Below are 144,179 nucleotides of genomic sequence, written 5' to 3' on the forward strand. Positions count from 1 at the left end.
TGGATTGTGCAGAGATACGGCCTTGATCACGTAATACGGTTTTGTCGTTCAGAGTTATCCTGTGTGGCAGTATAGGGGTCCCGAGTCAGACCCCTGATCCTATCGGAGGCCGGACTCGGGATAGGCGTGTTCGAAACCCTAGTGGTATATGGAAACGTTAAACAAGTTACTAAGCTAAGCAGTATCGGGATCCATCACCACCACTGGACCAAATGTAACAGCGACTTATTTTCAACTCCTTATAGCCTCTCATTGGACAGAGCGTGCGGGACGTGGCTCAGTGGTACAGCGCTCGCCTGATGCGCTGTCGATCTAGGGTCGATTCCCGTCGGTGGGCCCATTGGGTTATTTCTCGGTCCATCCAGTGCTCCACAACTGGTGTAACAAAGACCGTGGTATGTAATATCTTGTCTGTGGAATGGTGCATATAAAATATCCCTTGTTACTAATGGAAAAATGTAGCAGGTTTCCTTTCTTAGACTATAAGTCAAAATTACCAAATGTTTGACATCCAATAGCCGAAGATTAATAAATCAATGTGCTTTAGTGATGTCGTTAAACAACAACAACAAAATAAACTTATTGTAAGTGCGCCGTTATCTAAACATTCCTTTCATTTTATTTCCAGACATGATAGCCATTCCTGACTTTGTGTCCGGCGCCATGGAGCACTGGGGGCTGATCACGTACAGGGAGACCGCCGTTCTGTATAACCCCAGGGAGGCGTCCGACAGTAACAAACAGAGGGTGGCCACCGTCATCGCTCACGAAGTCGCACACCAGGTGAGTAAAGCCGATCATATATTATACTAATGTTTCACATAATGCGGTACTTTAGGTTGCAAGAAAAATCTCTGTAAATGGTAAAAAAAACTATGAAATCCAAAATAGCCGTCATCTCAAGGGATATTAAGACGACCAGAAACACATTGAATATACAGACACTGACATTCTAAACAAGAAAATATATTTAATATGTAAGTTTAATCGTAGAAATATTTTATTTGTTGGTAACATCTTACAATTCAGCAAACTCAGGAATGTCCCTTTAAGTGCCAAATTTCAGCTGGAGTCATTAAAATGGTTTCTAGAAGCTGCGGTAAAAACTCCAATAAGATGTAATTATGTAGCGGATTGGGTTGTGTTAAAATTAAAATAGTGGCATAACTGAAAGTGGTCGCTGCAAAAATTATAAACCTTCCTCACTAACACCCCCACCCCCCACCCCCACCCCACCCCCCATTCCCATTCCCCCATTCCCCCCACACAGTCACACACAGATACATACACCCGCTGCGATTAAACTGTTACTAACATTCCTAGTTTTACAGCTGTGTGACACTTGCCATAATAGTGCGTCGTTAAATAAAGCATTTCTTTATTTTGTCTTTCTTGCCTTACTATTATACAAAGATTCGTGTTATGGTTTTTTTCCGCAGTGGTTTGGTAACATCGTCACGATGGACTGGTGGGATGATCTCTGGCTCAACGAGGGGTTCGCGTCATTCATGGAATACGTCGGGGTCAACAGTTTTGAGCCGCAGTGGCAAATGGTATGTGACGCCACATTTGACCGTGTAATACGAATGTTTGAGACGAAGCAGTAATTCGTTGAAAAGAGACTTTTCCATATAGTTTAAGATCAGAATATAGTCCGTCCCATTCTCCTACAAAATGTTTTTTTTAAAATAATGTTAGTTTGGTTTGATGTAAGAAGGAAACTAAAACTGTTTTTGAGAATAAACACCTATTTTTGTGTGCAAGTTAAAAAAACTATCGGCTCAGAAATAAATACTACTGTAGTAAATTCCATAGTATGAAAAAAAAGCGTTCCCTGTGGGACGGACAATAAATGTTGTTTCAACGACCATGCTATAATGCATCAATGGTAAACTTGATTTCTGTTGAAAACAAATTAGAACCTGGTTAATAATTTTTTAAAAAGGCATAGCCATGATTCATTTCATTTCAACTTATTTTCGTGCTTATAACCAATTAAGGTTCAAGCACGCTGTCCTGGGCACACACCTCAGCTATCTGGGCTGTCTGTCCAAAAACAGTGGTTAGTTGTTAGTTGGTTTGTGGTTAGTGAGAGAAAAGAGGGTGTAGTGGCCTTACACCTACCCATTGAGCCCTTAAGAACTCGCTCTGGGTTGGAGCCGGTACCGGGCTGCGAACCTGTACCTACCAGCCTGTAGTCCGACGGCTTAACCACTACGCTTATAATTAATAAAAACTAAGAGTCAAGAAGATTTTAAAAAATCAAAGCAACTAAAACATAAAACAGCAAATATAATTCCAACGATTCTTCTTCTGATTTTGTTTTCTTGTCTAGCTGGACCAGTTTCCAGTTGTGGATCAGCAGCCAGTGATGATAACAGACGCCGGGGTTCAGTCGCATCCCATTGTAGTACCAGTCTACAAACCTACGGAAATTAACGAAGTCTTCGACTCCATCTCATACAGCAAGGTTTGTTCTATTCCTTAACCGCTGCATTGCCGTATTTGTTTCTTGACCAATTCATCTGTCTCCGTCTGTAGATCCGAGGCGGGACGTAGCGCAGTTGTAAAGCGATCGCCTTATGCGCGGTCGGTCTGGGATCAATCCCCGTCGGTGGGCCTATTGGGCTATTTCATGTTCCAGCTAGTGCTCCGCAGCTGGCGTAACAAAGACCATGGTTTGTGGGATAAAATATTCGTTGCTGCTAATCGAAAAGTGTAACTCAATGCATGATGGCAGCAGGTTTTCCTTTCTCATTATCTGTGTGGTTCTCAACCATATGTCTGGCGCCATGTTTCCGTAATTACAATGTGTGGAGTGCGTCGTTAAATAAAGCATTCCTTCATTCTTTTCCTACCGTCAGTAGATCCGAAAGAAGGTATGACAGTTTCGCGTCCATGTGACACTGTGCTGTGTGGGAGGTGGGTGTGTGTCAGTGATAAAAGAATCAGAATGCAGTAATAAAAAGTATTCATCAGGTATGATACTTGTAAACAAAAAGGGCACTTTTCATCGGGGTAGGGCAAGTAGTTTGCAGACTTATGTTAGAAGTGTTTTGATTGGTCGAACAAACGTTCATCTGAAACACAGAATACTGTAGGTTTTGTGATGATGATAAAGACGACGACGACTTCAACAACGAGGACAAAGATGACGACGACGACGATGATGATGATGACGATGCCGATGGCGATGATGATGTAGACGACGGTAACAACGACAACGAACAACGACGACGACGATAATGATGATGAAGACGATGACGACAATGACGACGATGATGATGATGATGATGATGATGATGATGTTGTTGATGATGATGATGGTGGTGGTGGTGGTGATGATGATGATAATAATGATGATGATGATGATGATGATGATGATGATGATGATGATAAAATAGCACAATAGTTAATATGCATTTACATATATATTAAATACAGTTGTTTTCATCTGCAGGGTGCATCTGTGATTTTAATGCTGGAATCGATCATGGGGAAGGACAAGTTCTTCGAAGGAATATCGGTAAGCTATCAAAGAGAATATGTTTTCTAATGGAATACAATGACAGACGTACATCAAATCATCAAATTCGGGCAATTGAAGATAGAGATATTCAAACAAAATGAGCTTGCCTAAAACCTTTATTCAACCTACAATTTCAGTTGTAATCCATTTATAAATGCGTAGGGGTGGGGTTATAAAACGTTCTAGTTTAGTACATACAGTTAATTTACCTACAGAAATAGGCGTATGATACAGAGCGGGGGCTCGATAACAAGGGTGGCAGTCTTCTGTATCTATTCAAATTCGGGAAGGAGAGGGACTCGATTGTGTCAATATTTTTGTGTATTATATGCAATAAAATATGTTCAATCAGGTTTGAGAAATTTTCACGTTTATCTTAATTTAGTTAAATTTTGCTTTGTGGGGTTTATTTTGTTTTTATTGTTTGAGTGTGTGTTTTTTGGAGGGGTGGGTGAATTGTGGCTTTTGTTTGTTTGTTTGTTTTGTTGTTGGGGGGGATTGGGGTAGGAAGGGGCGGGGTGAGTTAAGAAGCAAAAGAAGAATATTTTTGCATTGTTTATAATATCATGACGGGGGGGGGGAGGAGGTTAGGGCATAGCCATGGCACCTGTCCAGCGCTGTTATGTCCCATACGTATAGGACTGGGCCCCGTTCCACGAAGCGATCTTAGCACTAAGGGATAAGATCGCTTTGTGGAACGGGGCCCTGGTAACCAAACAGTATTGTTTAAATTATAATACAAAATAGGTTTCAAGCACATTAAAAAACAACTTGGTTTCACTTATATCTAAATGTTTGTTATAAGACATTCACATACGTTTAATATTATAGTACTGATACGTGTATTCATTTAAATGTGTCTTATTTTCAGAAATATCTAAAAAGGTTCCAGTGGGGTAATGCTAAAACTGACGACCTGTGGAATGCACTTAGTGAGGTGAGATATCATTTATTTATTTAAACAGGCGTAACTATTACAACTATAGTCCTTCCTACAGGAACGCCTTTTTTATACTATGGAAGTTACTACAAGTTATTTATTTCTGGGTCCATTGTTTTCTAAATACAGTAGTATTTGTTCGTTATTTCCAAAACACTTTTACTTTTCTTCTTACGTCAAACCAATTATTTATAAAAAAAAAAAAACATTTTTGTAGAAGGATGGTAAGACAAGACAAGACAAGACATTATTTACACGCGGGCCGTTGCACAACGGCATAGAAGGAATACATATATAAACAAATAAGATGGTTGACAGTAAATACATTAATTACAGACGGACTATAGTTAGTGGATTAACCTACTCACATGTAACATGTCCCAATACTGACGCGTAATCAAACCTATAAAAAGCTACAAATATAAAGCATTATATCGATAAATACATTTGGGATGCCCTTTGACCCAACTACTTACATTTATTTGCTAGTTGGAAACAACATGAATCGATATATACGGAGTTAGTGCAGGCAAAAATTCAGACTGAGCTGCTGCGAATATCGAGATAATTAGAAATACGTTAAATACTTAAAGGATATTAAACGAGCTTCTATTTCATATCATGTTTATGTCCCGAGTGAAATAATTTTCGAGCTTTAGCGAGTGATAGTGAACATTATTTCACGAGGGACATAAACATGATACGAAATGTCAGCGAGTTTAGTATCCTATTTATTACCCTTAATCGATCTTATTTATATCACTCAGCTTGTTTGGTTGACGTTCCTGTAAGGTTGTAGTGCGTCAATCAAGGACGTCATCGTGTGACGTCGAAGTGTTACGTCCCACTTGGCGTTCTAGTGGGACGTATCACTTTGATATGCTCCAAGATATTTTTAACCATATGGATAATCAAGAGATATTCGTATTTTTAATAAGAAAATGTAAGTATATGTGACGATCTACGAGAAAACCATAAATAATGATAAATGATATCCTTTCTGCCTTTGTCTTAGCGAAATTTGGATCACTACTTTAACTTAAAGAATAAGACTTCAAACATATGTTTTACGTCTTTCAGAACACTCGTAGCCCAACTGGCAACTTTGGTCGGTCGCCTGTTGCAAATTTAATAAAACATTAAACATTCGCAATTCCGACCCTCTATATTTTTTATACAGCAAGGAATCTTTTATATGCACTCTGCTCTCACAAAAAAGAGCACATTGATTTATTAACCATCGGCTATTGGATGTCAAACATTTGGTAATTTTGATATATAGTCTTAGAGTTTAAAAGTTTAAAGTGTTGTTTAACGATACCACTAGACCATATTTATTTATTAATCATCGGCTACTGGATGTCGAACATTTGGTAATTATGACATATAGTCTCTTAGTGAGGAAACACGCCACATATTCGCATTAGTAGCAAGAGGTCTTTTATATGCACCATCCCACAGACAGGATAGTACATACCACGGTCTTTGATAAATCAGTCGTAGTACACTGGCTGGAGCGAGAAATAGTCCAATGGGCCCACCGACGAGAGTCGATCCTAGACCTACCGCGCATCAAGCGAACACTTTACCACTGGGCTAATAGAAAGGGGTCTTTTATATGCACCATCCCACAAACAGGATAGCATATACCACGGCATTTGATATACCAGTCGTGATGCACTGCCTAGAACGAGAAATGCACTTTCCCAAAGTGTTTTGTTTAACGACACCACTGGATCACATGGATTAATTAATCATCGGATAGGACAACACATGTCATGATATTTGATGTACCAGTTGTAAGGGACAGGCTAGAATGCGAAAAACCCAACGAATTCGCCGACCATGGATTTAAGGCTGGTAGGAAATGGGTTCATATCTCTGTACCAGCTCCAGCCCAGAGCGAATGGCACAGCTCAGAAGGGAAGTAAGGAAATAGTTTATTTAACGACGCACTCAACACATTTTATTTACGGTTATATGGCGTCAGACTATGGTTAGAGACCACACAATATTGAAGGAGGAAACCCGCTGTCGCCACTTCATGGGTTACTCTTTTCGATAAGCAGCAAGGGATCTTTTATATGCACCATCCCGCAGACAGGGTAGTACATAACACGGCCTTCGATATACCAGTCGTGGTGCACTGGCTGGGACGAAAAATAGCCCAATGGGCCCACCGACGGGGATCGATCCCAAACCGACCGCGCATCAGGCGAGCGCTTTACCACTGGGCTACGTCCCACCCCATCTCAGAAGGGAGACCTGTAAGGCCAATACACAGATCCGTCTCTCACTAACCACCAACCGTTAATATACACGTATGTAGCTGAATGGGGCATTTGTCCAGGACAGCGTTCTTGAACCAAAGTTGGATATAAGCACGAAAATAAATTGTAGCGAATGATGTCATAACAGGTTTCGAGATTCCAGTCGTCCGTTGCAAACATTCGTTTCCAAGGGGCTCGCCCTATCGTCCTTCTTTACAACAGAACCGAAGCGTGCGAAGCAAAAACACGATGGACAAACTCCCTATACTGGTTAAAAGTGTCATTTTCGAATAGTTGGAGATTACCCAATTGTTAGCTATTTTGGTGATAATTATGTTCGTGCTTATATCCAATTAATTTCACGCACGCTGTCCTGGACACAAACCTCGGCTATCGGGACAGTCGGTTAGTGGTTAGTTGTTAGTGGTGAATTGGTCTTACACTTACGCCCCTGCGCGTGCTGTAACCTCACCGTGGTGCAGGGGTGTAACATTCTCTTTGAGAATGGCCAATACAGCACAAATTGAAGTTTAGAGTAAAATTCGGTGTCCGTAAAAGTCTGTGATATTTGTATTTGTATTTTTGCACAGTTCTTTACACTGTTTTTCTTTAAACCTTGAATTTTTATATTGATGTTGATCATCACTTTATTTATTTCATTACCATAGTTTGACACCCAATAGCCGATGTATTTTTCGTGCTGGGGTGTCGTTAAACATTCATTCATTCATTCATTCATTACACCTACGCATTGACTCTGAGTTGTTAAACTCGCTCTGGGTGCGAACCCAGTACTTACCAGCGTTAAGTCCGGTGGCTTAACTACCACATTACCAATTTGACTACATGCCCTGATTCTTTTTGTACTACTCCCCCCTCCCCACACCCCGCCCCCCACCCACATACCCAGATTAGTCGAGGATTACCCGCTAGTGATGACCATCTAAAATAAGTAATATATATGGCATCCGCAGATGACAACTCGCGTACTTACAAACTAAACACCAGTTGCTTTGACATTAATACTATTCATATTTTGTTTGTCATGTAGCCCTGAGCTATTTGTTCTTAATCCGCATGTAAACAGATTCTTAAAAATTTAGCTGTAACTGGAGAGAGTTTGCTATGTGGTGTAACATGACTCCCCAACGTACATATGTCAGAATATCATTACGCGTTTTTCTAAAGTAGAGTTTATCTTGCTGTTCACACGATGAAATAGCTCCGCTCCCTCCATGAAAACAAAAATATGTGTTTGACACTACAGAATAGGGCAGTCACATTTTAAAAGTTTAAAACATTTTGTAAACGTTTAAACGGAACCTATTAAAGGAAACGATGTATATCGTTTAGATGGCTTATTATTTAACTAACTAGTACCTATTAGTAAATCAATATATATATATATATATATATATATATATATATATATATAGATACATACATACATACGTACACACACACACACACACACACACACACATACAGATATATATATTTCAGAATCCAAGGGATTGAAATTTGGGTGGGCATTGACTTCTGATAACATACTTTTCCTTTCCTATATACAGTGAAACCTCTCAATACCGGACCCTCTGTAAACTGGAATTCCCTAAAAACCGGACATTTTTTGTGGGCCCCTTTTAAATATCTGTACAGAAGAGAACCTCTCTGAAACGGGATTCCCCTTAAAACCAGAGATTTTACTTGGTCCGAGGGTGCCCGGTTTAGAGGAGTTTCACTGTATTTACCATACATGTGTGGTGTGTTTTGCTGATAACCTTGCAAACAAAAAATATGACCATTACTTACCTTTGTTTGACACCCAATAGCTAAACGTGTGTGTGTGTGTGTGTGTGTGTGTGTGTGTGTGTGTGTGTGTGTGTGTGTGTGTGTGTGTGCTGGGATGTAGCTAAACATTTATTCAATCATTCGTTCATTCATTCATTCATTCGTTCGTTCGTTCGTTCGTTCGTTCGTTCGTTCGTCCATTCATTCGTTCATGTATAGTCGCATTCTGTTGAATCGCGGGCCCTACTGAATCGAGTCATTTGGGATTGCTCACGTTTCAGCAGTGACGCCACTTATCGTTTGTTTACGTTGCCAGGCTGGCAAGTAGAAGTACAGACACCGACCAGCCAGGAGATTGTATGTCCATGTTGTTGTTAAAACTTACCCTCACAAGAAATTGTTAAAACTTAAACCTAAATTGATCAAAGCACGTGATCGTATGTACCTTAAAATTAAAATACCTGTTTTCTTATTTTATAACAATCAAACGCTTACACATATGGCAGTGTCATCGGTATATGCACGTTTGTATTTACATGATCATGATGAGTGACGCCAATGAATGAATGAATGAATGAATGAATGTTTTACAATACCCCAGCACAAAAATACACATCGACTGTTGGATGTTAAACAAAGGAAAGTATATGAATATGATTATTAAAGGGACATTCCCGAGTTTGCTGTATTGTAAGATGTTTCCGACTAATAAAATATTTCTACGATTAAACTTACATATTAAATATATTTTCTTGTGTAGAATATCAGTGTCTGTATATTCAATGTGTTTCTGGTCGTCTTAATATTTGTAAGAAGCTCAAACTTGATTTTCTCTTCAAATAATTTCGTACGTACGAACAAAACGTATTTTAGGAATAAAATGAAATTTAAACTAGTACTATTAGTAATATTAGAACGACCAGAAACACGTTTAATATACAGCCACTAATATTTTATACAGAAAAATATATTTGATATGTAATTATAATCGTTTAAAAGTCTTTATTAGTCGATAACATCTTTAAAATAGCAGCAAACTCGGGAATGTCCCTTTAAAAAAGTGTGAGGAAGTGTATGAAAACAGATAAAGGCTGTAAAGATTTTAAAAGCGTAAACTAGGATGTAACATAGTAATGAATTTCATATTTAATATACTGTATTTTATACAATATATCTATTTAGTAATTTATTTGAATAAATATTAGATGATTATTTAGATCTTAAAAATTAAATACAAATCAACAAATCTGTTAACAAACACAAAAGACGTTTGCACCAACGTATCTTGGAGGTAGTATTTTAAAACTTATGCAGCAATCTGCAGACTGCTAAATTTATAAGAATAACTGATGTAGATTGCTTCATGCGATACTTTCAACTAGAAAGAAAGAAATGTTTTATTTAACGACGCACTCAACACATTTTATTTACGGTTATATGGCGTCAGACATATGGTTAAGGACCACACAGATTTTGAGAGGAAATCCGCTGTCGCCACTACATGGGCTACTCTTTCCGATTAGCAGCAAGGGATCTTTTATTTGCGCTTCCCACAGGCAGGATAGCACAAACCATGGCCTTTGTTGAACCAGTTAGGGATCACTGGTCGGTGCAAGAGGTTTACACCTACCCATTGAGCCTTGCAGAGCACTCACTCAGGGTTTGGAGTCGGTATCTGGATTAAAAATCCCATGCCTCGACTAAGATCCGAACCCAATACCTACCAGCCTGTAGACCGATGGCCTAACCACGACGCCACCGAGGCCGGTACTTTCAACTAAGCAAATATAAGCTATATTTTATTGTTGTGGCACCCTTCTGCTTTCAGGGGCGGGACGATGCGCGGTCGGTTTGGGATCGATCCCCGTCGGTGGGCCCATTGGGCTATTTCTCGTTCCAGCCAGTGCACAACGACTGGTATATCAAAGGCCGTGGTATGTACTACCCTGTCTGTGGGATGGTGCATATAAAAGATCCCTTGCTGCTAATCGAAAAGAGTAGCCCATGAAGTGGCGACAGCTGGTTTCCTCTCTTAATATCTGTGTGGTCCTTAACCATATGTCTGACGCCATATAACCGTAAATAAAATGTGTTAAGTGTGTCGTTAAATAAAATATTGCCTTCCTTCCCTTGTGCTTTCATACACAGGAGCGGTGGAAGCAATTAGAAATTGGTGGTGGTGACTGAGATCGAGGGTAAAAAACAAAGTTTCTATGGGTGTTCGGGTATGTGCTCCCCTGTAAAATTTTGAAAACTACAATTAAAATTCATCTCTGTCTTAAGATTTACTACCAATAATAGTTTTGATTCAGAATTACTGGGGGGATGGGCTATCCCCCCCCCCCCCCCCCACACACACTAGCATACACACCCTCCCAGCTCTGCCGTGCCCGATACATGATTGCTAGTCAATAGTTGCCATTTTCCGTTCAGTGAGCCGTCATTAGCCAATTCTAAGCTATCTGCACTTTCGATTGTGACAATTCTCGGAATTGTTTTATACTGTTGGTCCATGTACGAATTTAGAAAATATGTTTAATTAATAATCATAATATAATTGCCAAGTGGTGTTAACCTATATTAATACGAGTATAAGTACATATTTACTAAACTTGTGTTAAATACCGGCTCGTCAGTATTCTCCAACACCGGGTAGACCTAACCAAGTCCAATGTAAAACACCTTCAGAGCGGCGATATGCACAAATCGAATTTGCACGTGACCAAGGTAAGATATTCAACAACAATCTGCTCGTGGCAAGAAGTAAAAAATCACGTCACAAAGAAATGTTTTATTTAACGACGCACTCAACACATTTTATTTACGGTTATATGGCGTCAAACATATGGTTAAGGACCACACAGATTTTGAGAGGAAACCCGCTGTCGGCACTACATGGGCTACTCTTTCCGATTAGCAGCAAGGGATCTTTTATTTGCGCTTCCCACAGGCAGGATAGCACAAACCATGGCCTTTGTTGAACCAGTTATGGATCACTGGTCGGTGCAAGTGGTTTACACCTATCCATTGAGCCTTGCGGAGCACTCACTCAGGGTTTGGAGTCGGTATCTGGATTAAAAATCACGTCACATGCGTATTCCAACTGTAAATCCTCACTAGCACAGTACAGTCTGTATAAATGGCAATGATGCAATGGATTTGAAGGACATGTTTTATTTAACGACTCACTCAACACATTGTTTTACGATTATATGGCGTCGAACATAAGGTTAAGCACCACACAGATATTGAGAGAGGAAACCCGCTGTCGCCACTTCATGTGCTACTATTTTCGAGTAGCAGCAAGGGATCTTTTATATGCACCACCCACAGACAGGATAGTACATACCACGGCCTTTGATACACCAGTCGTGGTGCACAATGGATGAAGCATTTAAATGCGGCCTCTGTTTGCTGTTACCTTTATGCAATCCCTTGTAGCTTTCTGTCAGTATATTTAAAAGTTTAAATGTAAAATGAGATTATCGCTTAAACTACACGCGATTGGTGCTTCAATTTGCATGTTGTCTATGACAGGTACCAGGAGCCCCGGATGTCAAACACATAATGGATACGTGGACCCGACAGATGGGCTTCCCTTTCGTTGATATTTCCTTTACGTCTCTCGGAAGTGGACGGACTTCCGTTTCCGCCAGGCAAAAGCGCTACCTGGCGGATCCCTCTGCTACTTTCAATACAAGTGATTCTGAATTTGGGTAAGAATTAATATATATGTATATTACATACATACGTGCTTACGTACAAGGTATTTTGTGTTGTTGCAGTAGTGAAAAGAAATAGTTTAGTTTTATTAAATATATTAATATACCTTTGTGGACATAAACGTATGCAACGATTTTTAAATATATATATATTATAAAAATACACCTTTTTAACCTGCGACTGTAATCTTTGTTTTATTTGACGCACAATCACGTATATTAAATACTACCTTTTTCGATTTGTGCACATATTAAAGGGACATTTCTGAGTTTGCTGCAATTTTTTAACGATTGTAATTACATATCAACTATATTTTTCTGCATAAAATATTAGTGGCTGTATATTAAACGTGTTTCTGACCGTTCTAATATTTGTACTAGGTTAAATTTCATTTTATTTCCTAAAAACTATTTTTTCGTACGTACGAAATTATTTGAAGACAAAATCCAGTTTGGGCTTCTTACAAATATTGAGATGACCAGAAACACATTGATTATACAGACACTGATATTCTAAACAAGAAAATATATTTAATATGTAAGTTTAACCGTAGAAATATTTTATTAGTCGGAAACATCTTAGAATGCAGCAAACTCGGGAATGTCCCTTTAATACTTGTACATATAACTTGAGGTGATAGCTGATTCCTATAGACTATTTTTTTTAATTCTCTCTCTGTCCCTCCTCTGTTTCCTTCTCTCGTTCCATCTATCACTCCCCCCCTCTCTCTCTATCTCTCTCTCTCTCTCTCTCTCTCTCTCTCTCTCTCTCTCTCTCTCTCTCTCTCTCTCTCTCTCTCTCTCTCTCTCTCTCTCTCTCTCTCTCTCTCTCTCTCTCAGACTGGCTGTCTATCTCTCTTTGTCTCTGTCTCTGTCGACCTCTCTCTCTCTCTCTCTCTCTCTCTCTCTCTCTCTCTCTCTCTCTCTCTCTCTCTCTCTCTCTATGGGTGCGTGTGTGTATGTGTGTTAATAACTTTTAGTTTCTTTCTTGTTTAGTGTTCCATTTTTATACTTGGCATTTCAGCTACAAATGGTATATTTCTCTAGACTACCTTTCATCAGTAGGCTCGAATGGAAAACAAATTCTAGACACAAGTGACGGTATGTTTGTTTCAAATAGTGCTTAAGTTTTGTAAATTGGTGTAATAATTTGAAATCGAACGAACAGTGAATATTCTTGAGGAAGAAGCCGTATCCTTGTTGTGATTCCTGTTAGACTGATCCGTGTAATTCCAGGGTTTTTCCCCCAATATGGCAGCCACTAATATTTTATGTAGAAAAAATAATATATTTGATATGTAATTACAATCGTTAAAAAGTCTCTGTTAGTCGATAACATCTTAAAAATTGCAGCAAAATCAGGAATGTCCCTTTAATTAACAAGACATCGGAAGGTCATGTCTTATTGTTTGGCAGGTTACAGTTTCAAAAGGCCACTCAACTGCGACCAAAAATGTATTGTTGATATACTAGTAAAGCAGTAGATATGATTATACAACAACACAAATATAACAACTTAGCTGTTTAAAAACAATTCCATATTGTTATCTACTGTGTGCACTTTTTCTACAATTACTTTCGGCTAAAACGCTTTCATTGTAGTTGACAGGAGTTAGCTCAGTCGGTTGAGTGCTCATGATCGAACCACCTCGACGGATCCATTCAAATAATTGGGTTCTTTTCTCGTTCCAATCAGCTATCTTGTATGTGGCAAAGTGCATATTAAAGATCCCTTGCTACTAATGGAAAAATGCAGCGGGTCTCCTCTCTAAGACTGTATGTCAGATTTACCAAATGTTTGACATCCAATAGCCGATGATTATTAAATCAATGTGCTCTTGTGGTGTTGTTAAAGGGACATTCCTGAGTTTGCTGCACTTTTTAAGATATTATCGACTAACAGATATTTTTTAACGATTGCAATTACATATCAAATATATTTTTTTGAATAAAGTATTAGTGGCTGTATATTAAACGTGTTTCTGATCGTTCTAATATTTGTACTAGGTTAAATTTCATCTTATTTCCTAAAATATAGTTTTTTCGTACATACGAAATTATTTGAAGACAAAATCCAGTTTGGGCTTCTTACAACTATTAAGACGACCAGAAACACATTGAATATACAGACACTGATATTCTAAACCAGAAAATATATTTAATATGTAAGTTTAATCGTAGAAATATTTTATTAGTCGGAAACATCTTACAATGTAGCAAACTCGGGAATGTCCCTTTTAGCAAAACAAACTGTCCTTGTAGCTAATATGCATTTTGGCTAAAATGTTTTAATGTAGCTAACAAAAATCCTAGTTGGCCAATGTTTTGGCAAAGTTTAGACATATTTCCAGACGAACTTGGTATACTATGACGTTAAATACAAGTTGTATATTTCTCCGCTTCCACAGCGACATTTGAAATCAACTTTGACATGAACGACGCTCGCAAGTGGATCAAGTTTAACATAAACCAAACCGGGTTCTACAGAGTTCTCTACCCTGATGCAATATGGCAGAGATTTTCTACTATACTCAAAACAACTGATCCAGATGTAAGATCATAGCTTCATTGAGAAATCCTCAATATCACATATATGAATCTTTACAAGAAATACGAAAACTCATACGTGTTAAAGTCTGTGTATGTATATGTATGTATGATCCATTAATATCGATATTTTATAAGTGTACATTGTATATACGTGTGAATGTGGTACAGTTATAATAAGCAGATTTGGTTAACTTACAATTTTGAATAACAAATCATTGGACATAACATTGTTCTTGGACTGTCTGTGTTTTTGTCCCTGTTGCTGCCTCTTTATATTTTTGTGTCTCTCTCTCTGTCTCATTCTTTCCTCACCCCCTTGTTCTCCTTTCTTTCTCCCCACCTCTCTCTCTCTCTCTCTCTCTCTCTCTCTCTCTCTCTCTCTCTCTCTCTCTCTCTCTCTCTCTCTCGCTCTCTCTCTCTGTTTGTCTGTCTGTCTGCCTGTGTGTCTTTCTCTCTCTCTCTCTCTCTCTCTCTCTCTCTCTCTCTCTCTCTCTCTCTCTCTCTCTCTCTCTCTCTCTCTCTCTCTCTCTCTCTCTCTCTCTCTATCTATCTATCTTTCTTTCATTCTGTGAAAAGTAAAAGTGTTAATCAATGAATAACTAACAATCGTTCGCAGCTCTGGATCCTCTCTCCCAGTGACCGGTCTGGCTTGATTGACGATGCATTCAACTTGGCACGTGGCGGTATCATGGGATATGACATAGCTCTCGAGATGACATCTTACTTGGATAGAGAAAATAATCACATACCGTGGAAGAGTGGATACAGGGGAATGCAGTACATCAGCACAATGTTTGAGATAGGAGGCGACTTTGGACATTGGAGGGTAGATAACTATTATGAAATGTCCTCGTGTACGATATTAAAACAATGTACATGATTTGTGGAATATAATCATATGGTAACGTGCACATATCTTGGGTATTTTAACTCTTATACTTCTTAAAACAATTTAGGGGATGCATAATAATTGCAATGTTATATAATGTCTTTATAAGAACGATTTTAATAAAAATAATTTCCAAGCACATAATGAAAATAGACATTATTTTAGCTATACGTTATTTTATAGTGACAGAGGGGTATTTAATTAATTACTGAAGTCATTGAATATTACCAACATTATTGCCGTGATTAGCAGGTGTGCAACCGAGCAGTTCCACCAATAGAAAAATACGAAAAGGTTATTTTATTTGCTTTACAAATGTCCTCTTGTTTTTTGTCGCCTACTTGGACATGTTCATCTATTACTGTGCCTTGATTATTTTCATTTTGCCATCCGAGTTACTTCAGGGTAGGTACGGCTTTAAGAGAGGCTGGTGATGATGGTCATAATGATGATGATAGTATTGATGATTATGATGATGACAACGATGATAACGACGATGATAATGATGATGATGGTGGTGGTGATGGTGGTGATAATGATGATGGTTGTGGTGATGGTGGTGATAATGCTGCTGATGGTGGTGGTGGTGGCGATGATGATGATAATGATGGTGGTGGTAGTGGTGATGATGATCATCATCATAACGATGATGATGGTGGTTGTGGTGATGGTGGTGATAATGGTGATGATGATGATGATGATGGTGTGATGATGATAACGATGGTGATGATGGTGGTGGTAGTGATGATGATGATGATGATGGTGGTGGTGGTGGTGGTGGTGATGAAGATGATGGTGGTGGTGATGATGATGATGATGATAATGATGGTGGTGGTGATGATGATGATGATGATGGTGATGGTGATGATATCAAGATGATTGTGATTATGACGAGGAAGGGTAGGAGAATAACCATGTTGAACATGTAATGTTGTTCTTTCAGAAACACGTTCTGAACAAAGTGAAGCCTGCCCTGGACAGAATAGGCTGGGGAGATACCGGCACACACCTTCAGAAGTGAGCATTTAATTATCACGCAGTACTGAGTGGAACACTGTACAGAGTGATGACACCATTTTTAAAAAGCTGCACTTGCATCACCATAATTATTACAACATCATTTCTTAATGTCAAATTCAAGCACACGTACAGTTTTAATAAACAGCTGCCTACCCATAGTCAGAAAACAAATGTATTACAAAATGTATTGGTGCATTATGTGGTACAGAATTAAAAATTGCAATACGCTTTAAGGCGCCCATTATGAGATTAAGTCCATAAAACGGACTGTGGAAGGCTACACAATTTGTCCATGCCTTTCTAGAACGCATACTGTACAGCCAGTATTAAAACAGATGTCTATACAGACGAGAACGAGGAATATTGAATAGCGGTTTTGACTTTTCACTTTATCGGTATACCTATTATTGTTTTCTTTCTTTCAGATTAATGAGATCCAATTTGATCAGTCTTGCGTGTGGTCACGGTGACGTTCAGTGCATGACGAACGCGTCTATGCAGTTCAGAAGCTGGCTCGATAATGGAGCAGAGTAAGTAGTCCATGGACCTGAGAGTAAATTTTGTACACCACTCCTGTCATTCGTGGGTCCAGAAGGGGGTTACAGGGGCCATGTGACCACCGCCCGTTTTAAGTGCCCTTTATATCTTTCAAAAGTGATGGTAATGCTCCACAATATATATATATATATATATATACACTAAATTGGCCCGAAAATTCATTTCTGGGCATCTTTAGTTCAAGTGGGCGGGACATAACCCAGTGGTAAAGCGTTCGCTTGATGCGCGGTCTGTCTTGGATCGATCCCCGTCGGTGGACCCATTGGGCTATTTGTCGCCCCAGCGAGTGCACTACGACTGGTATATCAAAGGCCGTGGTATGCGTTATCCTGTCTGTGGGATGGTGCATACAAAACATCCCTTGCTGCTAACCGAAAAGAGTAACCCATGAATTGGCGACAGCGAGTTTCCTCTCTCAATATCTGTGTGGTCCTTAACCATATGTCCGGCGCCATATAACCGTAAATAAAATGTGTTGAGTGCGTCGTTAAATAAAACATTTTCTTCCTTTAGTTGAAACCTTTCCGGGACGTATGGCCCCAAACCCATCTACAAATCTCACTTCCTTCGGCAAATTCAAACTTTCCCTATGGTACCAAATTCTGGATTCGCCCCTGTCTCTCTCCCCACCCCTTCTCCTGTCATCTCATTGTTGTTAAGATTATATATTTTCCATCTACATATTGAAACCAAATAGATGATTTAATAAGTACAATAAAGTAATAATTTAAACAAGAAGTCATATCTTTCGTATTGTTGTTGGTTTTCTTTCTTAATCTTTTCTTTCTTTCTTGTCTTTTTCTTTTTCCGACCCACCCTTTTGTTTCTTTCCTGGTTAGAATTCCTCCGAATCTGCGGCTACAGGTTCTACCAAATATGGCATGATGAAAGTGGGACACGTAGTCAGGGACTGGGATTGCTTTGTTGGAACAGTACAAAACAGAAACAGTTCCCCAGGAGAAGCATCAAACTGCTTGTTCTGTTCTGGCGCAGAACTCGGTCGATATGGCTACTTTCATACACTATCACTTGTACAAGGTCGTCTCAATCAGAACCATTCCTATACCTTCTCTTATTCCCTAAGTTCTTCTCTTCTATTTCCCCCCCCCTCCCTCATCTCTCCTCCCCCCTTCCCTCTTGTCTCCCCCCCCCCCTCTCTCTCCTCTCTCTCCTCCTCTCTCTCTCTCCCTCACCCCTCCCCTCTCTCCCCTTCCCCCCTATTCTTCTCTCTGTCCTCCCGATTCATTCCTCTCTTTTTTTCCCTCCCCACTTTATCCCCCACCCCCTCTCGTTCTTCTCGTCTTCTTTCTCTCTCTTTTCTCCTTCTCCTCTCTCTGTGTCACCACTTCAAAGCATCTCCCACTTTCTCTCTTTCCGATCTCTCCCTTTCATTTCTCTCCCTCTCCTCTCTCTCCTCTCCCTCGTCTCTCACCTCTATCTCTCTCCTCTCACACACCACACACACCACACACACACTTCTCCTCCTCTCTCTCTCCTTATTGGTTTTCTCATTTTATCGCTTTGTGATTGATTCTAAATTGTTCATTAGATGTTTGTCTTTCAAACGTTCACTGCAGAGATCTGTTTTTTGCCCTCTCTCTTTCACTCTCTCTCACCCTTCTCCTTCAACTTCTCTCTCTTTCGCTCTCTCTACTCTCTCCTCATCCCCTCTCTCTCCCGCTCTCTCGTTCTCCTCTCCTCATCTCCTCAGACACACACCCACACACCACTCCTCAGTTTCTCTCCACTCCTACTGTTTTTTCTCACATTATACACATTTGTGATTGAGTCATAAATTGTGATTAGATTTGAGTCTTTTCAAACGTTCGACTGCATCTGTTTTATTTGTTGCCCTTCTCCTCTTTCTTTCTCTCATCTTCTCTCTCTCTCCTCTCGCATGCATCTCTCCATCCTCTCTCCTCTCTTACTCTCTTCTCTCACACACACACACTCTCTCCATCTCTCTCCTGTTATTTTTTTTCCTCATTATATCTATTTGTGAATGAGTCTAAATTGTGATTAGATTTGAGTCCTTTCAAACGTTCGCTGCATCTGTTTTTTTTTTTTTTTTTTTATTCTTTCCCTCTCTCCTTCTCTCTCTCCTACACTCTCTTTCTCTCCTCTTCCACACACACACTCTCTCTCCTCCTTATCTCTCATCTCTTATACCTCTCTCTTCGCCTCTCTCTTCCTCTTTCACACTCGTCTCTCGTCTCCTCTCTCTCTCTCCTCCCCTCCTCTCCTCTCTCTCTCCTCACTCTATCTCTCTCTCGTCTCTCTCTCTCCTCTCTCTCTCTCTCACGCACGTACACACACAATCACAAATACGTACATACACACACACACACGTACACACACACACACACACCTCACACACACACACACACACGTACACACACACAACACACACCACACACACAACGTACACATACACAAACAGATACACGACACACACACACACACACACACACACACACACACATACACACACGCGCGAACGTTGTGTATGGAGGATGAAAGAAAGGAATGTACCAGTTACTGTTTGACCATCCTAACTCAACTCGCAGGTATCTGATGTACGTGGAGGACGAATCTAAGGTCCGTAGTCAGGACATCTGGACGGTAATCCGCTACATCAGTGGAAATCCGGCCGGCCAGAACCTCGTGTGGAACTGGGTCAGAGAGAACTGGACAAAACTCGTCCGCAGGTAGACAATGGTTGTTTTTAAATTAAAGGCGCATACCTTGGCTTTAACCCGTCAAAACATGGACACTAAGTTTAGTTAATTTACAATCCTGTAATTCATTTGGATAAAGTTACAATAGAATGAAAGAAGAGTCGGTGACGTTTAAACAGGAAATTTTTTATATCCTTAAAAATAGACTAGAACTCAAATCAATAAACCTCTATTTCTCAGACGCACGTGTGTTTTTAAAAAAAATATATGAAAAATGCGATTTTTGGTACTACAAACACCAGGATGACCAGAAACACTTCGGTTTTACAGAAATGGATAATCCAAAGAATAAAGTATAAGTAATGTTTGATTTCAGTGATCATAATCGGCTCTAATAGTGACAAATATGCTGTAGTGTTTAAAAACTAGGGTCTGTCCCTTTAAATACTCTGTCTTCAGTTCGTTTTCGGTCAAATGTTAAAGTTGAGGTGTAATGAATTTGAACTGGAACGCCATATAGTTGAGGACATCCTCATCGATTCTCTTACCGTTCACAAAATTGTCAAGTCAAATAATTTGATCATATCTATATCCTTATAATTCAGACAGTGGCTGCGTCCGGATTCTTAAAATGCAGTACGTGGTGATCGAGAGACTTGTGGTCAAACACTATTAATAGGGGGACCGGCCTCGGTGGCGTCGTGGTTAGGCCATCGGTCAACAGGCTGGTAGGTACTGGGTTCGGATCCCAGTCGAGGCATGGGATATGGGATTTTTAATCCAGATACCGACTCCAAACCCTGAGTGAGTGCTCCGCAAGGCTCAGTGGGTAGGTGTAAACCACTTGCACCGACCAGTGATCCATAACTGGTTCAACTAAGGCCATGGTTTGTGCTATCCTGCCTGTGGGAAGCGCAAATAAAAGATCCCTTGCAGCTAATCGGAAAGAGTAGCCTATGAAGTGGGGACAGCGGGTTTCCTCTCAAAATCTGTGTGGTCCATAACCATATGTCTGACGCCATATAACCGTAAATAAAATGTGTTGAATGCGTCGTTAAATAAAACATTTCTTTCTTTCTATTAATAGGGGAAAAAACAAATTGGTAAACTCTGAGAAAGTGTCCATGACAGATGAACGCTTTCAGTGGATATAAACAAGTGTCGATTGATTGATTGATGTTTTTGACTGAATCTGATTGATTGATTGGTTGGTTGGCTGGTTAGTTGGTTGGTTGATTGGTTGGTTGGCTGGTTAGTTGGTTGGTAGATTGAATTTATACAATTTTATACAATTTTACCAACACGGGTGAACGCGATGACTTTTTAAAAACAATATTTATTGACGTTTGTGTTGATGCCTATATTAAGGTATGTCCCTACATTTGACAATTACAAGTTTTAAATGGCAGAGAGAGAGATATATATATATATATATATAATATATAGAGAGAGAGAGAGAGAGAGAGAGAGAGAGAGAGAGAGAGAGAGAGAGAGAGAGAGAGAGAGAGAGAGAGAGGAGAGAGATAGAGGGTAGGCAGAAGAGATAGGACAGAGGGGGGAGAGAGATAGCGAGAGAGAGAGAGAGAGAGAGATGAGAGAGGGAGATAGAGAAGAAAAATTAAAGTGAGAGAGAGAGAGAGAGAGAGAGAGAGAGAGGAGAGAGAGAGAGAGAGAGAGAGAGAGAGATTTGTCAGAAATTGTCAAAGGGTTTGCTTGCAACTATAAAACGACGACTTCTTATACTATTAATGGGTAAACATGTCCTAACAGTTACTTATATTGCCTGTATTGTTAATATTTTCTTCATAATTTATTTACAGGTTCACGTTGTTTTCGCGAGGCCTTGGTCGCATGGTTACAGGAATCGTCTCTTCATTTAACTCTGAAATCAAACTACAGGAGGTAACGTTGTATTTTATAACCGGTCTCGGTGGTGTCGTCGTTAAGCCATCGGTACTAGTAGGTACAGGGTTCGTAGCCGGGTATCGGCTCCCACCCACAGCGAGTTTTAACGACTCAGTGGGTAGGTGTAAGACCACTACACCCTCTTCTCTCTCACTAACCAACTAACCCACTGATCTGGACAGACAGCCCAGATAGCTGAGGTGTGTGCCCATAACAGCGTGCTTGAACTTTATTTAGATATAAGCACGAAAATAAGTTAAAATGAAATGAAATGCATTTTATATATCGTCATTTACAACATGCGCTTGGATCCGCGCTTGTCAATTAAGTAAAGATAATAGGCTGATTGTATCAAAAAAAAGTTGCTTAAAACATTTGTAGGCGAGGAGGGGCAGGGGTGGTCAGACTCTCAATTGTTTATCAAAAGCGGGTACCAGGCTCTTATAGTCCATACAACAAATAATATTTTACTGTGACTGTCTCCTGAGGTGTCCACATCATCACAGTCGTGTATCAACTCCCTTCACGGTGTAATATCTGCGTACTTTCCTGCCCCAATCTGGTGTCCTCATCCTCTGTCCTCGCTCAATGCGTGGTCGGTGTGGGATCGATCCCCGTCGGTGTGTCCATTGGGCTATTTCTCGTTCCACCCAGTGAACCACGACTGGTATATCAGAGACCGTGCTATGTACTACCCTGTCTGTGGGATGGTGCATATAAAAGATCCCTTACTGCTAATCGAAGAAGAGTAGCCTATGAAGTGGCGACAGCGGGTGTCCTCTCTCAATATATGTGTGGTCCTTAACCATATGTCTGACGCCACATAACTGTAAATAAAATGTGTTGAGTGTGTCGTTAAATAATAATAAAACACATCATCCTCTGTCACCATAAAATATAGTCTGACCTACGGCACTAACAAATAATCTCCGGATGGAGAGATATGGACTGGGATGTGGTTGTTGGATAGCAAATTATACTGATCCTTAGGAACTCCTAATATTTAAATAAGAGAAATGACAGAGGGATAAAAAAAAAATGCCACTGAACACAAAATATCACCACAAAAGTCCATAATTATACAAAATACCATTAAAAAATGTCCATGTAATTGCAAACTCAAATCGCTTTCTGTTACAGGTAGAAGAATTCTTTAAAAAATATCCGGATGCAGGATCTGGCGCCAGGGGGCGCTTACAAGCAATAGAGAGCATCAAGCGGAACATTAATTGGATGAAGACCAACGAACAGACGATAACTGATTGGCTAATTAAAAATACTTAGCTCCTGTAATAATATTATCGTGATTATAATGTGTACGTAAACATACATGTATTTATATATTTATATATATTTGCATATACATGTACACGCAAACACACACACACACACACACAAAAACACACACACACACACACACACAGAGAGAGAGAGAGACACACACACACACTCACAGACACACACACACACACACACACACAACTCACAGACACATACAGACACATACATACATACATACGTACGCACGTACATACATACATACATACAGACATACAGACATACACATATACATACACAGACATACATGGCTGATACATAGCTCAGAACGTATCGTGGCAAGTCTACAAGTTACGGGCGATTCGGTGCTACAGGTTCGTGTCCCAGCAACGGCATGAGACAATTTGTGAGGCCAACAATGATCTTCTGTATAACCAAAAAAGTATTGCAGTTCCCACTAAATCGTCTTAAAACTTTAGTATTATTTGTCTAAAACCAGTCAAATTAAGTTAATTAAGTAAAATGGATTATTTGAAAAGCCTGGAAGTAAATTTACGTTTATGAACAGATGTTTATTGACGGATACTTCATTGTTAAACAGGAGGGTACAAAAATGTGATTTTGTCACAAATGTCAATATCTTGTATGCCGACCATTTTGGCGAATAACGGCTGTACAACGACGTCTCATGCTGGACGTAAGCCTACGAAGTTCTACTGCAGCAATTTGGTTCCATTCTTGACGTAACGCCAGTTCACGGTCACGAAGAGTGTTCAGTTGCGGGTGATGTTCTCGTAATCGTCGACCCAAGATATCCCACATGTGTTCAATGGGGGAAAGGTCGGGGAATCTGGCTGGCCAGTCTAAGACTTGAATGTGATTTCTCTGCAAAAGTGCGTTAGTTATGCGGGCGGAATGAGGGCGGGCATCGTCTTGCTGAAATGTGAACGTAGGGTTGCGTTGCATAAATGGCAAGACAACAGGTGTAATGATTTCGTCACAATATCGTTGTGCAGTTAATGTTCCATTAACAGTAACCAGGTCAGTTTTGCCGTTGGAATGAATTCCCGCCCAGACCACGATGCTGTCTCTGCCGTATCTGTCAAGCTCGATGATGTTTGCAGCGTCGTAACGTTCGCCTCGCCGACGCCATGCTCTTAGTCTACCATCCGCAAACTCTAGACAGAATCGGGATTCATCTGTGAACAAGACTTCGTTCCACTGTCTAAGACGCCACTGCTGATGAATCCTGGCCCACCTCAAGCGTTCTGCGACATGCCGTCGTGTTAATGGAACCCCTACTACAGGGCGACGAGCTCTTAAACCAGCGTCATGGAGTCGATTACGTACGGTTTGAGGGTGAACCATTGTGCCAGTAGCCAGTCGTAAGTCGGCCGCCAACTTGGGAGCACCTTGGAATCTACGGCGGCGTGATGACGTCACTAAATACCGGTCCTCTCTTTGCGTTGTCGCACGTGGCCGACCGGAGCGATGTCTGTCTTTTACTGCTCCAGTTTGTTGCAAACGATACCGTAGACGTAGTATTGTCGTCGGGTGAACATTAAAGTGACAAGCAACGTTCCTAACACTTTCACCAGCAGCAAGTCTACCAATGGCTTCATGGCGTTGGTTTACGGACATTGATGGACGGAGTCCCATGGCAATTTTCACACAATTTTCTTTCGTTTCACATTAGATACAGGTCTGCCAGTTGAAAATCAAGGCTTATGCTTAATCATTGCACGTGATTTTCATGTTATGTGCGCACACGACATTTTGAGACTGTGCACGAGCAAAGACAGGAAGTGGAAAACTTTCGAGAAAAAACAGATTGACAATCAAACAGTATGCTGGATTAAACACGGTGATTACTTGCATTTCTTTCAAAATTTCAAAATGTATACATTATGATCAAAAATGCAATACTGCAATACTTTTTTGGTTGAGTATACATGGGCGTACGTAGGATTTTGAAAAGGGGGGGGGGGGGGGGTCCAAAATAGATTGCAGAGATATTGGGCATATATTTCTATGTTGAGTTTTGAAAAGTGGGGTTCCAAAATAGATTGCAGAGATATTGGGCATATATTTCTATGTTGAGTAAATATAATAATGTCAGATATCTTAAATTATAAAAAAAGCGATTTCAGGGGGGGGGGGGGGGGGTTCGGTCGAACCCATCGAACCCCCCCCCCCCCATTTACGCCCATGGTATATATATATATATATGTACATGTACTAGTGAAACCCTACATACATACAATATATAGATGTATACATACATACATAGCATGTGTTTTTTGTGTGCGTGCGTAAACATGTGTAGTACGCATGGACACACAAAAACCAAGTGACTTTTTATGGCAATGTGCTTACTTAGTTTATTCAGCATCATACAGGTAGTCAATCAATTATATAAACTGGGATATTACATCATATATGTGTCCATATTTTCAAAAATAAAATGTACAGTAATGTTTACTGACAGTCATAAACTGATATCTTGTTTATTATATATATATATATATATATATATATATATATATATATATATATATATATGCATGTATGTATGTGTGTGCGTGTGTGTGTGTGTGTGTGTGTGTGTGTGTGTGTGTGTGTGTGTGTGTGTATAACCACTAATGATTTACAACTAACCCACTGTCCTGCACAGACAGCCCAGATAGCTGAGGTGTGTACCCAGGACAGCGTGATTGGACTTTAGTTGGATATAAGCACGAAAATAAGTTGAAATGAAAAAAATGAATGTCATTATATATTGAGACAAGAGTGTCTTTTACCCACCTAGGTGCTTTGGATCATGGGATCGAACCTCATCAGTGGACGGGTGCTTGGATCATGGGATCGAACCTTATCAGTGGACCCATTATCTGATTGTTTTTCCCTTCACAACCAGTGCCCCACGACTGGTACACCAAGCACTGTGGCATGTGCTGTCCTGTCTTTGGGATAGTGCATATAAAAGATCCCCTAATGCCAATGGATAAAAGGTAGAGGGTTTCCTCTGAGACTAAATTGCCAAATGTATGACATCCAATAGGCGATGATGAACTAATCAGTGTAATCTAGTGGTGTCGTTAAACAAAACAAACATAAATGTTATTCTTCTGCTCGTTGAAGCCACTCAATTTATAATCTCCTAAAATGTATTTCACGTCATATTATAAATTATAATTTAATTTAATTTAATTATAAGTTAAAATGATGGATAGGAATCGTTGGCAAGTGGTAGTGATGTAATTAACACCTGTAATTTCAATATCAATGTTTATTTCATTTTAAAATAACAGCAAGTGATTATGGCTATACTGACATGGTTATAACATCGCATGCAAAAGACAACAACACTTGACACAAAATAATTTGAAAAACATTGAATTTCAATTACAGTATTTCACAGAAACATCATATATTTACTGTGTAACATATTCATGTATACAAATTGAAACAAAATCAGACAAAATATTAAAACTAATTAGTTAAGTTATATTGTATGGTCTGGTGCTTATAAAACGTTTAGAGTCTAGACTCGATACTCTATGAGACTCTAATAGAGTCTGAGACACTAATGCCATGACAACGCCTTACAAATTGTATGTGTGAGACGTCATTAGAGATCGAGTCTGAGCTCTAAGAGTTTTATATGCACGGGTCCTGAGGTGTCATTGATATGATACAACCTTCTCAAATCTATCAAATAAATTAAGAATTTTTAGGATATTTCTCCTATCATCCAGTTGTTCATATTGTTACGGTTCCGTTTCCTTCCATGTCAACATCATTTGGGTCCTGAACCAGATTTTGTTACGTTTAAGAGCAATTTTTAACCTGAAGATGTCCACAAGATATATTTCTCGTCAAACTTTTCTGAATACCTTTCTAGGGCCAACTCACAGTGGTGATGTTTGTTGTTGGGGGTGGGGTTGTTTTTGTGGGGGTTTTGATGTTGTTGTGGGCGGGGGGGGGGGGGGGGGGGGGGGGGGTTTTTTTGCGGGGGGGGGGGGGGGGTTGTGGGAGTTTTTTGTAGTTCGTTGGTGGGGTTTTTTGGTATGTGTTTTTGTTGTTTGTTTGTTGTTGGTTGTTTTGGCGGGGGTTTCTGGTTGTTGTTTTTTTTAGGGGAGGGGGGGGGATTGGGGGATCCATGAGACCTAGGCGCCGGAAGTGCGGGCGTTGGAGAGGGGAGACAGACGGCACCCCAAACACCCCTTCCACTTCTAACCTGACAATCATGAGTCTGTGACGCATAAGTTAGCTACAGGTGCAACGGCTGTAAATAACTTTTAGTCAAAAAATATGTTAAAATTTGCTTAAAACCTGGTTTTTTTGGGGGGGGATGTGTAAGAAATAGAATAATACATTCGTGTCCGTTAGATACCATTTATCACACATCGAGATGTTTTAAAATGTATCTAACGAGCGAAAGCCGTTGCACTTGTAGCTGACTTATGCGTCACAGACACATGATTGTCCGGTTAACTATACGTCACAGTGTAATCTATTTCCACGTGTTGTTTTTCATTGGATGTATGGCACTGATGACCTGGTCATCACCTAGGAGCAGCATGTCGTATGTCTTGAAATTGTGTTGTCTTGAACTCATGTTTAATCAAAAATAACGCATGATGTTCTCACCAACGGGTGTGTAAGAAACGCAAATAATATTTTCTTTACAACGCTTGTGAAAGATCACACGGGCGTCTGTTGATACGAAGTCCCTTCACCACACTCGCTAATGTTGTCCGACTGAAACGCCAAGGCAAGATTCGTTCTGCTGTTTGGTGGACCGTCTACTTTGAAATGTTCTTTCATCTGAAAATAAACGACAACATACTTGAATCAATGCAGTGTTCGAAAACTAATGATGATATATACAGGTATAAAAATAAAAAAATCGACTAATATCTGAATTGCGTCTTGTATAATCAGAGCCATACCTACCTTAAAATAAATGGGGTGTAGTAAATCAAAATATGGGCATAATAATTTATGGTTTTCTCCAGGTAGATAAAAGGCGTAGTAACAAATAAAAGAACACTATCGCGTGAGATTTGTTGTTTGATTTATGAAAGAAAACACGAACTGATGGGAAACTACACTGTTGTTCATCAAGGTAAATGTCTTGGTGTATATTTTCTTATACAATTTTATTTGACTGGACCAAATGTAAAATTGCTTATAATAGTTAAAAACACAAAGTGGCATCTGGAAGGAATCGAACCTACTGCATACATTAGAATGACATCATCAGAGGGCGGGACGTGGCCCAGTGGCAAAGTGCTTGCTTGATGTGCGGTCGATTTCAGGTCGATCCCCGTCATTTCTCGTTCAAGCCAGTGCACCACAATTGGTATATCAAAGGCCGTGGTATGTGATATCCTGTCTGTGGCATGCTGCATATAAAAGATCCCTTGCTACTAATGAAAAAATGTACCGGGTTTCCTCTCTGAGTCTATATGTTAAAATTACCAAATGTTTGACATCCAATAGCCGATATTTAATTAATCAATGTGCTCTAGTGGTGTCGTTAAAAAAATAATCCTAATAATTATCTTCAGCGAACACGTTACTAACGTGACTGCGATTTATTAGTGTCATTGATAAACATGTAGGCAGGGGGCACCACTCTTGTTCATCCTCCGCTGTCCTAATCATGATTCTTCTTCATGCTGTTGTGTTTTTCTTAATAAATAACTTTACTTTACGCCGCCTTATTATCACCCGAGTAAAGAAAGTTGGCTATAGTCCTGAATATACTTCGGATATTAGTATTTCATCAGTATTTAATACTTTGAATTCGCTTCATAAATATTTGAAAATTTTGTATATTTTACGTGTAGTTTTGTAAAAACATGGACGTTTTTTGTTACCAGTCTTCAGTTTACTTTTTAAGGGATTTATAAATCCTAGAGCCATCTAAAGTTGACATTTTAAATTAGTTTAAAAGTCGCAGAAATATTCCAAAATTCAATAATGATTTCATTAATAGTCTATTTTCCCAAAACATATTTATAAATCTAGGGTCCACGGGAATAACCTCTGAATTTTAACGTCTACAATCGTGGAATATTTATACCTAAACAAGCATACTTTACCAACTACTTTTAATGGACTACCATAATTATAGGTTTTTAATTTAGTGTCATTTAGTGACCTTGACATACAGGACCGTTATAATACTGACTATCAGTTTGGATATTATAGGTTATTCCCGTGGATCCTTAAAATGTTAAAATCACATATACACCCTAATATCTCAAAATTAAAATGTACTTTGTTTAACTGTTTAATTATTCAAAATTTGTCCCGATATTTAAAACGTAATTTGTATGCAGTAAATTATCCTAAAAGTATACCTAAATCAAAAACTGATTAAAAAAAATAATAATAATTTTAACGGTACCTTTTTCCTTCGTATTTTCGACCATGCCAATTCGAGTCCAAAGAATATAAGTCCGACCGTCACACCAGCAGCGACCAGGATAAAGATTCCTCCAAGAGTGTGGAACGTCAGTCCCTTACTCTCGTCAATTGTTGGGCAGAGCAGCGAGCTCGTGTTCCACCATTTTGATTTCAGGTTTTCAAGAATGGTCTCCCCTTGTAATTCTAGTATTCTGCAATAGTGCATTTAAATCTTAAATCCATAATCAAAGCAAATATCAGGAAACTTTAAAATGAATGAATAAATTAAACCAAAAAGAAAATCAAACAAAATGGTAAAAAAAAAAAAATACTACCAAAATTGTAAATAATAAAATAAGGGTAGAGCAAAAACTCACGTTTTACTGAGTGTTCGACTAACAGCATGCAGAATAAGATTGTTTTTTAATAGATTTATTTCATTTCAATATCGAAATAACAATTTGTCAATCATGCTTTACTAAAACATTAATCACACTGGCTCAAGCGGGTAATTTTATTTATAACTCAGTTTTAGGTGGTGGTACTAAAGGTGCCTCCAATTCAGACCTGTTCGTGGACTGAAAATTGGATTGTCTCTAATACCACACAACATATAGCCCCATATCCCATACTACTTACATCTGTGATATCTTTTTTGTAAACGGCGAAGAATGTGGCAAAGCAAAGGCGTATGGTTTGGAACTGAACTGCTTCCCAACGCTCACTAACCCGCAATGTTTAAGCAGTTCATACTGCAGCAGAGGGTATTCGTGAATGAAGGCAAAGTTTCCCTTGAGCACCCTGTTTATACCCGCCTGAGTACTGTTCAGCAGACCCGTCTTCGATATCGTCTGCCAGATGGCCACATATTTTTCTCCAAGAGGATAATCCCAGACGGCGAAGTTCGCTAGAGTTGACGTCAGATCCTTCTGTCTGGCGTTGCTGGTCATGTTCTTCCAGAGCTCGTAGAAGTTCATCTCGATGGTGGCCATGCGTTCAAAATACGCGTGGATGGACGTCCCGGCCACGACAGAGTACTGCACTGTCCTCTGTGACGCCAGATCGTCCAGGGACTCGATGGGGATGGTCATCCTGGAGGTGGTCAGATAGGCCGCGAGGTTGGCGGTGTACGTGGCCATCATGATGCTGCAGAAGAACCAGAAGCCCGCTATGAGAATCCTTGCGGAGAATGTCTGCGGTATGGACTCGGGGCCTGCAAGGTAACAGGTGAAAGACTGCAATTTTATCCGCATGGTACTTAGGGTTTAATGTAATGATTCGTGTGGATATGTATTTCAAAACACATACCGTGTAAAGAAGATAATACCAGAAGGCATATATCCATTTCACCGAAAGAAACTACTTTTGCATATTGTTATACAAACTGGTATAAAGAATGATTCTGTATATTATCACGATGGATGAAGACTCTTAGAGGAGCGGTTGCTGTGGTCTCTCTCTCTCTCTCTCTCTCTCTCTCTCTCTCTCTCTCTCTCTCTCTCTCTCTCTCTCTCTCTCTCTCTCTCTCTCTCTCTTATGCTTACCCGTCTGTGTGAAGGATACAGCAACAAACCACAGCCCCTCCGAGACGGTGAACTTAGTCCAGTCAGTGAGCCTGGCCGGAGCGTACGGACTAAAACGCTCGCAGACGAAGATGAGGACGCCGCACACGACGAGCAAGGCGGCGTAGCACGCCCACACAGCCCCTGAGAAGACCGTCGTGAACGCCATCAACGACGGCTCCGTCTGGCTGCCCTTCATGACAATCTGGATCCCGCCGAACTCATAGAACGGCGTCGTCATGTCTATCACGTTCTCGCGCTCTGTCGTCATAGGAAGAGCAGCTACAGCAACGTCAGCAGACTGTAAAGAAACAAATGTAAGTGTGTTGTGTTTCACGACACCACTAGAACAAGTTGATTAATTAATCATCGGCTATTGGATGTCAATCATTTGGTCATCAGAGGAAACCCGATACATTTTTTCCATTAGCAGCAAGGAATCTTTTATATGCGCTTTTCCACAGACAGAAAAGCATATACTACAACCTTTGACCAGGTTCATTGGTTGGAACGAGAAAAAATCAGCTGAATGGATCCACCGAAATGATTTGATCCTGTGATACAAGCATCTGAGGCGAGCGCTTAACTGACGGAGCTAAATCACGCCCTAATGTAAAAAAAAAAAAAAAAAAAAAAAAAAAAAAAAAAAAAAAGACAAAGAGAAAAAATGTTTGTATTTAACCAACACGTGGTGTAGAGAAAGGGAAGAGATATTTACTTGAAGACACCTCATCATCTAGGCGTACGGACTCTCATTTCTGTAGAGTGGGCAGGCCCATTTTTTAACGAATTAAACGAAAATGCCCGAATCTGGACAACAACATGTATTCATGTTACTGCCAAACAAGCTATTTAGGGTTGCAAACGAATTACAAATAGTATTGTGGGTAGAATAATGGAAATATATGATGAAAATGGTTTAAGGAAATCTCATTTTGCCCAAATATCTCTGGCTGTCCTATTGTCGAAATACCATACAGTATTTTTGTCCAGCCAACAGTTACGACTTTACCGTCATTTGAACTTTGTTTTGTGCGGAGATGCGAGCATGACTGTGTAATGGTTACGTCGTTCACTTGAACACCAGCTAGTACTAGTAGGTTCAAATATATGGTTATGGAGCGACTTGTGCTACAAAGGTATAGGAAAAACTGCAGCCAGCACATATATTACCATTATGTATTATAAGGAAACAGAAACACACACGTACAAAAACACACGCACGCACTCACGCGCACGCGCGCTATTATAAAGCAAAAGTCAACAGAAGAGGCAACATGATTATATTAACGCATAACCGAGACCATGTATATATACAGAATTAGAATATTAAAATAATTGAAAATATGATAATAATAATAATAATGAGGCCCCACTTTAAAGAAAATCTAAACTCATTGCAGATTTCGTAACAAAATGTTACAAGCCTATATTGGAATACAAATGGTAATGATGACACTGATGACTGACAGGTTGGTTGTGATAATAATGGCTAGTGGCAATGGAGGTAATGGTGATGAACGTGTTGATGATTGATCATAGGCATCAGAAGATGACATCGTCAGAAGCAGGTATATATTAATCTGATTTTCAACTGGATTCGGGCAGTGCACTATGTTGAGGTCGGGCAGTGCACTATGTTGAGGTCGGGCAGTGCACTATGGCCTGCTTTCGACGCCTATAATTACAATTAAATAGAGCAATGGGGAAAGATTATGATGAGTGTGACGGTAAAAGCAATAACACACACCAATCAAATTATGTCAATAACTTATGATAACAATGATAATTAGGTGTGATGAAGATGGGTGTAATAGTAGTGATGATGATGATGATGATGATGATGATTATGATGATGATGTTGATGATGATGATGATGATGATAATAGTGATGATGATGATGGTGATCATGGTGATAAAGATGATGATGATGATGATGATGGTGGTGGAGGTAGTGGAGGTAGTGGTGGTGGTGGTGGTGGTGGTGGTGGTGGTAATTACAATAACGAAGGCGACAACAATGGTTAAGATAGTAACGATTATAACATTACCAAAAAATTTTTTTAAAGAAACCCCGGAAAAACAACTCGATGATGATTAATACAGAAATGATCAACAACGATTATTACGTCAAACGCCTACCCCGGAAACTAAATCCCCGATGATACCCGACCATGTTCCGTCCGGCTTCTTGGCCCCGTATTGGTTATCTTCCACTTCGTACAGCGTGTACTCGACCCCTAGTCTCTTAGCAACGATGTCGAACGTGTCAATGGCGTAGCCAGTGAAAACAGTCGTGTCTCCAGTCTGGTTACGAAATACGAATGGCGGCTCCTAAAACACAAATTATTACATAATTTTGTCTGTATGCCTTTCATAAAGGTTTTGGCTAGAATTGCGAAGCATTAATGGCGGCTTCTAAAACAAAATCACACACATTTGTGGTTGCATTCATTTGTTCACCAAGATTTTGGCTAAAATTGCGAAGCACGATTGACGACTTCTAGAACAAAATTATAACAGATTTGTGTGAGCTTTTCACAAGCGTTTTTGTTAAAAATTAAAACACAAATGGTTACATTCATGGTTAGTGGTGGGTCTTTTTGTTTGTTTTGTTTTTGTTTTTGTCAACGTCTTTTACTGTTCAGGTAATATTTTTGCTACCATGGCAACCATATATCATATTAAAATCTATAATTAAAAGGACATATTTTGGTTATTTTTGACGTTATTGAATTAAAAATAAAGCGCTTCATTGTACTGAACCTGCTGTTGTATGTTGTTGTTTTTCTCATAAAATGATCTGGAGCCTAATTCACAAAACTCTCGCAACTTTGCGATCTCGCAGTGCAATGCTAAAAGACTTGCAAAGAGAATGCTTTGTTGTCTAGCACAGCCTAAGAGAGCTTTGTGAATTAGGCCCCTGAGCGATATGTGATATCAGTAAACAATATTTCATACTCACATGTTTTGTGACGACTCTAAGTCTGTTTGAATTGTCGTGCATATTGGGTGAAATCGTCATATTGAGGCCAGATCTTCTCTTCCATTCTCCTATCTGCACATGGTAATAACAGAATAGAACAGAACAGAACAGAACAGAACAGAACATTATCAAATAGAATAGAGCATAACAGAATATAATTAATAGAATATACTATAATTTAAGAGAATTGAATAGAACAGAAGAGATAAAAATAGAATAGAATAGACCATAATATATAAGATAAGAATAGAATAAATTTGAAGTAAGATAAGTAAAGTTGAGTAAGGCTGAGTTGAGTAGTTTTTAAATGATTTGACTTAAGTTATGAAAAATTATTTTAAATATAAACTTATATAAACTTTAACTTTAATAATAATAATAATAATAATAATAATAATAATAATAATAATGATGATGATGATGATGATGATGATGATGTTAATAATAATGTTATTATTATTATTATTATTATTATTATTGATTATTAATTATGATAAACATTAATGATCACGTTGCGGTTCATGATTTATTCACTGCGGTACTATCATTATTTTACACATACGTTACGTCATAAACTTTACTTCTGATTTATGTATTTAAAAATCCAGTATATTCATTGTGTGGCGGTGTGTAAACGGATCCAATAAATACTGATTGTGAAGAATACTTTATAAGTACCTTTTTAACTGTAACATTTCCATTTTTCGTTCGATCCAAACAGAAAATATTCAGGGTTATTTCTGGAGGTGAATACACAGTTCCATATATTTGCTGTAAATAAATAAATCAATCAATTAATAAATTAGTAAATTAATAATAATAATAATAATAATAGACAAAAACAGAAAAAAAAAGACTAAAACAATTCTAAGTAATAGAAATAGTAATTGTAATAATGACAATGACAACAATAATATCTAATATTAATAATCTAATATCTTAACAAACACACACAAACATATACATATGTATAAATGTACAGACAAACTGACTAGATTAGGCTACACTAGAGTAGAGAGACAGACAGACATACATAATAGAAATACAGACAAACAGAAAAAACGCATTCCAATAACCATAAAGCGTGGGCAGGCAGAGACGTAAGTTCTGCAACCATCCTGATATATGTGTCTAGACTAGGTGCATATGTACCGATGTGTTATGCCAATTAGCAATGCAAATAATTCTACTTGCTATGTCTGGCTCCTGAGTTCCGTACGAACTGTTGATATTGTCCTGTGCACATAGTGACGTGGCAGCGGAGTTATTCAGTGTGTGGATTTTCGTGAGTTCCTGTATTTGTTGCAGGTAGTCGGACAACACACTGGGCGATTTCTTCTGAAATATTCATGGCACAAATACTTGAGACATGTTTGAAACTCTACACCATGGATGACTAATATATTTTTGTTTCATTACTGTATGTTTGAAAAACAAATTTATCCATTCCGTTCTTTTATATGTGTAATTTTTATACAGAATAACAACATTCATAAAATTCTAAACACGTTAAGAAAAGACAGACATCATATTGGAAAACAAATCTATCGATTTCGTTCATCAGTTTAGATGCGTCATTCCTGTTCTGAATACCAACATTCATATTCCAAACATGTTATGAAAAGACAGAGAAAATATTGAAATATTTTACTTTTTTTTATTTTTTAAATAACGTTTATTGACCCCAGAAAACAAATATAGTATTGCCAGGGTCGGGGTCCTGGTATCGCTACTTTACAATCATTCAATCTGTTAAACATTGTTACATATATATATAGTATATTATATATATATATATATATATATAGTATTATATATATATATAATAGACTATACAGATAGATAGATAGATATATACTATTATACATATACATATAGAGATAGATATAGATATATGTTATCTATATGTATATGTATATGTATATATATATATATACATATACATATACATATACATAGACATAGACATAGACATAGACAATACATATATATATATAGCACATTAATCGAACAGTAATAATGGACATAGATTATGGGGTTAACAGAGAAGCTAGAAATAATAGAAATAAAGAGAAAAAAGGAGAGAGTAAAAGAAGATTGAAAGATTGGAAAGGATAAGGAAAATTAAATTTTAATTTAAAGAATAAATTGCAAGAGAAAATGTTACATTTATAAGGATTTTATTACCATTCAACACTACCGTATCCCCATTACCATTTAACCTACTTTTTTACTTTTTTTGTTAATCTTATTTCACCAGTTTAGGGATAATGTATAAGATGTAATTTAAATTAAAATCAAAACAGAATAGTAAAAGAAGATAGAAAGATATTTTACTTAATGAGAAGTCCTTCTTGGTTTCATTAATATTTTGATATTGAGTATCAGACAAATGGTAGCTGCTCGTATGGTCAACGGTGTTCAATTATAGTGATCAACAAACGAAACGCTAATATTATAATATACTTTTCTATCATATAATATCTTACATTTCCAGTGTAATCAAAGTATGTGATATTTTTCAGATCACATACTTTAAGAATGTGATAATTTTGCAAATTGGATGTAAATTAATCGAGGTCACGACACTAGCTTTATTGGCATTTAATCAAACGTACTAGGATGACACTACATAATTGACGTATGCATTCATAGTCATCAAATAAAAACATTTCAACAGCAATTTTACACCGAAAGCTGTCCGGTGTTCAGAAGAAAAAAAACGTTATGCACTAGTTTATTCTGATGTAAGGACATCCAACATGACGTCATTCGAGTTTGACGTCATTTCCATTTTTTTTTAAAACACCGCGCCACATATTCTTACGTCATTTGAATATCTAGTAATGGCGGAGTGGAATTAAAGTTGCGTGTACAGTTTATAAAAACACGTCGTATTAAGCTTGAGATTATATGATAAAGAGATTATTACCCTCGTGTGTTTCGGTATCGGCAATATCATATATTAGGAATAAAAATTGTATTATGCGAGCCTCTGTTGATAATCTCTGGTAATAACCTCTATATATTTTTGATGATATATTAGTTTCTTAAACAGACTGTTAAATGGGTCTAAAATGTTCATAAAACACATAACAAAATCTGATATGATTCAAATTATAATTTTAAATAAATTACAGAAAACTAACTTAATTTTCGCGTTACTTTTGTTGTTCCGTATAACATGTGACTATTTTACAAAGTAAGAATTGTATGATGGACGTCCATCTTATGGAGACACGTTATAACACATAATGCTGCTTTTGTGTGTGATACATCTCAAGTAATACCCAGTTTTCATTAACTAGTACCGGGGGCGGGACGTAGCCCAGTGGTAAAGCGCTCTCTCGATGTGCGGTCGGTCTGTGATCGATCCCCGTCGGTGGGCCCATTGGGCTATTATAATAATAATAATAATATCATTATTATTAATAATTATGGTGATTATTGTGGTGATGATGATGATGATGATGATGATGATGATGATGAAGATACTACAAAAACGTACCTGTGAATGTCGAAATACTACCAAATGCTGCCAGTGGTATGATTCCCAATTGCTCGTGACGTCATCACTCACGACAATTGTCCAGTGATACAGATCCGACTGAGGTACGCTTGAAGACTTAGTTAAAAAAAACAAATGCAAAAACATTAAAATGGTTTTTAAATCATTAAAATAAACGAATTGTCGACTTTGTTTATTCCTTACTAGCAATCATTAGTTTGACTTTTTATATTGTGACAAATCATCCTATACAGCTATAGAATGACAGACAGGGGGAGAGAGAGAGAGAGAGAGAGAGAGAGAGAGAGAGAGAGAGAGAGAGAGAGAGAGAGAGAGAGAGAGAGAGAGAGAGAGAGAGAGAGAGAGAGAGAGAGAGAGAGAGAGAGAGAGAGAGAGAGAGAGAGAGAGAGAGAAACAGACAGACAGACAGAGAGAGCAACAGAGAGAGACAGACAGACAGACAGGGGGTAGAGAAAGAGAGAGAGAGAGACAGACAGACAGACAGAGACAGAGAGAGACAGAGACTGACAGACAGACAGACAGACAGACAGACAGAGAGAGAAAGTGAGATGGAGGGGAGAGACAGGGGGAGGGAGAGGGGGGAGGCGACAGAAACAGCCAAATACCTGACAAAGTGTATACTCACAGAGTCTAGAAGCAAGCTGATCTGTTCACTTTTTCCTATGACAACAAAATAAATAGGAGTGGCTACCAAGGAGATATTTTGTATCCACTTTTCGAGATTTGGTTTTGGTGTGCTAAGGCTGAGAACTGCTAGCGGTGAGGTTATGTGGGACGCTTTCAAAACGTAATCTTTGCAGTCTGAAATAAACGATTAATATCTATATGAGAGGTGGGTGGGTGGATGGATGGGTGGATGAATGGATGGATGGATTGATGGATGGGTGGGTGGGTGGATGGATGTATGGATGCATGGATGGATGCATGGATGCATGGATGGATGCATGCATGGATGGATAGTTGGATGGAAGGATGGATGGATAGTTGGATGAACGGATGGTTGGATGGATGGATTATTGGATGGATGGATGGATGGGTGATGAATTGTTGGATGGATGGATAGATGGATGGATGGATGGATGGATGGATGGTTGGATGGATGGATGTTTGGATGGATGGATGTTTGGATGGATGGATGGATGGATGGATGGATGGATGGATGGAAGGATGGATGGACGGAAACTGACTGTGGTCACGTACACTGCCCCTAACAGTGAGAGTTAATTGAAATGAGAAAGGAAAATGATTACATCGAGATTGATCGAGTCTACCACTCCCATAACACACACGCCACCCTTCCCTGAGAGAGCAGATACAGAGAGTGAGAGAGAGAGAATGAGAGATAGAGAGAGAGAGAGAGAGAGAGAGAGAGAGAGAGAGAGAGAGAGAGAGAGAGAGAGAGAGAGAGAGAGAGAGAGTAAGAGAAAGAAGGAAAGAAAGACTGAAAGACCGAAAGAAAGAAAGAACGAAAGAGGCAAAGAGACAGACAGAAAGACAGGGGGTTAGAGAAAGGGAGTGTGAGCGAGAGACTGACAGACATACACAAATGCAGTGTCATGCAAAGAGTCAGAGCAAGAAATCGGCTCAAACACAATGTACATACACACACACGCACACTGTACACACACACACACACACACACACACACACACACACACACACACACAACACGTCGTCCCCCCCACTTTTAAAGCCGGATTGACGCCCACTAGAGAGACAGACAGACAGATAGACAGAAAGTCCGAGACAGTGACAGGCGTAGTAACTCTACCAATGCTTGGATCTAAGAAGACGACCACTTTGGCAGTTGTCGTTCTTTGTCGAGACACGAAGCTGAACGCTGCGTCAATGTAGGCGTGTCCATCTCCACTAGTGTCTGGCGTAACCGCACCGGGGCACGGGCAAACCGACGACTTGAGATACGGAACGAAGAGATGAGCAGCGTTATCATAGATCAGACAGGATTTGGTGAGATCCAGAACAACAGTTTGTCCCAATTCGAAATTATCGCATACTGAAACAAAAACAGACAATTATATTAATAGTCGAATATTAGTGTTGCAGAGCCCTACCAAAATCACTTTATAAAATGTTCCAGCTATTTTTTCAGTTATTTGTTTTTTACATATCCGTTTGGTAATATGATCGCACAAGGCAATAGCACACATAGTGTGTGTATTATTTTAATTAAAGATATTCGATTGGTCTCTACCAATGAAATAAGCCTGATCGAAATTGTTAGCTCTGTGACGGGGATCGATCCCAAACCGACCGCGCATCAAGCAAACGCTTTGCCACTGGGTTACATCTCGCCCCTAAATAAAGACGAGTGTATTTGTTTTCCGTGGATGATGTTTGCTTTAATTAGATTGCATCCCACGAACCTGTGTGGTAATCTCTATGCACTAGGAAGCAAACAAAAACCAAAAAGGACAATCGATTGGCTAATTGCTCTTACCGATTCATCGGATGACGGTGCTGTTTAACAAACCAGCCTCGGTTGCGCAGTGGTTAAGCCATCGGACTACAGGCTGGTAGGTACAGGATTCGCAGCCCGGTACCGACTCTAACCCAGAGCGAGTTCTTAAGAGCTCAGTGAGTAGGTGTAAGGCCACTACACCCTCGTCTCTCATTAACCACTAACCAACTAACAACTAACCCACTGTCCTGGACAGACAGCCCAGATAGCTGAGGTGTGTGCCAGATACAGCGCGCTTGAACCTTAATTGGATATAAGCACGAAAATAAGATGAAATGAAATGTTTAACAAGCTGCTCGAAGGAATGTCTTCTGTACAGGAACTTTGCTCCTTTTATTTCATTTTTATTGTTTTGAGGGGTTTTTATTTGTTTGCTTTTTGTTGTTTTTTGTGTGTTTTTGTTTTATGGGGGTTTGGTTTTTATTTCTTTTCTTTCTTTTTATTGGGGGTTGGGGGTTTTAGGTGTTTGTGTCTATGGATGCTTGTAACTTTGTTTTGTTTGGTCTATTTTTTATTTATGTTTATATATATATATATTTCGTTTGTTTGTTTGCTTGTTTGTTTGTTGTTGTTTTTGTTATTGTTGATCATATGTCTGACACCATATAACCGTAAATGAAATGTGTTGAGTGCGTCGTTAAATAAAACATTTCCTTCTTTTTTTTTCTTCTTTTTTTTTGTTGTTGTTTGGGTATTTTATGTATCCGTATTTTAAAACTACATGCTATTAAATTCTACAAATTCCATAATAGAAGACTTACGGTATTTCAGATCGGATATGATGGTATTCCTGGAGACATGACGCATCTCCATGGTAACATTGTTTGGTAACGTAACGGAAAATTCTCTCCGTATCCAGGAAGTGTTGGTCTTGCCATCTTTGAGAATAACTAGAGTCGGAAAAAGAGGATTTACACCAATACCTAATCAAATTCGCTATAATTTTTGTTAGTAATGTTAACAATATGCTAGTTTAATAATAATAATAATAATAATAATGACGATGATATGATGATTATGATATGATGATGATGATGATGATGATATAATGATGATGATGATGATGATGATATAATGATGATGATGATGATGATGGTGGTGATGATGAGGAGGAGGAGGAGGATATAAATAACAATAATAATAAAAAGGCAGAAAATATAAATAATAATAATAGCAACAAATAAGTAAACATTTACAGAATTTTTTTTTTTCACAATCACCAGATAATATTAATATCTTAAACCATTACGTCTACTCACTGACATGATGTCGCTTTATTGCCACGCCTTGGCAAATACCACACGTCAAAGCCAACCACACCGTAAATCCGGGCAATATGAACATCCGGACACTGTTCGAAGACACTTTAAAGGCATTGCAATAAACAATCTTTAAAAATCATCCAAATGTCATCGCATCCATTAAATTTTCATTACATGATTCCCTGGGTTTAACTCTTCGCTTATCTTTTCGTGACAAATCACCTTTGTAGAAAAAAATATATATGTATTTCCTCTCCGAAAATTCATTGCCGGTGTTTTCTGATTTATAGCACCGATCAATGATTGAGGGCAAACGCTGGTCAATACTGTCAACTACCTGATGCCATCGCAGCGTCGTGTATTTGAGAATTCCGTGCCGGCTACTCGTGGCGTGTTCTCGCTAATTCTCTAAGTGCAGAAAATCAATGGCCAAAGAGAACTCGTATTTTTAAAGGGACTCTATCACAGTTGCAAAACCTTTTTTTTTCTTTTTTCTTTTTTGCAGAATTACAGAAATTACATAAATATTGTTTTAATCCCAAGGTATAGAAATTTAATGGAACAAAAGACCTCGTATTTTTAAAGGGGTTCTATCACAGTTTCATAAAACAAATTTGGCGTATTCCCTAATTATAGAAATTCATAACATTTTTTTATTATTCACTAGGTACAGAAAATCAACGGAGTAAAAGAACTCGTGTGTTTAAAGGTGTTCTGTCACAATTGCATAAACTAGTTGGGGAGGGGGGGTTATTTCATAGGTATAGAACATCAATGAACCAACCGAACTCGTATTTTTAAAGGGGTTCTATCACAGTTGCATAATCGTTTTTGTTTGTTTATTCCCGAGATTCGGAAAACCAATGGACTAAGAGAAATCTGTTTTAAAGGGCCTCTATCACAGTTGGGTGGAGGTTTAATGTAAGCTTTATACGTTGAACTACATGCTCACTGAAAACTATGTCCAGTTAATTTTATTTACTATTTATTTACTGAAAAATCCATATGGAGCGTGTGACCGACATGTTAAATGCAATATGTCACAGTTATCGTGTGAATGTGTTGGGCATTGTAACTCGTTGACTGAGTTTTTGTTTACTTGCTATTTTTTTTACCAGTGATTCTTGGTAAGTCACTGTTTACTTTGAGCGGCAGATACTACAAGTCTAATATCATATCCTTTAGTGAACTGTGCAAATAGTATGTATGATTTCGAATAATTTGCAGTTATTATGACAGTTAAATGTAAAAATTACACAAAATGTATATATAAAAATCGAAATATTCCATGTGCCTTTAAAGGCATTACGCCTATTTGGCTGGGCTATACCGATATTGTAATTGTTAGACTTATTCTTGTTCCAGCTAATAGTTTTCTTAGTCATATCTTGATATTACTATGAAAAAAAGATGTTTTAAAGATATATTCCATACGAACACTTTTGATTGTTACTGAACTTAAAAGATGTAATCTCAGAGTTGTATAACGACAAACACTATATATTACGTTTTGTTGTAAAAAAAAATATACATATATATTTATACCTCCTTGACCGGTCTCGGTGGCGTCGTGGTTAGGCCATCGGTCTACAGGCTGGTAGGTACTGGGTTCGGATCCCAGTCGAGGAATGGGATTTTTAATCCAGATACCGACTCCAAACCCTGAATGAGTGCACCGACCAGTGATCCATAACTAGTTCAACAAAGGCCATGGTTTGTGCTATCCTGCCTGTGGGAAGTGCAAATAAAAGATCCCTTGCTGCTAATTGGAAAGAGTAGCCCATGTAGTGGCGACAGCGGGTTTCCTCTCAAAATGTGTGTGGTCCGTAACCATATGTCTGACGCCATATAACCGTAAATAAAATGTGTTGAGTGCGTCGTTAAATAAAACATTTCTTTCTTTATACCTCCTTGAATTACAGCCAAATAATTTCATTTACTACTGTATATAAATATCCATTATCGGTAAACCTAATAAGATACACTGGCAGGTGACAATTGGCGTCACAGTTCAAACTAGAATTGCGTCTCGACATTGACCAATAACTGGTCGCTATTTTCGTGGATACGTAATGAAGATTTTCAATATATTACATTTTTAGTCAAGGATTATTGTGGAAACCACTGTTTTATGTCGAGTCGCAGTACATTGCAATGTTGATATTTTCAATTTAATTATGCAAAGAATATATGTAATGCAAATTAATTTTTGGTTAATATTATCATAGATAAATGTAACAAGAGCGAATTATGGCACCTGTTATATTTCTGTAATAGGTGTATTAGTGTTCAAAACACGGCAGGTAATGTTTTGGGTAACGGATGCTGATAGGGGAAAAAACAAGGGATAAATCTGATTTCGGTCTTAGGTTGCAATATTGGATTTCATAATGCTAGACTCAGACTACCAATTGCCAGCACAAAGTTAGCCAACCGTCTGCTGTCATGACTTCCACTACTGTCCAGTTGCGAGTCTGAGCGCTGTTACAACTCGATTCTCTTCGTATAACCCATTAGTTGTTAATCTGAGCGCTCTTACAACTCGATTCTCTTCGTATAACCCATTAGTTGTTAATCTGAGCGCTCTTACAACTCGATTCTCTTCGTATAACCCATTAGTTGTTAATCTGAGCGCACCCGTCGTAGTCTGGAGTTGGATAAATTACAACGCAAAAGTCAAGTTTTCTCGCGACAGTTGACAGTCTGACCTAGCAGTTAATTTAATATTTTCGAACACTAAATGGCCAAATGTACTGATTTCTTGGTTATCATGATAATATGATAGGCGAAGTACAATTCTGCAATAGAGAAAATATCAATGACATCATACCTTTTTTTATTTTTAGCTCAGTCGGTTGAGTGCTCGCTTGAAGTGCTTGCGTCTCAGGATCGAACCACCTCAGTGGATCCATTCAGCTGATTGGGATTGTTATAGTTCCAACCAGTGCACCACAACTAGACAAAAGCCGTGGTATGTGCTTTCCTGTCTGTGGGAAAGTGCATATAAAAGATTTCTTGCTACATTAGAAAAAAAAATGTAGCGGGTTTCCTCTAATGACTACGAGTCAGAATTACCAAATGTTTGACATCCAATAGCCGATGATTAATTAATCAATGTGCTCCAGTGATGTTGTTAAACAAAGCAAACTCATAAATGTTTTATTCGTATCACACGTATATATTTATTATTCTAAAATATCCTTAAATTCCAAATCCTTAAGTTCGTTGCATATAAAACATTTGCATACTAAATGGTTGGATGTAAACATAGTTATATTTGCTTATCGTGAATACATTTAGTTTGTGGTATTTATTGGAACTTTGCTCCAGTTAGACTATAAGTCATGAAGGAGTCTTATTGTAAAATCCAAGTAGAGTATAAACGTATTACCATTCATTCAGTCTGCAATGTAAAGCGTGCAGATTGACCTTTCTCTTTCATTAACTGTTAAAGGCATACTGTCACAGATTTAAGAACCTTATTTCTAAAAAAAATGGATAATGACTAAAAATTACATTAATTCTTGGAAACCAAATCTAGCTTTTGCATCACCGTAACTGAACCATGATGGAGTGAAATCCATGTCAACCCTCTCGGCAATTTTAGTTTTTGAATTATGGACCATTGCCAAATCAAATTATTTTCTTCTTTTTCTTCTTCTTCTGCTTCTTCTTTTTCTTCTTCTTCTTCTTTTTCATCTTCTACCTCGTTTTCATCGTCATTTAAATGTTACTGTATTAAAAATACAAAAAACCCAGATCTTTCTCATAACTCCATAGTGGTAGCTTGTGTATTTGTGAGTATTATTGTATTATTTATGGGCGGGATTTAGTTCAGTCGGTTGAGTTCTCGCTCGAGGTGCATGCGTCGCAGGATCGAACCACATCGGTGGATCGATTCAACTGATTCGTTTCTTTTCTTGTTCCAACCAGTGCACCACAACTGGTCAAAGGCCGTGGTATGTACTTTCCTGTCTGTGGGGAAAGTGCATATAAAATATCCCTTGCTTCATTAGGAAAAATGTAGCGGGTTTCCTCTGATGACTACGAGTCAGAATTACCAAATGCTTGACATCCAATAGCCGATGATTAATTAATCAACGTGCTCCAGTGGTGTCGTTAAAAAAAACCTCCTATTGTATTATTTTTAGAGTTATACTTTGTCTACATGTTTTACACACGGTGTGATGTAACTATGATGTGTCTGCCCGTCTGTTTTGTATGCGTGTATGCCTGGGTCACTAACCTATGCACGCTTGACAATACGATCGTGACACATCTGGTAATCGAAAGCTTTTCCAAATTCGGATGGAAGAGCAGATGTGTTTGTTTAGTTTGTATTCGAGACAAAATGATGTATCTGTTTACCGGCATCGCCAAAGGGATTACTGCATCAGCATTTATTAAAAAGGATATAAATTACAAACATATCTAACAAAACAATTTGACTCACGTAATTTAAAAACAAAAACTAAAATGAGAATTTGTGTACGTAGATTAAATATTGAAGCTGACAGATACTGGAAGAAAGAACGTGTTTTAATTGTCCTAACCACATTGAAGACGAGTGCCACGTTTTACTTGAATGTCCGTTATATGTAAATATTAGATTAGAAGTACTCGCTTACTGTAGGACATTACTTTTAAATTTTGATCACTGCACAGACATCCAAAAAGTGTGTTTTATCTTGTCCTGTCCCGATATATGTATTTTATCTGCCAAACCTGCTATTTTATTCTTAAACATAGAAAATCCCTTTTATACACTATGAAATGATTCGTGTATATATTTTATTGTTTTATCTGTGCTGCAATTGTTTTAGCTGTATATTTGTTGTTTTTTTTGTTTTGTTTTTCTTTAGATGTTTTTATTCAATAGTCTCTCGTAACTCAGTATAGAGTGGCTCATTACAATTTTATTACTTTTATTGATTGTATGTATATGTTGTATTTTTTATTTTGTTGTAATGAGGTTAGACTTTAATAAACTATCTGTCTGTCTGTCTGTCTACAAAAATACCGAGATGACACAAAGGATATGTACATTATGTAACTTTAATGAGATTGAGAATGAGTTCCATGTTATCCTTTTGTGTCCACGTATATGAAATATTAACAAAGACATTTATAAAACAAAATACCATTTCAACCACCTCAGTGTCTTCAAACTGATTCAACTCTTGACAACTGAAAACAATAATGAGATAAATAATGTTGGCAAATTCTTACGACAAGCGAACCGATTTAGATACCAATTACTTATACAAGCAAATTAATTAGATGTACATATATAATGCTTGTTATATTAGTTGTTTGTATGTATTTGTCTGCAAGTCACTCTCCACCATTGTTCCGCACTATTGTATATATTGATGTTTTCATTGTTATAATGCAATAAAGTTGTAAAAACTTAACGCAATAAAAGAACTTGAACTTGAATCTGTGTGATGGAAATTTACAAACTGGTTTGAGACGCTAAACCGTTTTTTGTATGTTGTTTTAGGGTTTGGGTTTTTTTTCATTGATAGAACAATTTTTTATGCTAGTTGAATTGAAGATTAAAATGGTGTAAAGGTTAAAATAGATATATGGAAAGTATACTATATTGATAAGTTTTAGTTAGTTAGTTGGTTAGTTGGTCAGTTAGTTAGCTAGTTAGTTAGTTAGTTAGTTAGTTAGTTAGTTAGTTAGTTAGTTAGTTAGTTAGTTAGTTAGTTAGTTAGTTGGTTGGTTGGTTAGTTAATTATTGATAAGTTTCAGTTAAATAGTTGGTTAGTTGGTCAGTTAGTTAGTTAGTTAGTTAGTTAGTTAGTTAGTTGGTTGGTTGGTTGGTTGGTTAGTTAATTAGTTAGTTAGTTAGTTAGTTAGTTAGTTAGTTAGTTAGTTGGTTGGTTGGTTGGTTGGTTGGTTGGTTAGTTAATTAGTTAGTTGGTTGGTTCGTTAGTTAGTTAGTTAGTTAGTTAGTTAGTTAGTTAGTTAGTTAGTAGATAGTTAGTTAGTTAGTTAGTTAGTTAGTTAGTTACTTAATTAGTTAGTTATTTTGTCAGTCTCTTTATTTATTTATTTATTTATTTATTCTTTCATTTATCGTTTATTCATTTTCTTATTTACATACTTACCTACCTACCTACCTACTTGCTTGCTTGCGGGTTTGTTTGTCTTCTTGGTTCATTGATTGCTTACTTGCACGCTTTCTTACTTACCTGTTTTCTTAACGTACATACGTATTTATTTGTTTCTTTGTTTGTTGGTGCTGTTGTTTTTGTGTTTTCGGTTTATGTGTTTGCTTTGTTGTGCATGGTGTGTATGTTTGTATTCATGCATGCATGCATATTGGTAGGTAAGGAGATAGGTAGGTATAATTTATGTCTGTCTGTCTGTTTAATCTATCTTCCAATATATCTATCCATCAACCTATCCATCCTTACATACACACACGGACGCACACACGCACGCACACACACACCCTTCATCCATTCACCTATCTATGTAATAAGATATCCATACGGTTACTTTACATGGCAGTCGCCTCCACCATTCATTTCAGTTCACCTAGTTACATAAACAGATTGATTTAAATCGTGAAATTTCGGTGTGCAATTTCACAATTGTAATGAAGTGTAAGGCAGCCATTATTTTAACTAAAGAACGCACGTACAAGGCGTGCCTGTGGAAGTTAGATATATTGACACAACGACGGACAAATATTGTAAGACGATTCGCTGATCGGAGATAACATTGATATACCAATCACCGTGTTTGAGTTCCGCTTGACCAAGTGGTCTCACCAGACTGTTGTTTTGTTTTCTTTGTTGAATCAATGCCGCGATTTGAAGAGCCTTACAATAACTACCGTCTCCTAGTTTGCATTAAGTTCTTAGTTGCGCTTATTTTTCTTACAAGGCAGTTATTAAAACATTACGTTGTCCATTGATATTCTATAGACAGCTGGGGACTTCACACAAGTCTTAAAACGAATGCATACCCCAAAGGGGATAATGTTGCTGTTATATGCGACTTAAACCAGTGTATGGTAACACTTAGTAAGTGTGAGATACTATGTAAAGAAATGTCCATTACTTTAGCAAATACTAAATCCTTAAGTAATATTAGAACACACCTAGAAACAACTTAAAGGTCCTTAACAATAATTTCCACATTGTCCAAGAAATGGACAGTTGAGAATATAGGGTCCAAAAATGGCAATGACGTAATTGATGATGTCATTCTCTAAAGTGACAAGAGTACTTTTCATTTGTTGATATTTGGCCACTGTTTCTGTGTGTGTTTACTAGGGTAACACTTGTACACATGGGGCCTAATTCACAAAGGTATCTTAGGCTCTGCTAGACAACAAAACATCCTCTTTGCAAGTCTTTGAGCATTGCATTGCGAGATCGCAAAGTTACGAGAGTTTAGTGAATTAGGCCCCAGGACTCCAATAAGTGTTTAAAAACCTTTTGAGCGTGGTGACCAGATAGGGCCCCTGTCTGCATTTAACATTTTGTGGTGGATAAAATTAAAAATTTGGTAATGGGGCTAAGAGCTGGCTCTGAAGGGAGACATGTTGTGGGGTTTTTTTTTCAGTTAATGAAACACTCAACACATTTGTATTTACAGTTACATGGCGTCGGCCAAATGGTTAAGGACCAGGCAGATAATAACAGAGGAAACCCGCTGCCACCACATCAATGGATATTCCTTTTTTAATTAGCAAGGGATATTTTATATGCATTATCCCAAACCCAAACACATAATAGTACATAGTTATATCTCGATGTAAGGCATCTCTGACCAATATTATGTTATAATATCATCCTATGAAATATTTTCACCATTTCGTTTTCTTGCTGAAAATCATGTATGTATCGTTTTCATCGTTTAGACAAAAAAAAACAAAAAAACATATTTGAAAGCTTAATGTGGTGCTCATAACTGATCACGCATGAGAGACTTTTAATGTAATAAACTATTCAAAACAGAAATATTTAACGAAATCACTAGAGCACATCTGCTATTAGGTGTCAGACATTTTATTAATATGGCATTCAGAGGAGACCTGCAACAATTTATCCATTAGCAGAAAGAGATCTTTTATATGCACTGTCCTACAGAAAGGACAGCACTGTTTTCGATGTACCATTCGTGGGAACCTGGCTGGGATGGGGGAAAAATCAAATGGGTCCGCCAAGGACATTCGATCGTAAACCACAAACACCTCAGGCGAGCGCTCTACCTACTGATCTAAATCCTACTCCAAAATAACATCCGGATTTTCTTTTTATATCCCCTGAACAGGTCAAAGATTAATCATCAGAAATAACGACAGCATGTTGTTTTTACTTCCTTTAGTCATTTATCAAACAGAAACGAAACATCAGATAAATGCACTTCCTGAAACCATTGTCACAAAACTATTCACAACAGTTTGCAATTGTCTGCAAATATCGAGAATACAACAGAATGCATCGATGAATCGCTGTCGGCACTAATTGAAGAGTTCTGTAATAAAATGGCATTTGAGCATATGCCCTAATCCATGTTTCCGCATACCGTCAGCGTACGAGAACAAATATAATGGTCATAAAGCGTCCTTTGATGTCCAGGTGGAATTAATGTACATTTGTCTTCTTTGTTTGCACTGAAAACCTTTTCACCCGGGGTTCTGGACAAATGAAGTGGTGAAAATATTAAAAGGAAAACACGCAAGTTGTTTGTTTGCTTGTGCAGTGTCACGGAAAAAAACGCAATTTCTATGTTTGTTGGTCCATTTACCTTCTGAAAAATACGTATAGAGTTCAACAAGAGTTGATTCTGTTATGTTTGTTTGTTTTAACAATTTCTTCTACGTCTGCTGATTAATTTTGAGTGTGCTGGCAAGTCCAAATCCATTAGCAGAATCACCATTGTGGGTTTTTTTGTTTTTTTTATCTTATATCAATATTTATTTTGACGACAAGCAGGCAGCCAAAATACAGACATACGGACATACAGACCAACAGACAAATATAAATGACGGGCAAACACATATACAAACAGAGAAACAATCTGGAAGAAACGACTGGAAAATACTCATAAAGACAGACATGATACAATGATAGAGATAGACAGAGAAACAGACTGAAAGATAACCATAGAGACGAACATGATATAGTGATATAGATAGACAGAGAAACAGACTGAAAGATAACCATAGAGACGAACATGATATAGTGATATAGATAGACAGAGAAACAGACTGGAAGATAACCATAGAGACGAACATGATATAGTGATATAGATAGACAGAGAAACAGACTGGAAGATAACCATAGAGACGGGCATGATATAGTGATATAGATAGAAAGAGAAACAGAATGGAAAATAATCGTAGAGACAGATCTAGCAGAAATATCTAGTTGTCATAAATAAAATGTCTGAGATGCGTGAACTTTATGTCGATATAAGCGACAATAATTGTTTTTTTTAAAATATAATAGCAGTTATATGTTCATACAGTAATACAGACACTGATATTCTAAACAAGAAAAGATATTTAATATGTAAGTTTAATCGCAGAAATATTTTATTAATCGGAAACATCTTACAATGCAGCAAACTCAGGAATGTCCCTTTAACTGCAACTAAAACCCTCACCAACAGTATTAGAAAGTTAACTGTGTGTCTGACAGTCAATACACATTTGTATTGTATACAGGCATGTATAAAGTGATTTAAATTTGGTATGTGTTCCCTTATTTCCTACCATCAGTATATATATTAGTACTAGTCTTATAATATAAGTATTACAACAATAGTAATCAATAATTTTCCACCCATGTCACATATTGTAATTAATTTGATTTACACCAGCACTAAAACGTAAGTACTAATTAACGCGCTTCGCTTATTCCTTAAATACAACAGTTAGAGTAAAAAAAAAAAAAAAAAAAAAAAAATCCCACCTCATTTAGCTACTAGTGGTATCCTAAGGGAGATAAATGAATTATTGACAGTTCTGATTAATTGTGAGATGTCAGGCCATGCATTCAGGCGGCGTGGGGAGTCGGTGTTAAAACATTCATTGCTCTGGTGGGCAAATTAATCAAGTCGATTCGATTCTTTTTAACGACGCGTTTTACAAGCCATACCTGTAGATTTGTAGCGCTTTAAAGGCATGGTAAATAAATAAATGAGTGAATGGACAAGTGGATGAGGGAGTGCATGAGTCCTATCCCGAGACATTCCCCCGATCTTATCGGAAGCCGGACTCGAGATAGGCGTGTTCGAAACCATAAAGGTATATGAACACGTTAGAAACCTAGCCAAGCAAAGTGAACGAGTGAGTGCATGCTTGTGTGATGACTGGATGAATCAGTGATGGATGGACGGATGAATGGGTGGATGGATGGATGGATGAATGGATAGTGGGATAGCTGGTTAGATGGATGGAGGAAACAGAACACGCACGCATACACACGTACACAGACGCGCACGCATACACATACACACACACGTACACACACAACACACACAACACACACATATACACACACAGACACACACACATACGCACATACACACATACACACACACAGACACACATTCTCACACACACGCACACACACATAAACACACATACACACACACACAAACACACATACACACACACACATACACACACACACACACACACACACACACACACACAACATACATACACATACACACAACACACACACAAACACCCACCCACAGATAGACACAACACACACACATACACACACACACACAAACACAAACACACACAACAACACACACACACACACACACACACACACACACACGCACACACGAACACATACATACACATTAAAATTATTACACTGTATTTTCCTTAATACAATAGCCACAGGATTCCCACTGCCAGTAAAAAGCATGGAAAATAACTATCAGAGAAAAGCCAAGGAATGTTGTTCTTGCTAAAAATATCAGTTCATTAATTTTAACAGTGCAATATAAAATACTCTTTTACATGTATGTATGGTTACATTTCTGTTTTGGAGACAGATCCTGTGCTCAAAGCTGGAAATTTGAAAGAATATACCATCACTTCCAGCCTAGGTGCATTGTTATTGAGATGCATACAGTTTATGTGTAGGCTCTGTGTTTATATCATTTCAACTTATTTTCGTGTTTATATCCACTTACGGTTCAAGCACGCTGTCCTGGGCACACACGTCAGCTATATGTCCAGGACAGTGGGTTAGTTGTTAGTTGATTAATGGGCAGTGAGAGAGAAGGGGGTGTAGTGGCCTTACACCTACCCATTGAGACCTTAAGAACTCACTCTAGGTTGGAGCTGGTACCGGGCTGCGAACCCTGTACCTACCAGCCTGTAGTCCGATGGCTTAACCACTGCGCCACCGAGGCCGGTCGTAGGCTGTTATGTTTGTCTGCAGGTTATGGTGGTTTCAGTTAGCATGCATGCTTCATGTATACTTCAGTGTTTTCTGAATGCTTAAGCGACTCTGGTGGATAGCATTGTTACCTTGTGCTACGTACCGGCCTCGATGGTGGCGTGGTTAAATCATCTACAGGCTGGTAGGTACAGGGTTCGCAGCCCGGTACCGGCTCCCACCCAGATTGAGTTTTAACGACTCAATGGGTAGGTGTAAGGCCACTACACCCTTTTCTCTCTCACTAACCACTAATAATTAACAACGAACCCACTGCCCTGGACAGACAGCCCAGATAGCTCAGGTGTGTGCCCAGGACAGCGTGCTTGAACCTTAATTGGATATAAGCACAAAAATAAGTTGAAATGTTTAACAAACCACTGAAAGAAAGAAAGAAATGTTTTATTTAACGACGCATTCAACACATTTTATTTACGGTTATATGGCGTCAGACATAAGGTAAAGGACTACACAGATTTTGAGAGGAAACCCGCTGTTGCCACTACATGGGCTACTCTTTCCGATTAGCAGCAAGGGATCTTTCATTTGCGCTTCCCACAGGCAGGATAGCACAAACCATGGCCTTTGTTGAACCAGTTATGGATCACTGGTCAGTGCAAGTGGTTTACACCTACCCATTGAGCCTTGCGGATCACTCACTCAGGGTTTGGAGTCGATATCTGGATTAAAAGTCCCATGCCTCGACTGGGATCCGAACTCAGTACCTACCAGCCTGTAGACCGATGGCCTAACCACGACGCCACTGAGGCCGGTAACAATCCACAGAGACACGTACTAATCACCTCTTGTTATAAACATGTATTGTGTTCTGTATGTTAATGAATCAATGTTTAAAGACATCCCAGCACGAAAAACAAATGGCCTACTGGGTGTCAAACAAAGGTACGTGGTGGTCAACATCAATTTAAAATTCCAGAATTAGTCATAAAAATAGTGTAGACAACAGCTATGACAGAGTGATATTTATTGAAGACACAATGAAGTATATTAATATTAAATACGATAAGACAAAACATAAACGCTATGGTCAGACAATGAAAACAATGTGGCCACCAATCCAGTATTTCACCGAATTACCAACATAAAAACGGAAAGCATATTTGAAAATAGAACTAATCTTAAAGGGACATTCCTGAGTTTTCTGCAAGTTTTAAGATGTTATCGACTAACAGAGACTTTTTGACGACTGTAATTACATATCAAATATATTTTTCTGCATAAAATATTAGTGGCTATATATTAAACGTGTTTCTGATCGTTCTAGTATTTGTAAAAGGTTAAATTTCATTTTATTTCCATAAAAAATATGTTCTTACACACCCGTTGGTGAGAACACCATGCATTATTTTTGGTCACTCATGGTTGTTTACACATCTGCGTGTGTTAACAATTTCAAGACATACGACTGGCTGCTCCTAGGTGATGACCAGGTCACCAATGTCATACGTCCAATACAAAAAACAGCACTGTGGAAATCGATTACACTTTGACGTATAGTTAACCTGGCAATCATGTGTCTGTGCCGCGTAAGGCAGCTACAAGTGCAAAGGGTTGTAAATATTTTATAGTCAATAAAGATGTTAAAATGTTCGTTAGATACCATTTATCTAACAACTCGTTGTTTAAAAACGTATCAAACTCGCTTTCGCTCTTTACATACGTTTTAAAACAACTCGTTGTGAGATAAATGGTATATAACGGCCACTCATATATTATTCTCTATATATGCTATCGTTTAAGGTGTTAAGCGAGCACCTAGCGATAACCGTGCTGTTCTTCGATTGATCATGATCTCCTTTCAAATTTGGCATGATTAGTAATTTAGTACTTCAGTGTGCTCCGGATGTTAGTAAACGCTCAGCTAGCTTATTAAAGGGACATACCCTAGTTTTTAAACACTAAGGCATTATTTTATACTATTAGAGCCGTTTTGATAACTGAAATCATACTTTACTTAGATTTTATTGTTTATATTATCCATTTCCGTACATTCGAAGTGTTTTTGATGATCCTGATGTTTTCAATATTACAAAATGCATTTCTCATATTTTTAAAAACGCGCGTGCGTTTGAGAAGTAACAGTTATGGAGTCGAGTTTTAGTCTATTTTTAGAGGGTATTTCACCATTTCAAAGTCGCAGACTCCTGTTTCACTCAATTGTAACTTTATCCAAATGTGCTACAAGTTTGTAAATTAACTAAACTTAGTGTGCATTTTCATGGGCTGAAACTAGGGTCTGTCCCTTTAATAGAACTGAAGACTATGACCGTCAAAATGTTAACCATATATAGACCTCTACTTCTTATTTGTTTTACATACAGTGGACTCCCGCTATAAAAAGAAAGAAGTCTTTTATTTAACGACGCACTCAACACATTTTATTTACGGTTATATGGCGTCAGACATATGGTTACGGACCACACAGATTTTGAGAGGAAACCCGCTGTCGCCACTACATGGGCTACTCTTTCCGATTAGCAGCAAGGGATCTTTTATTTGCGCTTCCCATAGGCAGGACAGCACAAACCATGGCCTTTGTTGAAACAGTTATGGATCACTGGTCGGTGCAAGTGGTTTACACCTACCCATTGAGCCTTGCGGAGCACTCACTCAGGGTTTGGAGTCGGTATCTGGATTAAAAATCCCATGCCTCGACTGGAATCCGAACCCAGTACCTACCAGCCTGTAGACTGATGGCCTGCCACGACGCCACCGAGGCCGGTCCCGCTATAAGAAATGTGTTAGTGCCTACTATTAGGCAAATAATTCATTATAACCACGTGTTCCATATGACCAAGTTTAAAGAGAATGCTGCAGTTTGGGGATTTAAAAACAGTTCTTTGTAATTAGCTCTATTTTGTGACCGAGTTCCTTATATAGCAGAGTTTTGGAGTATTATATGAACCACTGATTGCATAGGTTTTACACTGTGCAATATAAAGCATTAAGAAAACAATAAAATGGATGGACAGGACGGCTAAGAGGAAGGTGAAGAAGCCGTCTTAACATTTAACCTCAACCTCAGATGACACTAACGTATAGCACCACTGCAGTAACATATTTGTCACAACCATTAAAGGGACAGTCCTGAGTTTGCAGGTATTGTAAGATGTTTAGGACTTAGTGCATTTTAGGAAACTAAAATTACATATTAAATACATGTTCTTGTTTAGAATACCAGTGTATGTATATCCAATGTTTGTAACAGTCATTGTTCGTGTATTCTTAATTTATATTGTTTTCGTACGTGTGAAATTGTTGGAAGGTGAAATCTGGTTTGGGCTACTGGCAGACATTAAGACGAGAACAATCTTCTTCCTACATATACTCTAAACAGAAGAAGAGGAAGGAAATGTTTTATTTAACGACGCACTCAACACATTCTATTTACGGTTATATGTCGTCGGACATATGGTTACGGACCACACAGATATTGAGGGAGGAAACCCGCTGTCGCCACTTCATGGGCTACTCTTTTCGATTAGCAGCAAGGAATCTTTTATATGCACCATCCCATAGACAGGATAGCACATACTACTGCCTTTGATGTACCAGTCGTGGGGCACTGGCTGGAATGAGAACTAGCCCAATGGACCCACAGACGGGGATCGATCCCAAACCGACCGCGCGTCAAGCGAGCGCTTTTCCACTGGGATACGTCTCGCCCCCATATTCTAAACAAGACAATATCTTTAATATGTAATTTTACTCATCAAGATGGCTCCGTATGTCGTAAACATGATACCATGGCAGCAAAGTCGGGACAGTCCCTTTAATACAACTGCTGTACAAAGTAGTGGCCTTCCGCCTGTTATCAACTACGGTTGGACTGCTGGTGCTCCCTTGCACCCGCCAGTGCAGGCGGTCCCTCCTTCACCTCCCCAACCGTTTCCAGTCCTGTGCTACAACAGCTTGCTCTGAATATGCACGTTAACCTTTTTGGCATTGGCATTGGCAACTAGTGGCCCATCGCTCTTTTTTTGTTTTACTGTATTATGTTTTATAAAACCATACATACATATATAGTGAGGGTTGCCCCCCCCCCCCACCCCCCAAATATTGGGTTCCCCCCTATCTAAAATCCTAGCTACGCCACGGCTCCCAGCCAACTGATGATAAACTGAATTTCCATCTTGTTTTACCTACTAAAAGTCTGTAAAGTTGTCATAAACTAACTTTTAAAAATGTGAAAAACAATTAACCTCTTTCGTTTTTGAGAGGATGAGTGGTCGGTGAAAATTACCTTTAAAAAAGTTAAATAAAATTAAAAAACAAATCTATTATCATTACAATTTCCCGCTCATTGTTGATTGGCTCTTAGATGTATTATTTTATATATTGAAGAATGCGCATGGATTTTATTTTAAGGGAAACGTCATGGAATTGCTTTATTAGATGTGTGTAGGAACTCTGGTATATCATGTATATCATACAGTCGCTACGCTTGTTTCCTAACTAAAGCTGTATCCTAAGCGGACGATAGCGACGCGACGATGCAAGCGATCATTTTAGAAATCAATGACTTCAATCGCCGTATCCTAACCACACGCGTCGCACGCGTACAGTCAGGAAGGAAATGGTTTATTTAGGGTGTATACTACCAAATCAAATCCCATAGACGACAATAGTAACATATGCGGCTAAAACTCCTACCTGCAACGTATCAACCGACATAAACGCCACGGATATAAATACTACCACCCCTTACACTTATAGTGAATCAGAAAAAAATGGGGGTCAAGCTGCTCGTTTCTGAGATAACGGGTAGCGTCTATGACTACCCTAGTTTCGCACAAAATTTGAGTACTTTTTTTTACAAGTACCCCATACATGTTTCAAGCACAAGGCTACTTGACACATTGGTACTAGATGAAATAAAATTGCACATTTATTTTACCCAGATGAAATTATTATTTTTTACAACCAACACACTCACATTTATAGCCAATCACAGGACTTGTGGTGTTCACTTCTCTATCAAAAGTTGGGTGCACCTCGAACTTTGACCCAGCCGGAAGTTATTTGGTATAGTACTACCTATACTGATAACATACATTTTTCAAAAAGTGTCCAGCTATGTGTCTTTATGACAACCAGGATCTGGTGTATTCTGACATAAACTGACAACCTCACTGAAACTGTTGTTTCTACAGTGCAACCTAATATAATGTACACCTCAAAAAGCATATATATTGCATATAGTTTTGTACAAATGCAATATGTCATATTAAACAACAAAATGTTTTAAAATAAAACTCCTGAAGATATTTACTTTCAGTTGGGTGTGTGTACTCAGGTATATTTGTAGAGACAACAAAGATAGTCAGAGTACCTCTACCCCTTTAAAGAATGCCATTAAAACACATGCACTTGATTGACCCCTAGATTATGAAGACCTTAACAGGCACATCAAAGAAATATCAGTATTAAAAAAATACACTGTCTGAGGAAGGAAACACAAACATGACTGTACCTGTATGAAGTAATGACTTAATGTCCTGAACATTAGTGTTGGGAGGAAATCCTGTATGCTGGGTGTGGGTGTCTTCAAGTTACCAGGTGTGGGAATTTCAAATCCATCGGCCATGCTGATTTTCATAATGAACCATCAAAACCATTGGCAGCCAACAATATTCCTGACTATATTTTATTTATAGCCTACTGTAGTTGGAGGTTTTAATAGTTGTGATATCTGGAATAATCATGCAGCTTTAACACATTTATTTTTGATTAATTACTGAAAAAAACTATTTTTAAATGACAAAATTACCCGAACATCTATTTTCTTACATTATTTTCTAATCCGGATGAATACAATATGTACATTAGATGTATTCCTACAATCTGTAATCCAGCATTTTATTTAGCTAGTAACATTAGGTAATACAGCTTTAACAATAAAATAAATTATCAACTTAATCCAAGGCAGATAATCAAATCTGAAAAAATTGGTTCTGAATCTAGTATAAACTCAAAATGCTTTTCATGAGAGCTAACTAAGTGATTATTAAGAAACAAAAATGATCTGGAGATCTAAGTATATGTTTAACAACCTTATTGTTATGTACAAATAAGAACAGAAGGCACAATAGTGACAACAAATTTAATTATGTTTTTGGTAAAGTTTTTCTTCAAATTTACTTTAAATTTTGCATAAAAACTACAAATTTGTCTAAAATATAACTTAGCACCCTATAAATATGTCAAAATGACAATAAAAATCAACTTCTTTACAAATTTGAGTTTTCAGAATTTCATACATAAAAAATTAACAATGTTAATGGAAACTAAAGACATTAACCCACTATTGGCACATGCTATTTTTAATATAAAAATAAATTGCTATTAAAATCTTAGTTCAGGTTGCCTATATATAATACCATATTTAAGAGCAGTTGTATATGGCAAGTCAAATACCATGTAAAAAGAAATTATTGAAATCTTTACAGTATGAATTATAGGCCAAAACCAACTTTTCTTCAGTGCTTACTTTGATTCAAACTCCATTCAGAGCCATGTACAGAGATTATTGTCAAGGTCAAGGTCATTGTGAACTTGCATGATCGAGTGATGGCTAATTAATCAACCAGTATAGTTTAATTAAATAAAATGACAAAATCATAATATTTTTTATTATGCACTGAATATGTGCTATAGGGTGTATACTACCAAATCAAATCCCATAGACGACAATAGTAACATATGCGGCTAAAACTCCTACCTGCAACGTATCAACCGACATAAACGCCACGGATATAAATACTACCACCCCTTACACTTATAGTGAATCAGAAAAAAATGGGGGTCAAGCTGCTCGTTTCTGAGATAACGGGTAGCGTCTATGACTACCCTAGTTTCGCACAAAATTTGAGTACTTTTTTTTACAAGTACCCCATACATGTTTCAAGCACAAGGCTACTTGACACATTGGTACTAGATGAAATAAAATTGCACATTTATTTTACCCAGATGAAATTATTATTTTTTACAACCAACACACTCACATTTATAACCAATCACAGGACTTGTGGTGTTCACTTCTCTATCAAAAGTTGGGTGCACCTCGAACTTTGACCCAGCCGGAAGTTATTTGGTATAGTACTACCTTTAACGACACACTCAATACATTTTATTTACAGTTAACTGGCGTCGGACATATGGTTAAGGACCACACAGGATAACACATACCACGGCCTTTGATGTACCAGTCGTGTTGCACTGGCTGGGGCGATAAATAGTCCAATGGGTCCACTGACGGGGATCGATCCAAAACCGACCGCGCATCAAGCGAGCGCTTTACCATTCAGCTGGGCTACGTCTCGCCCCTGCGTGCAGTTAGGATACCTGATTGAAATCAATGATTTCTAAAACAATCGCTCGCATCGCTTGCGTCCGGTTAGGATACGTGATTGAAATCAATGATTTCTAAAACAATCGCTTGCATCGCTTGCGTCCGGTTAGGATACGTGATTGAAATCAATGATTTCTAAAACAATCGCTTGCATCGCTTGCGTCCGGTTAGGATACGTGATTGAAATCAATGATTTCTAAAACAATCGCTCGCATTGCTTGCGTCCGGTTAGGATACAGCTTAAGTCGACGTTATTTTTTACTAGCGATTTGAATTGTTACAACCAATAATATGTATAATGCACAACCAATAAGATTATTTGTGTGTGTTTGTTTGCTTGGATTGTTTATTCTTTTTTTCTTTCTTTGTTTTAAGGGGAGGGTGATTTTTATTTTGGTCTCTTTTTTGTTGGTTGGTGTTTGTTATTTATTTTGTTTTTTGTTGTAGAGGGTTGGTGTGTTTTTGTTTGGGTTGTAACTAGTAATGTCCATATTATTACATAATAAGCGAACAATTTGTCGTCACCATAAATATGTACAACACATAATCAGTACGCTTATTTGCGCGTGTACATGCACTAGTGCAAAGGTCGTGGTATGTGCTATCATGTCTGTGAGATGGTGCATACAACAGAACCCTTGCTACCAATCTAATTAAAATTAGTTATTTAAAAATAATTTGAAAACATTCCGAATTATCCTGAGGGTATACGACATGTTTCGTGTGAATTACGAATGCCTTAAAACATGTTTTATTTTATAAAATAAATAATTTGTAATGTAAAACTGAAGACTGATAACCCATCTCGTACGTATTGGTATGGTTCGCTGTACTGCGGCCACTAAAATAGTCTCGCCCGATATTTTTAGAATTTGTATGCTCCCAAACAACGTTATAAAAAGCGAAGTGTGATTGGTCAATATTTAAATTATTATAAATTTACAGACGAAATGTTACCTGGACATTGGAGACTACGCAGTGTTGTTAGCAATATGATTAAAATTAGTTCTACTTGTCTAAATAAGGCATTCGTAATTCACATGAAACATGTCGTATACCCTCAGGATAATTCGGAATGATTTCAAATTATTTTCAAATCACTGGCATGATTCTGCAAGTAAGGTTTTGATTGGTGGACTTGAGCTCCAACAGGCTGCTGTTAAATCCACATGTAATAGTGGAGCTAATTTTAATTAGATTGCCTTGCTACTAATGGAAAACTGTAGAGGGTTTCCTCTCTGATACTGTACGTTACAAGTACCATATGTTTGACATCCAATAGCCGATGATTCAAAAGTCGATGTGCTCTAGTGGTATCATTGAACAAAACAAACACAGCAGGTGAACGATGTGTCATATACAACATACCCAGTATGTTTATTTGTCCAACACTGACCTATCACATCGCCTTTTACAATAATAAAATTTAAAAAACCCACATCATAACAATTTTAGCACCTTTTTAATAAAATATTTACAGCTTTATATTCATCAATCACTACATTTTAATAAACAATTTATTTCGCGTGCCACTGCACAAAAAAAAGAAGAGCTTAGGCCTATTTCTTTTCAGCTCTGTTTGACTTCTCCGTGGGCGTGGCAAAGTTCTTGAGATGTAGCCACAGCTCGCGGACCGGTCTGGACCGTAGAACGACCTCAAAGAAGAGAAATGAAAACGCGGTCCCCACCACGGCGAGATAGATTATAAACGGTCCTGCCAGACTGTCCAGACCCAGAACCTTTGCACTGCTGGTCCGGTCCGAGCCACTGCACTGGTCCGCGTTTGGCCACCATTTCTGTTTCCACTTGTCCATCAGCCCAGCTTCTTGCATTTTCATTATGCTGAAATACAAATGTGTATGTTGTATAATACTTAGCCAGTTGATATTTGCGTCAAAGTAAAACAAATCAGGAAATATAGCATATAGGATATTAAACGAACTTCCATTTCGCATCATGTCCATGTCCCGATTAAAATAATGTTCAATTGTCACGAGCTTTAGCGACATAAATATGATACGAAATTTTAGCGAGTTTAATATCCTATTTATTACCCTTAATCGATCTTAATTTATATCACTCAACTCGTTTTGGTTGACGTTCCAGTAAGACTGTAGTGCGTCAATCGACGATGTCATCGTGTGACGTCGAAGTGTTATGTCCCACTTGACGTTCTAGTGGGACGTATCACTTTGATATGTACCAAGATATGTTTAACCATATGGTTAATAAAATCAATATACTAATCCACAAATGAATAGTAAATACGGATCCAGCAATTGTTGTTTTGTTTGGAGGTTTTCTTGTTTTTCTTTTCATTTGATTATTTTGATGTTTGTTTCGTGGTTGTTGGGGTTTGTTTTGTTTTTGTTTTGTTTTTTTTCTGTTTTTTTCTTTTTTTGAAAACTAAGGGAAAAGAGTACATGACCAACTCGTGCAGGGCAGTCCAACGAAATTGTTTGGGTTTTTTTAAAGCCAGACAAAACGAGACACTTGAATGTATATATGTTGGGGCAACGGGTCCTTAAGCTTCCCTTCGATCTGCCTCTGGAAAAAAAAAGACTCGCAAGATGCACACTTTGGGGAAAACATGATTCACGCACGTGACATTCAAGACATTAGATACACGCATGATTTTGGGAAAAAAAACCATAGGCGTACGAAATGAAGGGTATCCCCCCCCCCCCCCCCCCGATGGAAAATGAAGTGATCAGAATATGTAGCGCAACTCTCCCAGTTGAAAGAAAATAACTGCCTCCCCCCCTCCACCCTCCCCCAGTTGCTGACACCTTACCTTTTAGAAACACTGTTGCATTTTTAGAGTATCTCATATTAACGTTATTCCATGATGCAATATATAAAAATCACAAATTGGTTAAGGACAGCCCAACAAAAACCATACGAACTGCTGCAGCTCGTATTTGAGTCCTACTTCACACTATCAGGGTTGTAAAGCAGGTGTCGTATCCAGATATAAATGTTGCCTATTTTCTAACATCTAGCACCCAAAAAAGGTTTTGTAACAAGTAAATGTCAAGCGTAGTGGCGTAATCAATAAAAAAAAACATAATCAGCATAAACATTTGACACACCTTACAAAATATTTTTTTTAAAAATAAAATAAAATAAAGACATGGCATGACATGACATGACGTGACTGCTACATTTTTCAACGATTGTGAAAACCTTCAGAGATTTAATACGGTATATATTGGCTAAACAGAAGTACAATTATTACTTTATTGGACATAATAAAAAATCAATGCTACGCATTACCACCAATCCTGGGACCTAATTCACTGTACTATCGACATTTTGTAATCTCGCAGTGCAATACAGAAGGACTTGCAAAGACAATGTGATGTCGCTTATTAAGAGAGATTTGTGAATTAGGCCTATGAGCTTTCGTTATTCCATATAGATTTGTCAGATAAGCAGAACAATAATGTAAAAGTACAAGATTAGCAATGTAGAACAAACACGCTTTCTGGTCAATAACTGCAATAATAATGTGTTAATGATAGCTTTACATCTGTGAAACGTGTGATAATTCGCAAGCTAAATTGACTTTTGTGTCCTGTTTATCAAAGAATACCTCTAGTAATTGTTCATTGTTCATGAAAATACTTTTGGAACCAAGATGAACTAACTATCTTATTACGCAAAGCCATGTCGGTTTTAGAATAACCTACTTGAGTACAAAATGATTGGGCACAAACTTAATTTCAATAATTCTAAAGGTATTAGGTTCAAAACTAATTTGATTATTGATATTAGCCACAGGATTTTATTATGTTGTTTGTTTCGGGTTGTTTCTTTTCTTTGTTGTTGCGGGTTGTTTTTTGTTGGGTTTTTTTTTTGTGTTTTTGTTTTGGGGGAGATATTTGTCGTTGATTTTTCTTATGATATTTTGTGTGCATGTGTGTATGTGTGTATGTGTGTTTGGGTATTCGTTGTTGTTGTTGCTGTTTGTTGTTGCTGTTTGTTGTTCTTGATTTTGTTTCGGAGGTGCAGGACGCTAAAAACCCGTAATTCAGGAGCAAAGACATATTTACTAGGGTATAACAAAGATAACATTATCATATAGATGACGATAATGAGATGATTGGTGAAGCCTCTGTATTTTCCTTTTGGTATGTGACTACTTGGCAGGGCTATGCTCCACAGTTGGTGTCAGTTGACCTATCTTGGTATCACCGATCCCAGAGTACACTGAGCCTGCAGTACCTGTTGGGTAACAATTCCCAATTATTGTGGGTCATACCCTTAGGAGACACACCCATAATCACACACGTAAAGTGGGCGACATTCGGTGCATTTCATTGTAGCGGGCCATTCACAATGGGTTGGAGCTGGTACTGGAATGAAAAATCCCCCCTTATTGTAAATTAAGCCCAAGCTATTCTATTTATGAGGTGGTCCTTTCTTTTGAAAAAAAACCCCACACGCTCCCGCCCCCCCCCCCCCCCCCCCCCACACACACACACACATTTAAAAACGAAATAGCGTAACCTACTTGTAGCTGAACGCCTTGAGGTAGGGCGCGTTCTTTGGCACGATGAAGCCGTGCATAATTCCCTATACACGCGCCTTATAGCGTGACCTACTTGTACCTGAATGACTCTAGATAGGGTGCGTTCTTGGGCACGATGAAGCCGTGCATAATTCCCTGTGCACGCGCCTTATAGCGTGACCTACCTGTAGCTGAACGCCTCGAGGTAGGGCGCGTTCTCGGGCACGATGAAACCGAGCCCTGCCGTGTTGAAGATCTCGTCTGCCAGGGCGTACTTCTCGCAGTCGTTGAGCACGATGTACTCCAGCTGGGAGCGGTCCGTCATGAACGCCGCTGTGCCCTTGTCCACGTAGCCCAGCGCCACCGTGTTCTCCAGCACCCTGGGCCCGCCCTGCATCTTGGTCTTTATCTCCTTGTACAGGCCGCTCTCAGCGTCCTAGAGAAAAAAAAAAAAAAACTTTAGTATTAAGCTTTTTCAATAGGATTTGTTTTATAATACTGGTTAATTTTTGGGAGTCTATATACCCTTTTAGCGAACATTTACTACTATTCCTAATGCTTTTTGTACGTGATGTCAAAAAAAAAAAAAAAAATTGTTTTTAAATAAATAAATAAATAACCCACCATCCTCTGCCCTTTCTTCGGGAGTACCTATATTATGGACTACTACTGCCAATAGTGTGCTGAAATAATTCTTGGATTCTGCTATAAAAACTAAGATTTATAGATGTCACCACGTTAAATTACCATGAACAAGGAGTCGAGGTTGCTGCCGAACTTGACGAGCGGTTTGATTGGGTCCTGGTTGGCCAGCTCTCTCAGACTGTTGATCGGCTTCTCCGCTATCGTCACGGTGAGGAAGGCAGCCAGGTTAGCCGTGTAGGTGGATGCCATTAGAATTGTGAACACCCACCAGAATCCCAGAATGCATCTGCTGGAGATACTGCGAGGATGAGGCTCACCGCCTTAAACACAGAACAAAAGACTGTATGATACAATTAAACCGAATTCAGAATGAGTTTAAATGCCACCTAGAGAGGGCATTGTGTAGAGATGTATTTTTTAATTCCTTGTGACATAATTATTATGTAAACAGAGAGGTTTTGGCGAAATGACTTCTGCCAGTGTTTGTGGCAAATATAGGGGTAAATGTATGCCTCCTCCCCCCCCCCCCACCATGTCCCAAATCATGGCACCCTACTAATAGAACTATCAGTAGAGCATATATTAGGAAGAACCTTTCAAGTAGTGATATAAACATGGAACTTGGTACAAATGATCTCATTTAGGCCTTCTTCAAATCCAGTCAATGCTCAGTCTGTAAAATTTTCGTTTATATACACACGGTTTGGTTCTTATAATTTTATTTTTACCAGCCTCCATCTATTAATCTGTAACCCTAAGAATCCTAATACGTCTCTGGCCTAGAACCATCGCTTCCTGACCCCCCCCCCCCCCCCCAAAAAAAAAAAAAATTAAAAAAATAATAATAATAATAAATAAAATAAAAAAAACTTTAATACCTTGTTCCATGTAAGACCCATATATGAGCCACATGCTGGCGTACAGACTCATCCTCTGGCTGTTGGCGTCTTTCCTGTGCGAGGAGTAGGGGCTGTACCTGTTGACGAGGTAGAGCAGGAGGCCCACCACACACACGGACAGCGCGATACAGCCCCAGACGATCGGCGCGAACGGGGAGTACATCTTGAACATCTTCTGCGACTCGACGTCTGGCTTCTTGGTGATGAGTCCGATCCCCTCCTCCATGTACGGCTTGGTGAAGTCCACCACCTCCGACCTGATGGACGTGATCGTGATAGGACCCACGCCCATCAGAACCTCCTGTACAGGACAAAAATCAAATAGTCTCAGATAGGAGTTAAATAATATCCTTGACATCGTCTTCATTATCATCATCATCATCGCCATCATCATTCGAATCATCATCACCACCACCATTCGAAGCATAATCATCATTATCATCATCGTCGTCATCATCATTATCATCATCTTCATCATGATTCGAATCATAATAGTCATTATCATCATCATCATACCCACCACCACTACCACAACCATAATCATTATCATCGTCATCATGATCATCATCATTATCATCGTCATTGCACCTCCATCGTCATCATTAATCATATAATATGTAATCGTCACATATAATCAACATAATCATATATTTATGATTTCATTATCATCGTCATCAACATCACCCCCATGGTCATTATTATCATAGTCAACAAAATGACCATCATTATTTTCATGATCATCACCATGATTAGTATCATCATCATCATCACCATCGCCACCATGAAAAATACTTCAATATCACCCTTAGTTTCACCACCATTGTAAACTGACTGGAGTGTGTTCTGTATTGTGATTGGTTAATTACATTCTTTTTCCGGGATCAAATGAAAATAACACCCGGAAAGCTAATGAAGTCATTAGAAAGTGACGTCATTAGCAATTGGAACAGGCGAAGTTGACGATTCAGTGGTCTACAGTTAGATTGTAGCCAGGGGTTTTTTTCTTCAAGAAATGCCAAATATACAATTAGTTCTGTAGAAAAACGATTCAGTTTACAATGGACATAACCATATGGAGTTTTTAGATTTGCGGGTGTTATTGTCTATTTGATGCCCGTAAAAATTTATAAAAATGACATTTGCGGGATCAAATAGACAATAACACCCGCAAATCTAAAATTTCCATATGGTTATGTCCTAATTATTAATACCTCCATTGTCATCACCAACATCATCAACACATATAATGTAATTATTTCATTATCATATTCATTATCGACATTTATAACATCACACTGATCATAAATATCATTACTATCAAGTATCAACATTATCATAATATGTCATAATTATTTTATTATTATCTTTAATATCGCCATCATTAACATATCATCAGTATCATCATCATCATCATCATCATCAATATCATCATGATAATCAACAACAAAAACAATATGATCAGTATCATCTATCATCTAAACACGCATATCACAAGCAACTTGTATTTAATACTATAAAACATTTGGTACGGTATATTTTAACATGCAGCTGTTTACAACATAAACGAAATCGTTCATACCTTACGTTGAACCATTCCCACAATTCCATTCCAGGTAGAGTTGGGCGTGGCTCCGGGGGTTCCCCACACGTTGTCTTTGGGCTCCACTATCGCGTAACTGCAAGATTTTAAAATAAATTGGTCATAATATAATTTTACATTACACAAATAAAAGAAGTTTGTTTTGTTTAACGACACCACTAGAGCACATTGATTTATTTATCATCGGCTAATGGATGTCAAAGATTTGATATGTTCGACATATAGTTTTAGAGAAGAAACACGCTACATTTGTCTATTAGTAGAAAGGGACTTTTTATATGTACCATCTCACAGACAGGATATCACATGCCACAGCCTTTGAAATATCAGTCGTTGTTCACTGGCTGGAACAAGAAATAGCCCAAGTTTATTTTGTTGGTTTAGTTCAACAACACCACTAGACCACATTGATTAATTAATCATCGGCTATTGGATCTTAAACTTTTGATAATTTTCAATAGCAGTAATGGAGCTTTTATATCCATTTTTCTACAGACATGACAGCATATACCACAACTTTTAATATAACAGTCGTGGGGCATTGGCTATGGTGGGAAATCCAGTTAAAGAAGATCCTATATTATTGTACCATAATTGTGGGGGGGGGGGGAGTATTCCACATTGTTCTTATATAATTTTATTTATTGGTCTTTGCATATGTTTATTATCAACAATCTTGTCACGTGAATGTTATAAATATGTATATATTTCTCCTATGCCGTTGTGCAACGGCTCGAGTGTAAATAAATTATCGTCTTGTCTTCCACAGGTAAAGCGCGCGGTTGGTCTAGACCGATTCCCGACGGAGGGCCCATTGGGCTATTTCTCGTTCCAGTCAGTGCACCACGACTGGTTTATGAAAGGCCGTGGTATGTGCTATTCTGTCTGTGGTATGGTGCATATAAAAGATCCCTTGCTACTAACGGGAAAATGTTGCGGGTTTCCTTTCTAAGACTATATGTGAGAATTACCAAATGTCTGACATCCAATAGCCGATGATTAATAAACCAATGTGCTCTAGTGGTGTCGTTAAACAAAACAAACGTTAACTTTTCCAATAGCCGATGATTCATAAATCAATGTGCTCTAGTGGTGTTGTTAAACAAAACAACCTTTAACGTGTGTACCCTAATTCTTTATTTATTGTCCCCACACCTTAGCTATTTTATTAAATCTGGATTCGGCCCTGGCACTGGTTGCTTTTTTAAAAATATTTATATGCTTTCTAATAGATATACTGAACAGTAAAAGAAACCCAAATATAATTTTCAGTTGTAGTATTAAATGGTGTATTTGAATAAGGGATTATCACATATTGAGATTCAGGGGAATAACGGGTTTGATATTTCACTTAACATTTCACAGAATTGAGGCTTTATAATCAACAACCGGCCTCGGTGGTGGACATAAGGCTGGTAGGTACAGGGTTCGCAGCAACTAACAACTAACTTACTATCCTGAACAGACAGCCCAGATAGCTGAGGTGTTTGCCCTGGACAGCGTTCTTGAACCTTAATTGGATATAAGCATGAAAATAAGTTCAAATTAAATTAAAAATAATCAACCGAACCTATTGTGTCTGTGTATTCGTGTCTTGTCTGCGTTATCACTACTTTTGTTTGTCTGTCTGTCTGTCTGTCTGTCTGTCTGAATCCAATATTTAATACTTTTAGAAGCGGAACATTTTCTTGGATCCCTCTTATTAGAATTATTTTCCTAAAAATCTTTTTTTTAAATATTTAAAAACCCTAAAAAAAAAAAAAAAAGCATGCCATTTTGAATCTGTAAATATATAATTATAAATAATAATACATTATTTTAATTATTTTAGTAAAACAATTCTTACTTGAACTTAAATCTTGCGGCGAGTTCTTTGAGGATTTCTATACAGAAGCCAACATAAATGGTCTCGTTGTTGATCACGCGTTTCACAACAAAAGGTATGGCTGGCCGGGACGCTATCAACAGCGTTTTGTTGTTGAAATCTCTGAAAGTGTTTTTGAAAATATGATCATCCAGCAGCTCCAGACCTTGACCTTGACGCCATGTTCCAACCGGGTAAAGGTCGTCGTCGTCCTTTTCGTATGTACTTCGCACGTCAAATGATACATCACTGATGTACCCACTGTCATCGAACTGCAGTCTTCCGGTGAGACCATCGAACTTTGTCTGACACAAAACAAAACAAACGTAATTAATTAATATCTCTCTCTCTCTCTCTCTCTCTCTCTCTCTCTCTCTCTCTCTCTCTCTCTCTCTCTCTCTCTCTCTCTCTCTCTCTTTCTCTCTCTCTCTCACTCTATATATATATACATATGTGTCACTTGATGGTGACCTGTTGATAATGATACTTAATAGTGGTGATAATGATGATGGTGGTGGCGATGATGACAATGATGATGATGATCATCATCATGGTGATTGTGGTGATGATGATGATGATGATGATGATATCGATGATAATAATGTGGATGATGAGGATAATGATGATGATGATGATGGTTTTGGTGATGAATGTGGCGGTAGTGTTATTGTTGGTGGTGATGGTATTATGATGGCGATATAACACAGCACTGCAAAAATCGCTGAATTTCTTAGACATAATAATAATAATAATAATAATAATAATAATAATTTACCTTTCTCAAATAACGAGTAATATTGTTTTTTATTCCATTGCTCAGCGAATCGTTTCCGCACTGACGGAAATCCCCCAAGGTGATGTTTTCTGTGGCTTTGTTAATAGCTGCTGCCAGAATAGTCACGGCATCGATAAAATCCACCACAATTCTCTGCCATGGAAATAAGAAACATATTTATAATTAAAGTCCTGGGCCCCATTCTACGAAGCGATCTTAGCACTAGGATCATTTCGTTTCATTTCAACTTATTTTCGTGCTTATATCCAATTAAGGTTCAAGCACGCTGTCCTGGGCACACACCTCAGCTATCTGGGCTGCCTGTCCAGGACAGTGGGTTAGTTGTTAGTTGGTTAGTGGTTAGTGAGAGAGAAGAGGGTGTAGTGGCCTTACACCTACCCAATTGTGCCCTTAAGAACTCTCTCTGGGTTGGAGCCGGTACCGGGCTTTGAACCCTGTACCTACCAGCCTGTAGTCCGATGGCTTAACCACTAAGCCACCAAGGCCGGTGCACTAAGATCACCTTAGTGTCAAGGTAGCTATGCACTTAAGGTGATCTTAGGGCTAAGATCACTTTGTGGAACGGGCCCAGATTGCTAATTACATACTGATTACTGGGTAAACGAAAACATACAATTAACATGAATATCATTAAGTAGAACCGTTTCATAAGTTTTAAACAAATATGAAAATGGCACGGGTTAACGAGTCCGAGTTCATTTAGACTTTCAGTACGGGGACATAATTGTATAACAGTCAGTTATGTCACGAATAAAGTCTTTGTAACAAAAATGATCTTACGATGTTTATGGAACACTTGTTTTGTAGTATGTAAAGGTTACGTAGAACATAAAATTATATATTTTATAAAGTGTTTATGAGATTTCGTTAATAGTAATAATGGAATAAATGTAATCAACGGTTTCCCGGAAGAACGAAGTGGACAAATAAAAATATAGGTAGGCAGCCAGGCAGACAAGCAGACAGACAGAAAGACAAACAACATACAGGCGGAAACAAAGAAAGAAAGAAAAACATGCAAAAAAGCAGACAGAAAGAAGGAAAAAAGAAAGAAAGGAAAGAAAGGAAGGAAGGAAGGAGGAAGGAAGGAACTAACTAACAAACAAACAAACACAAAAACCAAAAACAAAGACAGAGAGAGAGACAGACAGACGGACAGACAGACAGACAGATAGATAGATAAGGTTTGTTTTGTTTAACGACACCACTAGAGCACATTGATTATATAATCATCGGCTATTGGATGTCAAACATTTGGTAATTTTGACATATAGTCTTAGAGAGGAAAACCGTTACATTTTGCAGCAAGGGATCTTTTATATGCACCGTCCCACAGGCAGGACAACACATACCACGGCCTTTGATATACTAGTCGTGGTGTACTGGCTGGAACTAGAAACAGTCCAATGTGCCCACCAACGGGCATCGATCCCAATCAGACAGCGTATCAAGCGAGCGCTTTACCACTGGGCTATGTCCCGTCCCCAGATATAGATAGATAGAGATAGAGAAAGATAGATAGATAGATAGATAGATAGATAGATAGATAGATAGATAGATAGATAGATACATAGATAGATACATAGATAAATAGATAGATAGATAAATGGATGGTTGGATGGATGGATGAACGGACGGACGGACGGAGTGACGGACGGACAGATGGATGGATAGATAGCTAAAATTAATAAATACATAATAAAACTGTCAAATGTAAAACTAGACGAAGAACAAATAAATAAAATAAAAGCTGAAAAGAAAAGGAAAAGATATTTTAAATAACAAAACGGAAAGAATGTCGGGACTGAAGGAAAGAAAAATAACACCATGTTTGATTTTCACCCGTTCAGTGGTGTTTATTTCTTCACACGTCTGGCCGCTCGTTTGACAGTTGTACCCCCCACCCGTCTGTTGGCACGAGGTGTTCGTTGCCCTCGTCAACACGACGATATTACTACGTTTCTTAGGAAGTGACGCAACGCTTGCCGAGGACATCCAATCAGTGGAAATAACCCAGAAGAAGTGCTGAGTCAGCAAGTCCATTTTGATGGCCTAAAAACAAATAAAACATTAGTTTCAGTGGTTTGATTCCGAAGCGTAACGGAAACACTCGAGGTCTGTTGGAAGCTTGGTTCAAACTTTCCGATGGTTTGAATGAATGACGTACGTGCACCGACGATCTTCTGGCCAGTGAGATTCCACCAATTTTCGAAAGTTTTCACAATAAATATTTCTGAAAGTTGTAACACTGGTGTATGTACACGTACATGTTTTAGGAAGATAAATCTCCTACCCTGCCCAACCATTGTTCTTTAATCAAACTGAATTGTAATTAATACTCTAATATATACTACGAACACAGGTGTCAGTCAATGGCGAATCAAATATACATGTATCAAAGTAGTTGGATTTTCATTTCATTTCAACTAATTTTCGTGCCTATATCCAATTAAGGTTCAAGCACGCTGTCCTGGGCACACACCTCAGCTATCTGGGCTGTTTGTCCAGGACAGTGAGTTAATTGTTAGTTGGTTAGTGGTTAGTGAGATACAACAGGGTGTAGTGGCCTTACACCTACCCATTGAGCCCTTAAGAACTCACTCTGGGTTGGAGCCGGTACCGGGCTGCGAACCCTGTACCTACCAGCCTGTAGTCCGATGGCTTAACCACTGCGCCACCGAGGCCGGTAAGTAGTTGGAGATGAATTTTTTTTTTATTATTTTTTTTTTTTTTTTTTTAGAAATGGGCGGAATAACTATGATAGTAAGCGCACGTACAACCATTAGACCGTGGGCCCACTATAACCCCCTTGCCCCCCCCCCCACCCCCGGGATTTTTCAAGATGAGTATATCTTTGAAGCCTATCCATAGACATATTCAAATCAGCTTGTCTGCAGGCAATCTGTTGGTGGGTGTGCCTGTAGGGCACGTTTGAGTGTAGGCCCCCTATTTATTTTTAACAGGGCAAATTTCTGATCATGGTGAATGTTCCACATAATTTTTAGAAATATTTGAAAATAATTTTGGACTATATCACTGCTTTTACTTTAAAGCTGGGTTACTGGTGAATGTATTCCACCAAAAAACAATACATGTTTGGCATCTGACTAAGTATAGTGAGTCAATGAATTTGAAATGTTCTGAGTATTACAAACATAGTATATGAAAAAACTGCATGGCAATGTTGAAGTGTTTTTTGTTTGTTTTTGTTTTGTTTGTTTTTTTGTTTTGTTTTTTTTTTTTTGGGGGGGGGGGGGGGTAAGTTAACATGCATACATATTTTGAACAGGTTTAAGACCAAATTATGAATGCTATTCATGCTAAATTATACGTTCATAACTACAAACCACAAAGCAATGCAATATACCTGTATGTGGTATGGATATAGTACCGGGGGGTATACTCACCAGCAAAAGTTACACAGTTTCCGATATACGTAATTCTCTATGTACATGTATATATATACATACCGTACCTAAAACATTGTGATCCTTTTATTATTGTATTGTATTTAATATCTGAAGACAGCATTACTTAAATATGGTGCAGTACATGCTGTCTAAACCATTTACATGGATATTGTGAATATTTTTATATTACACACAAGTCTTACAAACATAAAAAGTGAATTTACATACCATTCTAGGCAAGTCTGCATTACATATATAATTTATCTATCTCACAACAGTTCATCTTACAATAGCTAGTTTTTTTGTTGCTTTTTGTAATATTTTAGAATTGCAGTTCTATTTATATTATGCTTGACTTATGTTTTGGTGTATATAATTGATATCTACATAGAATATTGTCATCAGGCAAATATCTAGCACTATAAAAATGTAACTTTCATTCCCAATTCTCAATCATTTTATGTGACCCAAATATGATATATGTGAAGTTTACAATTTTCTATTTCTACATCTTTTCTTTTATTCTATAAAGTAGATGTTAATAACAATTACAAAACAATATAATATGAGGTATGAATAATTATATACTTCTCAAAATAAGTTACTAGTAAGCAATGTATTAATTTCTATGTACTAGTATACACATACTTAGGATTGCCTGAAGCTTTTATTATTAAAAAAGCAAATTGACCTGGCTTTTTTCTATAACATATTGAGGCTTCATTATTCAAATGTGGTTCAGTATATGGAGTTTATATATAATGTTCACAAATTTATGAAGTTGTCCCTCTGTTCTTAGTACCAGCCAATTATAAGTACCTTTCCTCGGCATGTGTGTTAAAACATTTACAATTCATCTATCTCACAGAAGCTTGTACTATTATCTCATGTGAAAGGGGTTCTTCCAAGCCACACTTGATCAAGGAATCCCTACAAAGGTCTTAAGAGACTGGAAGACCTTTTAAATGAAAAAAGAAAACTCTGCCCTCAGCTTCTTGGGAAGAGGGTTCTATTTGTGAGACAAAGTACATGTTTCAAACGTAAACCATGTCTGAGGGTGTTGTAAAGTACACAAGAAGATGCAAAAACAAAGATTATACTTCAATGTCTGTACATTGCTGCCAGTTCACCATCCCAGATACGAATTTTTTTATACACTCAACTTGGCAACAAGAGGCATCTTATAGTTGTGCACAGCATCATTAAGAATGCAGGGAAGACACCAACTAGCAATTCCAGCTGTGCTTGCCATTACTGGCTATGATACCAACAGTGCTTTTATGCAGAATGGAAAACTGGAGGTTTTGAATATTCTCAAGCAACACCAAGACTTCCTTGAAATGTTGTTAGCTCATGGAAGTTCAGCAAAAATTGATGTTCATATATTTAAGAAGCAGATCATTTCATATACCTTCTCTATGAGAGTGCAGGTGCGAATAACATACAAAAACATCACGACTTCTGGAAATGTTTGTTGCCAAACCAAGGATGATAATATTGAACTACAGTAGAGTGTAAATCAGCCTTCTCCACTCTACATGTATGTATTCACTGAGAATGCTCTGACAATGCACATAAAGAGAACAAATTGCCAAGTTGTCATTTGGTATCAGTCATGCCAGGCAGTCCAGGCTATTCCTCAACCAAATTGTCATATGGCTGAGAAATTTTAGAAGGAACACTAGAGATGAAATAGTGATATTATACTATGAGCGCTGATGGACATACTGATGGAGGAACCAGAGCAGAGCCTAGAGAAGGAGAATACCAGAAATTGTGAACATATATTTTAATTGCATGAAAATGCAAAGGAATATGAAAGGAAGTCAAAACTTTCCTAGACAATATTTGATGTAGAAACTAATTATATACACCTGAGCATAAGTTAAGCACAATGTAAATATAAAGGCAAATCTAACAATATTACAAACACAGACTAGTATAAGATGAGCTTTTGTGAGATAGATGACTTGTACATGTAATGCAAAAGAAATTATGGTAGGTACACAAAACTGATGCTTTAAATTTTTAACACTGGTGTTTAGTAAAGAGGGACATATTCATAATATTGATGCACATACATGTTTACTCAACAAAATTAATTAAGGGCTAGTAAACTTTCTTATATTATAATATAATTCTTTGTTACTGTCATATTATTTTAGCATGTGTTGGTCATATATATGGCTTCTGTACATTGTTTCAGTAAACCTTTACTGGTTATACACGCAAATTACACTGGGTATTTCACATACTTATGAAAAATATTGAAATGAGCATTAGGCAAGTATTTGTTACACATTTGTTCAGAATGTTTTTTGTTATTGTGTTCCCTCCAAATTGTTATTTAAGTCATTAAGTTTAAGAACATGCCACAATGCTGACAACTTTCAACGGAAGAAGTTGTATTTTCCCCCATATTTAAAGGAAAATGCTAAAATATCTATTGGACCTTAATTAATTTTGTTGAGTATAGTATAGGCAGATATACTGAACCATATTTGAATAATGCTGCCTCAATATATTAAATACAGTGCAAAATATGTGTAAATATAGAAAATAATGCATTTCAGGCATTGCTTAACTTTTGCCGATGCGTATATCATTATTCATACCACATATTGCATTGTTATTTAGTTTGTTACTATTAACATCTAGTATAGGATGAATATCATTCATTTTGGCCTTATATCTGTTAAAAATTATATGGATGACAACTTTATCACTATATTTAATTTTTCAATATAGTTATTTTGGGACACAAAATGTGCAACGGTACCCCATTCAAATGGAATGAATGAATGAATGAATGTTTAACGACACCCCAGCACCCATTCAAATGGCGATATTGTTTTAATCCACCAACATTTTTGCTGCAGACAAGCAGATATTAAATTCATATATAATGAGGTATCTAAAAATACTTGTCTCCAAAAATCCCGGGGGGGGGGGGGGGGGGGGGGGTTTCGGTATCTGGCCCATGGACTACATCATCAAAGCTTTAATTGAACACAATAACTTTTACAGGCTTGGAATTCACTCTATAGACTTCATAGACAGTATACATGGCAGGTCCATATAAGTACAAATTCAGGTTTAATGAACTTCGACTAGCGCTGTACTTAGACTAAGTGCATGAAACAATGGAGCATATGCCACATAAAAACAAACAATACAAACCAAGTTCTTCGCAAACTAAATAAAAAGTGAAAGTCTTATCTAAAAGGCACTTATGGTACATTTCGGAACAGGTTGAGAAGGGAAAAAAGCCTGTCTGCCTGCTGGTTACGGATGTGTTGACACTACAGAGCAATTCAACAAATTTGAAAGCTTTCACATCACAGTATCAGAGGCGACAGTTATAATTTTATTATATTTATTAATTTTTTTTTTTTTATTTTTTTTTACGATCACCCTCCAAACCTCCCCCAAAGTTCCACTGACATTGGGGCCCCCCTAAATCGATTTTCTGAATGCGCCACTGAGTATATTGATTTATAGCCTACCTCATCAACCAACATCTGTAGAGTGTTGTCTCTGACGACTATGAGGACGTTTCTAAACTGCGAGTCTTTCAAACGCTTCAGGTTCTTCACAACGTCCTGCAAGTGACCGGATTCCCCTTCACGAATCTGCATAGATATGCTCCCAATGTAAACCAGAGACAGTTTCTGAACAAGGTCCATGTGTTGCCAGCCTTCTGCAAGAAAACAAATTAATTTTAAAAGAAAGCACGAATTCTGGTTATAGGAGGAAGGAAGGGAATGAAGGACATGTTTTATTTAAGGACACAATCAACACATTTTATTTTTTGTTAATATATGGCGTCAGATATATGGTTAAGGACCACACATATATTGAGAGAGGAAACCCACCGTCACCCCTTCATGGGCTACTCTTTTCGATTAGCAGCAAGGGATATTTTATATACACTATTCCACAGACAGGATAGCACATGTCATGGCCTTTGATATACCAGTCATGGTGCACTGGCTGGAGCGAGAATCTGGTTATAGAGGCAAGCTTTATAGACCCCGCAATGTAGTGTCCATCGTTACACTAGCGGGCGTTACATAGCTGTAGTTCGGTTTTAGAGGGTGTTTCGCCATTCCAAGTTTACAGTCTCTCGTGTCACTATATTATAACTTTATCTAGATGTGTTACAGGTTTGCAGATTAACCAAACTTAGTATCCATTTTCAAAGGTTAAAACTAGGATCGACGACTTTAAACAAGAACTCTGCGGAATCGAATGTCTCGCCTACCAGTAACTATTACTATGTCGCTGACAGTTGCATCCATATGATGTTCATCTTATTGTTTGTTCAGTAACACAAACTCAGACTTATATTATATTTACCTCTTCCCCCATATAGTGTTTTGTAATGCTAACACCCTCCTCTAAACGTACGTAATGGTTTTACCAACCCACCCGCTTCCATTGTCACTAAAGGCTTATATTGACTGGATGTGGCGCGTGGGTGCAATCTGGTTAAAACAATTCGAAATACATTAGTTTTAATGTGAGCGTCTAGACAGGATGCGTGCGATGCACGCGTCTGCAAAACGCATGCGGCCAGCCGCAATGAAATAAATATATATGATGTATATTCGGAAAACGCAAGCCTCTGACGTATCAGACGCATCAGACGCAACAGTCGGACCGCACGAACGCACCGCATTGAATCTATGTGAGCTGTGACGCATAATTTGACCAATAATTGGTTATTGTTTATAAAAAATAAAAAAATAAAAAAATAAAATAAAAAAAACCACAAGAAGATATTTTAATCCCATTTGTATACGTGTGCTATTTCTCACGTCCCAAATAAGAGTTCCAAACAAGGGTCCTAATTCACATAGCTCCCTTAGACTCTCTTAGGCAACATCGCATCGACCTTGTAAGTATACTGAGAGAAATAATAACGCAATGGGTATTTCGCTGATATTTACTCATAGAAATATTATGTTATTTATTTTAAGCATGCAGACAAAAGAGATATTGGTAACAACTGTAACTGAAAGAAGATATTGTTAAAATTAGGAATTTTTTAAAAATAAAATGTGGGGTTTTTTGTGGGTGTTTTTGTTGTGGGGTTTGTTTGTTTTTTGGAGGGGGGGGGGGGGGGGGGGGCAATAACACGTAACTTTTTTAACATTACTTACCGTGGAATATTAAGAAAAATACAGAAAACACCCCAAAAAAGATTGCTTTGATAGGGAGATGAGAGCAGGCAATGCACATGCAAATATATTTTCATATTCAATCCAATTCAATTCATTTATTTTCCGTATGCCTTAAGATACACAAGAACAAAATAATACACATTTAAATCAGAAACAGAAACAATATATGTATAGTATACATTTTGATGAGTTATTAAGTACAGCAGCAGTGTTTTGTATAAAGTTGCCTTGAAGACGTTGTTTAAATTGATATAGGAAAGCATTTTCATTGGTAACATACTGAGCTTCCCATACATAGGAAAAACCATTTTCACATAGTAAAACCATTTTCACATATACAATGATGTGTTATGCTTTTAGCTGAAACCTCATTTTATTCAAAACAAATGCTGATTTAAGCAACATTCTCTTTCACTTATAGTTGTTACCAACATGTCATTTGTCCGCATGCTTAATATATACTCACGGAATAAAGTTCCTGTGCATCATTAAAATTTCAGTGAGACATATTTAAAAAAAAAAAAAAATATTGTGTTTTACGTCTAAGATCTGTTAAAAGGACAGTGATGCTCTCCTGTCTTCTGCACCTGAAGTGTGGTCTACACAATGCTTGGTGCGCCGTCGTTGACGATGTAACAGAACAACGTATTGGTGTACGGCCATGGTCGTACTTTGTGAGCACAAATCGCTCTTGTTTTCAGTGGAGGTGTTCATCTATGTTCGGTTACGGATACGAATACGGTGTCCGGATATGGACACGTTTTTTTCGATCATTCCATGTAGCGACTGAAATCGATTTTGCACGACGGAAGTTAACAAAAATAGCTTTCCGTGCCAGTTTCGTTTTGAAAGACCTGTTGCCGTGTGTGTATTGGATTTATAACCCTACAAATGTGAACACTGTGATTCGTCTTTGGGTTTCTTATTCTTATTCTCCTCCTCCTCTTCCTCCTTCTTCTTCCAATAAATTATCTAAACAATTAATCAATTAAACGGGTCTTGATGAATTAATAAAAATCAGATATTTACAGATACAATGTGTTTTGAAAGCATTGTTGTGATTACAAAAAAAAAAAAAAAAAAACAAAAAAAAAACTACCCACACCCATCTTATCATAAAAGTTAAAAGTAAAATTTATATATACCCGGCTAATTTTGTAAATTATTTTTACAATATTTGTAATTCGAAGGCATCTGTGAAAGTTGCAAGGATGTCTTCGTAGCACCAATATTTTAGGAACTTTTCTCTTCTGTGCAGCAGAAGATTTAGTTTCTAGACAATTTTTTACAAGATATTTTAAAAGTGCCATTTCATTACATGGCTTATTTTCGTATAACATTTTACTTGAGGTCTAAATCGTTTTAATTAGTTTACTCCAGAGAAACATTTCCGAGTTCGACGCATTATTGCCAACTTTATGAGATATAGCAGGCCCGTACGCAGAAATTTATATGGGGGGTGCGTAATTGAGTTGCTAGCCCCCCCCCCCCCCCCCCCCCCCCCCCCCCCCACCCCCCGAATTTTTTAAAATCTAGAATGCAGGAGATGCATTTTCCTGCATTCTGGGAAGTAAATTTGTCACATCGTCGGACTATTTAAAAAAAAATTACACATCCACGGACGGACCTCGGCAAATTATGGGGGGGGGGTGCGTACGCACCTCTCGCATCCCCCCCCCCCCCCCCCGAGTACGGGCCTGTATAGGCATACGAAAAAAAAAAGTAATTCTGAACGCATTTAATCTAAAATCAGACCCAGATTTTTTCTACATCGCTAATACATAACTTTGTTTTCCTGCAATGAGAAGGTGGGAGGAGGGGGGGGAAAGCATGCAACTAGTAATTGAAAAAAAAAAAAAAAAAAATCTTTTCTTTTTGTTTCCTGTACCAGAACGAGTATAATTCTTCTGGTACTTCAAAAAGTTGCGAAATCTATCCGTAAAGTAGGACAAAATCATTAAGTTTAAGTATAAAGTTTACAACAAATGATGTAAAGTATCCACTAGTTATACACGGAATTTAAAGAAATAAAATACTTATCGAAATTTGCATTTCGTCATCAATAACGTATAAATGTAATATTGATATGTTGGTTTCTTCTTCTTATTGCAGTAGTTTTTAGAGAAAGAACAATGATGTACATTTAATGTGACTACAAAGTTTATAAAAGAGTTGCGAATTTTAATTAAAACTGTGTCATGAAAGTATTCTAAAACTACCCTCGAAGTATGTATAATCCGTCCCATCATCCTATAAACATTGTTTTTTTTTTTTTTTTGTGGGGGGGGGGGGGAATAATTTCAGTTTGATATGACGTAAGAAGAAAAGTAAAAGTCTTTTGGAAATAACAAAAAAAAAACAATCGTGTGCAACTTAGAAAACAATCTGCTCAGAATTAAATATCTTGTAATCAATTACAAAGTGTGAACAAAAAAAGCGTTCCCTGTGAGACGGTGCCACGGACATATAGGGCCTAAGTAAATTTTGTTGTCTAACCGATATTTAAAGAACCTATACTATACTGTCCTAAAGACCAGTGACTGGAATCTCTTGAAAAACGTGACATTACACTCAAGCTGATTGATTTTTATGATGAAAACTGAAAACTGTTTGCGTTTCATGATAAACATTGACAGGGCCGTCGCTAGCATGGGGGCAAGGGGGGCAGTTGTCCTCCCCCCCCCCCCCGAAAAAGCATTATAGAAACTTAAAGAAAAGGAGTTTTAGACTATTAACCACTCAGTTCCTCTCCCCCCCCCCCCCCCAAACAAAAAATCCTCGCTACGGCCCTGATTGAAATAAAAACAACTAAGCTTGAGGCCATCGGTTGTTTGCAATCCAGCTTTCATAGTGACGTCATACACTTACGCTTAATTGTGATATCACGTCATATAGCGTGTACTCTGGAAAAAAGTGTATTTTCTGCAATATTTGTACAGTTTTATTCAAATTCACGAACTGTATATAAACTGCTTATTACATTAAATATACATATGTTTGCTCTTTCCAAATACGACTGTGTTGGAAGGAGAAGACAATATAGAATTTTTATGTTATATAATTTACGATGAGATGCAAATGTTGAAATGTATTTATTTTCTTTTACAATACTTTATAAGAAGGATAAGTAAGATTAATTTTAGCTATTATCCATTACAAATATACATGATCCACATATTAGATTGTAATCATGACAATTTTTCGAGTACCAGAAGAATTATACTCATTCTGGTACAATAAATAAAAACAAAAGAAAGAAGAAAAAAATAAAAATAAAGATGAAAACAAAGAGAGCTGTCTGAAAACTTGAAATTAGTGATGTTCCAATAATCGATTATTATATTAAATATCGAAATATTATTGGTATTGGCTCTCGATCTCGATGTGATGATCGATCATAGAAATCAATAATCGATTGTGGGAAAATGTTAAAGAACAGCCCGTAACCTACCTTTCCTCTATTTGCACACTGTACGCGAGCGATTGTTGGCGCGAATTTCGCGTTGACGTTAGCCACAAGTACAAGCACACTGCTCCCGAAAAAATATATATATATTCGTGCGAATTTTCAGTTGTCAGTGACAATACTCGCCGTTTCGTGAAGCAGTTTCTGCTGAACAAAGAAAGAAAGAAATGTGTTATTTAACGACGTACTCAACACATTTTATTTACGGTTATAATTATGGCGTCAGACATATGGTTAAGGACCACACAGATTTTGAGAGGAAACCCGCTGTCGCCACTTCATGGGCTACTCTTTCCGATTAGCAGCAAGGGATTTTTTATTTTCACTTCCCACAGGCAGGATAGCACAAACCATGGTCTTTGTTGAACCAGTTATGGATCACTGGTCGGTGCAAGTGGTTTACACCTACTCATTGAGCCTTGCGGAGCACTCACTCAGGGTTTGGAGTCGGTATCTGGATTAAAAATCCCATGTCTCGACTGGGATCCGAACCCAGTACCTACCAGCCTGTAGACCGATGGCCTGCCACGACGCCACCGAGGCCGGTCTACTGAACAACGATTAGCAATAAATTTGAGGTATTGTATGCATTTATTAGTTTCATAAATAGTAAAAATAGACAATAACTTAAAATTGTCTATCCCCATGTTGTAAAAGAAAGAAAGAACTGTTTTATTTAACGCAAGGGGTCTTTTATATGCACCATCCCATAGACAGGATAGTACATACCACGGTCTTTGTTACACCAGTTGTGGAGTTGTAGTTGCAGCTGCTTTTATCATAAAGCATTGGATGTTCTTGGATGGCTATTATCAGTTCTTCCTTTTTATTTTCTTTGGTTGACGGTGCCATTTTTTTAAACCACGTGCTTCTTGACCGGAAACAGGAAATGAAGTTGCAGGCGAATTGTCAACGCGTACGAAAAAAATAGGATTGATTCTATTTTTAAAATTCGCTCGCCTAAGTATTCGCTTGCTCTCCATTCGTACGCGTGCAATGTGCATTCACAGTATAGTTTGTGTTTGTTTTATATTTTTCACTCGCTCGCCTATCTAATTCGCTCGCGAATTCGCGTATAGTGTGTAAAGGCCTTAACACCAATTTCATTTTAAGAAGGTGATTTTTTTACCGAAAGTGTGTATATTATACACATTAAAATGACAGACTTTAGCTTTTAAAAACTACAACGTATTTTTCACTATTAAAGCCGTGGGGGGTGGGGTGGGGGGGGGAGCTTAATTTTAATTAGAAGGACTTACATTTTATTATTTAGTGGTTTTTTTGTAATATCCTAAAATGCATTTTTCATAATTCTAAAAAGGCACGTTCGTCTGAGAAGTAATGGAAGCTTCTATCTGTGATAACCTTATCAAAATGTGTTACAGGTTTGAATATTAAAGGCATATTGACATAGACCACTGACCTATTTAATGGTCTAACAAAGTATTACCTGAACAACAATAATTTGATTTGTCCCTAAATGTACTTTATTCAACCATCTTCATGACCACCATACTCCATTTATTAATGACATTTTGTAAACATAATTGAATTATGGCAATGGTCCATAAATTCAAAAACTAAAATTGCCGAGAGGGATTACATGGATTTCACTCCATGGTTCAGTTAAGGTGATGCGATAGCTACATTTGGTTTCCAATAATTAGTGTAATTTTTATTTATTATCGATTTTTAGAGAAATAAGGTCCTTAAATCTGTGACAGTATGCATTTAACTAACCTTCATGTCAATTTTCAAGGGCTGAAACTAATGGACATGGGTATTTTCCAAAACAGCTTGGAAATAAGACACAGACAGCAACTAGAGGCGGGACGTAGCTCAGTGGTAAAGCGTTCGCTTGATGCGCGGTCTGTCTGAGATCGATCCCCGTCGGTGGACCCACTGGGCTATTTCTCGTTCCAGCCAGTGCACCACGACTGGTATATCAAAGACCGTGGTATGTACTACCCTATCTGTGGGATGGTGCATATAAAAGAACCCTTGCTGCTAATCGAAAAGAGTAGCCCATGAACTGGCAACAGCGGATTTCCTCTCTCTCTCTCTCTCTCTCTCTCTCTCTCTCTCTCTCTATCTGTGTGGACCTTAACCATATGTCTGACGCCATATAACCATAAATAAAACATGTGTTGAGTGCGTCGTTAAATAAAACATTTTTTTCTTTCACAAAGCAACTAAATGTTCTACCTTTTTTTTTTTCGAACAATACTCCTGCCTGTAATCTCTTGCCAGGCCCATTCCCCGTTAAGCAGGGGCGTAGGCTGGGGGGGGGGGGGACGGATCGGTGGTTCGGACGAACACACATACACACACACACACACACACACACACACACACACACGCTGAAGCAAATGGTCCGCTTTCAGAACTAAAACATACAGGTTTATACATATGGAGTTTCTGGTGGCGCAAAAACAAAATAGAAAAGGTCCACTTGGTTCATATTTGAACACACACACCCCCCCCCCCCCCCCCCCCCAAGGTCCAGCTCACGCTACGCCCCTGTAAAGCCTCGTCTCTCTGTGTCAATTTCATGTTCAGGGTGTTTGTTAAAATGTGATATGATAATAAAATATCGTTCATCTGATAGAAATCAAAGAACTGCACATTATCGAGAAGACAAAAAAAAAGCTGATGATTTATCTAAACACTTAAATAATACAAATGTTCTAGAGACTTCAGATTTAAGTCTAACTGTTAAACATTCGCAAATGCATTTTAACAAATTGTTAAGGATCATGTCCGTACACAGGGTGGTGGTGCATATATTTATTATGAATTATCGTCAACGTCCCTAACTGCGTTATGCTTCAAACTCCGTTCGGTTTGTTTTCTCATGCACGGTTCGCGCAATCATCATCCGAATTGTGGTCGTCTGCTTGTTCATTTGTAAGATTTTCCATCACAGTTTGGGAATATTTCCATTAACAATAAAGTTCAGACAAGTAAGTATCTAAATACAAAACTTTACAAAACCCCTAAAACCATTAATTTCACTACTCAGTCGTTTTCGTTTATTCTTTAAAATTACCGATTTCGGGTCCGCTTGATTCGTAGAAAGTGACTTAAAATGGAAGAAGATGAATTAGCCTAACATTCGGTGCGTGTCACATGACCTCACACGTGCCAGATCAGCAAGGGCAAATCTTTCTCTTTTTTTCTTTACTTTTTTTTTTTTTTTTTTTTTTCATGCCCCATGTTAGAATTTGTTTTTCAATTATTATAATCGATTTACAAAAGGTACCGTATGCTACATTTTTGTACCCTTACTGTAGTGAATAGTAGATATAGTCCATTCAGAACAATTCTAAATAATTTTGAGTGTGTAAATTGTTTCAATCAAGAACCAAGAATGAATGAATGTTTAACGACATCCCAGCACGAAAAATACATCGGCTATTGGGTGTCAAACTATGGCAATGCAAGCAAATAAGGTGATGATCAACATCAATATGAAAATTCAAGATTTAAATAAAAACAGTGTAAAGAACTGTGCAAAAATACAAATATCACAGATAGATACTGACTTTTACTCAAAATTTCAATTTGTGCTGTATTGGCCATTCTCAAAGAGAATGTTACACCCCCTGCACCACGGTGAGGTTACAGCACTCGCAGGGGCAATCAAGAATCAATTCATTGGAAAATTGATATTTTACAAACTATTCACCGATATGAACGTAATACCTACCTATAATGACATCAAGTGTTGTTAGCAATCATCGGGGAAAACTGACTGCTCTTGACAAACGGAAATTTGTTTATGCTTTTAAAAAATACGAAACAATATGTTCGTCCACTGTGCATACTTCAGAAATGTAAATTTTACCATGTAGTGGCTTTAAAATTGTGAAAATGACGAACTGCGCATGCGCAGAGAGGTTATTTTTCCAAACTTATGTCCCTGAACGCAGATGGATACCACCACACTGTTTTTGTTTACTGGATCAGTAGCGGATCCAGGGGTCCGGACACACACACACACACTTTTATTTTTAAACTGTTCTGTGTAAAAGGAGAGATCAGTCATTACATTTGGACCCACCCCCAAAACCTTTCAGAAATCCAGCATCCGCGCCTGTGGGTTTGTATCGTTTTACGTCCATGTTGTTGATTTGTTTGTTGTTGGTTTGTTTTGGGGGTTTTTTGTTTGTTTGTTTTGTTGTGGGGTTTGGGTTTGGGGTTTTTTTGGTGGGGTTTTTTTGTTGTTTTTTTTGGGTGGGGGGGGGGGGGTCGTTAACTGATTGGAATATATTTTATTGCATGTACCGTAACTGAAAAATACAGAATATTCTTTCCATAAACTGTATCGTATTCGTTTTTTCCCGTTAGCCGAACGCAGTTTGGGACGTCAATGTATTATGAAACAAAATGTGATGTTTATGACGTAATTTGCTAATCTTCACTAAGTTGCCATTGTGACCTCTAAAAATTTAATTTCGGGGTTGGGAGGGGTAAAAAATAAAGCGATCATAATTTCATTTCAACTTTATGTTCGTGCTTATATCCAATTAAGGTTCAAGCACGCTGTCATGGACATACACCTCAGCTATCTGGGCTGTCTGTCTAGGACAGTGGGTTAGTGATTAGTGGTTAATGAGAGAGAAGAAGGTGTGTAGTGGACTTAGACCTACCCATTGAGTCGTTAAAACTCGCTCTGATGGGTGCCGGTATCGGGCTGCGAAATATGTACATGTATACCAGCCTTATGTCCGATGGCTTAACCACAACACCACCGAGGCCGGAGTAATCATTAAATTTAATACCTCATTGGAAAGATATTTTCAGTCCAGTCCCGTATCATGGTGGACATTATTGGAGGTGTGTGTGTGGGGGGGGGGGGGGGGGGGGGGGGGGGGGGGGGAGGGCAATTGAACGAGCGGGATATTTGGGGGATCCGGGGGTATGATTCAAAGGTTATTAGCCCGTTACTGTAACTCTCGCCGTTAATCTCGATCCGCTAGTCTCGCTACAACTTTTACATTCAGTCGAGATATAAAAAAGAGCCAAAATTATTGGGGGAGGGGGGGGGGGATCTGGGCCCCCCTGGCCACCCCCACCCCAACCCACCCCTGCTACGGGCCTGCAGTCTGAACAAAGTAACTACGGTTTCATTTCGATATTTTATTATTAGAAAACCCAATGTATTTGTCATCCCTCAGAGTCTCTACCCTGGGTAATTTTTTTTACATTTTACAATAATGACGTTATTAATCATTGTGTGACGTCATACCTTTAGGCGATATTTAATATAAACGATGCTCAAAATTCTAATTCTGAATGTCTATATACTACTGAGAACAGCATTATACTACCACACAAAATTTACTGAAATATTTCTTTTAAATCAGTGTCTAAGCAGTATATTATGTGTATAATTATTTAAAACATTTAATTAATAAAATAATATAATTTAAAGCAATATGCTAATATAGGGAAGTGTTTGTTTATTTGATTTCTTTATTATATATAAAAGAAATCTAAAACTATTATTTCATAAATTAATGGAAAATGCTAATTAAAAATACCTTATAAAAATAATCTTTGAAGTGCCAGAAGAAATTTACCCTTTTTGGTACAAAAGAAAGAAATATTATGAAAACAGACGTACAGACGCTGTATCTTTATTGTTTCGAAATTAGTTTTCACTGACAAACTCTAATCATTCTATAAACAATATAACTATATAGTTACATATATGTAAACTCGATGTTGCTGGGTGGAACGTAGCTGAGTGGTACAGCGCTCGCCTGATCGATTCCCATAACGGTGGGCTCATTGGGATATTTCTCGTTCCAGCCAGTGCTCCACAACTTGTGTAATAAAGGCAGTGGTATGTGCTATCCTGTCTGTGGGATGGTGCATATAAAAGATCCCTTGCTGCTAATCGAAAAGAGTAGCCCATGAAATGGCGACAGCGTGTTACCTTTCTCAATATCTGTGTGGTCCTTAACCATGTGTCCGACGCCATATAACCGTAAATAAAATGTGTTGAGTGCGTCGTTAAATAAATAAAACAATTCTTCATTCGATGGTGCTGTTTGGGATACCTGTGGAATCATATAGGTCATTCAGATCAGTAGGAACGATCTGGAGGAGCACAAGCCTCAGTTTCATTTGTATTTTATTTGTTTGTTTTATTTTTTATTATTATTATTATTATTATTATTATTATTATTATTATTTTAACTTTTCAGACACACCCAAACATGCCGAGTACCCCACTGATTTATAGAAACATTTACAATTTGTTTTCCAATAAATTAATTATTTAAATAATTAATCGATTAAATGGGTCTCCATAAATGAATAAAAATCAGATATTTAAGAATTGACCGCAATTATTTTTTGGTTTATGCAAGTATGAACTGATGTACACACTGTATGACTCCGTGTAAGTGGATGTGCACAGCCTTCCAGCTTACGTTACGATCCCATAACCAGTACATATTGAAAAATTATGAATGATGAATATACAGAAAAAAAGAAGTAAACATAATCAAATTTCGACTGCTTGTCAGACTGATCTGCTTTACTGGCCTACAACCTGATTCTCGCTGCACGCGTGTTCGAAACCTCTGTGGTATAAGAGCACGTTAAAAAAAGGTACACCGATATTTATGTTATACGGAGAACTAGGACGTAGACCGATTAAACTAATTATTCAACAAAGAATGATAAATTTCTGGGCCACAATTGTATCAGGAAAACAAACAAAACTATCCTTTCTATTGCATGCATTTATGTTACAGGACTGATCCGTAAATGGACACAACTACACTTGGATCCAACATATCAAACAATTATTTAACAACCTAGGTATGACGGATATATGGTTGTCTCGAAGATTTTCAACCAAAACACAACTTCTTGAATATATCAAATTGAGGCAGCATGACTAGTACCTTCAAACGTGGAACAATAACATTGCATTATCGTCTAGAGGAAAAAATTATACAATTTTTTAAAATCAGCTAATTTTTGAAAAATACCTCACCATAATGCTTGAAAAACTATGGATCACTATTCTTAAATTCAGAACATCAAATCATTACCTCCCAATTGAAATAGGACGGTGGATAATACACCAGTAGAAAATAGGTTATGCACACTTTATGATTCTAACGATATTGGTGATGAATATCATTATCTATTCACTTGTGCCTTCTTTACCAAGTCTCGAAATACACTCCTAAAACAATATTATTATGTGAACCCCAGTACCCTAAAATTTGAAGAGTTAATGACTAGTAATAAAATAGGTGTCCTAAGAAAAGTCAGCAAATTAATTAAAGAAATTAATGATAAATTTAAAAGACCATAACTATTTGTATCAACATATACCACATCACTCGAGTTAAATATGCTTTATTATTATATCACAGATATCTCTATTTTAATAAATCGAAATATACTAGTACATGACATTGTATAACAAATTATATAATGAACTTCAATTACTCTACTATACCGAATATTATTGGCTTATTGTATATATGTATTTTTGTTATATCCACTCGTTGTATTTCAGTATTAATGTATTTATATAATTTAACTACTCATATACTATATTATTTACTATTTAATGTTCTCCTGTAAACCCTGTTCTGTCTTGTCACATATTATATTATGTAATTATTCATGTTTCCCCATATGCCGTTGCCTAACGGCCTGGGTGTAATAAAGTTCTGTTCTTCTGTCATCATACATCAAGCAGTACAAACCGGCCTCGGTGGCGTCGTGGTAGGCCATTGGTCTACAGGCTGGTAGGTACTGGATTCGGATCCCAGTCGAGACATGGGATTTTTAATCCAGATACCGACTCCAAACCCTGAGTGAGTGCTCCGCAAGGCTCAATGGGTAGGTGTAAACCACTTGCACCGACCAGTGATCCATAACTGGTTCAACAAAGGCCATGGTTTGTGTTATCCTGCTTGTGGGAAGCGCAAATAAAAGATCCCTTGCTGCTAATCGGAAGAGTAGCCCATGTAGTGACGACAGTGGGTTTCCTCTCAAAATATGTGGTCCTTAACCATATGTCTGACGCCATATAACCGTAAATAAAATGTGTTGAATGCGTCGTTAAATAAAACATTTCTTTTTTTCTTTTCTCAAGCAGTATAGTGATTGCAGCATAAAACAGGACAACGCGACTTAGAAAATTTCCAGTGAGAGGACAGAAGTAACTACTTTCTCTCTCGAGTCCCTCACCTGGGGGGTTTAATTGCAACCTAAAGATGTTTGATTAAGTATCGCGTAATGTACACCGGGTCACGGACTACCGTGACCTTGGTGTACGGCGATCGCACAACAAATAAAGGAAGATGGAGGAAGAGGAAACGTGCGCCAGGGGCGGCACGGCGGGTGGGGAGGGCAAAACCGGTGGCTAAACCACCGACGGCGGCTCCGTCTGCTTCGCCGCCCAGCGCCGAGCCTGGGATACCGATGCGAATGGAAGAGGACGAGACCCTGCATATCACCACTAAACGCCTCCAGCCTGCCATTACCGGAATTAGACACTTTGATATGCGGTACAGCGACCTCCACCACCTACACTCCAGGCGACTCCAGTGCGGCCCCGCCCATGGCTCCAGATGAGTCACCGGTCCGTCAAGCAGCCGTTGGGAAGAGGAAGGCAGACTCTCAGTTAGACGCCTCCTCTTCACGCGCTCGGCCTACAGCGGACTCGGAGGAACAACTGGACTGGACACTTCAAGGCGGGAAGTGAAACGCCCGCTACACCAAGATGGTCCGGACCAACGTTAACACCAAGGACGCCAACCAACTGCTTCTCCACCCCAGCAGAAAACTCCAGTTCCAACCACTGAAGGACCATGATGGAGAGTTTGAGAAATGCCCAGCTCGAAGACAAGGAGTTGGCGGCCTGTATTACCCACCATCGCCACAGCGTTTACAGTCAAGCTCTCGTCATCCCTGAAATGGACAATCTTACCATCCATCAGATTGTCAAGCGAGTGTTCGCTAAGGCCTACCCAGCCGTCATCAACTACTTGGGACATCCAGCCTGCATGTCTAAACTGCCGAACCTCAGGGTGGATGAGCGTCTTCACTCGCCTTAGGCCAGTGCACCATGACTGGTATAGCAAAGGCCGTGGTATGTGCTACCCTGTCTGTGGGATGGTGCATATAAAAGATCCCTTGCTGCTTATCGAAAAGAGTAGCCCATGAAGTGGCGATAGCGGGTTTCCTCTCTCAATATCTGTGTGGTCCTTAATCATATGTCTGACGCCATATAACGTAATTAAAACGTGTTGAGTGCGTCGTTAAATAAACCATTTCTTTCTTTCTTTCCACTCGCCTTAGCACCAATCTCTCCAAGAACCTTTTCCTCTGAGTATGGACTTAGTCAGACTTTTAAAAAAAAATGGTCGTAAATAGTCGGACAAACTTTGTTTTTTTTGGGAGTCCGTCTAAATTCTCTTTTGGTCTTAGGTCTCTCTGACCTTATTCTAAATTGTATTGCAAATACCGCCCACATCAAACGGGCACATTTTCATTATATATATTATTTTATACTGTAGATTATTATTATGTTTGACGTCAATTCACGGCCATGGACAGATAAGTTGAGAGAACCAGTCGAAGCCAAAAGATCTGTGTTTCAGGCTGATAACGTAGTTTTCCGGAAAATACCGAATGAATCATAATACCGATAAGGGTTAGCCGGTAGTAGGAGAGTTGATGATCATGATAACTAGTTTAACGTGTCCCATATACCACTAGGGTTTCGAACACGCCCATCCCGAATCCGACCTCCGATAAGATCGGTGGCCTGACTCGGGATGGAGAGGGGAGGTGGGTAGAGTTGAAAATGGGCAGAATTTAATAGAATAAAAAAAAATTAAAATTAAAAGTTACAAGCCAAAATTAAAAAGAATTGACTGCTCGGCCGAATATTTATATAATTTGGAGCATTTTAGAAGGACAGTCCAAAATTATATAACAGAAAGAAGAGAGGATCGGACTATTTAATAATAATTTTTTTTAAAAGAAGTAATTTCGACATAAAATTTTGAACGAAGGTCTAAAAGTTTAAAGTCCGATCTATATGGTCCGGGCCGGAGGGGAGGGGGTAAGTTTGAAGTGGGCGGAATTTGGAATACGAATTTAGTAGTTAGGTCGAAGACCGAAATCCAAACTGAGCTACTCAAATTTAAGTCCAAACAAAAAAATTAGACTGCTCGACCGAAAATGTTTTAAGGTGATTTGAGCAATTTAGACGGGCTTCCAAAATAAACTGCGTCGGACTGATTACAAACAAATAAACATAAAATTTTGAATGGGGGCCACAAATTTTAAAGTCCGACTAAGCCCTTGGAAGGTTGACAACTACGAAGTGCTGGGGGGGGGGGGGGGGCAGCCTTGTCCAGGTTAGGGAGCAGATGTTTCTTGTGAAGCAGGGTCCGTATCACGTGCAGGTACACAGCGTCGCCGCAGACTGCCTTGACCATCCGGTGTATGGTGTGACGTCCTGACGGCGCTGTATGACCACAAGTCCTGGTTCTCCTTCCAACCTAATGCTGTGAAGTTCAAAATGCGTGTCGTCGGGCAGCTTGGTCCATGCCACGTTGAGGAACTTCCCTCTCAGCTTCTTCGGATCAGCAGTGTTCCCCTGCAGAAGTTACCGGTACTGTGGCTTGATCTTATCCACGGCTAAGTGCCAGTCTCCTGCCGATTCTGCTGGGGGGGGGGGGGGGGGGGGGGGGGGGGGGGGGGGGGGGGGGGTAGACGGATGTTGCGGCTGTGCCATGGGTCAGCGAAGTAGCCTTCCTCTTGCCTGCAGCAGCAACAACAGGCGACTCAACGGGGGCGGTCGAAAAAGTTGACCGCCGCGCCGGAGACGCAATCCTCGGAGTAGAAGTCGGTGGCTCCCTACTCTTCCTCTGGTACATCGCTGTATCCAGGATCGAGTAGGTCGTTTCCGGGGACTCCTGGGCCTTCGGCTCTGTCGTCCTCCTCTGAGTGGTCGGCGGGGGGCGGCGACGCAGAAGGGACCGCCACTGGCGGTTGAGACGCCAGCTTTGCTCCCCCTGTACCGCCCCCGGCGCGCGTTTCCTCTTCCTCCTTCCTCTTCCTCCTCTTGTCTGCGGGACGGCGTCACCGTACACCAAAGTCACGGTTGCCTGTGACCCGATGTACGTGATGCGATACTCTAGCAACATTCCATAGGACTGCATAAGTCCCTGTTTAATTGCAGAGCAACTTCGGCGACGTCTACTCGCAGCGGAGTCATAGCTAGGAATGTCTGTAGGAGAGTGTAGTGGTCTTACGACAGTTCACTTCCGGGTGAAAGTTCACCATGGACGACTATAGTTCCTTATGTGTATATTGACTTCTAGACCATCTATTATTATAAAATAACCCCTGCTGTCAAAGGACAAAATATATCGGGGTTTTTTATAAGTCTAAAATGACAAAATTTACAAAGTGTTTGCCACCCAGTGTCCTCCAGTTGTGTCGTTAAACAAAGAGTTTAAACCTTTAACCTTAAGCAATGCTGCAATAAACGTGATAGCGTTGTATATTTTAATTCGTAGATAAATCTACCGATCGCGATTTAAAGCCGTCCACGCCCCCACCCACCCCCGCGAATAAACCTAGATCTGCCGTCTTGTCTGTGTATGAAATGTATTCAGGGGATTTGATCTAACTGTCAACTCACTTCAGAGTGCGATAATAACATAATGGTTTCGTTGTCTTACCGGAATCACAGTGGGTAACCGACAGTCTGATCAACTCGGCAGTCACTGCACAGCGAGATGATGATGATGATGATGATGATGATGATAATGATGATGATAATGATGATGATCATGATAATGATGATGATCATGATGATGATGATGATAATGATGATGTTGATGACCATGATGATCATGATGACAACTAGTTTAACGTGCTCTTATACTACAGAGGTTTCGAACACGCGTACAGCAAGAATTATGTTGTAGGCCAGTAAAGCAGATCAGTCTGACAAGCAGTCGAAATTTGATTATTTAATTGGGGGGGGGGGGGGGGGGGGGTGTCTGTATATTCATTATTCATAATGTGTCAATATGGGGTTTTTTTGGCATTTTCGCCAAAAGCATCACTTCGTTTGGCTAGTATTTCCCGGCAAAATGATGACAGTTATTGTGATAGTTAAAATTCTTAGATTTGTCTAGGTATAATCTGAATGAGCACATGTAAGCTGAATTCCTGTACTGTAAATAACACGTACAAAAGACTTGAAAACCTGTTCTAACATAAACTAACATTGGATTAAATCAAACGCATATAGTCTTAGCCTAGGTATAGTTATAGTGTAATAAGTATTATAATACCAAATGGCTACTAAGAATTTCTTTTTATAAGTACATTAAAGTATCTATCCTGATTTTATAGCCTTTTTTTCTTTTTTTATGAATATTTATGTGTCCAATACATTAATTTCTGGTCACCCTAGTGTTTTGTAGCCGCTCAGTAAAGTTTTATACCTGCAATAATTTCCTTTCTTAGTGAAAGTTGTCTTTTTCTACCAGCTGATGCTGATTACACAAAACTCAGGAAGGAAGAAAGAAAATGTTTTATTTAACGACGCACTCAACACATTGTATTTACGGTTATATGGCGTCGGACATAAAAAAAAATCAGATTTTGAGGGATTAGTGGTAATTGTGGACTCATAGGCGTCGGAAGATGGCAACAACGGGGGGGGGGGGGGGGGGGGGGGGGGGGGGGGGGGGGGGGGGGGGGCACTTATTAAATGAGAGTTCATATTTGAAATTAAAAGAAAATCCAATAACATGTTATAAGGCAATTTAGAGTGTGCTCAGGAATGTGTATATGTGCGTGTTGTTGTTTTGGGAGTAGAGTGGTGTTGTTGTGTTTGCTACTCTTCTGTTTGGGATATTTGTAGGGACAACAGCAAGTTACTTACTGTTTTGAAGTGGTTTGGGGGGGGGGGGGGGTCCTATTATAATCAAGTCCCGTCGTACTAAAACAATGTTCTAATAATATGATGAATTATAAGCTATTCTTCTGAACTTTCCAGAAAATTGGTCGGTGTAGAAATAAAAATATTTATTCAGATGCTTACTTCTAGCGCTTTTAAACTGGGGGGGGGGGGGGGGGGGGGGGGGGGGGGGGTGCCAAAGCATATTGTGGAGCCCCCAGTTTCAGTGCCCCCTGCCCCCTGCCCCCCCCCCCCCCAGTTTCCGACGCCTATGGGACGTTATTGTTTTCTGCGCAAAAAAGGTGAGTTATTAACGTTTTTAATAATATTAATGTTTTCTTCAGTAGTTTTAATGTCCAAGAAACTTACGTTCATAAAACTATATAAAATACACTATCTGTGCAGAATTTAAATTAAAATCAACGACTACATAATTATTCAGAGAAAAATTATCTGGACAATCACACGGATGAACCGACGGGTACGGTATTGGTTTTCGTTTGACAATAACATTGCACATTGACATGAAAATGTGCTTTTTCGGGGAAAGAAAATAATACATTTAGTTAGTTAATAAGTATGAAATAGCCGTTAAAACATGAATAATATTCATTTTAACGTAAACAAATTTGTCATCGCGGTATGGTAAAATTGAAGTGAAGAAAATGCTTAGCTACTGAATACTGCTAAATGTTCATCATATTTTTAACGACTAATGGTCCGTAAATATGTTTACTCCAGTGTATTTTTGATAATAACTGTCACGAGTATAAAATGGATTTGATTTTTTTTTTTTAATAACATTTAAAATAATTTTAAAACAATTTAAAATAAAAAATGATAATAAATAATAATAATAATAATAATAATACAATTGAAAAAAAAACCCAAAAAAACCATGCGCTCCCTATCGAAACTGGTAACAATTTGTCCTATATGAAACGTTTCGTCTGTTTAATGTTTTCCTCTACTAAATATTTAACATTATCTCAGCAAAACATAATAACCAAGTGCACGTTATTTTGTTTTATCCTGCAATCTTGACAGATATATTGCCAAGATATGATGATAAATTTCTATATTTTCGGTTACTGACTAAACATAGCTTTTTGCAACAGAACTACTTTTACACAATTATCAAAGGAATGTTATATTATTCAAAGATACTTATTCTTGTATTTCCAGTTGATTGTTTTAATTTTTAAAACCGTTTTGCAGACCATTTTTGTGTGTGTGTGTGTGTGTGTGTGTGTGTGTGTGTGTGTGTGTGTGTGTGTGTGTGTGAGAGAACACATAATACTCTGGAAAACGATAAAGTTGTGAACTAAAACGTTTTATTTAATTAATGTTTCGGTTTATGTGGATTGCAGGATAAACAGAATGACTCGTTACTGTCTTAACAGTAGCCACATGACACTACATTCATGCATTTAGAATGGCTCCTCATTCAATAAACTAGTTAAAATGTCCATCAGCACAAAGCTTTGAACTGGGTCACAATCACAAACAACGGCGTACTGGACATTGCGCATTGGATCTCCTTACCATACTACTTGCGTTACGCACGTAGATGACCCGAACTCGGTCATAATGTTAAACTGTAATGTTTTACAATAATGACGTCAATAGCCCTTGGCTTGGGTGACGACATATCTATGAAAGCTTGCTTCCTTGGTGATATTTAATATGCACAGTACTCACATTCTTAATGTCTGTAGAAACTAAACGGCATTCTATTACATGTTAAATTTATAGAAATATTTTCTTCAAACAAATGTCAAAGCACTGTATAAAGAATGTATTCTGAATTAATAAAGTAATGTAAATTAAATTAATATGCTAATATAGATAAACATATGATTTATTTCGCGTTCCTTTATATATTAGGAACATGCTAATATTTAACAATTTTTTTTATCCTATAACTATACCAATATTCGAAGTGCAGTATAACATGGTATATGTGTATATATGTGTATGTATGTATATGTATGTATGTATGTAAATTTTTTTTTTTTTTTTTTTTTTTATTTCCCAGTGTGTGTACCTTGTTATTATTAGTTTAGTTCTTTATATGTGAGGTGTAGCATTACATTTTATTATTTCTCGTCCTTTCATTGTGAGGTGAGGCTTTTAGTTCTTTCAATGGTTTTTTAATGTAAGGTGTGGCATCTTATTGTCACTTGTTTAGTCATAGGTTGGGATATTTTTGTATAATGGTCTTTGGTTGAACTTTTTCTTCATCATCATCTTTCATCTTCATTCTTTCATTGTTCGTACCATCACTCATTCATGTTCATTTCATTCATTAGTTTTAATATACACTCGTACTGATGAGTCAGTATGAGGGATTGTGAGGTGTGGAACTGCCTTAAGTTTCCGTTGTGGGTTTTTTAAAGGGTTGTTCTACGGAATAAATGGGGGACCTCTGTTTTTGGAGGGTACCCTCGAAATAAAAAAATAAAAAAATAAAGTACCAAAAGAATTTTATACTTGTTGGTACAAATGAATAAATGCAGCAACATTATAGTGGGTGATGTAACCGAAGCTTTCTGGCTACGGTTGATAGAAAATGGAAGGTGTGTGGCACGAACGACCACAAAACACAAGCACGTTTTGATTTTGACGATACAAGGATTAGGATGTGGAGGTTGACAGCAAAATATCGAGAACAAAATGAATACGATGCAATTTAACGGACAGAAAGAAAATCAGTCAAATCAAATATTTAAAAATCGATATACAAATCCCACTGATTGGGAGTGGTTAAGCCTAGTAGGTACTGGGTTCGCATCTCGGGACTTGCTCCAAATCAGTCATTGTGGAAGTATTAACCACTGCAACCATTTCTCTTCCACTAACTATCAACGTCTGTCCTAGGTAGACACAACCCAGATAGCTCATGTGTGTGCCACTGGCGTAGCCAGGATTTTATGGGGTGCGGTGGGGGCAACCCACACTATACATGATTTTATAAAATTTAATATAGTAAAATAAAGAAAAAAGGCTTAATTGGGGGGGGGGGGGCATTACCCACGTGGTCCCCCTAACCCACCCACCCACCCCACCCGCTATTCCACTGGTGTGTATCGAGGACTGCGTGCTTGGTTGAGGTGGACGGTAAATATATACCGTTCGGTATCCGTATCATGTCAATACCGACTTACCGTACCGAGAAAACCTGAAATGTATTGACAGTTATATTTTTGTTGTATTTCTTTTACGTTGGAGAATCCGAGGAATTGTAGCTTTCGGCCACATGTTATTCACACACACACACACACACACACACACGCACAGACACATACACGCACACTCACGCACGCACACATACTACACACACACTACACACACACACACACGCACACACTACACACACACACACACGCACACGCACACACTACACACACACACACGCCTATGGATTTTCTGCCACTGATACCGATACCGAACCTTAAATGTCAATACCGCCCAGCGCTTGAATGTAACAAATTTAATTATGAAAAACAATTACAAAAATTAAAATGCAAAAGTAAGCAATGAAACAATCTAATTACAATTGGCTAACTATTACGTGGATCTAACAGCAGCCCGTTGGAGCTCATGTCCAGTTGACCTTTCATTCGACCAATCAAACCCTTACTTGCAAAATCATGCCAGTGATTTGAAAAGAATTTGAAAACATTCGGGATTATGCCAAGCGTATACGAAATGATTCGGGTGAATCAGGAAGTATGCCGGAGACTAATTTCAATATAAAATTTTATATCAAATTCGTTTCAAGACGAACCAAAAACCCGTGATAGTATAGCCATAAAATCTGTTTATACTAGTATACAATCCATAGATTATTACTGTACTTTGCCCCTGTTTTTTCAATGTTGAAATAGACCAACAAGTTCGCCTATTGCATAAATAGTCTCGCCCAATATTTTTAGAATTTGTATGCTCCCGAATAACGCTATAAAAGGCGAAGTGTAATTGGTCGATATTTAAGTTGTTATTTATAGATGAAATGTCACCTGGACACGAGAGTCCACGCAATGCTGTTAGATCTACTGGTAGACCAGTAGAGCTAATTTTAATCAGATTGTCAATGAAATAACGAACCGAATGTCGTGTCATACAGAATGACGACATCTCTCCACTCCTCGTGAAGTATGACGTCGACGATGGCCTGGTTGTGGACCGAGTGACGTAGGTTCATGTGTACGCCGTGATTGGATGGCAGGTCACATGACCTCTGCGTGAGCATGACGTGCGGGATCACGTGTTCGTGCGACCAGGCGTTCATCAGCAGAGTCTGGGAGCAGTCCGCCACGGTGACCAGCCCGAGACACGTGACATTCATACGTGAACACCCTGCAGGAAATAAAGTAAACGAAATGGGTCAGTGCAGGATAACGGTAAAAGTATGTGAAGGTCAGGTTAAGTGACTTGACATGAGGTGGTTGCGGTGTGCAGTGGCGTAGGCAGGATTTTGTATTGGGGGGGGGGGGGGGGGCACCTGTGTAGTGGGATATGACACAGGAACCTTTTTAATGTTATTAATAGCGAAAAGGTAAAAATGTCCCGGGATTGGGGGTGGGGGGGTGGAGTGGGGTGGGAGGGGGCACTGGCGGTGTGTTGTGCTGGAGTTTCGTCGGGTTGTGTTTGTCAGGTCAGGTCAGGAGAGGTCAAACGTGTGAGGACAACGTACTTTTATCGAATTATTTTCACCCTGTTGCTTAAATCTCTCCCTCGACTTTGATAAAGCTTTAGTCAAAAGTCTTCAGACGACATATGCTACGAACCTGACATGACAAATACTGCCATTGTCTTTCTAGATATAGCCGTGGTGTGTATTTCAACCTTCTGTCTCTCCGATGACGTTATATTCTCCGTCTTCTCGATAGCTTCGAGAATAATTGCGCTCTTATTTTCCGAAGCGTCTGTCTGGATTGCGGCGCCTACAAATGTATAAATATTAAACCATAGTAAAGTTTGTTTTATTTAACGACGCCGCTAGAGCACATTGATTTTTTTTATCTTATCATCGGCTATTGGACGTCAAACATATGGTCATTCTGACACTGTTTTTAGAGGAAACCCGCTGTCGCCACATAGGCTACTCTTTTTACGACAGGCAGCAAGGGATCTTTTATTTGCGCTTCCCACAGGCAGGATAGCACAAACCATGGCCTTTGTTGAACCAGTTATGGATCACTGGTTGGTGCAAGTGGTTTACACCTACCCATTGAGCCTTGCGGAGCACTCACTCAGGGTTTGGAGTCGGTATCTCGATTAAAAATCCCATGCCTCGACTGGGATCCGAACCCAGTACCTACCAGCCTGTAGACCGATGGCCTGCCACGACGCCACCGAGGCCGGTATATTAAACCATAGATTCCATTGTTTAAAGCATATGCAGTGACATAGCTACACATAATTAAACACCAATGATGGATTAGTACTTACTAGCAGGATGTGTGTAAATGTTACAGAGATAAATTGGAGAGAGAGAGAGAGAGAGAGAGAGAGAGAGAGAGAGAGAGAGAGAGAGAGAGAGAGAGAGAGAGAGAGAGAGAGAGAGAGAGAGAGTAAAAAAAAAAAGTAAAGTTTGTTTTATTTAACGACGCCACTACAGCACATTGATTTTTTTTTTATCTTATCGGCTATTGGGCGTCAAACATATGGTCATTCTGACACTGTTTTTAGAGGAAACCCGCTGTCTTTTACGACTGGCAGCAAGGGATATTCTATTTGCGCTTAATATAATAATTACTTACATATTGATATATGAGCGGCTGATACTGTAGAAACAATCACGGATGCAGCCACTACTAGTGTCACTCCAAACTGCATGTTCGTATAAATCTGAAGAATGAAACGGGAATTACTTGCTTTTATTTAACTGTGAATCAGAGAGACGTTGTAAACATAGAAACAGATACACACACACACACACACACACACACACACACACACATACACACACACACACACAGAGGGGGGGAGAGTGTGTGTGAGAGATAGAGTGTGGGTGTGTGTGTGTGGAGAGAGAGAGATAGAGAGACGAGGGAGTAAGAGAGAGAGAGAGAGAGAGAGAGAGAGAGAGAGAGAGAGAGAGAGAGAGAGAGAGAGATTACAGATTTACAGATAGGTGCAGACAGAAATAGAGAGAGACGTAGATATAGGGAATGGGTAGACGGATGAACGCACAGACATACAGAGAGAGAGAGAGAGAGAGAGAGAGAGAGACAGACAAACATGTACTGACGGACGAACGAATGAACAGATATACACAAATAGAGAGAAAAAGATATATATACAATTTAATATATAAAACAAAATCAACACTTCTAACTTTTATTTAAAAATTACAACATGTTCTACTTCACAAACACCAACAAAACCTGAAAATTAAATACTAGTAATCACAGCTAGAATCATGAAGTTAATATTCTACTGTTGATATTGCGTTGAAGGGACATAGGAAAAAATAATTTAAAGCGTGCCCACGAGTTATTAAAGCGTGCGCACGAGTTATTAAAGCGTACGCACGAGATATTAAAGCTTGCGCACGAGTTATTAAAGCGTGTGCACGAGTTATTAAAACGTGCATATGAGTTATTAAAGATTACGCCCAAGCTTTGACGCCATTGAGAAATAGACAAACTTGGAGAGTTCCTGTTAAAAGATCGCGTCAGGACGATTTGATTGTATTCTTTTCTCTGAAAGAGTGAAAAGTCTCTCAATAATCACTTCAAATGGCGAACCGAAAGTACAATGCCATGATTTTTAGCAAGAACATATGTCATATCTACATAGGTGAAACCGAGACTGAAGTATCCTCGAATGAGATCGCTTCTTCTTTCCATATCATCCACCCTCTGTACCTGCTGGAATATTCAATCGCTCATCTTTTTAATACTGCATGTGCATGTGTACCAAAAATGCGTACAATACTAGCTTTAATAACAACTTGTGCGCACGCTTTAATAACTCGTGCGTACGCTTTAATAACTCGTGCGCACGCTTCAATAAGTCGTGCGCACGTTTTAAAAAAAAAATCTTCTTTTTATGTCCCTTCAACGCCGTTACAATTATTTATAGTCCACCGAAGTAATTTAGAATGCTAATTTAGCATTCTCTGTACGAAGGCTTTCAATAATTGATCATACCAGAAAACTGCACTGTTGAGATAACACGACTGTTGACGTTGAACGGTATATTACCTGCGGAAATCACAACTGGAATATTAGTATACTGATTAACGTTGTTATTTGTTTCTTACCTGCATGGTCTGCGCACCTTTCCAAAGATACCCCTTTGTTGTAAATCCGAAATGTATTGAAATAAAGTTTAATCTGTAGCTAACAGATGCTACTAACCTGATAACACAAAATCAATGTCTCTGTGAAAGGGGTAAATACAGGCGCCGAGTGTGGAAGGCTCTTGAAATGATCCGTCAATCAATTCGTTTTATCGTCAATTTGTCGTCGTAGATTTCTTTATCACAGTGCGTTGAACACATCTGAAGAGTCTCTTTCGTTATTTCTTCTTTTCTTCGGTGTTTTATTTTATTCATTTATTCATTCATACATGCATGTATTTCCTTAGTAGAGAAATCATTACGAAGCCGATTTACAAATATTATTAATATGTGTTGTCCACTTCGCATTTGCTGAAAAGGTTAAACCTAACTGTTTATAAGTTTCTGTTGTGTTTAATGTTTTGGTTAGGTTAGTTAAATATATATATATATATATATATATATATATATATATATACTATTATTTATTAAATTTTGACTAAAATATTCCATGACGTTGAGTCTTTAAACATTGTTTTAACTTTTGATCACAAAATTAAAGACTCGTTAATTAATTTAAATTTAATAAGTTGAATTGAATCTGATTTTAAAAAAAGAAAAAAAGAAAGGGCAAAAAGAAACCTGCTACCGCCACACGGGGTTCTTTTATTAATAAGAATATTTTTTTAAAGAAGCAGCAAATGATTTTCGGGGCAGAACGTAGCCCAGTAGTAAAGCGCTCGCTTGATGCACGGTCGCTTTGGGATCGATGCCCATCGGTGGGCCCATTGAGCTATTTCTCGTTGCAGCGAGTGCACCCTGGTATGTCAAAGGTCGTGGTATGTGCTGTCCTGTCTGTAGGATGGTGCACATAAAAGATTCCTTGCTACTAATCAAAACATTTAGCGGGTTTCCTCTCTAAGACTATATGTTAGAAATTACCAAATGTTTGACATCCAATAGTCGATGATTAATAAATCAATGATGATCTTTTATATACCAGGCGTGTGACAATGGATGGGACAGAATAAAATAATGGTTTTCACAATTAGAGCCTTTTGGGGGATAATTAAAACCAGACATTACTTAGATTTTATTGTTTAGATTATCCATTTCTGGATATCCTGGTGTTTCTAATACCACAAAATGTATTTTTCATATTATTTTAAAAGCTCGTACCTCCGGGAAGTAATGGTCATACAGATGAGCTCTTGTCTCTTAAAGGGACATTCCTGAGTTTGCTGCAATTTTTAAGATGTTATCGACTAACAGAGACGTTTTAACGATTGTAATTACATATGAAATATATTTTTCTGCACAAAATATTAGTGGCTCTAAATATTAACGTGTTATAATATTTGTATTAGGTTAAATTTCATTTTATTTCCTAAAATATTGTGTTTTCGTACGTACGAAATTATTTGACGAAAAAAATCCAGTTTGGGCTTCTTACAAATATTAAGACGACCAGAAACACATTGAATATACAGACACTGATAAACAAGAAAATATATTTAATATATGTAAGTTTAATCGTAGAAATATTTTATTAGTCGGAAACATCTTACAATGCAGCAAACTCAGGAATGTCCCTTCACGGTACTTCACCCATTTCAACGTCACAGACACTTATTTCACTCTGTTGTAACTTTATCGAAATGTGTTACAGGTTTGGAGATTAACCAAACTTACCACTGGTTGAAACTAGAGTCTGCAATTTTAAATTACCGTATTCAAGGCATTCCTAATCGTATGGTAGACTATAAATTGGGTAAAACTATTTTTGATTGTGCTGATTTCTCATCAGGTAAAATACCTTGTCTCCAATGTACTTAACGTTTGCGTTTCACTCGTGTGATTAAAGGCATACTATCACGGATTTATGGACCTTAATTCTCTAAAAATGGATAATAAATAAAAATTACATTAATTGTTGGAAACCAAATCTAGCTATCGCATCACCTTAACTGAACCATGATGGAGTGAAATCCATGTCATCCCTTCTTGGCAATTTTAGTTTTTGAATTATGGACCATTGCCATAATTTACAAAATGTCATTAATAAATGGAGTATGGTGGTTATGAAGATGGTTGAATAAGGTACATTTAGGGACAAATCAAATTACTTTTGTGCAGGTAATATTTTGTTAGACCATTAAATAGGACATTGGTCTGTGACAATATGCCTTTAATACGATAAGGCGAAATGTATCTTTGACATAGTACAGTGTTTATACAAACCGTTACTACCAAAGTATACTGGGAGTCATGAAAGTCAGATCAGAGGTTCTGAGTCCCAATACAATTTCCACTTGCATTGCAATTCTTTGTGATACGATGGTTGGGTTTGTATGTTTTTTGTTTTGTTTTCGTTATTTTTGTTGTTGTTATTGTTGTTGTTGTTTGGGGGGGGGGGGGGGGTGGTGAGAGGTTTTATTTTGGTTTATTGTTGTTTGTTTGTGGGGTGGTGGTGTTGAGGCTTTTTTATGTGTGTTGTTTGTATTATTATTTTTTTTTTTTTTTTTTTTTTTTTTTTGGGGGGGGGTATTTGGTTGGGTTTTGGGGGGACGGAGGGTTTAGATGGTTGTCTTTGTTGACGTGTGTGTGGTGGGTGTGTGTGTGTGTGTGTGTGTGTGTGTGTGACTGTAAGTGGGTGTTGTTCTCCATGAATTGAAGTGACACCCCATGGTATGTGCTATTTTGTACTTGGATACTAAATGTATTATATACTTGACAATCTAGAACATGTCTTCATCATATCTGTCTGGGGAACTTGGATGGCGTGCCCAGGATAGGCGTGCTAGAACCTTTTGGTGGATACAACAACGCATGAAACGTTTGCTTACCGTAGCCGTTATATCTGCAGTAAGTTTCAAGTGGTAAAACTTTCGCTTGATGCGCGGTCAGTGTGGGATCGATCCCCATCAATGGGCTCATTGGGCTATTTCTCGTTCCAGCCATTGCACCACTACTGGTATATTAAAGACCACGGTATGTACTATCCTGCATGTGAGATGGTGCATATAAAAGATCCCTTGTTATTAATGGAAAACTTTAGCTGGTTTCCTCTCTAAGACAATATGTGGAAATTATCAAATGTTTGACATCCAATAGACGGTAATTCATAAATCAATGTGTTCTAGTGGTGTCGTTAAACAAAATAAACTTTAACTTTATCTTCTCTCACACATTACGTGACACAGTATATGTCGCAATTAATTTATTTTATAGCTAATACCCACTGATTAAATAAGCCGTTTTTGTTTTCTTCTCTTTTTTTTTTCTCTTTTTTTGTTTGTTTGTAGTATTTAACTTGTGATTCACTCTTCTGACTGAAGAAAGACAATAACATCCAGTTACCATAGCGACAGCATGTAATATTGGAAGGTATCCGATGATACGTGATTCTAAACAGGAATTAATCCTAACGACTGTTAACAGAGCTGTCTAGCGATAAATAAACAGAATTAAACATGACCACCCTAGAGGAAGAAACTAGATATCAGTCTTCCAATGGTCAATTTTAATACGTGGCCTGCCTGTTTTAACAATATAGCACTTATCGATTTCGTGTAAATAATACCGTTGAGACCATTTTTCACCATATAGGTATGGATACCGATATATGTTAAAGGACTATTTTCGATCATCGTAGTTATTAAACATTCACGCATTTGTCTCTCGTGGTTTAATTACACGCGATATTGTGCGCAATAATACACCATGCTTGACCTTATTACTAATGAATCAATACATTTTTTTAACGTCTCTCTCTCTCTCTCTCTCTCTCTCTCTCTCTCTCTCTCTCTCTCTCTCTCTCTCTCTCTCTCCAATATATACATGCATATTAATATCATATAATACAACATTATACACGCATTTTAAAACCACCCAACTTAGAATTATCTGAAAAATGGTAGAAAATAAAGACATATCTGTTTAAAGACTAATCGCCAATTATGGGTCGGAAGTGTAAAAAGTATGAGGTGGAATCTCAAAATAGCTATATTACGTCATATTTACTATTCCAGCGGAATCGTAAAAATAAATGTCCAGGGCCCTGTAACATAAAGCACTCGTAACACTTACGTCAGACGTACACCATATATAGTGTGTGGCGTACGTCTGACGTGAATGTTACGAGTGCTTTGTGTTACTGGGCCCAGATTCGATGCCTTGTGTATTCCGACACCTTATTGAGAGTAAGAAAGGGTATCCGCTGCTGCCACATACGTTACTTCTACTAAAAAGCATAAAGGTACCAGTGAGGTACATAATACGCCCGTCTGCTCAAGACCTATTCCAAAAGTACGTTTTCCTGGACACGCACGTCTGAAAAAGAAATCTGGGGTGCTGCATTTGTGCGAGTTATTTATATTCTCCAAAGATTGTTCGTTCGGCTTAGCAGCATGTTATATTTGATATTCATTATTTTATAGACAAAAGGAAGGAAATGTTTTATTTAACGACGCACTCAACACATTTTATTTACGGTTATATGGCATCAGTTTACAGACAAGACAGCACATGCCACGGAATTTGGTTTAGCTCAATGGTCGAGTCAGGCATAACGAGCTAAAGGTCGCATTGTCATTTCTCATTACCTAGATTAAGTGTTGGATATCAAGCAGACGTCGTTTAAAATGTGCTGGGGTGTCATTTCATTTTTTCTTAGTTTCGTGCTTATATCCAATTAAAGTTCAAGCACGCTGTCCTGGATACCAACCTCAGCTGTCTGGGACAGGGGGTTAGTGGTTAGTGACAGAGTCTGTGTAGTGGCCTTAAGTAGTTAAACTCGCCGGTACCGGGATGTGAACCCAGTACCTCCTATCTTTAAGTTCGATGGCTTAACCACTAAACAACCGATGTCTGTTCTGACTAATATATTCTTTTTACAGTCTGTTTGCGTCAAAAGGGAACCAATGAATTGGCATATAACTACATGTATATAATGAATAAAGTTAAAATCCATATAGATATATATTATTAGGTTTTAAACCCATACTAACTCAAATCACTTTTTTTTTTGGAGAATAAAAAAAGAATAAATTTAAAAAAAAAAAAAAAAAAAGTTGCTTTACAAATTATCATCAAATTGCATAGGTTAAATCTTATTTAGACAACTGGTGGAACAGCCAATGTAAAACACACGCAGTTCAACCTTTAGTCTCTGTGCACTGCATTGGCGATTACTTTGGCTGTGGTATTTGTCTTCACTCTTGTATTAATAATGAGATTAATCTATATAATTTGATGGTAATTAAGTAAAGAAACGTTTTTATTTACATAGACTTTATTAGTTTTACAATGTAATTTTAACTGGTATGGGTTTAAAACTCAATAATATCTTTAAAAGTTTTTATTTTATTTATTATAGAGTTATATGTAAATGCATAGGTTCCCTTTTGATGCAAACGGATTACATTTACCATCGGCGTGTTCAAGAAGGAAGGAAGGAAGGAAATGTTTTATTTAACGAAGCACTCAACACATTTTATTTACGGTTATATGGCGCCAGACTTATAGTTAAGGACCACACAGATATTGAGAGAAGAACAGGATAGTACATACCATGGCCTTTGTTACACCAGTCGTGGAGCACTGGTTGGAACCAGAAATAACCCAATGGGTCCACCGACGGGGACCGATCCCAGACCGACCGCGAATCGCGTGAGCGCTTACCGAGATCGGTAAACTGACATTACACCAGTTGTGGAGCGCTGGCTGGAACGAGAAATAGCCCAATGGGTCCACCGACAGGGATCGATCCTAGACCGACCGCACATCAAGCGAACGCTTTACCACTGGGCTACGTCCCGCTCCTACGTGTCCAAGAGGTCTAGCGGTCGCGAACAGTTTGACTGCTACCAGTCTAACATTCTAACTTGCGATGGCGAGCGCTCGACCTTCCCTTTCTGCACTTACTGTGTATTATTAAATCAAAACAACAATATTTCACAATATTTTATTACAAAGTACTTTCGCTTTACGCACATTAATTTTCTCTTACAGCTATAAGAGACTAGAATATATTTCGTTGATAACATCAAGTAAAACCTTGAAAAAACAATCAGTTTACCAATATATTAAGATATCGTTTAAAGCAAAACTGGGAAGAAACCTTTGTATTTTAATACCAGTCAGCTTTATCGTGGCTAACAATACAGTTCGGGAAACAGAATTACATCATGACAAGAGCGTATGGTTGTACTACATCAAATACAGTACCATAGACAATCATGTTCAAATAATGTAAATAAACATATTATTAACAATGTATCATCCGAACTACGAATCGGAAATATGATTGCCACATTATAATACAATGAATATATATTAAAGACAAGTAAACTTTAAACGTCCAAAAGCGACCCGCTCTTTAAGCATTTAGAATGACGAATACTGCGTTTTACCTTACTCAAATTATAGACAGCAGCAGAAGTCAAAGAATAACGCGACACCAGAGGAAAAATTAAATAAATACTTGAGATTATAGGATTTTTTTTTTTTTTAAATAAGCCTAACGTAGGCCACGTTATATGTACAAAATGTTATTACAATGGCGGTCACCAAGTAACGTATTGAACAATGATAAATAGTTACCCACTGAACCTTGCGGAGAACTCACTCAGGGTTTGGAGTCGGTATCTGGATGAAAAATCCCAAGCCTCGATTGGGATCCGAACCTAGTACCATGTAAGTGTGTTATTCACATATATATGTCGACACTTATAATCAAATAGCATATGTTACCCATTGAAGTAACGTATCGTGTTACTATATAAAAACTGGCAACGTTTTTATTTCCTTTCAAACTGTGTAAAGAAAGATAACATGCCTGGGTATTGTTTATTTATAACATTAAAAAAAAAGTTTAACCGTTTAATTTACTTTAGAAGAAAATCTCTCATTGTGTACTTTATAGCTATACAATAAACTTGGATTTAGTATCAACCTGTCCATCGTATAACCTCGTTTCCTAATACAAATCACATAACAGCTACATTTTTAATACATTCGTTGGTTTTGACTATTAATGTACAAACTGCCATCATGATTTGTAACGCAGGTAGATCCAGGAATATTGCGTAGGAGCAAGGGAAAAGGGATACATGGACAAACTTGTGCCCAGTTATTTTGTTCTCTGTACAATAAAATATGTTTGCAACAACCAACTCGTGAAAAGGGCACCCCTATAAAAGTATTAAAATCACCACGACACGCGTGCACATGAGACTAATCTTTGATATTTCTTAACACTCCCCAATTTTTGCGAACGATGCGATTGTCAGTTACACATCATTTGATGCATTTATTTGATATTCCATCGTTGGGCGGTAAAGCGTTCGCTCGATGCGCGGTCGGTCTAGGATCGATCCCCGTTGGTGGCCCCAAACAAAATAAACTTTAACTTTTGATATACCTCAATAATAGGACATTGTACCTATAGTCCGTCCCAAAAGGGTCGCCTTTTTTCATACTATGGAATTTACTACAAGTTATTTATTTCTGAGCCGATTGTTTTTTAAATTGGACCAAAACTAAAAAAAAAAAAAAAAAAAATTATTTTTTATTATTTCAAAAACACTTTTACTTTTCTTCTAGTCAAAAAAAAACCCTGATATTATTTACCAAAAACATGTTTGTAGGAGGATGGGACGGACTATAGATCCATCGATATTTTCTCTCACGGAAGAAGTGTAGCAACAAAAAAGTCGCTGGTTCGATAATGAATGTTGGTGACCCTTCTCGGGGTTTAATGACAATTGACATTTGTGTTATGTGTAATTATAAAAACACACGGGTTCAAATTCGCAACTGATTAAACGGAAACACTTTTGAGTGAACTAAAGTGAATTAACGAGATTGTGATTAAAAGATAACTATTCTGTTTATGTTTGGAGTGCAATAAATCAAACCACGGGCGAACGATACACAAGTTTCTGTTTTGTTTCTGCTCCGTCTGCATAAACACAAGGCACTCGAAACTATTTACATAAAACATATCAATCACAAAACCTATCACCTATTAGTTGGGTTTTAGAACAGTTCAACACTTTGCAAAACACGTGTCTGTAATCTATTATCATCATATTAGATATCTACCGTAGACAAAATAAAAGATATATTTCAATAATCACACCAAATGTTTTGAATTTATTCAAGTTTACGTTATCCAGCTAATGGCATAGCCAGCATGAGGCAGACGAGGCGCTTGCCTCGTCTGGAATTTCCCCAGATTTATTGTATTTTTCCCATGACACTGATATTTATTTCACAAGTCTGGGTTTGTCCCGGCGTTTTTTCCTCTGTCGCTACGCCCCAGAATTGATATATATATATATATATATATATATATATATATATATATATATATATATATATATATATATATATATATATATATAATATATATAGATATAGATATAGATATACATATACATATACATACATATATATATATATATATATATATATATATATATATATATATATATATATATATATATATATATATATATATATATATATATATATATATATATATATATATATATATGTGTGTGTGTTTTTGTGTTATTACCTCTTTGGTATTTTCAACATTATTAAAAACCTGATCAATGGTTGAATGTCATTAAATATGGCACTACAACGATTTGTTAAGATTATTTAAAACGCCTTAATGTTTTCAAAATATATACACACTGTATTTTTATCTGATGAATTTCCGCTAGTGATTTACAAAATCAGTTATGAAGGAAGCACCTTTGTGAAAATTAAATATGATATGTTTTATTTAATACCTTCGAAGGCAACCAATCCACATGAGAAATATTGTAACACTGTGTCATATGTTTATGATGTTCCTGCATTGTTATTTGCTTAAGAATTAAACCAATTTTTTTAACAACATGTACAATTCATGGTGTCATTAAAACTAAACATTTAACCATAATTTAACCATATCAATAATATATCACAAACATGCCTGTGCCAAACTACTCCCAAAATAGAACAAGAACGGACATGTATTTTATTGCAATTTCAATTTAAAAATATATCATTCAGATCACAAATTGCTTCTTCTTTATTTTGTTGCAGGGGTGGGGGCGTTAAATATTAATTCAGGCACTATTCCCATGGATCATTTTGTGGGCCAACTACTGTGAAATAAACATATTAAGGTTTATAGTCTGTTAATATCACAAGCTCGGGATAGCACGTCTAAACAATTGTGTGTTTCAGGGAACGTGCCAGAAAAGATGAAGTAGGGGTAGGTGGGCTTTTGTTTACTACATTCACCCCTACGGGTCACAATAAAATTGTATGTAGGTCAGGGATCGAAATACTGCCATCCCGAGCGGTTTTTGCCGGTCAGCATTACCACGAACCGTCAGATATGTTTGCCTGCCATCCCGACAGACCGGCTATGAATATTTGTGATCTTTATTTATATTTGTGATCTAATTTGGTCTGGTAGGTTTTTATTCGGACCGGTAGAATGTGTAGCTTACCGAACGGAATATATGCCAGGAATTTCGACCTCTGGACGTACTCTTTTCATCTACATTTTATTTCTTTATTTTGTTTTTTAAACGAATAAAAATGTACATCAAATAAAAGTAAGGTCAGCCCTTTTTTTCTATGTAGGTTCAGATTTCCGGAAACCCACGTTTTTAGGTCTTACAACATAAGTGCCAGTAAAAAAACTGCAATATTTCTCAACCACGATAATTTGGCACAAATATGGTTCAATTAGTAGAGAACTATAGCTACTTTGCATTTGCGACAAAATTGCATCTTTACACAAAAAAGTTCAAGGCATACCATGCTTTTAGCAAGCGTTCACAACAGTTATGAAATTATGCATTGTTTTGGAAATATTACACAAAAAAAGTGACTCCACCCATTGGTCACATGGTAAAACCATTGGCCAATCAATACAAGGTATCTACTTCGTCCCCATATACGGTGTACTGTGTCTTTGATTGGTCTTTATTATTAATGACGTAATCTGTCCTGTCGTTTGTAGATTGTTCTCTGAAACTCTCCGTTTTTAAACTTGCCGTTGTTCCTTCCTTTTCAACCGAAACTTGTAGGGTGGAGCAGGGCTTACCTCGTCGAAAAGTGTCTGCAAATAGAAATAACTATTATAGGTTGGGGTTTTAGGGTTTTTAAAAACAGAATGCAATAAATAAAAGAATAATTTGGCGGGAAATATATTGTGTAACTGTTTATATGTGACAGCTCTCATTTACAGGGAAGAAGAAACGAAAACATACAAGAATTTCGATAGTCAAGAACAACAAAAAATTAAAATAAAAAATCTTAAAACAATATTATGGTAAGATTAAAATTTTAATATCCTTACCTTAATATTGCTTTAAGGTTATTGCTATATTTTGTTTACATGAAAATGTATTTAGCACTTTTGTGTGGGGGGTTTTAAAGGTTATTTATAAAACATTTAGTGGTTATATTTTACGTTCTAACTGACATCTATGACGACTGTCCTGTGTTTACCACCACTATTAATATTGTATTGACTGACAGTCTTTTTAATGACTACAATTACATTCATATGTTAAATACATTTTGTTGATTGGACGATCAGAAACATATTCAGTACACAGACATTCTAAACAAGAAAATGTATTTAATATATCTTTTTAGTAGTTAAAAAGGCTCTGAAACATGTTATATCCCACCCCCACCCCAATCAAATGAAATAAAATAAAGATCTACATGATATTGTTTAATCACAGTTGCAATGTGATCGACATATTTTTGGGAAGCTTTGAAACAGTGAAGTGTGGATGATGTATAATTATAATTTGACATACAGTCGAAATTATAATTTGTGAAAACAAACTTTAAGTTAGCAAACACATTTGTGCGGAGTATACAATAGCAGCAAAGTCGGACTATAGTGCTGTCGGAAATAGAATAAAAATGATTTTCGTCGATTATTTCTTACATATTAAACAAACAAGTAAATATTTTGTAAATATCTATTTAATTATAGTCTACCTAATTTAGCATTTACTTGTTTTGGCTCTCATTGATGTAGAAGGTGGTGTTTACTCTTGAAATTAAAAGAAATAAGTCAGCAAACAGGTGATTTATGCACTTTATTGGAACAGACTATAACAAAGTTTGGTCAACATATGTCAATTTCATTGCTGTTACAATATGTGAGACTGTTTCTGATGATGGTTTACCCCTATTCCTCTCCAAAACAAAATATTTGTAGACATTTATAAGTAACTTTTGAGCAAAACTGTCAAGAACCATTTTGAGTTTGTGATCTATTTTCCGGTATTAAAGGTGCTATCTCAAAGTTGCATAATGGCAGCTATTGCAAATCATGTTTTTATTAAATTTTGCTTTAACATTTAAAGACTACACCTTTAACTATATGCCCATAATTATGATTATAGGAAATGATTTTATCTACTAGTAGAAAATACATTTTTATTGGAGAATCTTCATCACAAACAGATGCTTCACATATAACTTCTGATATATCACCTTTAAGTGGTTGCAAGATTGTGTAAATTTCTACTGTATTTATATTGAATTTATATTTACTAAATATGCTGGTCAAAATTAATAATTTATGCTGCAATTCAAAATAATCAGTCATCTTGCAATTTTAAATTAAAAGTTTCTTTAAGGGTAAATGAAATTGACACATATCCGTCAACATGTGTTATAGTCTGTTCCAATAAAGGTCACAAATCTCCTGTTTACGATATTTTTATTATTTAAACGCCACCTTGTACATCAATGAGAGCCCAAATAAGTAAATGCTAAATTAGGTAGAGTATCATTAAATAGGTATTTACAAAATATTTACTTGTCAGTTTAATATGGAAGAAATAATTGACGAAAATCAGTTTTATTCTATTTCCGACACTACTTTAGTCTCTTTAATCTGAAATTACTCCATATAAACTCTAGAACGAGCATCAAGATCCCAGACGAGATACCGACGGCGACCACAAAGAAACCTAAATTTATTCCATATAAACTCTAGAACTAGCATCAAAACGCCAGACGAGATACCGACGGAGACCACAATGAAACCTAAACTTACTCCATATAAACTCTAGAACGATCATCAAGATCCCAGACGAGATACCGACGGCGACCACAAAGAAACCTAAACTTACTCCATATAAACTCTAGAACGAGCATCAAGATCCCAGACGAGATACCGACGGCGACCACAATGAAACCTAAACTTACTCCATATAAACTCCAGAACTAGCATCAAAACGCCAGACGAGATACTGACGGCGACCACAATGAAACCTAAACGTACTCCATATAAACTCTAGAACGAGCATCAAGATCCAGACGAGATACCGACGGCGACCACAATGAAACCTAAACTTACTCCATATAAACTCCAGAACTAGCATCAAAACGCCAGACGAGATACCGACGGCGACCACAATGAAACCTAAACTTACTCCATATAAACTCTAGAACGAGCATCAAGATCCCAGACGAGATCCCGACGGCGACCACAATTAAACCTAAACTTACTCCATATAAAATCCTGAACTAGCATCAAAAGGCCAGACGAGATACCAACGGCGACCACAATGAAACCTAAACTTACTCCATATAAAATCCAGAATTAGCATCAAAAGGCCAGACGAGATCCCGACGGCGACCACAATGAAACTTAAACTTACTCCATATAAACTCTAGAATGAGCATCAAAAGGCCAGACGAGATCCCGACGCCGACCACAATGAAACCTAAACTTACTCCATATAAACTCTAGAACGAGCATCAAAAGGCCAGACGAGATCCCGACGGCGACCACAATGAAACTCCCGGCCAGCGACTTGAGATCCAGGCCCCGGTCAGAGACACTGTCCGAACACTTAACCGCCCCCTTCGTCCACCATTTCATCTTCAGCTCTTCTAAAATCCTCTCCTTTTGAAGTTTCAGTATCCTGAATAATAAAGAAATATAATTGTTCTGATTTGTAGGCGTGGTTGGAGAAGAAGATAATTATTATAAAATATACTGAACAGCGAAAGATTGTTGAATATTAATACAGTTTCTTTAATTTATTTAAAATTACTGAGTGTGAATCTCTGAGTATCTAATCGCGTCTGTTAGATTATTAATATTTTGTTACCATTTTAGGCCTATTTTCACAGTCCATGTACAGATTTAATTTTATCGTGAAATATAAGAAGATTGAAATTTTCTTTTGTTGTTTAGTATATATTGATCTTATTCTCTCATTTGTTCTTTCAGATTTTTTTTCGTTTTTAATTCAATTGTTCACTGTTCTTGTTTCTGTTTTCATCTATTGACCCATGGTAATTCTACTCTCATTCATTAATTTATCCACACATCAGTGCATTAATTCACCCATTTGGATTCTGAACGACAAAACCGTTATCCGTGATCAAGACCGTATCTCTGCATAAGACAGAGTCAAAAAGATATTTTGGCAAATAGAGGCGGATTCCATTAATTTCAATCTAGTTCGTGTTTGATATCCAGTAGCAGATGTGTGTTTCGTGCTGGGGTGTCGTTAAACATTCATGCATTCATTTACTCTTATCTAGTTCCTCGTCTAAATGAGGACAGCCACTTCCGGTGGTATCCTTTACTGGACAATACATCACATGACCGCCACAAAGAGGACTGCCACTCCTTGACTATTTTACAAAGTCAAAAGTAGCACAGGACAGACCTCATTGGAATACATACAGCTGATATGACGCGCACTCATGAATGTTTTTCAATGATTGAAAGATCACCATTTATGGAATTAAGGTCTTAAAAATATATTAACTTCTGTTAACGTCTTATACAATGTTAATGGTTAAACAAATGAGAAACAACAATTTCCACATTAAACCTGATAATAAAAGCTATTAAAACAAACACTCACTCATGCATCTACACTACATTCTAGACGCATGCACGCGCACGCGCGCACACACACACACACAATACACACACAAATACAATACACGTGCACTCACAAACACGTTTCTTGGGGATTTTTGTGTGTGTGTTTGTTGTTGTTGTTTGTTTGTTTGTTTGTTTGTTGTTGCTTGTTTGGTGGGGTTTGTTTGGGGGTTTTTTGGGGGGGAGTTGGGGGTTTTTGTGGGGTGTTTTTTTTCGGGGGGAGTCCATGATATACAAAAGAACAAAAATATTTTAAATATTAATATATCCAATCAATAAGAAAACTAGAAACACTAACGCTGCGGAAATTTTCTTAGTCCACGTAGATTTATTCTTCAAGGCGAACGCATACGGTCTTATACTGAACACATCGCCCACAGCGGTGAGGTCACAGTCTCTGGAGGTCAGATACTTCACCACGGGCGAATCCGTGAAATACGCGAAATTGCCTTGAGCAAGTCTAACCATGGCGTCCTCGGTGCTGTTCATGAAGCCGGTGGCGTTGATGCTCTTCCAGATGTTGACGTACTTGTCCCCGAGCGGGTAGTCCCACACCGCCAGACTCTTGGCGTCGCCGTACACTCCCAGGGACATGTCCTTCCAGATGGTGTAGAAGTTATCCTCAATGGCGGCCATCCGCTTGAAGTAGTTCATGATGGAGGTTTCCTTGACGACGGAGAACCTGACGTCAGACTGCGAGGCGAGCTCGTTGAGGCTTGAGATGGACGCGCCCATTCTGGAGACGGTGAGGAAAGCTGCCAGGTTGGCGGTGAACGTCGACATGATGACGATGGAGAAGAACCAGAACCCCGCCACGAGGATTCGAGCCGGGATGCTGCGAGGAGGGTCTCCACCACCTGCAGGGAAGGCAAGACGATGACAACATAAACTGAAGGGGGAATGTAGTAGTCTGACTGTAAGTCAATACCTGTGTAAATCAAAGCCCTGTATTACGAAGCGATCCAGGGCCCTGTTCCACGAAGCGATCTTAGCGCTAAGATCACCTTAAGTGCATATGTTAGCTGTGCAGTTACGGTGATCTTAAGGCTAAGATCGCTTCGTGGAGCGACAAAAAACATTATAATTTTCAAAATCGTATCTCTGTACAAAGCTGTCAAAATGAATATAACACAAACTAAACGACAAAATATTAGTTTTTTTATATGCAGTTATGTTACAGACAGAACAATACCTATCATTGCCTTTGAGAAAATAAATATAAGATCAAATGTTTCAAATCCACATCCACATCAAGAACAGTGTGCAAAATGTTTTAAAAAAAACAAAACAAGTCAAATATCTGGAAGTAATACAGTCTATAGAATCGGGATTTAATCCAGATGGAATCTTCAAACCTAATACTTGGAACATAATCAAAGTTAAACCTGAACCAATCTTTAGAAATACGTTTCCTTGCAAACTGGGCTACTTTCGTATAGGTTATTCATCACATAGCTATATTCAGTTCAACATATTTCTGGGAGACTACAGATTGCCCACACCCACCCCCAACGCCACCCCCGATAATTATGGACCTGACATCTAAAAACATATCTTGACTTACCTGACATGGTTAGCGAACCCACGACATACCAGATGCTTTCCTTGAGGTCAAACGACTGACCTCGTTCATAATCGTCGGCATCTTCCGACATGGGCGTAAACCTGTCAAACAGCAGCAGCAGAATGCTCGTCACGACGACGACGACGCCGAGACAGAGCCACGCTATGGGCGTGAAGACGTCGGCGAAGTAGAAGAGGCTGATGTCGCGGTTGGGCTTCTTCATCAAGATCTGGATGCCCGCGAAGTCGTAGTACGGAAGAGTGAAGTCGACCACCTTTTCTCGCTCAGCCGTTACTGTGAGCGCTGCCACTATGATGTCAGCCTCCTGAATCAGTGGAAAGTTAAAGTTCTAGTTTGTTTTGTTTAACGACACCACTAGAGCACAATCATTAATTTATCATCGACTACTGGATATCAACAATTTGGTAAGTCAGACATACAGTCTTCAGGAAGGAAATGGTTTATTTAACGATACACTCAACACATTTTATTTACGGTTATATGGCGTCGGATATAGTCTTCAGAGAAAATCTGCTTGATTTTCCCGTTAGCAGCAAGGCATTTTTTATACGTACAATTACCTATAGGCAGTGCAGCGCATGCTGTGGCCTTTGAAATGCCAATTGTGGAGTACTGGTTGGGATGGGGTAAACCCAATGGGTGCGCCAAGTCTGCACCCACTAAATCATCAGTGACACCTTCCGAAGTTGCAAAAAACACGAAGAACAATTGTGGGTACCGAACTGCAAGGTATAGTGTTCTGGCAAACAAACTATCATGTTAGAATGTGCATTTAAAAGGACATTCCCGAGTTTGCTGCATTGTAAGATGTTTTCGACTAATAAAATATTTCTACGAATTAAACTTACATAATAAATATATGTTCTTGTTTAGAATATCAGTGTCTGCATATTCAATGTGTTTCTGGTCGTTTTAATATTTGTAAGAAGCCCTAAATGGATTTTGTCTTCAAATAATTTTAGGAAATAAAATGAAATTTAACCTAGTACAAATATTAGAACGACCAGAAACACGTTTAATATACAGCCACTAAAATTTTATACAGAAAAATATATTTGATATGTAATTAATATCGTTAAAAAGTGTCTGTTAGTCGATAACATCTTAAAACGTGCAGCAAACTCAGGAATGTCCATTTAATTAGTTTTATCCTGTCTGTGGGATGGTGTATATAAAATATCCCTTGCTACTAATGAAAAAAAAAATGTAACAGGTTTCCTGTCTAAGACTGTATGTCAAAATTACCAAATGTTTGATATCCAATAGCCGATTATTAATAAATCAATGTGTTCTAGTGGTGTCGTTAAACAAAACAAACTTTAATTTTTTTTTAGTTTCAATGTATACGCCGTCACATTATTAACTGATGACGTCATCATATTCAGTGACGTCTTCATATCCAGTACATTACAAATATCACATTTTGTCAAAAATTGCTTCTGTGTTTCCACCAAGTTAGTTGTCTGGACACTATAGAAGCACGGGGGCGAGACGTAGCGCAGTGGTCGGTGTGGGATCGATCCCCGTCGGTGGGCCCATTGTGCTCTTTCTCGTTCCAGCCAGTGCACCACGACTGGTATATCAAAGGCCGTGGTATGTACCACCCTGTCTGTGGGATGGTGCAAATAAAAGATATCTTACTGCTACTCGAAAAGAGTAGCCCATGAAGTGGTGACATCGGGTGTCCTCTCTCAATATCTGTTTGGTACTTAACCATATGTCTGACGCCATATAACCGTAAATAAATGTGTTGAGTGCGTCGTGAAATAAAGCATTTCCTCCCTTCCTTCCTATAAAAGCACTGATCAGTACAGTCACACCAACGTTAAGATTAGCATTAAACTTACCCCTCTCAGTATGTTCCCAATACATCCATTCCATTGTCCGTCACTGCCGGCGTATCCGTAAAATTTCTCATCGCATTCTTTTACGGTGAATGTGAAACCGATACTTTTGGCGATCTCTCGTATGGCGTCTATACTGTAACCATAGTAACTGAGTTGCCCTCCAGTAGTGTTTCGAAAAACAAATGGCGGCTCCTGCAAAACAAATCGACACAAATATATTCATAGACAAGGCAGAAAAAAGAAATAAATGTTTTATATAACGACGCACTCAACACATTTTATTTACGATTATATGGCGTCAGACATATGGTTAAGGACCGTACGGATATTGAGAGAGGAAACCCGCTGTTGCCACTTCATGACCTACTCTTTTCGATTAACAGCAAGACCACGGGCTTTGATATACCAGTCGTGGTGTACTGGCTGGAACAAGAAATAGCGCAATGGGGCCACTGACGGCGATATATCTCACACCCACCACGCATCGAGCGAGCGCTGTACCACTGGGCTACGTCTCGCCCCCCCCCCCCCCCCCCCCCCAACAGAAGAATCAGAGGCACTCGTTTCGTGAGAGCTTTGTGAATAAGGTCTCAGATCTATTGCTAACGGGGATGTTTGGAACCATGGGGTCAATTGTATGTGAAACACCCTTTACTTCAGCTGCCAAAGATCCGCTCTACAAGTGCCCTCATAGTTTAACTACCTCTCTAATTTGTTTCGGGCTACGGAATGAAAACATTACACGAGGATTGTCCTAAAATGTGAACTAACATATCTTCAAAGAAGGCTGTCTATAATTAGCATAGGGCGCAAACTCTTAATAGTGACGCTCAAGGAAGCTGTGTGTGTGGGGGGGGGGGGGGGGGTCTCTTTCTGAAGTTGCAGCTTCTTCCTTGTTTCCAGTTCATTTTCCACATCTTCTACTAAATAGGCCTGTTAACTGGATGACTTACGACAAGTGAAACCACTCTGAGGACTATTGCTGTCGAGTTGTCTGGGTAGAGACTGGAGTTCTTGTCTATCGTTTCACCATTCCAATGTCCAACCTGAAATTGTAATGTAATATTATGATGGCATTATTGTGTCACCATCCCAGTGTCCAACCTGAAAGTGTCGTGCAATATTATGACGTCATTATTGTCACCATCCCAGTGTCCATCCTGAAAGTGTAATGTAATATTATGACGTCATTACTGTTTTACCATCCTAGTGTCCAACCTGAAAGTGTCGTGTAATATTATAACGTCATTATTGTCACCATCCCAGTGTCCATCCTGAAAGTGTCATATAATATTATGACGTCATTACTCTTTCACCATCCCAGTGTCCAACCTGAAAGTGTCGTGTAATATTATAACGTAATTACTGTGTAACCATCCCAGTGTCCAACCTGAAAGTGTAATGTAATATTATGACGTCATTACTGTTTCACCATCCCAGTGTCCAACCTGAAAGTGTCTTGTAATATTGTGACGTCATTACTGTTTCACCATCCCAGTGTCCAACCTGAAAGTGTCGTGTAATATTGTGACGTCATTACTGTTCCACCATTCCAGTGTCCAACCTGAAAGAGTCGTATAATGTTATGACGTCATTAGTTTCACCATCCCAGTGTCCAACCTGAAAGTGTCGTGTAATATTATAACGTCATTACTGTGTAACCATCCCAGTGTCCAACCTGAAAGTGTTGTATAATATTATGACGTCATTACTGTTTCGCCATCCCTGTGTCCAACCCGAAAGAGTAATGTAATAGTATGGCATCATTACTGTTTCACCATCACAGTGTCCAACCTGAAATTGTAATACAATTTTGACATAATTTCTTCACCATCTCCATGTCCAATCTAAACTTGTGATGTATGACGTCAATATTTTTCCCCATTGCATTCTCCAATATGAAATTGTACTGAATGATTGTTTCGCCATGCAAAGTATTCAACCTAAAATTGTACCACGTAAAATTAATTATATATAATTCAATATCATTATCAACATTAAGTTAATGCTCAGGATTGAAACCAAATATTGAAAAAAGTATTGCTATTTGGATCAGATCAAATTCAAATAATACTCATAATCTATGTAAAGATAAAAACTTAAAATGGTCACAAAAGAATTTTACCTTCTTTGGAATTAAATTTAGTGTCCAGTCAAATCAAACTGTACAATGAAATTATACTGACAAAATTGAAGAGATTTCAATGTTACTGAATACTTGGTCTAAACGTCATCTTACTATGCTGGGTAGAATTACCGTTGTCAAATCCTTGGCTCTATCTAAACTTGTTCACCTTATTCTCAGTATCACCAATTCAGATAATGGCATAATAAAAACAATCAACAAGATCCTTTATTCATATATTTGGAAAAGTTCCATAGATAGAATTTCTCGGAATTCGCTAATGCAGGATATAGAAAATGGTGGTTTAAAAATGGTATCATATCCTTAGATGTCACCTCCCAAACAAAAATATTTTATTTACTAATATAGGAGATGATTACCATAAACTGTGTGGGAAAAAATTTACAAATATGTTCTGGAAATAGGTATTCAATATACTAGCATTATTCAAAAAGAAAGTGGAACTTAACGAAAATGATGTAAGTTCCGAACCACCTCCCTAATTAAAATTGGTAACAAAAGTGTTCATTACCAGAATTGGAATATAATAGGTATAACAAACGTGCATGATATGTATGACCCAGATGGCAACTTATTTAAATATGATGGATTTTGTGAATTTTATGGCTTTCATCCACCATTTACTACATTTGAAGGGCTAAAGGCTGCAATATTACATACATGGCCATTGTTATCCACTAAACCACTTTCAGCTGACTTTCTATTTTGGCCTAAGTATATAAATACCATAATACAAAACAAACAGGGGTCAACACATGTATATAACAGCTATATAAAGTCGTCTTTTTCTCCACCAAAAAATATATGTAAATGGGAAAGAGAATTACATTTTGAACAAGAATACAATTGGTGGAAAAGTATCAACAGCAATGTGTTCAATATATCTAAGGATACCAAATTAAGATGGTTCCAATATAGAATAATCCAAAGAATTCTCCCTACAAACAAGTTTCTGTATAATATTAGAGTGATAAGCAGCCCAAAGTGTAGCTTCTGTAATGCGTATATTGAAACGTATACACATTTATTTTTTGATTGTGTACACGTCCAAAATTTATTTAAACAAGTCGAGCAATGGATAAAAGAAGCTGCAGACATTATAGTTATCTTCTCTTGTGCCAGTTTTCTTCTTGGCCACTCAAAGAACAATATCATAATTGGCATTATTGCTCTTTTGACAAAGCAATTTATATATAGTTCAAAATTTCTGAAGAAATCACTAGATATTAAAATATAAAAAATTCATATACATTGTTATTATATATTAGAAAAAAAAAATGTATTCCAATAAAATCAAATATAATGAATTTATTAAAAGATGGAGTGTATACCACAAGTTGTTTGAATAAATATCTCTACGTCATCCACCACTGACAGTATACAAGTATTTATTGCCATATATACATGTATAAGAAATTTTGAGTGTTTGGTACTGAGTGAGGTTCAATGACGTGTTGGCAAGAGGTTTGTTGTTTTATTTTATATTATATTAATTTTGATCTGTGTATGTATGTATAAACATATATATATATATATACTGTGTGAAAATGTGACCAAAACTGAAAATAAAAAACACTTAAAATAATAATTTTAAAAAACCATTAAGTTAATGCACATGAAAACAGGTAACCGATACCTTCATGAGGCTCCCGTCATAATCATAGCGGACGATATCGAATGACAGCGGATATTGTTGACTGGTGTACCCTTGTACATAGATCCCAGATTGTGAGCCAGATAACTGAAATATAATCAAGCAATCAACGGGTAAAGCTATATTGGTCTATATTGGACAGATTTTTTTAATATTAAGATAATGAGAATGGTAGGCAGAGGGTGATAGATGAGAAAGATGAATGAGTTACCGTAGGCATTGAAAGTGAGATCACCGCCCACATCCCCTCTAAAGCTGAAGTGGCCAGAATGTCTCTCCTATTAGAAAGACGAATTAATAACCGCCCCGTTCCAACAAATTGCAGGCATCTTTCACCACTATCTTACATGCAAAATTGAATGCATACAATATATATAATGATCATCGATTGGTTTAAATTTCTGAGTTTGAGACCATCAAAATTATCTCACCGTCAAAGTGATAATACGCGGGTCTTTTCATATTACAATACAAAACCTTCTAGAAATCAAATCCTAGAATACAAAATTGCGTTGAATACCAATCCTTCAACAAAAAATGTCCTGGAATACAGAATGTCCTAGAATACAATCCTAGAATACAAAACATTATAGAATACGATCCTAGAATACAAAATATCGTAGAATACACATACTAATAATTAAAATTTCCTAAAATTCGAACCCAGAATGAAAAACATAAAAATAATACAATGCATCAAATATTACAAAAGTGTACATTCTATAAAAGGGAAACAATTAATTATCCTTATTTTTTTAAATAATACATAAAATGCGTCTTTATTTAGTTTATATTTTAATTAGGGGCTTTTTCATACTATAAAGATGGTTCATTACCTTCTTAACGACATCGCGAATTGCTCTGAAGCATGATTCGCAGTTCTTCTGACAATCACAGAGCACTTTGGTGTCTTTTTGGGAAGTCAATTCTGAAATTGCTGCATTGGTGAAATCGACCAACCTTTGTAGTAGTGGCCGATAGCGGCTATCCTAAACAAACCACATAAATATACTCATTATTATTCACGTACAAAACAGAAAGAAAGAAGGACATAATACCTTGTCAAATAGGAACAATATTTAGAATGCTACAGATTAAAAAGTTATATATGCACAATTACACAGGACTTTACTTTAACTTTGTTTCAGTGGTAGCCCATCGAGCTACCTGGTTATAAAATCTGGTAGCCCTCAGTAGAAATTGGTAGATTTTTTTTTTTAATTAAAAAAGCAGAATCATTTATTTTTATTTAAACATGTTGTTTTAGGTGAGTTTTGTTTTTTAGGTGTTTCAGCGTCTTCTTGATTGCAGAGTAACTGGATATGCAAAAAAAAAAATCTAGTAGCCTGGCGGACTACTGGGTTTAGATATTTGGTAGCCCGAGCCACAAATAGGTAATCAAGACACCCCAGGTACCACTAAGGTCGAATCCTGCTGAATATGTTTGCTAAATCGGCCCACTATCTAGAGGAGTCGGGGCCATTCCTCTCCTATTTTGTTCGAGAATCTTACTTGAGTAGAAATACACAATTCTAGGATCAGGGAACTATTAAGTTTTAGCATAAGCCCTTTGGTCAAATCCTATATTCAACCCCGACAACGAAGTAATAAACACTTGCATAACGAGCAAAGAATACATACTGGTATGACGATTATAGAGTGTGACATGTGCAGTACAGATAGGGCACAGACCTTAGTTTTTAAACATTTAGGCATATTTTTCACCTAAACCCTAGTTTCAATCCATAAAAATGGACGCTAAGTTTGGTTAATGTACAAAGCTGTAACAAATTTTAATACAACCGAGTGAAACAAGAGTCTGTGACGTTGAAATATCTTTAAAATAGACAAAAACGCGACTCCATAACCATTACGTCTCAGACGCATGTGCGTTTTTAAAAGTATGAAAAAAATTAATTTTTTGGTGTTAGAAACACCAGGATGACCAGAAATACTCCGGTTGTACGGAAATGGATAATCTAAGCAATACAATATAAGTGATGTTTGATCGTAAACGGCTTCAATAGTGAAAAATATGCCTTAGTGTTTAAAAACTAAGATCTGTCTCTTTAAAAGAAATACACGAATATTCGTATTAAATGCCAGCGAACTGGTATTTTTGAATCTAGGAAGGCATATAATTCAATGAAAACAAATATCATGAGGTCGAATCCTGTGAGTTGATCTATATGTTTTTCCTTTTTCAGCTAGTGTGTCATTAGTAATAAATTATATCAAATACAATTATGTAATTCCCCTGCATGTGTTAAACATAGTATCTAAAAGGACCTTTTCAGCTATTGTACAAAAAAGCTTTGTGACCAGTAACCTTCTCATCCCTACACCATTAAATATGCCAGATGATATTTTATCGATGTCCTATGGTTTTGTTAATAAAACATTTGTTTTCTTTTCCTTGGGTTGTAAGAACCGCTGATTAAACAACTTGCGATGCCGTCCTTTGTAAAGTCTCCTCAAACTGACCTGTGTTGTAGCGTTGTTATCTCTGATGTAGATAGCACTGTATTTAGCACAGCCATGACAGCGCGGCACTTTGGAATCTGTGGTTAAAACGATCCAATAATAGCGACCCAGGACCATATCCAGCTGTTTAGCCTCGGAAATAAAATTTAAAAAGTAATATGAGGTATCATATCTATTCAGTTAGTTGAATGATAAATATGTACAGCTTTAATGCATCTATACAGATGTATTTTATAATACATGAAACTTGAAATGCACCTGAATATTCTTTATAGTATGAAACTCGCGTAAAGTCTTAAAACTTGGATTAGGCAAAAACAAAGTCGGTCTCTGGTTAGGTTAAAGTTCCAGAACTGATGCGGCGATGCGGCTCTTTTTTTTCTTTCTTTCTTTTTTTTTTTCTTCTTTTTTTTTCTCCTTTTTTCTTTTTTCTTTTTTTCTTTTTCTTTTTGTAAGCACGGGTTGCACAGAAAAGGTGAGTATATTTGACACCGAAATAAGGGGCATATTTTTTATTGAAATCAGAATGCTCGTCTAATTTCATGCGCGATGGCATTTTGCTCCAAATGCGGTTTCACGTCATAGCAAGAAAAGCCCGGCAAAAATTGACGTCATACCGCGGGAAGTTAAAAAAAAACAATTTTAAAAATTGAGGCGCAAGGCTCAGAATCGACGCGTGCGCTGACCAGAGACCAGAAATTTAGTTTCTTTGGCGTTAAGGACACAACACAACATTTGAAATGTGCCTATTACGAAAGTTGGCTATTCAACAGAAAATACTATTTGTGCAGGTTTCACTGTAGCTCACTGTTTGCTCTCATCTTAGAAAACAGAAGGGGTTAGGTGATCCTAAACAGGCTTTGTAAATTCGGCCCAATGTTTGCCTTATTTTCGAAAACAGAAATGAATCTTGAGTTATGGATGCATAGGAAGAAAACCTGATTCAAGATGTCTTCCACACATTGGGAAGAGGCTATGAGCATGATGTACTTCACTTCCGTCTTGGAAGCGATGGTCTTCAGTATGTGTTTGGCGGTGCAATTCTCCAGCGATATGTCTATCTGGAAGAACATGTTGCTGGCAAAGGCCATATCGTGGTGTTGCTGGTATTCTGGAGGGATTAAAAAAAAAATTATACTGATAACGACAAGAAAGTACTTGTATTAAGTAGATGCGGTGTTCCTAACACTTCGAAATGGTCAGACTAAGCCCACAATAAACGCTTGTAGGAATTGGCAGGTGTGTTATACGGTAGGACAAAAGAAACAACTTGTACTAGGGCTGGGAAGGAAGGAGGGAAGGAAGGAACTGTTTTATTTAACGGCGCACTCAAAACATTTATTTACAGGTTATATGGCGTCAGACATATGGTTAAGGATCATACAGATCTATGAGAGGAAACCCGCTGTCGCCACTATCTCTCACATACACTCTCTCCCTCTCTTTCCCTCTGTCTGTCTGTCTGTCTCTCTCTCTCTCTCTCTCTCTCTCTCTCTCTCTCTCTCTCTCTCTCCTCTCTCTCCCTCCCTTTCTCTCCCTTGTGTGTCGCACCTTTATCTCTCCCTTTTTCTTTTTTCTTTCTCTCTGTGTGAATCTCTCTCTCTCTCTCTCTCTCTCTCTCTCTCTCTCTCTCTCTCTCTCTCTCTCTCTCTCTCTCTCTCTCTCTCTCTCTCTCTCTCCCTTTCTGTCTCTCTCTCTGTCTGTCTCTTTATCTGTCTGTCTCTCTGTCTGTCTGTCTGTCTGGTCTGTCTCTCTCTCTCTCTCTCTCTCTCTCTCTCTCTCTCTCTCTCTCTCTCTCTCTCTCTCTCTCTCTCTCTCTCTCTCTCTCTCTCTCGTAGTTTAAGATTTTTCTGAGGATTCGTTAAGCAAATATTCCTTTCGAAGGGCCTCATGTATCACTTTCGATCCCACAATATCCCCTTGTTCAGCCCCTAACACCGAAACAAATCTCCGTACCTTGTCCTGTTTCATCATACATCACTGTCACTGATTCCTCCTCCTGATTGGAATGTAGAATCAACTTGTGAACAAATCGTCTGTAGTCGAACGAGTACGTCCGTATGTTCATGTGTCTGGTACTGTTAACACTCGAACACAACTGAGCGTTCACCGTGAAATATCCAATAATACCGAAGGGAAAGTCGGATGGGCAAGGTTGTCCGCGCATGTCTATCACAAACACCCAGTTACTGGTGTTTTTAAAATCTGTTGGATAAAAAGAACCGAAAAGGTACATGGTGGCGCAGATTTCCATCAATTGATGCTAGAAAATTCCATCTTTTACCTAGAAATATTCCATCTGCATATACCCCTGGTTATTTGTTCTAGGAATCCCTCCAGTCAACTCCCGTTTACATATATCAATACAGAAAGGTATTTTCATTTCACATTTTCAAATGGGAATTCAGCAGTGGCATTTCATCAAAACTCCATTCGAATGTGACCTATACTGTAGGTAAGGTCTATTTTAAGGAAACTAAAAGAATGACTCATCAAAGCAAGAAAATAAAAGGTCATGATATACTTGTATTCTGAATGCTTAATATTAAAAATATTCTAGAATTTACAGCTTTAAGTCTCTCCTATATAAATGTCTGAACTAATTATACAGTATTTATATTCCCAACACTTTGAAGCCGCACATTTAAACTATAAAGTCTTAAACGCACGAGGTCATTTGCATAGTATGTGTATTTGGCTTATTTTCATCTACTAAAAAAACCAAACACCGTATAAATATATATATATATATATATATATATATATATATATATATATATATATATATATATATATATATATATTTCGGTAATTAAAAACCATTAGCCTACGTTACCTTTGTTCAACAGAAATATGGCATCGGTGTCTTCAACAATATGTACATGACCAGGAAGTTTGAATGGAATTTGATTGTCCAATGTAGCATTCACAGTATTTGGCTGAAGAACAACTGAAAAATAGTATTAGAAAGAATCCCTGTTTAGCCTTGCGCTAGATGCTTACATTGTCCCACAACTTAACTAGTACGCCAAAGACCAATGTGTGTAGATGTCCTCTCTATTCCAAAGTGCATATGAAATATCTGCTGGTTTTCGATAGTAGTGTAGGCATCGGGTTTCATCTCATCTCTTATTTTATACAAAGTATCAAAATAGCCATGGTTCAGACAGCAAATCACTAGCATAGCTGGGTGCATGGTAGATCACGCCCCCTCCCCCACAATCACCTGACGCCCCATAACACGACTTATAGACAGTGTAGGTGCCCCCTTACACACACACACACACACACACACACAAACCACCACCACCACAGTAGTAACCAGGCTTGTATACGGTCATGACCTACTTTCCGTGACCTTGACCTACTTTCCAGTGACCCAGCCACTGACAATCTAATTAAAATTAGCTCCACTGGTTAATTATTATTATCTGTGGATCTAACAGAACCCCGTTGGAGCTCATGTCCAGCTTGAACTTTCATTCGACCAATCAAAACCTTACTTGCAAAATCATGACAGTGATTTGAAAAGAATTTGAAAACATTCGGGATTATGCCGAAGGTATACGAAATGATTCGGGTGAATTACGAAGTACGCCGGAAACTAATTTCAATGTAAAATGTTATATAAAATTCGTTTCAAGACAAAAACAAACAAAAAACGTGATGGTATAGCCATAAAATCTGTTTATACTAGTATACAATCCATAGTTTATTACTGCACTTTTCCTCCTGTTTCTTAATGTTGAAATAGACCAACAAGTTCGCCTATCGCATAAATAGTCTCGCCCGATATTTTTAGAATTTGTATGCTCCCGAATAACGCTATAAAAGGCGAAGTGTAATTGGTCGATATTTAAATTGTCATTTATAGATGAAATGTCATCTGGACATGAAAGTCCACGCAATGCTGTTAGATCTATTGGCAGACTAGTAGAGCTAATTTTAATCAGATTGAGCCAATCAGGGCCGGTGACTTACTGTCAGTTGGACGAAGCCAGGTCAGTAGTTCACCGGCCCTTAGTGACTAGGTCACCGGAAAGTAGGTCAAGGTCACGGAAAGTAGGCCATAGCCTTATACAGCCCTGGTTACTACTCACGACGACCACCACCACTAATGTGTGTTGTCCCAAATGTACCAATTAGCCGCAGATTACGTTGTACTGAGGAGTCATTAAATAAAATTAATATTCTTTTCAATGTTCGAATATTTATCAGTTTTGTTTAACGGCACAACTAGAGCACATTCATTAATTAATTATCGGCTATTAGATGTCAAACATTTGGTAATTCTGACACTTAGTCACACGAGGAATCCAGCTACATGTTTCCTAACGCAGCAAGAGCTCTTGTATATATGCACAGACAGGAAAACACCTACCACAGGTCTTTGACCAGTCGTGGTGCACTGGGTGGAACAAGAAAAAAACATCAATCAGTTGAATGGATCCACTGAGGTGGTTCGATCCTGCGACGCAAGCACCTCAAGCGAGCATGCAATCGACTGAGATAAATACCGCTCCCAAATTTAACAATGCATCGCTTTAGAATGTACCAAGACATTAACCATATATTACAGACACCAATACAATAAACATTTAAGAATGAACTATCTCTTACGACGTAACATAATCCAGTGTATTTTGTAACGCGCTCTTTGTGATTAGTTATCTCATATTTTGTTTGCAAGGTGTCACAATGTTTTGAGAATGATAATTTATTATGATGAGAACATACCGACCTCGGTGGCGCAGTGGTTAAGCCTTGGACTACAGGCTGGTAAGTATGGGGTTCGCAGCCCGGTACCGGCTCCAACCCATAGCGAGTTCTTAAGGGCTCAATGGGTAAGTGTAAGGCCACTAGACCCTCTTCTCTCTCACTAACCAACTAACAACTAACCCACTGTAAGCTGAGGTGTGTGCCCAGGACAGCGTGCTTGAACATTAATTGGATATAAGCACGAAAATAAGTTGAAATGAATAAATGATGAGAACATATTATAGGAGATACTTACCGAACGTCACGTTGAACGAAGCGCAGGAAGTCGGGAAGAATATAAACAGGAAGAACGAAACATGTTTATGTATCCACGTGTGTTCCATGGTATGCCTAAAATATATTAACAGTTGTGTTATAATCAAAGCTAAATGCATTGCACATTAGGGAGAAAGAGGGAGGGAGGTAGAGAGAGAGAAACATAGAGACGGACAGACATAGACAGACAGTAAAGTAAAGTTTGTTTTATTTAACGACGCCACTAGAGCACATTGATTTTTTATCTTATCATCGGCTATTGGACGTCAAACATATGGTCATTCTGACACTGTTTTTTAGAGGAAACCCGCTGTCGCCACATAGGCTACTCTTCTACGACAGGCAGTAAAGGATCTTTTATTTGCGCTTCCCACACCTTCCCATTACACCTACCCATTGAGCCTTGCGCCATTGGTCTACAGGCTGGTAGGTACTGGGTTTGGATCCCAGACGAGGCATGGGATTTTTAATCCAGATACCGACTCCAAACTCTGAGTGAGTGATCCGCAAGGCTCAATGGGTAGGTGTAAACCACTTGCACTGACCAGTGATCCATAACTGGTTCAACAAAGGCTATGGTTTGTGCTATCCTGCCTGTGGGAAGCGCAAATAAAGATCTCTTGCTGCTAATTGGAAAGAGTAGCCCATGTAGTGGCGACAGCGGGTTTCCTCTCAGAATATATGTGGTCCTTAAGCATATGTCTCACGCCATATAACCGTAAATAAAATGTGTTGAGTGCGTCGTTAAATAAAACATTTCTTTCTTTCTTTCTTTCTTTCTAAATCTAAATCCAAGTCATGTTAACCTCCGTAGGTTCACCCGATGCAGGGTGTATTTATAACTTGTTTCTATACCCCTTCCTGGGCTGAATATTCCTTCGCGAACTGCACCCGATAAGACACTTGATTATTCAGTTCTTCCAAGAGATTCGAAATTCAATTCGATAGGGAATTTGAGATTCACAGAACCCTAATATTAACCTGTCCCACGTCTCTCAATTGATCCTATGTTTTATATAGATAACAAACGATTGATTGGTTTTATATATATATTATATATAAATATATTGTATATATATACTATATACTATATATAATATATTATATACTATATATACAAGTTAATATACATATCATATATATATATATAGAGTATATTATATATATATATCATATATTATAATATATATCTTATTATATATATATATAAAAATTAATATATATATCTTATATATAGCTATATCTATATATATAAATCTGTATATATATATATATATATATATATATATATATATATTATATATATCATATCGTATATATGATCTATATATATTAGCTATATCTATCTATATACATATATATATATATACAAATATATACGCTAAGACGCCTCTCGTCTATCTATATATAAGACGAGAGAGCGATGAGATAGAGAGGAGAGAGAGCGAGAGAGCTAGAGAAGAGAGAGAGACGCAGACTAACAGACAGACAGACCGACAGACAGACAGACAGAGAGGAGTATCCGGTTAATGAGATACGTTTGCTTGCACAACACCTCTGAAAGTTGTATAAGAATGACGACAATTGCTTTATATAATGAACGTACAATTGATTATATATTCCCTAGCAAGCCAGCTGAGTCCGTCATGTCGCGTGACAAGCGACATCCTTCTAGCAGAGGTTGTTACTATGACCTTTTAAAACGATCACCTATAATCGGTCATACAACAGTGGTCGTCGGCATTTAACCAAACAATTACTTAAAGTGACATTTTATACAGTTTAGCGAAGTCCTCCAGTCTTAAAAAGATTGTCTTCAGTCTCCCATCTTAAAAAGTTTGCTACCATTTTAAATGTTTCCGGCAGAGCGTTTTTTAACGAGACAACTTTTACAAGACAAAAAAAAAAAAAAAAAAAATTGTAAATGTGTTTATAGGAGGAAACCCTTGACTTTCAAAGTGAAATCAGTCTTTTTCAGAAAGTAGTCCAGGATATTTTCAATACAAAATAAGAAAGAAATGTTTTGCATTTAACGACGCACCCTCAACACATGTTTATTTTACGGTTATATGGGCGTCAGACATTTGTTAAAGGACCACACAGATGTTGAGAGAGAAACCCGCTGTCGCCACTACATGATGGGCTACTGTTTCCGTTAGCAGACAAGGGATCTTTTATTTGTGCTTCCCACAGGCAGGATAGCACAAACCAGGGGCCTTTGTTGAACCATTTTATGGATCACGGGTCGGTGCAAGGGTTACACCTACCCATTGAGCCATTGCGGATCACTCACTTCAGGTTTTGGAGTCGTAGCTGGATTAAAAAATCCCATGCCTCGACTGTGATCCGAACCCAGTACCTACTACCAGCCTGTAGACCGATGTGCCTACCACGACGCCACCGAGGCCGGTCCAACAAAGTGAGGACAGTATCTTTAAACTGCTACCGTTTTTGCGTGGGGCGACTTTATAAAGGCCTTTTTACGTTCGGGCCGCTCGCCTCCGTCCCCTCTGCAACATTAATGTTAATGAATGTTTGTTTTGTGCTGTGTTGTCGTCATTAGTATTCTAGCGCTTAATGATATCCTAAGAGCACAGTGTTCTGAGATGCAGGGTTTCTGCGTGCCTTTATATAGCATTTCCAGATCAAAAATCACGATTACGTGATGCATACTACACTGTGGAATGTAATTATAGCACCTGTTATGAGATCAAAGAGACTCAGGCATATAACGAAAAATGAAACGATATCTCCAGGGAAATATTGTATAAATAAGTTACTTGCCTCATCGAGTTAGCTACCTGGAGAAGAAGAAAAAAAACCCATCTACCTTGTGTTTTTCTGTTCTTCGTTGACCTCTGATTAAAATTACTTCCACTTCCTACTGACTAAGGAACAACAACACGCGGGTCTAGAGTGGGGCACTGAGGGTGAGCACCCCTTTTTTAAACTTCAAAATACCGCTAAAATCTAGTTTGGAATAATAGTGGAAAAGATGTAACACCTTGGTTTGATGGGTATTTATATATATATATATATATATATATAATATATATATATATATATATATGATATATATAAAAGCACGCTAATGGTTTGGGTTTTTTAATTGTGGTACACCTTTGTGGACCCGCGCACCAGCCTTAGCTTCACAAAGGCCCGCCTTAGTCGTTTCTTCTTATATGCTATACCGAGGCAGCCGCTAGTGACGACTGTTTAGATTATTTTAGGGTAGGGGTGCAAAAGTACAAAAGAATACCCTACAGCACTCAAAAATAACTTAGCTCTTTTCCCTCGAAAACCTCACCCAGGCCCAGCCACCCACCCCTGTTTAGAACTTTACGTAAAACGAAAAACGAATAAATCCATTAGCAATCTTTCCCTATGTAAAAACACAGGACATCCATTAGAATAAACCAGGACTTTGGAATCACGGGGGGAGCTGCATGCTCCCCAGCACCCTACTCATAGATCCGTCCTTACTCTGGCACTGAGTAACTTTCCATAAATCGCCATGAGTCATAGCACAAACTTCAGAGAATAACATTAAAATTATGGAATAGCCGTATCATAAAGTAAAACAGTTCTAGGCATAACGCTACTCACCAGAAAGGCGTGGTACTTCTCGGTATTCTGTTATCACAATAAAAGAAGATCCGATCAGGTTGATAAAAATGAGGACAGGTGTATTTTCGTCATTTAGTTACGACAGTTCTTCCTGGATGAGAATGTTCGCCGCCGATCGATATTGTCGAATCGTTTCTACAAACGTGGCTATCGATGAAGCAGGTACCATCGCTTAAGTGTACTGAAGGAAAACCCCGTATATGTCTTTGAGAGAATTGCGGAATCCAATTCCAGATCACACAAAACGTTCACCATCTCGACATTTTAGCAAATAGACAAAAGAGGTGAAGAAACATAGTACACAACTGAACAGTTAGCGTTGACACAGACCAGTCGATAATTATTCCAACCAATTAATCCAAGGGCGCATATACTGTTATAAGTTGTTGGCGATTAAATCATTTGTTTTTGATTGTTTTAACTTATTTATTTCGCTATAAGAAAGTTTGTTTTGTTTAACGACACCACTGGAGAACATTGATTAATTAACCATCGGCTATTGGATGTCAAACATTAGGTAATTCTGACACGTAGTCATCAGAGGAAAGCCGCTACATTTTTCCAAATGCAACAAGGGATCTTTTATATATGCACTTTCCCCACGAACAGGAAATCACATACCACGGCGTATTTCGCTATAAAGGTCCATAGGAGCCGGAGGGGGTAGGGATATGGACGAAGAAGTACCATAAATGTAATATGTTATGTGCTAGTTTAATGGATTTGCGTGGGAGTACCATATCCGCGCGAGGAGATGTCAACATTTTTACTGTTGACAAACGTTATAAACAGGCCCATTGAAGATCATTTATAACATATGGGGCCAAATAAAGAACCGGGCAGGGTGGGGCATAATATAATTTTATAAATATATTTTCTATGAAAAATATGTATATTAAAGGGACATACTCTAGTTTTTAAACACTAAGGCATATTTTTTAGTATTATATTTTTAAAAACGCACGTGCGTCTGTAAAGTAACAGTTATGGAGTCGAGTTTTAGTCTATTTTTAGAGGGTATTTCACAATTTCAAAGTCACAGACTCATGTTTCTCTCAATTGTAACTTTATCCAAATGTGTTACAGGTTTGTAGATTAATTAAACTTAGTGTTCATTTTCTCGGGTTGAAACTAGGGTCTGTCCCTTTAAGAGAAATATGCTAAAATCTAGTGAGCCATAGCTCGACATCACACTATAGTCACTACGGAATCTTAGTAGCTTATTAAAGGATTTATCCTGAGTTTGCAGCTATTGTATGATTTGTTCATCTTTTGAGCGACTAAAAATTACATATTCAATAATTATATTTTCTGGAATATTAGTGCCGGTGTAGCATTTAATTTGCACTCTCCAAGAATAAGCACTCCCCCGTCATTATTATACGTATAATTTGCACTCCCCAGTTATTATTATACGCATAATACGCACTCCCATAGAATTATTTGCACTCCCTTAGTTATTATTATACGTATAATACGCACTCCCATAGAATTATTTGCACTCCCCAGTTATTATTATACGCATAATACGCACTCCCATAGAATTATTTGCACTCCCCAGTTATTATTATACGCATAATACGCACTCCCATAGAATTATTTGCACTCCCCAGTTATTATTATACGCATAATACGCACTCCCATAGAATTATTTGCACTCCCTTAGTTATTATTATACATATAGTATGAACTCTCCACTACTATGTTTAAATACTGATTACATTAATTGCCTTTTTAAAGAACTTTGGATTTATTATAATTTAAGTGCTGTTCAATGAACATAATCCACATTCATTATCAGTTGCCTATCGGTCCAACCGGAGAGTGTTATAGGTGTCATCTCTGTCCTTCTGTCTGGCTGTCTTTCTCTCCGTCTATCCGTTTGTCCTACAAATTTGCAAGGTCGGGTCCAGGAACGTTTGGGCCTCCTTGGATCCGCCTCTCATTCATATACCCATCTATTGTCCGAACCAAATTGTTAACAACTACGAAACATTGCTCTCCTACCTTTAATTGCCGTTAGATTTCCTCTAAAGTTTGTCCAGACAGAATCTTGAAAAAAAACCCATTACAATGACACATATTCCACATACCAGATGATAACTATGTCACCTATATCGACTTCGCTGAGAGTGCATAGGGCAAAAAGCATGTAATTTTGTGCTAGATGCTATTTTGACTTTTTATGGAATATTCTTCAAGAGGGGTGAAAGGATAGGACTTAATCTAACAACGTCATAACATGTTATGATATAAAAGCAAACGTGATGACGTCATATTATTTTTTTTTTATTTTATTTTTTTTTTTAATGATACCACTAGAGATCATTGGTTTCATATTAATTGTGTCACATACTTTGGAGGCTTTCACCCCTCTTGAAGAGTATTCCATAAACAAGCAACATGGCAGACGGCAGAAAACTGCATGTATTTTTCCCTATGCAATCTCAGTAAAGACGATATCGGCGACATCGTTGCAGTCTCATGTGTGGAATCTGTATATTTGTAGTGGTTTTTTTGCGATTTGTGTCTGGACAAACTTTGGAGGAAATCTAACAGCAATTAAAGGTAGGAGAGTAATTTTTTGTAGTTGTTAACAATTTGGTTCGGACAATAGATTCGCCACAGAGATGTATATTAAAGTTACAAAGTGCAATGGTAATACAGACATAAACAACACTAACAAAATATCATTATGTGAGTGTTTAAAGGGACAGACCCTAGTTTCAACCCATGACAATTAACACTAACTTTAGTTATTCTACAAACCTATAACACATTTGGATAAAGTTAAAATAGAGAGAAACATGAGTCTGTGACTAAAATTGCGAAATAACTTCTAAAAATATACTAAAATTCGACTCCATAATTGTTACTTCTCAGACGCACATGCGTTTTTTAAAATATGAGTAAAACATTTTATGATATTAAAAACACCAGGGTGACCCCAAAAAACACTTCGAATGAACGAAAATTGATAATCTAAACCATAAAATTATTGTAAAGTATGATTTCAGTTATCAAAAACGGCTATAATAGTCCAAAATATGCCTTAGTGTTTAAAAACTAGGGTATGTCCCTTTAAAAATTATTATAGCCTACGTACAATATAAACTAGGGGAGTGCATGTTATACAGAGGGAGTGCACATTATACATAAAATATATATTACATGTATAATATGCACTGGGGAGTGCTTATTCTACGTATAATGCTGACTGGGGAGTGCAAATCCTGGGGAGTGCAAATTATATGTGACACCGGTATATACAATGTTCAGTCGCGTGCTGATGTTTCTGGCAGTCACTTTTAATTTGTCTTCATAATATGGGGATGGATTTGTTGTTCTTGTAGATTGTTTTGTTCTTTCTGTGTTGTTTTGCTGTTGTTGTTTTGTTGTAATTTTTTTCGTTTTTGTTTTTGTATTTGGTTGGGTTGTTGGGTTTTTTGGTCATACGTACGATATTATTGGACAGTAAAATCTGGTTTGGGCTACTACAAACTTTAGAATGACGGCTATATATACAGATGGTGTAGACAGGAAAATGTCTGTATCATGTATATGTATGTGTGTGTGCGTGTGCGTATGTGTGTGCGTGCGTGTGCGTGCGTGCGCGCGTAAGTGTGTATGTGTATGTGTGTGTCTGTGTCTGTATTTCTGTCTGTGTCTGTCTGTAGGTATGCATTATATAATAATAATAATAATAATAATAATGATGATGGTAATGATAATGATGATGATGATGATGATGATAATAATAATAATAATAATGATAATAATAATTGTATTCATCAAATTTGGGATAAATATCTTTAACTACGGATGAGCGACGTAGCCCAGTCGTAAAGCGTTCGCTCAATGCGCAGTCAGTCTGGGATCGATCCCTGTCGGTGGGCCCATTGGGCTATTTCTTGTTCCAGCCAGTGCACAACGACTGGTATACCAAAGCCGTAGTATGTACTACCCTGTGTGTGGGATGGTGCATATAAAATATCCCTTGCTGGTAATTGAAAAGAGTGGCCTATGAAGTGGCGACGGCGGGTTTCCTCTCAATATGTGTGTGGTCTTTAACCATATGTCTGACGCCATATAACCGTAAATACAATGTGTTGGGTGCGTCGTTAAATAAAACATTTCTTTCTTTAACTACGGCTATTTGGAAAGGGAATTATTTTTGTTAATCAACACCACAGAACAATTAATACTCGTATTTTTTTCTTTCTTTTTTTTCGTCTTTTGTTTTCGTCTTCTTTTTTTTCTTGTGTTTTTTTTTTTGGGGGGGAGGTGGAGGGAGACATGACAAATACATATGAATGATAATGGAATGAAAGGGGAATCTGTAGTCAGTTGTTAAAGGGACATTCCCGAGTTTGCTGCATTGTAAGATGTTTCCGACTAATAAAATATTTCTACGATTAAACTTACATATTAAATATATTTTCTTGTTTAGAATATTAGTGTCTGTATATTCAATGTGTTTCTGGTCGTGTTAATATTTGTAAGAAGCCCAAACTGGATTTTGTCTTTAAATAATTTCGTACGTACGAAAAAATCTTTTTTAGGAAATAAAATGAAGTATAACCTAGTACAAATATTAGAACGATCAGAAACACGTTTATTATACAGCCACTAATATTTTATGCAGAAAAATGTGTTTGATATGTAATTACAGTCGATAACATCTTTAAAAATGCAGCAAACTCAGGAATGTCCCTTTAAGGGGAGCAACATTTAAATGAGTACCTACAGTTTTCAAGGGGGTGCAATGTTTAGATAGGGCGGCTACAATATTAAAAAGTACACTATTTTACTGTGCACCTTATATAACCCCACCCAAAAGAATCAAGCCGACTAAGATATTACATGTCTCTGTGTAAACACAAATAAATGCATTGAATTTATTTGCTAAACTCTTAGATTTTTGGAGGAGCACTACGATATATGAGGTGGTGCGCACCCCAGCACCCTTCCCTAGACGTGCGTCTGGTTCCCCAAACGGTTGTGGGTGATTTTCCCACCGTACGCTGCATTAGTGGTGCGATTACTAAAAGAGAGCTGCGGAGAATTTGTCCACTGTACATTTCGTCCACCAAAACCACTTTCAAGTAGTGCTGTGTAACACATACAAAGGCGTAGCGCCCATTACACACAGTACGCATGTGCGTAATGCAAAAAAAAAAAATCCTGGAATAGGTCGATGCTGTCTGTAATTGTTCTATAAAATATCCTCTTAAAACTGACTCGAAAAACAAGAGAAAAAATGCCTCAGAAAAGGCTTAGAATGCATCTACATGCGTCCTGAGTTTCAACATTTTCACGGGGGAGGGGGGGGGGGGGAGCCCCCCGAATACCCCCGCTCAGGCACGCCTTCGGCCGCAGTTGTGCGATATGCGGCGCACGCTATATGCGGTGTTACGGTGCTGACAATTCGTCCACAAACTAAAATTGCTTTGGGGCAATTCGTCCACTAGATGTTTCCCCACACCACTAACAAGTTGCAATAGGCATGTTATTCTTAAATAGCAGTTTTGTAAGTGTTTTGAGGATGATTCGATAACTGTTCATTTCGTCCACCGACAATTCGTTCACTGTTCGATTCGTACACGAATAATTCGTCCACTGTTCGATTCGTACACGAACAATTCGTCCACTGTTCGATTCGTCCACCGACAATTCATCCACTGTTCGATTCGTAATCGAACAATTCGTCCACTGTTCGATTCGTACACGAATAATTCGTCCACTGTTCGATTCGTACACGAACAATTCGTCCACTGTTCGATTCGTCCACCGACAATTCGTCCACTGTTCGATTCGTACACGAACAATTCGTCCACTGTTCGATTCGTCCACAAACAATTCGTCCACTGTTCGATTCGTCCACACACAATTCGTCCACTGTTCGATTCGTACGCCGAAAATTCGTCCACTGTTCGATTCGTACACGGACAAGTCGTCCACTGTTCGATTCGTCCACAAACAATTCGTCCACTGTTCGATTCGTCCACACACATCACTGTTCGATTCGTCCACTGTTCGATTCGTACGCCGTCCACTGTTCGATTCGTACAACAATTCGTCCACTGTTCGATTCGTTCCACGCGGATACAATTCGTCCACTGTTCGATTCGTACACGAACAATTCGTCCACTGTTCGATTCGTCCACCGACAATTCATCCACTGTTCGATTCGTAATCGAACAATTTCGTCCACTGTTCGACTGTTCGATTCGTACTGTTCGATTCACACGAACAATTCGACAATCCGTCCACTGTTCGATTCGTGTTCGATTCGTACACGGACAATTCGTCCACTGTTCGATTCTACACGGACAATTCGTCAACTGTTCGATTCGTACACGGACAATTCGTCAACAGTTCGAACGCGGAAAATTCGTCCACTGTTCGATTCGTACACGGACAAGTCGTCCACTGTTCGATTCGTACACGGACAATTCGTCAACTGTTCGATTCGTACACGGACAATTCGTCAACAGTTCGATTCCTACGCGGACAATTCGTCCACTGTCCGATTCGTACACGAATAATTCGTCCACTGTTCGATTCGTACACGAACAATTCGTCCACTGTTCGATTCGTCCACCGACAATTCATCCACTGTTCGATTCGTAATCGAACAATTCGTCCACTGTTCGATTCGTACACGAATAATTTGTCCACTGTTCGATTCGTACACGAACAATTCGTCCACTGTTCGATTCGTCCACCGACAATTCGTCCACTGTTCGATTCGTACACGAACAATTCGTCCACTGTTCGATTCGTCCACAAACAATTCGTCCACTGTTCGATTCGTCCACACACAATTCGTCCACTGTTCGATTCGTACGCCGAAAATTCGTTCACTGTTCGATTCGTACACGGACAAGTCGTCCACTGTTCGATTCGTACACGGACAATTCGTCAACTGTTCGATTCGTACACGGACAATTCGTCAACAGTTCGATTCCTACGCGGACAATTCGTCCACTGTCCGATTCGTACACGGACAATTCGTCCACTGTTCGATTCGTACCCGGACAATTCGTCCACTGTTCCATTCGTACACGGACATTTCGTCCACTGTCCGATTCGTACACAGACAATTCGTCCACTGTTAGATTCGTTTATAGAAATTCGTCATTGTTAAGTTTTTTCACGGACAATTCGTCCACTGTTCAGTTCGTTCACGGACAATTCGTCCACTGTTCCGTTCGTCCACGGACAATTCTTCAACCAAAAATTCACTGCAGTAGTGATGCGATCCGGCTGGGAGCCTGGGATGGATGCAGGATTATTTTACGGAGGGTGCAACGTTTAAAAGGACAACCCACAATATTCAAGGAGTGGTGCAAAATTAGGAAAGTTACCTAATATATTCAAAAGTACACCATTTCATCACACACATTATATATTTCAATACACCCTTAAAGCAACAACTCCCTTTAAACACAAATAAATGCATTGGTATTATTATTTAGGGTTATTTTGCCCATGTTTTTATATAAGGAAATTATCATGACTGCCATTTTATTTTTGACACAAAATGGTCCCCATTGTTGACACAGGGAATATTGTGAATGCCTCTAAACTTGTTCTCTCTCGTTACCCCCCCCCCCCCCTCTCTCTCTCTCTCTCTCTGTCTCTCTGTCTCTCTCTCTCTCTCTCTCTCTCTCTCTCTCTCTCTGTCTCTCTGTCTCTCTCTCTCTCTCTCTCTCTCTCTCTCTCTCTCTCTCTCTCTCTCTCTCTCTCTCTCTCTCTCTCTCTCTCTGTGTCTCTCTCTCTGTCTCTCTGTCTCTCTCTTTCTCTCTCTCTCTCTCTCTCTCTCTCTCTCTCTCTCTCTCTCTCTCTCTCTCTCTCTCTCTCTCTCTCTCTCTCTCTCTCTCTCTCTCTCTCTCTGATGGTACTTATGCGTGTGCCATGTTTTAATCACAAAGTACATGAATCAATCATCTGGACTATATGGTAATATTATATGTCAAATGTTCGAGAATTTTATAATTACAATGCGCATTTAGAATAGAGCTACATAGCATTGATTGGCCATGCCCTGTATTCAACATCTCTGATCTTTTTATCTTCATCTTGCATTTGATGTACACATGTACACAGCAAACAGGTGTTTCAGCTTTGTAAATATAGTATGTCAAATGTAAATAAGATGATTGTAGATTGTAAAGACGTATTTCGACGTAAGTGTGTACTGAATGGGTGATGTCGATCCAAAACACAAACGTTCCTCTATTTACTCGATATAACCTTGAGCAGGGACGCTGGGGATGTATTTGTAATAAATCAACAATCAATTATTACCATTTACGCCCATTAGTGACCACCAGAAATAGTCCCGTCGTCGTTGCTCTTGGCCAGTGACGACGCGTCAAATTAGTAGCTGACTGATATGACACTGAGTAAGTTAGCCAAACGGTCTTCCTTTACTGATCTTAACGGCGATACATCTAGCAAACTAGTAGCCCGTTGTGTACTCTTATCTGTGTGTGTGTGTGTGTGTGTGTGTGTGTGTGTGTGTGTGTGTGTGTGTGTGTGTGTGTCCCTCTTTCATTCTCTCTCTCTCTCTCTCTCTCTCTCTCTCTCTCTCTCTCTCTCTAACAAATATTCTTCCTTTTCTTTCGTTCGCTGACCATGAGCAGCATCGAGGTTTGAGGTGGACAGTAAACTCGCTTCACCGTAATAAAACACCATTTATCGTACATAGTATCCATGCGGTCAGAGAGAGAGAGAGAGAGAGAGAGAGAGAGAGAGAGAGAGAGAGAGAGAGAGAGAGAGAGAGAGAGAGAGAGAGAGAGAGAGAGAGAGAGAGACAGCAGACAGACAGACAGACAGACAGAGAGAAAGACAGACAGACAGAGTGGAGAGACAGAGAGAGACAGAGAGAGACAGGGACAGAAGGAGAGACAGAGAAAGGGACATAGAGAGAGAGACAGAGAGAGAGATTCACACAGAGAGAAAGAAAAAGAAAAAAGGGAGAGAAAAAGGTGCGACACACAAACAGAAAAAAACCGTGTC

The 144,179-nt window shown here is 38.0% G+C and overlaps 4 protein-coding genes across 5 annotated transcripts in view; 1 reads left to right on the plus strand and 3 right to left on the minus strand.

Annotated features, from left to right (window-relative positions):
* LOC121379612 (glutamyl aminopeptidase-like) overlaps positions 1 to 23,299 on the plus strand; it is a 39,764-nt gene extending 16,465 nt beyond the window's left edge. Inside the window, exons 5-20 of the mRNA XM_041508259.1 lie at positions 629 to 783; positions 1,440 to 1,553; positions 2,336 to 2,470; positions 3,461 to 3,526; positions 4,401 to 4,466; positions 12,068 to 12,246; positions 13,277 to 13,353; positions 14,661 to 14,803; positions 15,419 to 15,628; positions 16,635 to 16,708; positions 17,137 to 17,241; positions 18,109 to 18,148; positions 18,819 to 18,835; positions 19,837 to 19,977; positions 21,768 to 21,849; positions 22,993 to 23,299. Coding sequence (XP_041364193.1) covers positions 629 to 783; positions 1,440 to 1,553; positions 2,336 to 2,470; positions 3,461 to 3,526; positions 4,401 to 4,466; positions 12,068 to 12,246; positions 13,277 to 13,353; positions 14,661 to 14,803; positions 15,419 to 15,628; positions 16,635 to 16,708; positions 17,137 to 17,241; positions 18,109 to 18,148; positions 18,819 to 18,835; positions 19,837 to 19,977; positions 21,768 to 21,849; positions 22,993 to 23,136 — 1,748 coding nt within the window. The 3' untranslated portion in view covers positions 23,137 to 23,299. The remainder of the gene's footprint in view (positions 1 to 628; positions 784 to 1,439; positions 1,554 to 2,335; positions 2,471 to 3,460; positions 3,527 to 4,400; positions 4,467 to 12,067; positions 12,247 to 13,276; positions 13,354 to 14,660; positions 14,804 to 15,418; positions 15,629 to 16,634; positions 16,709 to 17,136; positions 17,242 to 18,108; positions 18,149 to 18,818; positions 18,836 to 19,836; positions 19,978 to 21,767; positions 21,850 to 22,992) is intronic.
* Positions 23,300 to 27,634: 4,335 nt separating this feature from the next.
* Positions 27,635 to 39,795, minus strand: LOC121379614 (ionotropic receptor 25a-like). The gene is made up of 12 exons (XM_041508260.1): positions 39,753 to 39,795; positions 39,399 to 39,641; positions 38,253 to 38,428; positions 37,607 to 37,723; positions 35,293 to 35,436; positions 34,777 to 34,869; positions 34,078 to 34,170; positions 33,255 to 33,446; positions 31,095 to 31,413; positions 30,190 to 30,763; positions 29,552 to 29,762; positions 27,635 to 27,960 (listed from the first exon to the last, which is right to left on the minus strand). The coding sequence occupies exons 1-12, from the start codon at positions 39,793 to 39,795 to the stop codon at positions 27,838 to 27,840; spliced, it is 2,328 nt and encodes a 775-aa protein (XP_041364194.1). The 3' UTR covers positions 27,635 to 27,837.
* Positions 39,796 to 61,634: 21,839 nt separating this feature from the next.
* LOC121379615 (glutamate receptor ionotropic, delta-2-like) lies at positions 61,635 to 88,692 on the minus strand. The gene is made up of 10 exons (XM_041508261.1): positions 88,626 to 88,692; positions 77,412 to 77,605; positions 72,338 to 72,547; positions 70,475 to 70,627; positions 69,682 to 70,004; positions 67,815 to 67,911; positions 66,215 to 66,536; positions 65,439 to 65,656; positions 64,877 to 65,127; positions 61,635 to 62,020 (listed from the first exon to the last, which is right to left on the minus strand). The coding sequence occupies exons 1-10, from the start codon at positions 88,690 to 88,692 to the stop codon at positions 61,738 to 61,740; spliced, it is 2,118 nt and encodes a 705-aa protein (XP_041364195.1). The 3' UTR covers positions 61,635 to 61,737.
* Positions 88,693 to 111,409: 22,717 nt separating this feature from the next.
* LOC121379288 (ionotropic receptor 25a-like) lies at positions 111,410 to 128,891 on the minus strand. 2 transcript variants are annotated; one of them, XM_041507834.1, is made up of 10 exons: positions 128,448 to 128,891; positions 126,492 to 127,602; positions 124,844 to 124,996; positions 123,990 to 124,094; positions 121,161 to 121,253; positions 120,208 to 120,399; positions 118,340 to 118,664; positions 117,074 to 117,632; positions 115,608 to 115,798; positions 111,410 to 112,956 (listed from the first exon to the last, which is right to left on the minus strand). In XM_041507834.1, the coding sequence occupies exons 2-10, from the start codon at positions 126,606 to 126,608 to the stop codon at positions 112,763 to 112,765; spliced, it is 1,929 nt and encodes a 642-aa protein (XP_041363768.1). In that variant the 5' UTR covers positions 126,609 to 127,602; positions 128,448 to 128,891; the 3' UTR covers positions 111,410 to 112,762. The 2 variants fall into 2 exon arrangements, with proteins under 2 accessions (XP_041363768.1, XP_041363769.1); XM_041507835.1 differs by lacking the exon at positions 128,448 to 128,891 and having other exon boundaries at positions 126,492 to 127,894.
* Positions 128,892 to 144,179: the final 15,288 nt, after the last annotated feature.

This window comes from Gigantopelta aegis, chromosome 8, assembly GCF_016097555.1.
Source record: "Gigantopelta aegis isolate Gae_Host chromosome 8, Gae_host_genome, whole genome shotgun sequence".
In the NCBI taxonomy this organism is placed as follows: domain Eukaryota; kingdom Metazoa; phylum Mollusca; class Gastropoda; order Neomphalida; family Peltospiridae; genus Gigantopelta; species Gigantopelta aegis.

Coding starts and splice junctions, on each gene's coding strand:
- LOC121379288 (XM_041507834.1), bottom strand. CDS start 126,608: ATGGTCCTGGGTCGCTATTATTGGATCGTTTTAACCACAGATTCCAAA. Junction 124,095..124,843: donor TTCGCGATGTCGTTAAGAAG/GTAATGAACCAT, acceptor ATTATATTTCAG/TTATCTGGCTCACAATCTGG. Junction 112,957..115,607: donor CGTTCTAGAGTTTATATGGA/GTAAGTTTAGGT, acceptor TTCTATTTGCAG/ACACTTTTCGACGAGGTAAG.
- LOC121379615 (XM_041508261.1), bottom strand. CDS start 88,692: ATGAAACTGAGGCTTGTGCTCCTCCAGATCGTTCCTACTGATCTGAAT. Junction 77,606..88,625: donor TGACCTATATGATTCCACAG/GTATCCCAAACA, acceptor GTTTTCTTGCAG/AAGGCTGGCAACACATGGAC. Junction 65,128..65,438: donor ACCTCGACTCCTTGTTCATG/GTAATTTAACGT, acceptor TTTTTTCTCTAG/GACGCTGAGAGCGGCCTGTA.
- LOC121379614 (XM_041508260.1), bottom strand. CDS start 39,795: ATGTGTGCTATTGCCTTGTGCGATCATATTACCAAACGGATAT. Junction 31,414..33,254: donor TCGGGGATTTAGTTTCCGGG/GTAGGCGTTTGA, acceptor GTTTCTTTACAG/TCTGCTGACGTTGCTGTAGC. Junction 30,764..31,094: donor TGTATCCTTCACACAGACGG/GTAAGCATAAGA, acceptor GTTACCTTGCAG/GCCCCGAGTCCATACCGCAG.